Source organism: Phalacrocorax carbo, chromosome Z (genome assembly GCF_963921805.1).
Source record: "Phalacrocorax carbo chromosome Z, bPhaCar2.1, whole genome shotgun sequence".
In the NCBI taxonomy this organism is placed as follows: domain Eukaryota; kingdom Metazoa; phylum Chordata; class Aves; order Suliformes; family Phalacrocoracidae; genus Phalacrocorax; species Phalacrocorax carbo.
In genome coordinates, this window is record NC_087548.1 from 17,708,239 (window position 1) to 17,830,976 (window position 122,738).

The window sequence follows — 122,738 nt, forward strand, 5'->3', positions numbered from 1 at the left end:
CCTGGGCATTCCTTCCATTTCCTCCTTTTTTGTTTTTTTTTTTTTTTTTTTCACTTTGGCAAGTACTATTCACTGAATTTAGTCATCAGTGAGACTGACAAAATGGTTATCAAATAAACTATGCCTAAAAACCAGTTAAAAATACAAAACAGTTTTTCTAGCCATGCTTGTCTGGCAGCATGAGACAGATTTCTCTAAACAAACTGTAGTATTCACAGTGGGTCTCTCAAACAGTTGAGAAGTCTGGACGTGCATGAGATAAGGTATTTCGTGTGCATCACCAGCATATGTGGCACAAACAGCAGTTTTAAGATCTTTGAAGCAGTGGTATTCAGTAATTGAGAAAGCAGGGAAATACCAACAGAAAGGGCTAAATGGGACCAAAAAACAAGAGTTTGGGACTTAGAATTTAGGACATCTTTTGCATATACTGGAGAGGCTTGCAAAGAGGAGAACAATTTCTTTAGTTAAGTGGTTTTGTGGTTATGACACGTGCTGAAAATGAGAGAGCACATTGTTGACCCTCAACAGCCTGCAAAGACTTTACCCCGCTGCTCCAGCTTTACAGCAACAAAGTAGCCTGAGGTAGGGCAACTATCTGCAAGGCTAAGTCAGTGCAAAAAGAAAGGAAAACTCATGGCACCAGAGAGAGAATAATCCAGAGAAAGTCTGATTTTGCCACTTTGTGGGAAGGCTGTCTTGAGTTGTGTTTCTTGCTCCCAGAGCTCATTTATTCATTGGCTTTTAAGTGGAAAACACACACAAGGTTGTCCCAGAGATCAGAAACCTTGTTCTTTCCTTATTCACCTTACCAGGCAAAAAGGGTAAATCGCTCACAGGGTTCTTGCATTTCTGGCTGTGTATTGGTGCTTCCCTGTCCTCAGTCTGATGAGGAAACACGGTCTTAGCTACTGTCATGCCAAGCTGAAGGAACCTTGATCTTTAATCTCCTGTTTCCTTTGCAAGTCTTCTACCACTAAGCTACTTCAGAAAGGTCCTGTCAACTTCCTCTTTGATTTTTAAGTGTTTTCTATTTGAGCAGGGTATGGTCTGATGCCATGTAAGGGGGGATGTAGGTAAAGTATTTCTGAACTGGAATAGAACTTAGACACAATGGATTTCAGGCAACTTTGACAGTTAGATTGTTTCGCACCTTTTAGAAAAGCCAGTCACACCCAACTGTGACACCTAAGCATGGTCTAAGTTTGCTCATGGTAGCACAAAAAGTCTGTAGAACAGTGAGATGAGCAATGAACTGAATGCACACTGAAAAGTTCAATGGCAGTGTTAAATTTTCAGTTGAAATTTGGGTAACTCATTGAACAGCTGGAGACAGTATGTCAAGTAAAAATATGAAGGACAAATTGGATTCCCTCCCTGTAGAGAATTGTATTACAAGTGTTCATGTTATTCATAATCCTGACACCAGCTGGTGTTCAAATTACTGAAAAAACATCCTTGTCAGTTCAGAGATACGGAGATTAGTGTTATGTGAATAGTACATTATGAGTACAATTCTCTGCTGTCAGCAAGAGTTTTTTCCCTCAGCAACAGCATCCTTAATTGCCTTTCTATCCAATTTTCTAACCACACTAATTAAACTTCAGAATCTGATTCCATGTCCTCGACTGTGCTGCTACCTTAGCCAAAAGGGGAAATATATGTAAATGACAGAAGAAAGCACATTTCATTGGAAGAAGACCTCAAACCTTCTTCTGCATCAGAGGCCCCATGAGGGACAGCCTGGAGCAGGAGCTGGAGCTGGCCATGGAGAGGAGAGGGACATGGGCCAGCAGCTCAGTGATTCCTGTTTACCGGTTCAAAGGGAATAGTGTGGTGTTGGGACAATCTTACCACCTGAACCAAAAGTTAAATGAACCCTAAAACAACAATTAAAAAACCCCAACAAAACCTGTAACTGCCTCACTTGCAAAAGGAAAAAAAACACAGCACGCTTTCTGTACTTTGCTATGCCTATGGCTTCTCTGCCAGAGGGACTGGGAGATAAAAATATCATCCTAATTTGACTTGCATGTTAGGCTACGAGCTTAATGAGTGAGAAAAATGCAAATACGGGGTGGGGAGGAAAGGTAATAAATTCCTTTTTACCTGTCTATAGTGACAGATGCACAGACATTTAGTCTGAAGACTGATGACCCTATTCCCATTTACACCACAGGTCTTTGACCGTGCCTCTGGAACAGTAATAGCATTACAGTGGGTAGAAATTACATTATATGACTTTATACCTGCTTACTACAGGCCCTTTTAATTCGGCTTACAGAAGACAGCTGCCTCCTGGGTGCTCCTGCACGGGACCCTGTGGCCCCACCTGCCATATTTGTTTTGCCTCAGTGACCCATGGGCTGGCTTTGGTGTCTTGCTGCAGCCTCCCCTGAAGCTGCAGACCGTTCCGCTGAGGGAAAATGCCACACTTAGAAGACAAAAAGTGTTCTGTCTTGTGGAGGACTAAACGAGTTTTTAGTCGAGTGTTTTCACACAAAACCTGAGAGTGGGTACCAGATCTGGCTATCCCATGAGACAGCTCTCGGCATTGACAATGGCCAACATGGTGCTACCTAGGTGAGGCAGCACCACCTCTGCCGAGCCCTCCTGGGCTTGCACAGAGCACAGGCACCTTCAGAAAGGCAAAGTATTAGCTGGTTTTGTTGAGTATCAAAGCAATGCAGCTGGAGAGCAGAGTCTGTTTTTCATCTGTTTTGTCGCCTCCTGACCTGCCTCTCTGCTTGCCCTCACATGGACCCTGAGGAGAGAGATGGGAATGGAAAGGGAGACAGGTGGATCTCAGCTCTTTGTACTAACAAGTAATAAGAAAATTGAAAGATTCCGCTGCACCATTTGATCTCCTCAGCAGTGAGGTTTGTGCCAGACTCACCTCTGGTGTTATTGCTCTTTTCTCTATGGCAGTAGAAGCCGTGGAGCTGTTTATTGAACAAAAAACTAAAGCAAGTTGATATAATTTGGAAAAAAGACTGTATGAGCTCTTTGTCAGCAGTGTGCCCCTGCAGTGAAGAAGCCTACCTGTATACTAGGATCCAGTCCAAGATAGAAGCCCACAGGATGAGGGAAGTGATATGTCCCTCCTATGCCACATATGGGAGGCCACTTCTGGAGCACCACATCTGGTCTGGGGACTCTGGTCCCAGAGGTGGTGACGAAATGGGGAGCAGCAACATCCATTCATTGGATTAAGGGACAGTCAGAGTCTGAATTTACAGAGCCCTTGTAATTTTTTGTGGTAACACAGAAGGGCACGGACACCTCCATGGATGTGGTTTAAAATGAGCACATCATAGATCTTTTACTAACTGCAATACTTAAAGCCATAATTCTGCTTGCAAGACAGTTCTCAAGGCTGCTCTGGATTTACCTGGAGGAGAAGACCAATCAAAAATTCTCAGTATAAAGTTGTGAAATACATCTCAACGGCCTCTCAAATCATCCAGACCCAATGTTCCCTTCTCCTTCCTTCTTCCACCAGTAAGAGCTTTGTGTCAGGATACACATCCCCCAACCTAGCTGAGTGTTTCTGCCACACCACTTATATCAGCTTAAACTAATCATGAAGGTCTACAGGACAGAGAACTTAAAGGGGAAGAGCAGTGCCACTTCTGCTCTTTCTCTGCCAGAGTACCTGTCAGACCATATAGGTATCAGAAAGCCAGAGGGCTCCCATGGAGCTCTAATTTACATCTAACACAAGCATGTGAGATTAGGCAAAAGAAATCAGCTGGCAATCAGTGTGGGAGCAGTTTGGCCCCAGGTGTGCTGCTTTCTGACTAAAGTAAATATATTCAGGGTTTGGAGGAGGCTGGGTGGGTAGTGTTATCTAGTGTTGGAGTAGGAGGGATGAAGTTTTGTTGGGTGTACTGTCAAATAGTTTATTAGTTCACTAGATCCTTCATAACATTTAGCTTTAGCATAGCACTGTGTCTGAAATATGTGATGGGGATCAAATACTGGGCTATCTTTGTTGTATGTACTCATCAGGATGCCTTGTGGGATTACATAGGCTTAAAAGTATCTCTGTACTTGTCAATAAATTAATAGGAAAGTGCTTCCTCAACCAAAGCAGGCTGTAGTGTCTTAGGGTGCAATCTAGTACAATCATTGTTATAACAGAAAAATTAGTGGTAGCGCGTCTTTCACAGAAACTGGCTGGCCCATTTCATTTGGTATTTGTGTCACTGCAGATGGAGTTATTCTTCTAATTCTTTCTATTCTCCACAGAGAAATGTGGTTTTCATTTTCTGAAGTGAAATAGGAGGTGATATAAACCATTCATTTAAATAAACTGTATGCATATACTAATATATTCAGTAAGGCACTTACTGTTAATGCTTAACATTTCTATTTGGACAGATGTACATATGTCAGTGTGACTGCTTATTATTTCAGTTACTTGCATAATTTTCATAGGTTTTTTTTTCAGTTGCCTAATATTTTTTTAGGGAAGACAAGATCTTTAATGCTGCAATACCTGCATTTACTCATAATGTAACAGAATGTTGAAGGCATAATTTGTGGGTTGCCTCAGAAACCTACATCTCTAACTGGCATTACTAGGAAACTTTGACCTTTAAGATTCAATATTATCTTCTGGGTGGGAGTGCAGGGGGGAAAGCTTATGAAGTTGTGAAGGGATCAAAGTAATAGCACCTTCATGGGCAGACTTTTCATCTGTATTCTTGGCTCCAGAAGATTAATTACTTCAGAACTTCATCTGTGACAACATTTAATTAGTACTGAAGGACTTGTGACATTTTCAATGAGGTAGGAAAGCTGGGTTTGGTTTTTGTTCCTCCCCCTCTAGTCCAAGGAATCTATTCCCTCTGGATATATTTATTTTATATTCTGGCACCAGATGGATGTTCGGCCTGTATTATAACCCCACATTCTTTGTACCCTCTCCTTCAGCACTGAAATCTAAAAGTTATCCACCCTACACTGTATCTCTCATTATTGGTGAGAGCACAAGGTAGCTGGCTAACACCTTTGGAAAATTTCAGGCTCATTTTAGCAAATTCATACAAAATGGGCTATCTCTATGAAATAGCTTTTTTCTAGTGCTTTTAAAATTACAAATTGCTGAAAAATATTGGGACTGCATTGCATTGATATAAGTAAATTACTTCAAAGCCTGCTAGAGATTGCTATAATTAGTGGTGGTGAGGGGGTTGTGCTTATTACTTTTCAGTATTTTTTGAAAAAAATATTTACAATACAGGTAGTAAATTCTTGGATGTCTTCATACATTTGTTGTCTTTCACAGCCAGAAGAAGAGAGAGCTTTTGCTCACAGATCTGCTATTGGACCTAACTTCTGGTCCAATGGAAATCTTGCAAATGAAAGACAGTTTCATCTCCAGGGTCTATCCAGTAACCTAAATATTCATATCAGAACGATTTAAATTCTTTAAATATTATTAAGTGAGCATGCGACTGTAGGCATATCTAGGACACAAACTAAATTGCTGATGTTAGGATTAAGTATACATAGCGCACCCTCAGAAATAACTCAAAGTTACAACTCAAAAAAAAAAAAAGAAAAGCAGAGAAGATCTGGACGGAAATATTTGAATACAATAAAAAATATTCAGTGAAATTTATTGAGCAAATATGTCAGGTGGTTTTTTTTTTTTGAAAGATTGGATAAACAGTAAAAGGATTAGTAAAAAAAAAAATTCAAAACTGGCAGAAGTACATGTAAAATAGGAAGAGAAAGTATTACTAGAATGGATATTCTATGATAAATGTATTTAGAAGACAAAAGCAAGATAGTTTTTAATTATGTATCTACAGATTATAAGAACACATCAATAAAAGACAACGCAATAAGATCTTTAGTTTAATTGCTGCTGGGCAAGAAGGAGATTCCAGTTTTATAAAGCTTGATAATATCACAATGTTACATAAAAGTTTATTCTGTACTTTCTGTTTGCATGTGTAAAGAGAAAATTTCTGTTTGATTGTTTTCATAGGATGAAGTTAATAGAAATGTAAGCAGAAGCAAAGAGTTGGAAACAAAATAGAAATTTATCTCACTAACCTATGCAGTCCTTGGCCTCAGTTTTGGGAATGGGCATACACATATTTAATCAACCAAGATTTCATCACTTCAGTATTTCAGAACCCTCTCTATATTTCACATTTAGAAGCCCTTTTACAAAGCTGTAAGAAATTTTATACTCAGATGCTCATTTTACCTCTTTCATGAGAGGTTTACTACTAACCACATTTAAGCCAGTACATTTATTCTTATGTTAGAAGTCTAGCTCACAATATACAGCAACCTCTGTGTGGACGTACCATGCTTTACATAATGCAACATCTAATGAAAATGAGATCCTGTATATTCTATGTAATAAGTATTTTGCCTAAGTATTCTCAGAGATTTTGAATCTCTGCAAAACTTCTGCTAGCCATGTTAAATCCATATAAACCATGGAGCTTGTTCCCACAAGAAATTAATATAATAGTTAATATAATGCTGCCACAATAATTTAATATGATATATTAATACATTAACCAGTATATTCTTGCTTCAAATAATTCAATATATATAGAAGGAATAATTTACCTAGGGTAATCATAACTGGAGACAAATATCAGATATATGAAGCTCCACATTTCTGTGCTTAAACCAGTCTGAGAGATTATAATGAGATTCATGGAGGTTGTATTGCTTTCTTAGTTTGAGATTCTTGCAGTCTTTTGGCATGTTAGCTGTTTTCTGCTGATATAGGCAGGGAAACAAACTAGATGTTTGTCTCGGTTCCTGAAAGGCAAGTTCAAAGTACAAAATCATCTTTCTTCCTTTAAGATAATGTGAAATTATCTTGAAGTTTAGTGTAGACTTGTCTGAGGCAGACAATTTTGTCTAGATCTAAATCCTTCTATGTATTTATCATGAGGCCAGTATTCAAGATATCTAACTTAGAGTTAGATCAGGAATTCCTCCATTCTTCCATGGCCACTGCTTTAATTGCAGTCTAGACATACTCAGGTTTCTGGACCCAGATTCATAACCAGAGAATAAGTGAATAATTTTAAGGGAAGTTTCCTTCAAACTGTCTCTAATAAAACAGTTGAAGCAGCAAATTCTCCAATAAAGCAGACACTTGAAGGTGAGAATGAACTTAGATGGCCTATGCTTTGAATTAATGTCATTAAAGGAAAGAATAATCCTGTGATTATTATCATTAACTTTTTCTTACCCTTTCTTCTTACTATTTTTACTTTTCTCCTGGTTGGAGTCTGGAACTGTACCATCTTTCTGTTCCTCTGGGAGATGAAGGATTCTTTTGTTCATTTTCAGAAATTAAATGTTTCCAAACAGTGTAGAGAATACTTTAAACAGCTCCTTTTTTGTTTCAGCTTACAGGCACCCCTATATCTTTATTGGCATTTCTCTGAGCCAGATCAGGTAATTCTCTAGAAAAATAAACAAACAAGGAAGTTTTACTATGCAGCATCTGCCTTCAAACTCCCTTCTTCTCAGTGAACATTAAAAAATACTGGTTTGAGGATCAATCAGCATGCCTTTTGCTCTTCTTTGACTCATTCTCAGACTCTTCAGAATGCTTTGAATAACAAAGTATAAATTGATGAAGAAGCCTGTGCAGTCTTGGACTGCAATTAAATGCACTTACTGGAACAGAAAGAGTGCCCTGCTGTCATGTTAAAAGGCTAGGTACTTATTTTTGCTTTAAATCTCTTTGATTAATTAAAAGCATTTCAGCTGCAGGTAGATGCTATAATTCAAATGAGATTACATGTTGTCTATTTTTTTAATTTTAATGGCATTTCAATTTGCTCTTTGGAGATTATGAATACAGCATATTCTGAGTTCCATTTCGATATCTGGTATGCTTTTGCTCCCTCACCTGGTTCTGTTAAAACAATCTAGGTTGGCTAATGCATTTGCTTCCTAACCTACACCAAGGAACACTACACAATGTTCTACGCAGCCAGCAAAAGTGGGAGATTGAATTCAGTGGTAACTTCTGGCAAGACGGCTGCAGTCAGTACTGGATAGGAGCAACAATCTGTTCACCCAGCATGACAACAGACAGAACAGCATGTCTGACTTGAGTCTGAGATTCTTGGGTGACCTATTTTGGAAAATCCTATTCAATGCTCTCTTCTTGTTATCTTCTCCTAATCTCTCACTTACTATGGCTTCAGGGCTTCACCTCTTCAAAACACTTCAGTTCTGCAAGACGCTGAGGAATCCAGTACTCTTACCAAATCTTGCAAAATGCTTGAGGCTGAGTGCCTTGTCTTCAACCGGACTCTCTGCTGAAGACAGCCACTCTGAAGGCCAAAACTTTAGTCATGTTTTCAAACAGTAGGTTAGCTTGCGGTGCTCTGAATATAGCGGTAAGGAGCTGAAGCCTTCATTCATGCCTAGCATTGTGATGCTATCCAGATCACTGCCCAATTAGGCAGTAGAATTTTTATTTGTTGTTTTCAGATCAGTACAGTGAGCTGCAATGATTTTCAGATCTTCTTCAGCTACAGAAAGCTCTTACCTAACCCAGCCACACTAAGCAGCAGCCCCCTGTAGAGAGATGCCATTTAGCTTGCACTTCAGCTCAGAGGAATCTTTTCATTCCTGTTACCTGAATGCAGCCTTGAAGGCCTTCACAGAAAATAAGCTGTTCTGATATGGCATATGTATTCCATGACATAGAAGTCACAGGGTTTTTATATACATTTGTCTGCACTTGGTCTTATAGAAGAGCATGCCAGAAGTTTCATTTAGTTACACTTTCTTTTTAATGCTTGTTATTCACTAAGAAACTAACAATGTGAAGTACTAACAGGTGAGACTGTTAAAATCGGCTTGCTCTCCGGGTACTCATATTTTCCAGCTAACAAAGAGATGTCATAGTTAAAAAACTTTGAGTAGAGCCCTAGGACTTGCCCTGCAGTTCCTTTTTCTATCCTTTTATGAAGTGGTATGACTCTTCAGGCCAAGATGCTCACATTAATTCCACCTGCCATGGTGACTTCACAAAATGTTCCTATGAATTTCCTTCAATGTCTTTCCCTTAAAACTTCAAAGTTAAAGGAAGAGTTTTGCCTAGGCAGATGCATCCAGGTTATTTACATAATTCAAGAATAAAAATCTACATTTTCAGGAACCATAGAATTGTAGAATTGTTTAGGTTGGAAAAGACCTTAAGATCACTGGGTCCAATCATTAACCTACACTGCCGAGTCAAGCACCACATCTATGTGTCTTTTAAATACCTCCAGGGATGGTGACTCAACTACTTCTTTGGGCAGCCTGTTCCAGTGCCTGACCACTCTTTCAGTAAAGAAATTGATCCTAATATCCAATCTAAAACTCTACTGTTGCAACTTGAGGCCATTTTCTCTCATCCTATCACTTCTTACTTGGAAGAAGAGACCAACACCCACCTCGCTACAACCTCCTTTCAGGTCGCTATAGAGAGTGATAAGGTCTCCCCTCAGCCTCCTTTTCTTTGGGCTAAACAAACCTCAGCTCCCTCAGCCGCTCCTTCTCATAGTACCTGTGCTCTAGACCCTCCACCAGCTTCATTGCTCTTCTTTGGGTGCGCTCCAGCACCTCGATGTCCTTCTTGTACTGCAGGGCCCAAAACTGAACACAGCATTCGTGGTGTGGCCTCACCAGTGCCCAGTACAGGGGCACAATCCCTGCCCTGCTCCTGCTGGACACACTATTCCTGATACAAGCCAGGATGCTGTTGGCCTCCTTGGCCACCTGGGCACACTGCTGGCTCATGTTCAGCGGGCTGAATATGAAGCAAGGCTACTGCTTATTTATTTGGCATTTTGCTCAATTTACCTTCCACTTCAAGAATAATTCAACTCTGGTTATAACCTGAAATGCCTTTCAGGATAGCTCAGGCTTGTTTCTTAAAGCCTTGAATCCTCACATCCTAGGTCCCAGAGATCCTCATGTAGAAGGCTTTTTAATAAAATAACATAACTTATAGCAAGTAAGAAGAATTCACACAACATGTGTTCTTTCTTTTCTGCCCTGCAGAAGAGTCCATGTCTCCCAGTGCAAGTTTGCAGAGCAGCTCATATGTTTATGAGCCCAGGCATTTATGGTCTTTTCCTAATTTTATGGAAACTACTGCAGACTGTCTTTCCCCTTCCTCAAGGCTAGATTCTCAGAGTTCCTATCTGAGGTTAACCTTACCATACAATTTTCAGAGTTTATATTCCTATTCAGTTCCTAAGTTAATTCATGCTAATTTGAGTGCTACTATTTTTTCATTTTGCTAAAACTGTATAAAATCTTCTAGACATGTCACCATACACACAGCTTAAAAATATGAATGGTTTCCACCTCATTTTCAGTTTTCCCTGGAGACTACTCATTGAAATTATCTGGTTATCTCTAAGTCCTGTGAGTTAGAATACTTTCATACCCCTTTCCCTCCTCCCACCAGTTGCAGAATCCCTTTAGCTGCAGGTCTTCTAGGACAGCTTGCAGTGTGCATACTCAGCTCCTGTCCACCCAAGGGCATGAAAGACAGGGCAGCTGTAACCCCAAATTGCCTCTCCAACAGTGCAGTGTCAGTAGTTTTCCCCTTTTTGTTCTCAATGATTTCTTCTGTATTGCCAAGGTGGTAAAGCTGGAGGAACATCTCTCATTCATTTTCATGTGTGCTTTCAGACCATTTCTCAGTCTTACACTCTTCCTCCAGAGATCAATCCGTCCTTAGAAGGAGAGTGTTTCAAAGGCTCCAAATATCCTAAACTTCTCCTGATAGGAGGCTATTGAAGCTAGTTAGATTCCCCAGCTGAGCATTAGAGAAACAGACCAAAACTGACACTGGTGTCACTTTCAGCAACATCCATGCCATCTACATCTAATCTAGCCAAAATAATGGAACTCACTGGGGATAGCTTGTAAATACTGTAAATATGGCTTATTCCTTACTGGAACAAAAATTATCTTGGTGCTTACAAGTCACTGCATAGTCTACTTTTGGTCAGAATACAGGTACATGATAATTATTCCGATGATCCCTCTCCCATGACTCCTACTTCAAGGTGGAAAATTTGAGAACACCCATGGCAAAAGTCCCTAGAGTGGGTGCGGAAGGGAGCAGCAAACAGCCATGGTCTAGGTGTGAAAGGGAAGAGTTTGGATCCATGACTTCCACTAAATATGTGTTGTTGTTACACAAAAGTTGCCTGTTGGGCTTTTCAGAGATTTTTGGCTCTGGTTTTTAAGTGTAGAAAACTCTCTGTGTATAAATAGATTATATTTATTCTGATTTGATAAAATTATATGCATCTGTGCATCTCCAGATATACTTCATAATTAATGGTATTATTGTATATTATTAATGGTATTATTGTATATCATACAATGTATATGTATGCATATGTATACTACAATATATATAGTATTATAATACCATAATAATTGTATTATTATATATTACCCCAACTGTTCTTGGTAGTTAAATGTCACAGGGGTTTGTGATACAACAATAACTCATTTCTACTGAAAAACATTGAGGTTAGATTGCTGTTAATATTAGGCTATTCAAAACAAAATAAAAGTAAAGACTTGCAGAAAACGTTTGTAATAATGACTAGGTAATAAAACAGCAAATGAAACACATTAATTGTAGAGGTGAAGTGATAAACATGGTGAAAAACCATCATCACTTCACAGGTGCAGTATAGACTGTGATAGCTCTTTTCCTTTCCACAGTCATATTCACTGAGTGAGCATCCTTACCTACGTAATATACTTTACTAGAGGTTAAGAGCACTGTCGTGGTTTAGCCCCAGACATGAACTGCGCACTCACTGCCCCCAACGCAGTGGGATGGGGGAGAGAACTGGAAGCGTAAAAGTAAGAAAATCAGAAGAGCAAAAGTAAGAAAAGTCATAGGTTGAGATAAAGCAGTTTAATAATTAAAATAAAACCATAATAGTAATAATAATAATAAGAAAATAATATAATGAAAAGGAAAATAATGAGAGAGAAGCAAAACCCAGGGGTGGAGGGGTAGGAAATAAAAACCCAAGCAAACAACAAGTGATGCAAGTACTCATCAACGACCGACAGACACCACTCCCCAAGCCAACTTCCCCACTTAATATACCAGGCATGATGTCATATGGTATGGAATATCCCCCCAGCCTGGAGCAGCACCACCTAGCAACAGTTAGCACCTACCTTGCAACAGCTAAAACATCAGTGTGCCATTGACACCGTTCCCACACTAAATCTAAACCAAAGCACACCACACCGGCTAAAATGAAGAAAACTATCATCACTCACTTTCTCTTTAACCCAGGAACTTTTCCGACTAGCACTCCGTAGTTCAAAGGCTTTGCAGCGCTGTAACAAACCTACTAAAATACTTAAATTTATTTTTGTGGCTAAAATAGGAATTTCATTCAGAAACCTGCAGATGCTTACTTGTTTTATAAATATTCACAGCAGGTTTCTCCAAATGCTTTTGCTGGGTTTGATTATTGATGAATGCTACTAGCCATCTCTTCAGTGTGGGTGAAAGTCTGACCTTAGTCATGTTAGAGGTTTTCACCATTGCATTTCTTAGGGACAAAATTTCATATTTTGCTTTCAGATGAGTTAATGAAGTCTTGTTTCTACATCCAGACAGTCCCAGTCACTATTATGAAAACTCTTCACTTTGTTTTTTCAGGACCAGGTTGTTTTCCTTATAATTTTTTGATCAATGCAGAAACTTCAGAAAAATTTGCAGAAACTTAAATTTTCAGAAGGTAATTAAAAGTTAGGATGCTCATGTCTGTCATGGTTTAACCCCAGCCAGCAATTAAGCACCACACAACTGCTCGCTCAATCCTCCCACCCCAGTGGATGGGGATGAGAATCAGAAGGGCAAAAGGAAGAAAACTTGTGGATTGAGATAAAAACAGTTTAATAATTTTAATAAAAGAGGAGGCATAGTAGTAAGAAGAAGAAAAAGAAGAAGAACAGGAAGGAGAAGAAGAAATAAGGAGAGAGAAGCAAAAGAAAGGAAAAAACAGGTGATGCAACTGCTGACCACCCTGAGCAACTGCCCTCCCAGTCCCTGAGCCGTGATTGCTGTCCCCCTGGCTCTTCTCCCCCGAGTTTATATGTTGAACATGGTGTTATATGGTATGGAATATCCCTTTGGCCAGTTTGGATCAGCTGTCTTGCCTGATCTTGTTCCCTCCCCTCCCGGCTTCTTGTGCACCCACCAGAGCATGAAAGGCTGAAAGGTCCTTGACTAGTGTAGGCACTGCTGAGCAACAACTAAAACATCAGTGTGTTGTCAACATTATTCTCATGCTAAACCCAAAACACAGCACTGTACCAGCTACTAAGAGGAAAATTAACTCTATCCCAGCCAAAGACAGGACAATGTCACAACTGTTATTCTTACATACTAAGAAATTATAGGTTATCTTATTAAAAAAACTATTATTGTAATGTAAAGTGCAACTTTTATTTCATATTGAGAATAATTTCAGTTATATTTAGTTAGATATTCCAAGCTGTTTGTTTCCATATGTTACATTAGAAATTATAGCTACACAACTATGAGTATGAAAAAAGGCAGTAAAGTGAATGTCTGGGAGAGTTTTGTTTTTACTTTTACTTGTACCAACTTTACATGTGTAACCCAAAGGCCCCAGATGAAGTCAGAGTTCAGCCGAAGTGGCTCTTGTGGATTTCCTATCTCAAATAATTTACCATCAGAAAAACTTTCAAAGAGTAGGAAAATTAAAGGATTAACCTCAGTAATTTCCAAGTGCTCCTTACTCATAAAAATCTGTCAAGCTTTTTACAGTGTATTTTGCTGATTGGTAATTCATTAAATGGTGTTGCACGTGAACAAAAACAAAACTTTGAAAAAGTTAAATAAGAAGTTAAAATTATTTGCTCAAATTCATTAGTACCTTAACAAGAATATTGTATGTCTGCATTGTATGTGCATCAGTTTAATTTTTTTCCTGACACATGAAACACTAACTCTATATCCTATCTATTCTTCAAGTCTGGTTTTTTTTTTAGCGAATAGTGCATATTCATGGCCCTTCTAACACGCTTGTAATTTAAAGCTTGTGTTACTGTTTATTCAGAAAAAATGGGACACTCAGAGAAAGTAAGACTATGCCAAAAAAAAAACCCTCCACCCAACGTCTTCCTTTCTGTATTGACTGTGTTAGAAGTAGTAGGAAAGTTTACGACAGAATCCTCTCTAGAGGAACTCACCAGAGAACCTGTCTGAAACCGAAGGACTGGGAAAAAGGCAATAGGCACAGGGACAAAACAAGCAATAAGTAGAAACCCACAAATAATTCCTCCCACTTTTAAAAGCATTCAGGATTTAAAATGGCTGAATTACTAACAGTACTGTATGACCTTATGATTGGTCTGGGACCCAGAGCTGCAATTTGAAATATGTCACAGAGACTAGAAAAGGCTCAGATTGTAAATCAGCACTGCTCTAATTCCAGTTTTATCAGAGAATAAATACAGAAATTGTACCTTCACTAAAATTATTTAATGAAAAACATTTTGCTACTAAGGGTAAAAAAGAAAGCACACATAAGACTGAAAATCTGGTATGGTGCCAGCAGAATCAACTTTTATAGCAAAATGACCTTAATTGGGGAAATAATGTACTGATTTACTTTGTTACTCCTGTTTTGAATGCTGTGCCAATATTGCATTGTCATGAAGAACAAAATGTTCCTGAATTTATATGTTTGGCTTTAACTTACATCTAGCCCTGTGCAAGCAAGTATTTAATTTAACCAGAAAAACAATATATGAAGTGGTTTGTTTATTCAAGGAAAAGAAAAAATATGACTTTGATGAGGAGAAAGTGCATGTCCAATCTGAAAAGGGTATTTGAAAGCTTTAGTTCTTTGCTGGTAAACACCTAGAGAAATGTTAGCTTTTAGGCAAATGCACTTTTTACCAGTGTTGGAGTCCTAGAACCACTTAATACACCTGCAGAGCACAGGGCTTGAGTAAACCACTGGAGCACCTTCCTGGCCCCTAACTGCAGAAGCCCACGATAATCTTTCTGCAAAGGAGGAAGGGAAAAAGCAGTGCGGGCAGTCTTCAGTCTAACATGCAGTGAGATAAGACTGCCTGAAGCAGAGTAGCGGGACTTCCAGGGAGAGTCTGTTTAGTGGGTTAGAGCGGCCTCTACCATTTGTTTGCTAACAGGAGACAATCTGGTGGAAAAAGGGGGTTTTCTGATCTCTTAGAAGGACAGGCCTAACCAGATGAGGGCCAGATAACAGAGGTTACACTTCCTCAGTGCTGGTGACACCTGGGTATTTTAAATGTAATCCTAAGTGTGGTTTAGTAAGGGAGCAACTGATGCCTTTTCTTGCATGAAAAAGATCAGTGCATCATTTTGAGCTGAGCTAGGGCTGGATTAGAACAAGGTTAGTTGCATGGATATGTGCAAGCACTTATCTCAAAATGTGATGTCTGAGAAAGTACAAGCATTGTCTGGAAATAAGTAGGAAGCAATGCTGGCTGCCTCTTCAGACTGTTTGGAGGATACTCAAACTTCCCATAATCAATAAAGTGCATTAATGCTGGGACAAAGACTGAAAGGTCTTGAAAATGAAGATAGAAGATAAGCAGCTTGTCTTTCTTATTGTGCTAAATCCGTACAAAAAGTTTATAGCAATTTCTGCAGGCTCTAAAGCTATTTTCCTAACCTCTTGATTTTTTGCTTTAGTAGAAGCATTGTGGATAGATACTAGCAGGACAAGAATTGTCTATCATGGTGAGAAAAGAGTTTATAGCAGTAATCAGGGTGGTAGGTGACCATTCACAGCCTTCATGCTCATCTAAGCAACAGAAAGATTTGTCCTTTTTCTAAAGTGTAATCCTAAAGTAACATGGGGAAAGTGTGTGTAAATATTTAATTAACCTGAGGTAAACCTCTGTGTTTTGACTTTCAGTCATGCTGGAGAAAGTAGTATTTTTGTGGCATTAGTGATAATATTATGAAAAATCAGAGGTATGTCTTATAGTAATTCTTATGTTCCATGGTTTGGTGGAACCAGTTCTTGAGAAAACCCATATTCCAGCAGCCAGGAATCAGAAATGAATTTCTGTTTCTTTACAGCTTGTCTGTAGCCCTAAACCCGTCTTTTAGGTGATTTTCCCAAATCAGTAGAAATCTGGCACCTAAGTCAAGAATAAAACAGTACATTGCAGGGATAAAGAGCCAAAGTAAGCAACCCTTTCAGATAACTTAGTTTACATCGAAATAACTTAAAGTTATCACCAGGGTACAATATGAACCCAAAAACTTTCTAGTCAATGTAACCTCCCTGTCTTCAATATTTAAATAGATCTGGCATTACAAAGTTGGGTCCCTTTTCCCCTGGAAATGTCAGCCCTTTGTTTGCTGTCTGATAATGCTGAGAAGTCTGTTATAATAAGGCATCACAGAAAGAAATATGCAGGGAAGATCCTATTTTCTATTAATTCTCACAGAACTGCACAATGGTGAGATTGGAAGGCACCTTTGGGGGTTATTTTAGTCACATACAATCCAAACAATATATACAGAAGCAGTTGCATCTTTTATGGGGTTAAAATATATCACAGAATATTATAGGTCATTTGGACTTGCTTTGTCTGATGCTGTTTGATAATTCTATATGTCTCATAAAGTGGTGAGATGGGAAATATTACTGTGTTTAGCATACATAGTAACTCGCTTCACTTCCAGTAGCAAATACACAATGAAGCAGACTAACTGTGTTCAAACATGCTGTTAACTCACACAGGCAAGCACCGGGCTTGTTTAGAAGAGATTTTTCCCCTTGTGATGTTTGCTTTCTTCTGCAGAACTTTGCTTTCTTTTAGTCATCCATGCAGTAGGCAATTGACTGCTGCTTGTTTCCTTCACAGCTTTATCACAAGCAACAGCTGAATGTCTCATTTCATTTTCCAGCCTGAATCTCGGAATAAAGACTGGTCTGTGCCAGAACCAGAAACAACACTGTGGTTCTGTTACTGCCTACAGACTAGAACCAAAGTAGATGTTACCTATTTGAGAGTTTGTTAAACCTTTATGTTTCTGAAGTCCATGGCCTTTCATGAGGCCACAGCATTTGAGGACTAAAGAGAACATGCTGTTTTGAAAGGAAGACCCTGAAAACAGGGAATCAGCAGTCTATCATAATTTCTTTCTTGTTCCCAGTTCATGCATTTATTACTGGAATTAGCTTACAAGAAAACCTTGTTAAGCCTCTTCTCCTTACTAAGGAGAAAGTCTGTAGGGACAGGAAGCGTGGTTTTCAATAGAAAACACTTAGTTTCAATAATGAATGTTAGCAACATCAGAACACACAATGACCTGAGTGACATTTTAAAGGAATCAACAAAACCAGCTTGGGACAGAGGTTGAATAGAGGACATCCTCAGTCTAGTCAACATATTTTTAAAGACATAATTTTTCTGAATTTTAAGAGTGGGTTTTTTTTGAGGAAAATCTAAACAGCATGATAGGTTTTTCTTTTTTATCATTTGATATTTTCACTGATATTACCAAGTAGCTGAATTGTATAACACCTAAGTATCTCCTTGGTCATTCTTTGCAGATGTCACAGAGAACATGGTTCTTCCAGGAGAATTTAAATGCCCCTATGGCCAACAACAGACACTGTGTTAGAGGAAATAACAAAAAAACAGTTGTAGAAGTAGAACAAATGGTTCCATTCACAGTTGTAAAATTGACATGAAACCTATCTAAGAAAAGACCTTAAGCATCAGTTTGAATATGATGATTTCAGCATGGAAACTACATATCACACTCAATTTGAGTCAAAGTTGTTCTCTGTGTATCTTTTAACCAAAAACCATAGGAAACCTGAGCATGGCTGAACAAAGACCTCAGACTGCTTTCTTCTATAAAGAAAAAAAGAAATATTACACAATTTTTTTGGCTAAAACATTCTGCTCTTGCTTTCTCTTCAATTTTTGTTCTGTTATTTGGGTACAGGAGAAATGTAGAAGAAAAATTAGTGGGTTTTTTTTCCCATAGGATCATTTTTGTAATGACTGATATATTTAGTTGCCTGCTTACCCTAAGGGTTCCACCTTTGCAATCAACTTCCTTTCCCCACCTCTTTGCTACTGTTGTTTGAACATAGTGTTATGATGAAAATATGAAAAAAAGAGGACAATAATACTTAAAAATGGGGAAACATTGGAATTCAGAATTCCTTTTTTTTTTTTAATCTGGATTTCTCAGAGGTGGTTCAGGAAGAAATTCAGCAGAAAAGTGTATGAGAAAAGGCTTTCTTAGACTGCAGACATAACTGTGTTATACCTAAAGTAATGCCTCCATTGTTTCATTTTGTGGCTGTGCTGGAAACCCAGCAACTGAAGCAAATAACTTTCTCAAAGTGGCAGGTGAAAACTGGGATATTTAGATCCCAAATTTCTCACACAAGAACAGCATGTTCAAATAGATTTAGAAGGGAACTAAAACATCCTAATCATTGTTCTGCCACTGAATGACTGCAAAGTTTTCAGGCAAGCCACTAAGCCTTAGTGTTCCGCTTTCGCATCTTGACCAAATTGGGTACTATTCTCTCTCATTTTTAGAACTGAGCCTTAAAATAATCTAAAGATTACTTATGTTTTGGCTTCAAATCAATAGCAGTGTTTTCTGTTATTGATGGAAGCAGAGTTTCCTCCTAGGAAAATAGAAAATCTGTGGGAATAGAAAACTAGCCAGGTCAAGTGTTATTTATCCCTTAGCAGGCTCTTTGAGATGAAAGATTTAAAATATAAATTTTTATATAGCTACTGCCAGTTCACGAGCACTGAGACTTAATTTGTAATGCTGGACCTTGAGATAAAGACCACAAGAAACCAGCCCCCTTTTAAACTGTTTCTTGCATCTTATTTCTTACCAGCTGACTGATGCTATTTGCTGCTTTTCACTAAATTCCTGTAAAATGGCAGGAGGCCCCTGCATCTACACCCAAGGGTTTAGGCATGGCACAGATATGACAACCAACCTGATTTTTAACCTTAGTATTTCAAACAAGTTGCAACAAAAGCTAAGCTACTCTTTACTCCTGGAACCACATTAGGAGTTCAGCCTAGAAATAAGTCCCTTAAGCTGTTCTCTGGAGTCTGAAAGCCTGATTCTTCCACTTCTTTGTCAGCAGGAAGGAACCTGAGGAATAATCACTGGGAGATCCCCCAGGAGAGATTCAAACAGTGGAGAACTTTTATTATTGTGCAAGTGCCAGGACATCTAAACATCTTATCTCAGGACAAGTTGTCATTTTGGCAGCTAAAATCTTCAGGGGGTGTAACATCCCTGCTGCTAGAATCTAGAAATGCTTCTGTTTTGGTAGTAGTTAGTCCATTAAATATGTTGCAGTTAATCTGTTCTGAAGAACTGAGGTTTGTAGGGATGTGGTATTACAGCAAGTACTGTGAAGAGATGCACAATTCAATGGCAATATCATGACAGACTAGACTCTGTGACATGTTTCTCTTCCTCAAAAAATTTAGGAAGGGAATGGTAGTTTCATTTAGATGGGTAGAATGCTTTTATGAAAAAAAAATCAGCTTATGATCATTTGTAATACCTTCTAGCTATACTTCATTTTCTTCTCAGAAAGCCATACAAAATATTAATTTCATTTTGGATTGCTAAGAAAAAATGAATTAATCCTAAGATACTTGCTACAGCATGCTTCTGTCCTCCCATATCTATATCAGCTTGCACCTCAAATTTTTGATGTATTAATGTGTAAGTACTACTCAGTGGGACGTTTTCAATCTCAGTTGGGGAAGCAGAGGAATAAAGTACATGTATGCTTTCAGAATTGAAATTGTATGGGGTTTTCTGATGCAAGACTGAAGATCCAGAGTGATACAAGCTCGATGCAAATCAAAGGAATTGCAGAGTTATTTCAGACATAGAAAAAACTTTAAAATATCGCACGAACTTCCCAAGCTTAATTTTATTGCAGGTTTACTCAGGAGCCTGAGTCTTCAGAAGGGTTCCTATAGTACCCAGATCTATGCCTTTGACTCCATAGTCTTTGGCAATCTTAAAAAATTTTTGAGAAGGTAAGTAATGAAATGAACTAGGTTTTGTTGCGGTCAGATGAAAACTAGATTGCCATTGCATGTTGTTTTCTTTAGATTTTCAAATTTCGCAAGGCAAAAAACCCAAACCCCTCCAGAATAAAAGAATAAAATCAAAGTACTTCTCTAGGTTTTAAATTATTGGAGCTATCATTTTACTCTCATTAGTAAGGATATCAAAAAGGGAAAAGATGTTAATATATTTTGTTGTGGTTGAAGCTGCAATAATGCTTCAAGGATTTGGTATGGAAATGTGATAGCATGTACTAATCTTTTCTTTTACTATGAGTTATTAATAGCAGGTTATGCACTGTCTGAGCAGAATCACAGAGGTGTATGTTATTTGATTATTACAACACTAAAAACTATTTAAATTGTGACATATAAATTTATGCATAAGTCATTTTATAATAATGTATTTTGACAAGTTTTGGTTTATTGTGAAATATTAATGTTGGGTTTCAGATTTCCTCTGAAAATTTTTGGTTTGTGGTTTCTTAGGTAAAAGATGTCACGTGTCTCTTACAACTTGCAGTCTGAGATCTTATTCAAATCTGCCTCATATTATCTTGGAGGAAACAGCACAACTTTATTATCTAATGTTATTTTGTACAATTAATTTAAAAAAAAAATATATATAACTTTACTGCCATTATTAAGAAAGAAAGACAAAAAAGACAGAATCATTGTAGATGTGCTAGAAATCAGTATCCATACAATAATTTAATTTTAAGGAGAGCAAACTGGTTGCATGTGCAGAAAGTTTTGAGACTAAAGAACTACCCTCATTCAAATGTAATGGCTGTATTTCTACCTCTCCATTCTGTACCCTTCCCTAGCTCACACATCTGTCTTTTTTTTGTCATTTTATGCATGTGGCTGTTATGTATGGCACATATTCTAGATTTCTGTCAGGGCATTTAGTACATAACAGAAGTTACATACATAGATATAGAATGTAGGGTGGGTCAGGGACTGAGGACTGTGCCTGATTACAGGTCTTCAGTACTTGTCCTATGCTACCTTCCTACCTTTTATGGAATGCCCCATTTTTAAGGCACCACAGCAGTGCAGGGTAGGTTCTCTAAGACATGGACATTAAGCAGCAGTCACTGATTTTCCACGTCTCAGGGATTGTAACTGCAGTAGTACTAGCAAGAGGGCATGATAAATACTGTTTGTGTTTGCCAAGGCCCTTGGGACTCTGTAGAAAGAATAGACCCGAGATTTGCAAAGAGGTCAGTTCTGATTTCTTTTTCATTACACCAAAGCAGCTGGCCTTGATTGAGTTTGATGCAAATGAGATCAGATTCTGGCTGGTATTATTTATAAACCATGACCATATAATTTCATGGCAAGAATGAGAAGTTTTGCAAAAATGATGGTGATCTCACTGAAACCTAACAATTTCACTGACTCTTTTTGTTCAGTTTTACCTTCTGACAATAGAAATAGGAAAAGTGCTGTAGTTTTTCTCCATTTCTCTCTAGCATTTTTTAAAAAAAACTGTCTAGCTGTCAGTGTAACTCAGGATGAGAGAAGGCAAAGATAGGGACAGAATATAATAGAGACAGCACTTTCGTGTAAAAAAAAAATTGTGAGATTACCAGTCTTCAATAGGTAAACAACATTTGCGAGTCTGAATACCAGATATTTCTCTACAGAAGAGCAAAGACACAAATTACAGCCCAGTCCCTTGTTTCTTTCCTTAATAGTTAGGTACCCAAATCAAGAAAGTTCAGTTTTCATACTATGTTATGTGAAGTCTTATCATCTTACATACGTCTTCATAACAGAAGAATCAAATCTCTTGCTTTTGCTTTACATGCAACTGGGACACGAAGGATGGGTGGAGGCTGTTCCTTACATTTGACCTTTTTTCTTTGCTAATGTAAGATTGGAGAGCACAGTCCTTCTTTTGCATTATTCTGCAATCCTTAGGCACCTACAATGGTGACTAAGGTGCAGATATGCAAGCTTGTTTACAGATTTGAGACCTGGGCAATGAAAGGGGAGAAGTACCTTCAAGGTACAAAACTTTTGACATTATATCTTAGAGAAAGTTTTGGAGTATTTAGGAGGGAATTAAAATGACATTTGAAATCTTTCTGTCTTCACTAAGCTAAGCAAATGAGCAGAGTGACAGAATGCAGAACCAGGTTTGTACCTCTTGGATGGCTGGCTGTGTAGTTTTGGATGTTTCTGGCTGATATTTAAGGACACCATAGCAGAGGTACACAGCAAAAGCCAAACCACTTACCCAATAAAGGAGTATAAACCCCTGAGAAAAGGCAAAAAGATGCTGGTGTGACTAAGTGTCAACATAAGATGAAAAGTATTATTAAAAGCAAAAACATATCCTTCAGAAAGCTCAAACAGCATTAGAACTATTTGCTAGTTAAATATAAACCATAATAGAATAGGCAAGAAATCTGGAGGAACAATTAGCAAAAGGCAGAAGCCAAAACCCAAGTCCAAAGTAAAAATCTTTTTTTTAAATGCACCAGGAGGAGGTAGCCTTCTAGATGGTATGCTGGGTCAATAGATACCACCATGTGAAAGGAGCACTCAGAGATGGTAAATATAAGAAAAATTGAATGAAGCTTTTGTTCAATGCACATGAGCTTCAAGAAGTTTGTATGCTGGAATTCTTCTGTATGGTGAATTCATCAGTATTTCACTCAAAGTGAAATGTTAGTGGAAGAAATTGTGGAACAAACAGAAACTGAACTACAGCAGATTGCCAGGAGCAGACAGTACTTAACGAGGACTTACAAAAGTTCAGCTCAAGGATGAAATATCTGAACTAGTTAACTGGAGCGGATAGCCACATGTTTAAAAATTCCTTGCACTTCAGGACTCAAAGGTCTCAGATGTGGTGATAATTTTAGAAAGGGCTGTATGGGAGATCTAGGGGAACTAAAATCTACTGATCCTGGTATCTGTAACAGGCAAACTGGTAGAAAACTGTCATAATGATTCCTGGATACTAGGATAAATGTGTGGAAAGGAGTAATTGTGTGTAGGCATTAGGAATCTTGAGCCACAGAGAGCACAATCTGGTCAGTCTAGTCTACCCGCACCTTGAAGAGGTGTTCTTGGTGCTCCCTTACCACAGGGTCCTAAAGAAACTGCCATTGAATAAAAACAAAGTCCTTTTCAGAGATAAAGAGACAAGAAAAATTCTAGATGAGAATAATGAGTAACAGTTTTATAGGTGACCGTATCCCTCTCCCCATCTAAAAAAAGAAATTATCCAGTAGAACTAGAAAAAGTACAATGAAGAATGTGACAAGGTTGAAGAGAAATATGAGATGGCTTCCATTCCAGGAATTACTTTTTAAACTAAAAAACCTCCAGCCTGCAACAGAAAGTGCTGACAGGAGATACAATAAAGGTGTGTTAGAGGAAAGTAGCGTTGAGATAATGCAAAATAATTGATTGCTAGGATCTTTTTATATAGAAGAGTGTAAGTCCTCAAATTAAGTTAATAGAAGCCAGGTTCAAGAGATATGATCATGATGAGGCTCCTCATATGCCGTATTAGTGACCTGAGGAACCCTTTATTTCAGGAGGTTGTTGTGAGTGCCAGAAGGCTTAGGGCAGACAAGACATGATTATCAGAGAGAAATTCTCTGAGAATTATTAAATATATTTGGTTCAAGGGTCCCTGAGCTGCAAGTTGTTGGAGTCTGGGTGAACACTTTTTGAAAGCATCACTACCTGCTTACACTACTTGTGTATTCACATTTAGGCATCTGCTTGGGCTCCTGTTCAAAACTGAGTTTTGGACTTGACAACCTGACCCAACATAGCTATGTTCAGTCGTTCTTCCTACAGTTTACAGCTGGCTGCTTCCAGTTGCACCTCTTCCAGAAACCACTTTATCCTACCTTGCCCATTGATAATACTTGACTTCAGATGAATCATTCAGACTTTTTTATGATCTAATGTGGCATGGAACAAGCAGAAGTCTGGTGGTGCACCCTATGCAAGCCTCTCTGTAGCAGCCTTAGTTCAGTGACCATGGAGAAGGAATTTTAACTCCAAGTTTATTGTTTCCTAGTCACTAAGGTTTCTTTATGAGCCTCATCTCTTGCATCTGTATAATACATCACCTAATTACTCTGTTCACATGCTAAGCGCGCATGGCCATTAGTGTCACTCATCCAGTGTGTGGTAAATGTTGCATTAAGATCTTTTCTGGTCTCTGTCCTTGTTGAGCAATTCCATTTCCATAGCTGATATAAGTCAGATCAAAGGTGTCCTGATTAACCAAGGCTGTACAGCCTAATTCACTTATTCAAAAACACTTTATCAATCAGCTTTAAGCAGCTGTCCCTATAGGCACTTACCCTCTCTTCAGGTAACATATATGCTTTCCAAGCTATCTATCAGTTATCACCTAATTGTATCATGTCTGAGCTAGTAAAATTTGTTTTTTCACACATGCATAAGTAGTTTGCTGCTTTAAATGCCAGTTTTCACCTTTTTAGTGACACTTGGGCTTGGTCTTTATAGCATTCTTTCCATTTGAACAGTGGTAAATGGACAGATAACACTGAGCAAGCCTGAAGTGATAAATATGAACTACCCATCAGATGACAATGTGCCACTGAACAGAAAAACATGAAGTAAATTCTCACACATTAGAGATACTATTAGAGGAAGGGATGAAAAAGTCTGTGCCGTATAATTCCGTTCTGTGTCATATTGGTTTTATTTTGGGGCTTTGATATTTCACCACTCATTATCTTCATCTATATTTCTGGCACCTCCTTAGTCATGCATTTATAAGCTGAGGTTCATAAGTGCTATGGTTCTTACAGTACTGTGAAAACCAAATTCAGCTGCAGGTTTTTTTTCAGTTTTCATTGTGTGCTATTGAATTTCAAATCACTTACAGAAACCCTTCATCCAAAAAGCAAATTATGTTTTAGCATTTGAATTGTCATGGCACCGCACAGATCAGCAGCTCCACAGGGGTGTGAAGACTCCCTGAAACAGCAGGGGACAGTCTGGCAGCCAGGCCCCATCCCAGCAGCCAGCCAGGAGCTGGGCAGCCCCAGCCCTGGGCACTGGGCACTTCCCTGAGTAAAGGGAAGGACTGAGGCTGGGACGCGATGTTGGCCCGTGGGTATGGGTCACATTCAGTGAGGTTCACAGCCAGGCAGAAGCATAGACTAGTGGATCTGGCTGACTGAAAAAGGCTCCTGGGCTATGGTCACAGATGGGGGAGACCCTGGCTGGAAGTGGTGCTGTCAGGACCCTGTCACACAGACGGTATGAGTCAGAAAAACAAATTCCCACAACACTGACACGTAATTGTAAAATGTAGTAGTTCTTGCCCCCAAAAGGTGGTTGATCAATAGCCCAACTGAAGTGCATCTAAACCAATGCACACAGCACAGCCAACGAACAAGAGGAGCTGGAAGCTATTGTGCACCTGGAAAACTATGATATAGTTGCAATCACGGGAACATGGTGGGATGACTCACACAACGGGAAGGCTGCAATGGATGGCAATAAACTCTTCAGAAGGGATAGGCAAGGAAGGAGAGGTGGTGGGAGAGCCCTGTTTATTAGGGAGTGTTTTCATCGTCTAGAGCTTAATGATGGTGATGATGGGGTTGAGCGTTTTGGGCAAGAATCAGGGGAAAGGACAGCAAGGCAGATATCATGGAGGGAGTCCGCTACAGAAGAGGCAGACAAAATATTCTATAAGCAGCTGGGATAAGTCTCACAATCTCTAGATGTGTTCTTGTGGGGGACTTCAACTTACCAGATGTCTGCTGGAAATACAATGGAGTGGAAACAGTCCGGGAGGTTCCTGGAGTGTGTGGAAGACAACTCCCTGACACTATTTCCCACAGCATTCTCCTGGAGAAACTGGCTGCTCATGGCTTGGACAGGTGTACGCTGCGTCAAAAACTGGCTGGATAGACAGACCCAAAGAATGGAGGTGAATGGAGTCAACTCGAGATGGTGGCCAGTCACGAGCGGTGTTCCCCAGGGCTCAGTATGGGGCCCAAACTTATTTAATATCTTTATCAATGATCTGCATGAGGGGATTGAGTGCACCCTCAGTAACTTTGCAGGCAACACCAAGGTGAGTGGGAGTATCAATCTGCTTGAGGATAGGAAGGCTCTGCAGAGGGATCTGGACAGGCTGGGTCGATGGGCTGAGGACAATTGTATGAAGTTTAACAAGGCCAAGTGCAGAGTCCTTCACTTGGGTCACAACACCCGCATGCAACGTTACAGGCCTGGGGAAGAGTTGCTGGAAAACTGCCCGGCAGAAAGAGACCTGGGTGTGTTGGTTGACAGCCGCCTGAACATCAGCTATCAGTGTGCCCAGGTGGCCAAGGAGGCCAACAGCATCCTGGCTTGTATCAGGTATAGCGTGGCCAGCAGGAGCAGGGCAGGGATTGTGCCCCTGTACTGGGCACTGGTGAGGCCACCCCTCGAATACTGTGCTCAGATTTGGGTCTCTCAGTACAAGAAGGACATCGAGGTGCTGGGGCGCACCCAAAGAAGAGCAATGAAGCTGGTGGAGGGTCTAGAGCACAGGTACTATGAGGAGGAGCTGATGCAACTGGGTTTGTTTCTCCTTTTGAGAAAAGGAGGCTGAGGGGAGACCTTATCACTCTCTACAACGACCTGAAAGGAGGTTGTAGCAAGGCGGGTGTTGGTCTCTTTTTCCAAGTAGGAAGTGATAGGATGAGAGAAAATGGCCTCAAGTTGCATCAGTAGAGTTTTAGATTGGATATTAGGATCAATTTCTTTACTGAAAGAGTGGTCAGGCACTGGAACAGGCTGCCCAAAGAAGTGGTTGAGTCACCATCCCTGGAGGTATTTAAAAGACTCGTAGGTGTGGTGCGTGGGGACATGATTTAGTGGTGGACTTGGTAGTGTATGTCAATGGTTGGACTCAATGATCTATAAGGTCTTTTCTAACCTAAATGATTCAATGAATATATGATTTTATTACTTTGGTAGAATATTCATAATGATGTATTCGTCCCTTTTGTGGCTCTAATGTATCATAGATTTGGAATTAATATTCTGTTAGTATTATTTGTCAGAAGCTTCTTGAAATTCTTCATGGGTTTTTTTACCAAACTGTTTCAATTTGGAACATCTTTTTCTTGCATTAATGATAAATTTAATGGTATTATACCCCCTAAGCAATTGCATAAATATAGTATAAAGTCATCCATGTAATCAGAGCTCCTGGTTATTTTACTTTTTTTCTGGATATGTGTTTCAACCATCAGGTTATTAAATGCGGGTGTCTGTATGCCCTGGTGAAGCTGATATAGTTTTAGTAAAATTCTTAAATATTTGTTGCTCAAAAATGTGGAAGAGAATCAAGCTGCTGGTTAGAAAAATCATCAAGGACATGGTATATCTGAGTTATATATCATGTGCCAATAAGAGTTTATATTTTACACCACAGTATCAAGAGGAGAGATTATCTAATGAATCTGTCTTGGCAAAGCAATAAAGTGCAAATGTTGATTGTCAACAGCATTTGACATCAAATCTAACTAGAGGGCACTGCTCTACAGGGTACACTGTCATTTGGATTTATCCATAGCCTCATTACACACACCCCATCTGGAGAGACTGGCCATTGTCATCATGCAGCCAATTCTGTGACATCCCTAAACAGGCTGTAATGGTGCAACATAAAAAATAAAATTAATATAAAAATTTTAAAAAAATTTAGTAAAGCAGGTGATAAGGTCAATGATGAGGATTTAGTTTGCCATCACTGATAAAAATTCATTTAAGAACATGACTGTAGTTCTTGTGGATCAGGGAGGCTATATCAATCATAATTAACTGTTAATGTGTGCAGACATCCATGTTGAATAGAAGATCACAGTTAACAGGGGTATTCTCTAACATTTTGAGACTAATCTCTTTAGGATGGATTGGAGGCCACAATGGTCATGTTAACAATCCTTGTAAGACGTAGCATTGCTCATACACTGTCACAGTTGTATGCTACTGCACATCCACAACCCATGGAAAGCATTGAAGGATGTATATTTCACACGATATTTTAAGAATAAGAACTTACCAAAATGTCATTGGTATGTGGTAGTTCACTGTGGAGGCTATTACAAATTTTCATTTTGGCAGCTTTTTGACCTCTTGTGAACAGGTGAAGACAGATTGAATCTAGTGTCACAAAGAGAAGCAACTCTCATTTTACTCCCCACTGGTCAGCAGGGCAGGTAGTTTGTAGGCAGTAAAAGCACCACAGAAGTATGCTATGTATGAGGCTGGTTTAGTTGCATTCGGCTAATGACGTTGCCTACTGCAGTATTGAGTTAGTGTGGCTGTGCCAGCATTTACGGTAACATGCAGATCACAGAGTGAGTGAACTGGGATACTAAGGAACGTTTCGTCTGTGGCTTTGGTAAGGAGAAGGCCAGTTCTTCATCAACTATCTGTTTTCTAGATGTTTTTACCAGTTTGTCTGTGTACATTATAGATGGCTCTTAGTTCTTGGAAAGTACTGCCCCGGTTAGGTTTTAGTTTTGTTGTTGTTGCTGCTCATGACAGCTGTTTCTATATAAAAAGTTGGTGTGAAAAATTCATCATGTATAATGCATCCTCCAAGGATGTCACTGTGCTCGTCTATATTTCTCTGGTGGTACAATCTGGGAGATGAGACACTGCTATATTATGCAACACATGCAGCAGTGATGTCTTTGTCAGTTTGCTGCATTTCACAGCTCTTCCCAGGCTTTGGAAAGGCACTCCACAGGTTTTTGGTATGAGAATCCAAGTGAAGGTCTGGACTGGGAAAATGCAAGAATATTTTGACTTAGGTCAAGATCTTCTGGAGAGCCAATGATACATACAGTGTAGGGCTGGATTTTACATCATTTAATGTTTTATGCACTTGTGATACTGAAGAGTTCTAAGCAGTTAAAAAAATGGCTGAGGATACCCTTTCCTCAAATATTTTGTCAGCTGCTTCATAGGGCATTTGGTAGGGCACTGCTAGATGACACTGTATTTTCCCTGAAAGAGGTATCACCTCTTTGTATGTTTTGGATTGAACAAACTCAGCCTGTTGTTTCCACATTTTATTTGGTTTTGTGGTTTGGGTTTTTTTTTTCTTTGAACCTACCCTACCCTAGGACTTGTTATACCCAAACTGAAAATGTGGGAGGAGAGGGCAAGAGAAAGGACCTCCAAACCAGCTGAGGGCTAGAAACTGGCAGAGCTGGAGCTCCCATTTTCCTTCATCAAATAAGCATACTGCAGTGCTCTCAGCCCTAGTTACATGTATCCCTCATGATCTTAAATTGGTTTTGCTGTATTATTCATAAATATTTCTCTCAGGATGTTGTCCTGGGAAGTGATCATTAGACAGCAACCGTCCTGTGTCCAGCTTCTTTGCTACAATGAAAAAAAGTACCCACCAGAAAGCATAATTATTTGCCTCTGAAAAATTCACTATAGGGGTTGTTATAAAGGACAAAGATGAGACAGTACTATTAAGCAGAACATGTAAGGGATATTCTGAAAAATTATCTGGGAAGAGTGTGATTCTGTTTCTAATTCTGCAGCACTCTTGCTTGTTCTGCTGTGGTTCATCTCCCACTTGGGGAACTTTGCACAGAGCATAAATTATTGCAGTGTTGGGGCTTCCCTTAAATTGGATCAGTGAAATACTTTGGAGAGCTAAGCATAGAGAAATCAGATTTAAATTCACTTTACAATTTCCCTCATTCACAGCATGAAGCTCAGCTTGGTTAGAAGGGAATAGCAGGCTCAGGCAGCCAGGAGGAGTACTTGGGAACTGGTAGTCTTTGGCAGCTAGTGCCATTTGGAAAATTTCCATGACTGCCACTTAGGGATCTTTCTTCCAGAACGACAAATATGTGAGAGTTAATCCACAGATGATAGTAAAATGTTGAGCAACCAGTACTTTTTCTGAGTGCTGAAGTCTTGAGAAGGATCTGTAAACCAGTTGTTGTATATTTCAGAATACTGTCAAGTTACTGGGTTTTTCCCTGAGTAAAGTGTTACGTGCATTAGTAGCCCAAGGCATGGCACTTTGAACGGATTTACTGGCTGATCATCATAGATCAGTTTAGTCTGATCAAGTAGAGGATTTGAGGTAGCCTTGTACTTCATGAGCACCTCTGTTACACCAAGTCATCCATAATCTGCCAGGTTATAAATAGTTTTTGGGAGAGCCCTTTCAAATGTGATTTACCAGAATACAGATGTGTTTTTCTGCCCATACCTAATCTGATTTTCCTGTGACTAGTAGCTGGCATACTGTTGGTGTTGTGCGCAACAAATGTCCTCTTCTTAATTAAAAAATTAGCTCACTGATTCCTTTTCCATCTCCTTTATTTAATGCCCTCATCTTTCCCCTCTTCCCTCATCGCTTATCAGGTTAACATATCTTACAGTCCTTATTTCTAAAAAGAATTCCTTCTCTCAGCAAACTGAGAAACTCAGCCTCTGGACCCAGTTTCTGGCACCTCATCTAGATTTATTTTGTATTTTTTCTGGGAAATGTAGTCTTCTGGATGACTGGGCAGAATTTTAAAGAATAGTCTGGATTCAGAAGCTGATACTGGGAAGGCTTGTATTACATCCCTCACTATACCCTGCACTCAGGAATGTGATTTCTTAATTTACTTTAATCTGGCTGTATTAAAATGTCTTTGTTAAGATTCCAGAGAATTTTCTTGACAATTTCATTTTTGTGTCCTTTTTTGCCAAAAGATTAATGCTGCCTCAACAGCTTTTAAAGAGAGAGATGGGAGACTCTCATTAGCTGATATTTTGCACAACAGTTAATGTCAGATCAGTTGTCACTGATCTCAAAGCTGATCTTCATTTTATCATTAACTAAATGTTATTTTTATTAGTGATTCACCACAAACAAAGATTGTCCATATTTGAAGTTGTAGTTAATTCTAGACCCACTGTCAGCATTTTGCCAGACTGTTTGTTTTGTCTGTGTTAGTTTATTTAATGTATCACTTAGATGGAGCAAATAAACCTTTGCTCTGTTTTTCCAACTCATCAGTGTTCAATTCATTGTAATATATATTAATAAATTATGAATATACTTGCATTTTATCTTGTAATATAAGGAATTCTGATTATAAAACCATAACCTTTCACTTTCATTCTATTGTCTACATATAAACAGAAATAATATCTACTTCTTGTCATGCTGTTAGCAGGTGGGTTTACATCTGGTTGAATGCTCTAGTTGCCACTGTTCCATACAATGCATAGGGAACTTAATATTCAGACACAGCCATGCTGGGCATCAGTTAGTGATTTAATTGACAATGGTGGCTAGAACTGAGGGAATGCTATTCCTGACAAAAAACATGAGGAGAGTACGGATGAAGTAAATTTTATGAAGCAAGGAACGATAGCATGAAAATAAAATATTATGAGACAGAGGAGAAAGCAGTGAACAATAAAGGCTAGTCTTTAACCCTTAGTGTTTATAAATAACATTGTAGTCTGGAACCAACCTTCGGTTCATCCAGGCTGCGTTGACACATAGCTGTCGTACCTTCCACCCACACTATACAGATGTACTCTGAACAATCTCAGACCCCCTTTTTCTAGGCTGCTGGAGAATGTTTGGCAGCACCTTGAGATGGCAATGGTTCCTTATGTATCAAACTTCAGTGACAGCTTTCTATTCCCATGGAAATGCCAGTGTGATGGGCATGCTTTGCTATGATTTACATGTCTTTTCCATCAAAAGACATTGTATCCTATTGATCACATCAATGATGTACTAACAACTGGTAGTACAAATCAGTTCCTTCCAGATAAAGGAAGTGTGATAGCTGCTGATAAAATATATTTGTAGTTAACAGACCTTGTTCCAGGATTATTTTACAGGCATTCATGGGAAAATTTTTATGAGTCATCCCTTGGTTCAATATTTAACTAGAATCCAAGGGTCTTCCACCATGCTTACTGGATGTAACACTGTAGCATGTGGCTGTAGCTTTGTGCTAAAAGCCTTCATACAGCAAGAAATCAAGAAGTGGAATTTCTCGGTACAATAAAGGCTGACAAATGAGCAGGTACAACTAAGAAAGGCACAGCATGTATCAACGAGCAGAGCTGTTACTTGCCTACCTTGTATGCCAAGGAACTTCCCCAGGGCTTATATTTATAGAAACATTCGAACCTTTTAAATATGCTCATTTGTACTAGCAGTGGCTGTGGAGCAATGCACTGGTGTGGGACTGTTGGGGACCACTCACAAGTGGAGCTTATTTTTACACCTCAGTGGCTGCAGAGGCAGGGCTGTTTTAGTGTAGGTTGATATTTGCACGGGACACCATTGGGTCTTTTTTCCATGGAGCCAAAGATGGTCACTGACAGACTGAAGGGTTTGTGGTAACTTTGGGCTACATCATGAGTCTTGGGTCTGTCTCTGCTGTGGCTTACTGAAGAGTCCAGCACAGTCAAGGCTTCAGTTTCTGCTAGAAGCTACCTCTATCCTCATCTTCTGACGTATCTCATAAAAGAGATGTGATTGGAGTTCTGATTGGTCTGCCTCACTGACTTTTATGAGCCTGTAAATGGGTTGTCCACAAATACACAACCTCAATTCTCTAGAATTTCAGTTTTCTGCCCATGGGTGAATGAACCTTATACTGGTGACTTTTATTCCCTGATATTCTACATGATTTCACAACCAGCATTTCTGTTCTTTCATTGCTTGTTAGCACTTTCCATTGAAAAACAGTATTTATAAATCTTCCACTCACTCAATATTTGTGAAATCTACTTCTTACAACAATATTCCTTTGACTGAATGATCGGCTACGTTGTAAAAAAAAAAAAAATTGAGTACCTAGTCATTATGTGTTAACTGTTCATACTCTTAAAACTGTGTTTTATTATTTAAGTCTGCATCCTCTATCAAGCTTTCAGCTAGGAACAAACTGTCTGAGTTGTCTTTAGCATTTCTGGCCTTGGTCAGAGTGTGCAGGGCTACTAGCAGGATGAGGAGGCAAGGGCTTGCTTAATTTTTTGTAAAAGAAAAATCACCTATTTCTGTACAAAAAAAGCCTTATCCAGAAGCCTTTAAAATATTACCATTTTCTAATTATTTTTCCTTATAGGGGCCCTTGGCTTGTTTTGTCCTCCCAAATTGCTGCAAATTTCCAATCCCCCTTGCATTTCACAGCAGAATGAAGTTGCTGTTATTAGATATGCCTCACTTCAACTTCTAAAATAATGATCTATAACATGAAATAACTTATTTAAAAGGGCTAAATAAATTGAAATATTATTCTAACAGTCACAGTAATATATTTTTTTAAGAATGGTAAGAGCAGAATACCAAGTGCTGAAAATATTTGAGAGAGCCAAAAATTCAAGGTATTCAGTCCCTGTTATCTTATCCCCATTAGCAGCAGCGCATATCCTGTGGGCTTTCTGATAAAGATATAGTTAAATTTAAGCTTTACACTTGACAATGAAAAAGGTAATTAAAGCTTTGGTTTTGTCATCTTCTTCCCAAATATTAGCAAGCTAACACTGGAGGAGCAAGAATTATGACTAGAATATGTTCATTTCCAAAGGTGGATTTTTGAAAAATGTTTGTGGTTTTGGGTACATGTTTCTTGGGTAGTCCTGCCTGATGTTCCTCCTCCACACTGCTCCCCTCCACTCCCCCAGCACCCCCTGGAGAAAAATTACAAACATAAGAAGAAATCTTCACAGCTATCAAGTTTGGTGATTTTAGTACCGCTGCCAATTTTGTAAGTGAAACATGAATTCCATGACTTGGAGCCATCTATTAGCAGGTATATAAACACTCCACAGTTTCTAGAGATGCTTTGTTAGAACTTTCAGGAAACCTTGACTAAGTGTTCAGTTATAATTAAACCAGATACATTTCTTCTGTCATGTATATTGAAAAAATACTGAAATATTTCTGCAGATTGGTAGGAAGGAAATACGTATGTCTTATACTGTGAGTAACCTATTCAGATCCTTTAAACTGTTGGCTTGTTCAGAAAATGCTAATCTTTTCTTTTGATGAGTCGTTTTGCATGTGCACTTCCTATTATGCATGATTTAATGCCTTGATGAATCAGCATTTTCATGCATTATGCCATCTTTTACAGTCCTTCACCTAGAAAACAAAAATACATTTTAAAAATGTTTTTGAGTAACATAAGTTGAAAATTAACACAGAAATAACATATTTTTAAAAGTTAAATCAATCATAGAATGAAAATTAACTAGGATTGTCCATACAAAAAAGAGAATTCAAAAGGTACCTGTTTTTTTTTTAGGTGAGCCATTTAGCATGAGCCAGTTCACATAATATGAGCATATAATTAAAGAAACACATTCCAAAAGAGTAAGAGCTGATAGGTATGCAGCTGATCCAACCAAGGTAACCTGAGGTGAGTAACTGAATTTCAATCCATCAGTCTCATAAATGATAAAACTGTCCTACAGATAAATCTGTTTAGGGTGCATGTGTGCAGTCTGGCATATTACTAACACTGCATAGCTCTCTGTTCTGTCTTTGATGTTTAGAGATTAAAAGCTGTGATATTTGTCTTCTGATAAGTAGTGAGGGGTGTAACTTTGTGCAATTGCCAATGTGTGAGTCAAAGGTTTAAAGAAGCTGAGATACTGAACTTTGCACATGGTTGCTGCTGTTTCCCAGCCTTGGAGTTGCAGTTTGGCAAGAGAAGAACTGGGACATTGGCCTTTTTACAGAAGCAGCATGCATCCATGGCAGTAAATAATAACTACAGAAACAACCATTTCCCTGACGGATAAAGGGAGTTTTCTGCTAAAATTGGTGCTTCAGGCATGGATACTTTCCGTATTTATATTGCTAAATAAAACTCTTAGGGTGCAAAACTGAACATTGGACAGCCAATAGTCCCCATTGCTTAGTTGTTAGCAACCAACCCAGTACAGTTATGGCTGTGCAACCAATCTTTGACTGTCTTGTCTGCCCACTAACTTATGCCAACTAGTCTAGGCACAGTGAAAGGGAGAGCATGCACCAAGACCATGCTCAGCAGGCAGTACAGAAATAGATACACTACATTGCTCTCCAACACTGTCCCTGCATCTTCAGATATTCATGTGCTTTAGTGCCATACCCTTAGGCATTCAGCACATACCCTTGGCTTCCAGCTTCCTGTTAGGAAAACACCACTCTGATGAGTTGCAAAACAACCCTCATTCCTTCAAGCACTTTGAACTGAAAATAATAGCAATAATATCCCAGGATACCATATATGGCTTCAAAGAACTACATGGACTGGAATGTGCCTCCTGTAGCAGGGTCAGGATATGGTCCTGGTCCTTTTGGCCATATCCTGATCATATACAGTCAGATCTTTGTAAGTTTGGCAGTTGCTGACTTCTGTAACGCATGCATTTGTGCAGAGAAGTGTTGAGAGGTGACTTCTGCCATAGGGCATTGTACTGCTTTGCTGGAGTCACTACTATTGACTGCCCCTGCCCAGGCCTCTGGTAAGCATTTCAGTAGTCAAGAGTGTTCAATGCACAGAAGTAAATAAAAATACTGGACTATTAAAAGTATTCATACTGGCTGCTTTAAGTATCTAACTTCAGCACAATTTGTGTCACCTGACCTTAGTAACTTTTGTTTCCTACATATTACCAATGGAGAGATGAACTTCTATAAAGCAATCTGGATAACATGTGTAAAAAGTTAAATTTAAGAGCATTTAGCTTCCAGCTATTGTTTACATGTTGCAAGCAGTGAAGAACATATTTGCAAGCATGTTTGCTAAAACTGAAATTAAATTCTTTACCTAGAAGTCCCATTGGTGGCCGGTCATGAGTGGTGTTCCCCAGGGCTCAGTATTGGGCCCAAACTTATTTAATATCTTTATCAATGATCTGCATGAGGGGATTGAGTGCACCCTCAGTAGCCTCAAGTTGCATCAGTAGAGTTTTAGATTGGATATTGGGATCAATTTCTTTACTGACAGCGTGGTCAGGCCTGGAAAAGGCTGCGCAAAGAAGTGGTTGAGTCACCATCCCTGAAGGTGTTAAAAAAAATATCTAGAAGTGGCGCTTCAGGGCATGGTTAAGGAGGCATAGTGGTGTTGGGTTGATGGTTGGACTCAATGATCCTAGAGGTCTCTTCCAACCTTAATGAATCTATGATTTTAAGTCAAAAATGGTGACAGATATTTATTGTAAAGAGCTTATGTACTTCTCATTTTCTCAGTAGTTATTATCATAGATTCATAAGTAGAATTCAGTTAGGGATGTGTCTGATCTTGTCAGCTGTATTCTGTTGGTTATCATATGGAATTTAATTCTCCTGGCAACCTAAGTGTATCCCACTTTCTAAGGCCTGCCCTGCACTTCTTATGGCACATTTTTTCTCATTGCTATATGGGTCTCTAAATCTAAAGGCACATATGATGATGATGATGGTTCCAAGAATCCAGATGGTATAGAATGGAATACCTATGAGGAAAGATTCTTATTTTATCCTGTGGACAACTCAAAGTTATACAGACATCTTTCCCAGGAGTTCACTTAGTCCTCTTTTCTTCTACACTTGGCTGTCTGGCTCCTCGTTCTCCATGCATTATCATGTGTTGTGTGGGCATGGGACTATAGTTTTACAACTACTTCTCTACAAGTAGAATTGCCAAAATTATTTGTATTCCTATGGAAAACTCTTTCCAAAGGAGATGAATTTGAGAAGGGGGAAAATATATCAGCAAGTCTGCACTGTGAGAAATTTCAAGGCTAGCACAAGACCCAATACAAACTGGTAAAAAATATTTGTTATATTCTGTTTAGGCATTTTTAGTGCTTTTTGTAATTTCAGTCTCTAAGTTTTTAATTAAAGAATCTTTAAATATATGCATAGTCTAGCAACCGGAAAACAATTGTGAAGGATGAAATAAGCTACCTGGAAAGAAACAAAAATTCTGCAACCATTTTGTTACAATAGCATTTATAAAGGGCACAAAATCAGACTGCTTTAGCAAGAAGGATGAGCAATGTGGGCTCATAAAGCAGAACACTACCCAAGTGCCCTGTTGTAATATATTTACAAAATTAATAAATGTAGGATGAATTACCTTTTTAAGTGATTCAATATGTTTGTTAAATTTTTCAGAAGTGCCAAAGGGCCAGACTTTCATGGATATTTAATTTCTAAAGCTATAAAAATTTTAGAAGTATTTATTTTTGTCCTCAGGAAGCTATAGGGAGAAGCCTTACACTGATAAGACTTACATATTTAACATGCTGCCGAAAGCAACACTCAGGTGATACAAGTCCGTTGCACATATGTAGGTTACAGTATAACTATTCCCGTGAAATATGGCTGAAGATAGTAAACAAAAGGTGGAGCTGAAAGGCAAGCTAGAAAATGAGTGAACTGCAGTGATGACACAAAGATCAGAAGGAAGGGACTCTCTGAATATCCATTTTAATTTCTTGTTTGAGTGTGGGAGTGCACTGAGTCACTGAACTAGAAGGGAAGTGGTAATACATCACACAGGCGTATAATTCCTTTATTGGATCTAGTTTTATGTTCAGGCAATTAACACACCACTGTTGAAACCTGAGGCACTTCCTAAGGTAAGTACCTTCTTATTGATCAAGGACATTATTGCAATTCACCTGATAGTGTTTTAAAAGATTCCTGCTAGGTTATGTACCCACTGACATTTTTGCTAGTGAAGTACTGAAGAATACACTGTTTTTCTTTTGCTCTGCAAAGGTTCCCAGCAGACTGTAAACTGCAGATGATCTTATATGGCAACAAGAATATTGTTTCCAAGAGAATATCATTGCAGGATTGCTATGAGTCAAATTCTATTGCATTTTAATAGTAATTTTACCAGTTATTTGATCTATTAAAACTCTTTGGAATTTAGTTCTGCAAACAGCAACGTTGTAAACTGCTTTGTTTCTTCAAAGATTGCCATACCAGATACAGTAATCTCTTCATGTTGAAGAGCATTAATCTCTTACTCTTACACATATTTGAGATGAGCAACAATTTTGAAATCTTCAGAAGACAGAGCAACTCCTGTGAGCATCCTGTAGCCAAAGAAAATTTTCAACTCCAGCTGTATAATCTAAATTAACACAGTTCTTACTTGCAGGAGTTGCTGAAGTCAGATCAGGGCTGTTATGAAAACATGGCTAATGAGCAGCTGGTCTGTGCAAAAGAGCTTAGAAGAATACGTCCCTATCAGATATAACCATGGAATTAAGGGAAAATTTAGGTTGGAAGGAACCATCTAATTTAGCCCCCTGCTCATGCTGATATTGTATCAAGCTGGTCAGGGCCTCACCCTGGAGTGTTCTGGAAACCTGGAATGATGGAGATTGCAGTCTCCTATTCAGTGCTTAACCACCCTTATAGTGAAAGGTTAGGGGCTTTTTTTCCTGATATCTAGTCCGAATTTCCTTTGCAGCAATTTCTACACATTGCCTCTTGCCTACTGCTGTGTACCTCAGAGAAAAGTCTGGCTTGGTCTTCACTAAGACCTATGACTGAAGCTGAAAACAGCAGTTAGATCATCTCAAAACTTCTTTCTCCAGCATGAACAAGCTTGGGTCCTGCAGCCGGTCCTCATACATCACATGCTTCATTATATTAACCATTTTGTGGTCTTTTCTGCACTGAATCTAATTTGTCAATGCCTATCTTGTATTGGCAGACAAAAACATGGCTCCAAGCCCGGTGCCACCAGCAGAATTTTGTGGTTTTTGATCATGGATCGGTCTACATGACACCAGGCCTACTGGTGATGGAAGGGGAACACCTGTCTCGAAGCAGGAAAAAGATCTTTATGCAGGAGTTAGCAGAGATAATTGATAGAGCTTTACACTAGATTTGAAGGGGGAAAATTATAAAACCAGGCTCTCTAGAGATAAGCCTGGGTGTAGCAGGGCCAATATTTGAGGGACAGTGTGCCAGCGAGGTCCTTCATTCTGCCATCTCAGTGGAGGTAGGCGATGGAGACCCATGAGGCAGCAAAGATGCAAGGGTTGATGATGTGTTAGAAACCATTGAAGCATCTGAGAATGCTTCACGTAGGAATTACGGCTTTACCCCAAAAAAGGTGGTTGATCAATAGCCCAACTGAAGTGCATCTAAACCAATGCACACAGCACAGCCAACGAACAAGAGGAGCTGGAAGCTATTGTGCACCTGGAAAACTATGATATAGTTGCAATCACAGGAACATGGTGGGATGACTCACACAACGGGAAGGCTGCAATGGATGGCAATAAACTCTTCAGAAGGGATAGGCAAGGAAGGAGAGGTGGTGGGAGAGCCCTGTTTATTAGGGAGTGTTTTCATCGTCTAGAGCTTAATGATGGTGATGATGGGGTTGAGTGTTTTGGGCAAGAATCAGGGGAAAGGACAGCAAGGCAGATATCATGGAGGGAGTCCGCTACAGAAGAGGCAGACAAAATATTCTATAAGCAGCTGGGATAAGTCTCACAATCTCTAGATGTGTTCTTGTGGGGGACTTCAACTTACCAGATGTCTGCTGGAAATACAATGGAGTGGAAACAGTCCGGGAGGTTCCTGGAGTGTGTGGAAGACAACTCCCTGACACTATTTCCCACAGCATTCTCCTGGAGAAACTGGCTGCTCATGGCTTGGACAGGTGTACGCTGCGTCAAAAACTGGCTGGATAGACAGACCCAAAGAATGGAGGTGAATGGAGTCAACTCGAGATGGTGGCCAGTCACGAGCGGTGTTCCCCAGGGCTCAGTATGGGGCCCAAACTTATTTAATATCTTTATCAATGATCTGCATGAGGGGATTGAGTGCACCCTCAGTAACTTTGCAGGCAACACCAAGGTGAGTGGGAGTATCAATCTGCTTGAGGATAGGAAGGCTCTGCAGAGGGATCTGGACAGGCTGGGTCGATGGGCTGAGGACAATTGTATGAAGTTTAACAAGGCCAAGTGCAGAGTCCTTCACTTGGGTCACAACACCCGCATGCAACGTTACAGGCCTGGGGAAGAGTTGCTGGAAAACTGCCCGGCAGAAAGAGACCTGGGTGTGTTGGTTGACAGCCGCCTGAACATCAGCTATCAGTGTGCCCAGGTGGCCAAGGAGGCCAACAGCATCCTGGCTTGTATCAGGTATAGCGTGGCCAGCAGGAGCAGGGCAGGGATTGTGCCCCTGTACTGGGCACTGGTGAGGCCACCCCTCGAATACTGTGCTCAGATTTGGGTCTCTCAGTACAAGAAGGACATCGAGGTGCTGGGGCGCACCCAAAGAAGAGCAATGAAGCTGGTGGAGGGTCTAGAGCACAGGTACTATGAGGAGGAGCTGATGCAACTGGGTTTGTTTCTCCTTTTGAGAAAAGGAGGCTGAGGGGAGACCTTATCACTCTCTACAACGACCTGAAAGGAGGTTGTAGCAAGGCGGGTGTTGGTCTCTTTTTCCAAGTAGGAAGTGATAGGATGAGAGAAAATGGCCTCAAGTTGCATCAGTAGAGTTTTAGATTGGATATTAGGATCAATTTCTTTACTGAAAGAGTGGTCAGGCACTGGAACAGGCTGCCCAAAGAAGTGGTTGAGTCACCATCCCTGGAGGTATTTAAAAGACTCGTAGGTGTGGTGCGTGGGGACATGATTTAGTGGTGGACTTGGTAGTGTATGTTAATGGTTGGACTCAATGAACTTAATGTCTTTTCCAACCTAAATGATTCTATGATTCTATGAAAACTGGGTGCAACTCCAGTGAGTCTCCAGTGAGTCCAGAGAGGAGGTTAATTTTTTTCCTCGGTGTCCTTGATACACTTGGTAATGCAGCCCACTCCTTGACTAGCTATCTTTGTCTCAAGGGTGCCTTGATGAGCCGTGTTCAGCTTGTGCACTGAGACTGCTGGGTCTTTTCCTGCAGAGCAGCTCCACACTTGGTTATTTTGCTCCAGATCCAGAATATTTCATTTCTCTTTATTGAACTTTACGAGGCTTCTGCTAGCCCCACTCTTCCAGCCTGCCAAGCTCCATCTGAGTGGCAGCCCTGCTGTTCAGTGTTGCCTTGCTAAAGGTAGGAATATATATGATTTGGCTATGGTAAATCTATACTAGCTGTTACTAATCACCTTCTCGTCCTCTATGTACCTGTAAATGACTTCCATGAAGATTTACTCCATAATTTTCTAAGGGCCTATGGTGAAGCTGTCAACTTTAGTGTCCTTTCTGGCCTTTTTTTGAAGACGAATATAATTTTTGCCTTTTTCCAGTCAGTCATTGTGATCTCTCCACTCCAGTCTTCAGGGCTTTTCAAAGATGATGGAAAGTGGCTTCATAATGACATTGGAGTTCTTTAGCTGAAACAAAATTCTTGTTGTGCCATCACCTCTAACAGAGTTTAAAGCTCTAAATTATGTATTTAAAAATTGCACATTTATATCATAGCACCTAAGGAAGCAAGGTGTGGAGATGTAAAGCAACACAGTGCAAATTGAAAAAGCTCTGGATGGTTAAAGGATAGATTTTCAGTTTGTGTCTCAAGAGCACTCTTGACTTTACTTCCTTCATCATCTGCCTAGCAGCAGCCTAAGACAAGCTTTCCTCCACACACAATAGCTACTGCACTTTCTTCCTTGTGCAAATAACTGCCTCAGAGAGTCCTAGGGAGAAGCTGGCATCAAGAGTGTTGTTACTAGATCTAGAGGTGAGCTGTTGCTTTTCACACCAAGGGGTAGGGACAGGCAGAGATGGCCAGAGGAGGAGGATGCAACAGCAGCAGGAGCTGCTGGGACAGGACTTTCTCATCAGTGCCTTGCCTCTCAGCCCTTGGTTCAAGAGCAGCATCAACCCACCTTTCTGGGAGGCACTGTCACTGCCAGGGGGTGGAGACAGATTAAGTGTTCAGGTGCTTGGGCAGTGTTTTCCTATCAGGCAGTTGTTTTCTCATCTCTTACAAGGAAAAGAGAAAGCAAGATTGAAATGGACTGGGCCAGAACTTCAGACGTAGAAATTCAGTCGTAGGCTATCGTCATCAAACTGAAAGAGCTAAAGAAGGATTTTCAAGGTTTTTTGAAAAGGTTAAAACTGCTGTAGAAACTACACAGACATTGCTAGGATCATGCAAATTCAAAAAACTCTAGAGGTATACAGCACGCATTGGAGCTAGAGTTGGGTTACCTTTATAATCATGGAGAGGAATAACTACTTCTCAAGTACAATTCTTCAAAGGTACCTTCCTAAAGTAGTCACACGTATCACTTTGTGTATGTGCTTGTTTCCAGTAATCTGTATTATGTGAATCAGGAATCATTTTCATATTATGCTTTCAAAAGTAAAATTATGTCATTTTTTTATTCATGGAAAAAGCCAAAATCTTGAATATGATCTTGATTAAATGCTTTTAAGGGTACAGTTTCAGAATTAGGTTAAGCTGAAGATTTTTTAGCAGCTGACTGTGGGGTCACCTGAGCATTGCTGCCAACCCAAGGGAATGTAGAGACTTCCCTTTTCGGTGGGAGCACACTCAGACCCAATTAAACAAGGTTTGCCCCACATCATAAATACTAATTTCTGCTGTATTTATTGTAGCTTTTGTAATTGTGTTTACTGATGTACTGAGCAAACATAATTCATATTTTGTTAATCAAATTTCTGAATTTGGCTTTTGGAATTCAGTGCAGAACAGAGTAAAGTTCATAACTATATTAGAATTACACATGTATTTCTGTGGGCTTCCTCACCTAGCCTCAGATGTTCTGCATCACCTTCTCAGACACTTTTAGTCATATTTTTTTCAGACATTCCAGTTATGATTCTCCATATGAAGTATGGGAAGTGTGTAGCCCAAATATTTAAGCTTTCCCAAAGCTTTCTGCTTGTGATATTAAACAAACCTTGAATTAAGTTATTAATTTTTTTGAAAAGCATACCCCATATTGAAATGAGCAGTCTTAAACTGAGTAAACATGAGTAAGGCATGAAGAGGAAATAAAAAAAACCGGATTTGCAATGTGAAAGCTATGTTCATTTTTAAGGGTCTCTTTGCAGTTTAGAATTTAAATGTCCGATTTTTCTCATCAGACTAGGGTGTCTTAAACAAGCTGAAAAGGCAAGAGCATCATGGTAACTGCCCTTTTCTTTCATATTACCTACAGTTCAGATTATCTGGTTGCTCTGTTTTTGTCTTTTGAACAAACAAAAAGCTGAGGACAAGAAAAATGATGCTATGTTTGCATTGTAACGTGTAGCTTGAAAATGAGCATGGTATTCAATACGATGAACAGAGATATAGCTTACTTGGAGCGTAGCAAAAAATTTTACTAATTGCTTGACATCTCTGTACTCTACTCTTTGCCGAGCTGTTAGTCTACTCTGTTTTTGAAAGCATATAAAGTATTGTATTTTTCCAGCTTTTACCTTTGGGAGAAAACTTCCCAAATGTTTCTATAGTGAAACTACATACAATAAATACATCTCGATTCAAGACTATTTGGGTAATCTTTTATTCCAAAAATAATCAAAGAATACCTTTTGACACTGAATTTAATAGACAACTTATTTAGAACAGCTTGTAATTTTCAAAGCAAATTCTTGATACTTTTCCTCCAGATTATCAATAGCCACTCTGTTTCTGTGTCTCAGGTATTGTTTTGGATTTCCCAGGCCAACTGACTGTTTCAAGTCCACTGTGTCCTGTACTCCTGTGTTCTGCCACTCCTAGCCCTGGTGGTCCTACTGTCTTCAAGAGTCTACACAAATCCCATTCTCTTTGTATGGCTACAGAGCAGACCATTCACCAGTTTCTCTAGTTCTTCCTTCCTTTAGCTTTTCTCAGTTGGGTGGCTCTCATCTGATGTGTTCACTTCATTGATTTTCTTGCACTCCATGCTGTAAAATTCTCCATTTCACAAATATGTTGAAAAAGTTCTTTGAGAACATGAAGTTCTTTTTCCTTTGTTGTCTTATATTCTCTTTTGTGGTATCGTGGTATTGGAAAAACTTGCTTAAAAAACAAACTGGTTTGTGGCTAATGATGACCTCTCTATTTTTATTTATTTTTATGTGGGTGAATTTGTTTTCTTTTTTGGCTTTTTGGCATGTGTTTGGAGACTGGGTTTGCATGTTGCATAGGCAAGGAAAGGAAGTAGGCCCATACTCCAGAATATTTCTGAAAGTTGAGTGCGTGGTTCCTATTAACTTGCATGCATTCAGAAATATGGGATGAATAAAGAAAATGCTAAGCATAATAAAATGTTGCCGTTAAAGATGTGAATATAGGCCAACTTGTACCATGCAGGAGAGGAAAAAAGGTAAAATATAAGGCACTGATAAAGTAATAGTGATATAAAGAATGTTCAAAACTTATCTATAGAATTTATGCACTCAGTAATGTGGTACCTTCTCTTGTTTTTGTTAATAGCAAACAAACTTTGAGCATTCACACATCCAGAGCTTTTTCTGTGAAGGCAGTGAGTAGGCTGTAGCTATGAAATGTACCACTTCGGCAGGCACAACTACTATAAACTCCAGAATCAAATAGAAAATGGTTGCATCACATCTCAAAGATAATGTAGCAGATAATAACCAGCAAATTTTGTTGTGCCTTGTGTTAAATTCCATCTCTTTCTATATAGTTGCCTGAGCCGCTTCAGCAGCCTCTTTCCAGGGTAGTGCCTACAACATATTGAGAAATTAACAGGTAGCCCCATTATCTTGTTAAACAGTGTCTGTATTTTACATAAAATAAGAGTACTTTCTGCAGAACTGGGGAACGTGCACATGCTGAGCACCACTGAGCCTGTAATGAGGCTCTTCCAGGTCTCAGTTGTGACAGCCCTGGGGTTTGGATTGCAGTCTGAGACATGGGATAAATTCTTTGTCTAGGTTCCAATGGCTTTTAATAATAGTGAGTGGGGGCATTTGTGTCCCATCCTCAGCCTGTGTTAGGCTGCTGTTGTCTATCTGGTTTCTAATGTATATGCTGTGCCAGTGCGGCAGCTCCTATTAAGGGAGAAGGTGGATTCTGCCTGCAGAGGATAGTTTTGGGTTCTTTCCACCTTGGGAATAAGGTTCCATGTTGCTGGAAATAGAAAATACTGCAAACAGCAGGCTCTGCTTGTAGCTATGTCACAGTTATGCAATATTTTAATGTTGTGTGTGTTTAGATGCAAAGTCTTTGTGCTTAATAAGGACAATGACAAATAAGTGCTTTAGCTGCTGGCCACTTCTGTCCCAAGAGCACTAGCCACCACATCTAAAATGTGTTGCAGAACTTTCTGTGGGGCAGTTCATTTTGCAAACAGAGTAAAACAGATTAGCAATGACTATATGTATAAATCTGGGCTAGATCCAAAAAAGAAGCTTAAGTGTTGCAATACTTGGCTTTTCTACAGTTAACTTGGATGCAGAAGTCCAGTATAATGAACAACCATGCAAACTTTCTGCATACATCTCTGCTCAGCCTTTCTCATTTGCTATAGTTAGACAGATATCACTTCACCATCTCCATGTAGGATTTATAATTCAGATTCTTCTCTTGAAAGCAGAAGTCCTGTCTTCTCCTAGTGGGACAGGGATCACTTTTTTCAAATGTTGAGAGTGTTCTTTTCCCTTCTACTGAAGGATTAAAGACCCTCCAAAGCCTTCTGGAGAAGTGCCCAGATTCAAATCCCTTTTCCCAAAGACCAAAACAAGCTACAGGAACTGCAAGGCTTTTCTGTCGTATCTCTACAGATGTCCAGGATCTGTTGCATAAATCAAACTTTGCTACTTATCTTTTAGGGGGCTGCTAACCCTTTATCTGAATGATCTGGCTTTATCATCTGGTTTTGAGAGGAGCACAGACTGGGCTACTTTAAGGCTACACAACTACTGAAGTGGTAGACCAACCTCTTCCAGCCCAGACATTCACGTGTTTTTCTTGTGAAGAAATAAACTTAAAAGGTTGATGGCAGTCTAATGTTCTGCACCTAGGTCCTGGTGTTGCTGTTCACTGCCCGAGTTGTGTGGGAAAGCCCATCTTCTACTGATGGTGCTGCATGTGCTGTGTGGATAAACAGGACTATTAATCTATTTTGACAGGAAGAGGTATGAGTCATATGAGATTTAGCTTTTTCAAACACTTATATGAATGTGCCACAAATATGCCATTTTAAAAAAATTTCTATTGGGAATAGAATCGGGTGCATGAATTGAATTTCCAGCTAGCACAGGCAGGCAGCAGATGTTATTGCTAATATCTGTTCTGCAGAAAACCCCATCTGAAGAATGACCTGTTGTTGCCAAAGTCAAGATTGCTGAAGAAATCTGCATTTACATCAGGCAGGAAGATGCTTCTTTCAGTCTGTTTTTTTTCAGAACTGTGGAAAAGGCAACACAGAAAAACAACTGGAATAGATTTTCTTCTTTCTTCTTTCTTCTGATTTGAAGTTTAAGTCTTCCCCCTGTTGTTACGATGTTTATGTCCTTTTTGTCATTACCTAGAACAGTACAGTAACAAAGGGTGTTTACAGATGGAAGATATTTTTTTACCCCACTGTGGAAGAATTGCTGAGCAGCTGCTGTCAGCATCTGAGCTAAATAAAAAAAATAATTTTTAAAAAACTATTTATGATATTTCCTGCCCAGTAGCGTTCATAATTCGCTTTCCAAAACTCCTTAAATTATTGTTCAGTTTCATTAACTGAGGCGGTTCTTGTCTTGCCAGCTTTTGAGCAAATGTTGATATACCATGTTGCTGTACTTCATTTTTGTTTGCAAGGTTGTCAGAAGAGTGAATGAGCACTAGAGTATTGATTACACTATAATTAGGACACAAGTCCTGTTCTGATACTTTCTTAACCATGCTCTGAAATGAGTCTGAGGTGGTTTAGTGCCTTTTTGTTTCCTTTTTCTAAGTTCTTATGTTACTTTTGTCTTTAAATGTTTATCTGCATGCTTTACCTATCTATAGTTCTATGTTGGGCCAGATATTTTTCTCATTTATATATGCATAAATCATAAGAAACCTTTTTATTTATCGGAAATCCCTTTGTATTTGTCAGTGTAATTGAAATTCAAATCTGAACGAATTATGTCATTGGTGTATAAATAGCAATATACATGAACTTGTATGTCAGTTTATTTGATCACAATCCTGCACATTCATGGCAACAGTTTTTGTTTCTTACGAGTGACTTGAGCTAATGACAGGAAGGCAAGAACCTCTTGCCTTTCTAGTGTAGTGCATTTGAGAAGGTGGGGGAGGTGAGTCCCTAAAGAAATGAACTGAATTAACCAAAAGTCATTGAGAATTTTCCTTTTGAACTTCACAGTCTGTAAAATTCTTTATTATGTGTTAAACTACCATCTTCAGTGCTTTACTTTTGTCTGTTTACTTCCAAATTACTTGCTGCACATAACTACTATTTGTTTGTCATGTGTGACTAGCACAAATAAACCTGTTTCAATACAGAAAGATGAGCATAATATGTCTGGGCAGACAGAAAGCACAAAAATCCTGGAAGTTGAGTTACTTAATTTTGAACAGCAAATTCCCCTGCATTTTTCCCTTCAACCTGTAAGCTGAAATGTTCTCATGCTGTTAACTGAAATAATATATGAAAAAGGGAGATTGGTCTTGGTTTAGGTTTTGTGTCTAATTTTGCTTTCACAGGTAAGAGTTAATGTAATTGTTCCATTAAAAAGAGTAAAATTTTCTCATGTTTTGTATTTGGCTTATACAGGTATTAAAGAAATTATGATATGCTACCATGGGCCTTATCCTGCACCTCTGTTCACAGGAGTGTGATCTTGTATTCAGTTTGCATTGCAGTTCTGGGTAGATGACAGCATCTTTCTGAATTGGAATCAGACATGCTTATTTTTAGTGAGTTACTTTTTAGCCTTAATTGAAAAAAACACTTGGAAAACAATTTGAAAAGTAGGTTATTTGATGAATGCTGGCCATATTTTTCAGAAAATTTATTAACTTTTTTGTTCTTTGCATCCAAGTAGGTATTAATGTACCTCCACTGACAAGCTTTGACTAAATGAAAAGTCAAGAATATTATTCCTGTTCTTCTTAGTGGAAAGATGCTAAATAATAACTGAAAATACAACATGAGGGGATGCAATTAAGAGAGAAAATAATTTTTAAAATATTCAGTAAATTTTAATATATTCTTTCAAAGTTAATTAGTAGTGCCTGATTAATACTGGGTAAAGAATGACTTACACCTTCACACCTAGTAAACTCTTGTGTGCATTTAAGGTCTTTGGACTGTGTGCCAGTTATTAGGCATGCAGAGCACCTTCTCTGAAAAAGCTGCAATACACTCATTGGAAATTCAGCATCAGTAAATCATATCTAACATCCTTGAAGAATGTAAACCTCCTTTACATAACCAACAAATCAAAACAGGAAGTGTCCATCACATGGGATCACATCACTGTTGAAAACAGTGATTTTACTATTTGCTGGAAGTTTATTTTTCTTTAGAGGAATGAGCAGACAGGCAAGAAAAAGCTTAAGGAGACACCAGACATACAAGCATTGCTGGCTTTACTCTGAAGAAAGAGAAAAAGAGAAGGAGCTGTGCTTGAAATGTTAGTTAAGTGAAGAATATCTGAGAGCCTTTACCCATGCTGATGATAGCTGATTATCTCTTTTTAGGAAACAGGACTTTGACAGAGGTGATTGTCACCAGTTTTGCCTACTAGTAGTAGTAACACTGAATATTGTAACTGAGCTAAGTTCAAAAGTAGTAACCATGTTGCATGGTATTTTTGTACCATAGCAGGTAAAAGATTTAGACAAAATGGCTGAAGACCTTGTCCTAGCACTGATGAAGGATAAATGGAAAGTTTCCTATTGGCATTAGGGTCAACCTGCAGTATGTATTTCTGCAACATGCTGCACACTAACAAACGCAGAAGCAAAGGGTGAAAATGTTCCACAGTCCAAGGGAATGGTTGTAATCCTTTCTGGATAAAGACTCAAGAGCTTTTTCCTTTGGATTTGATGTATGTTCAGTTCCCTTTTGGTTTTTTTTTTCTGGTTCTTCTCTGGAAGGGAAGAGGGAGTGGAAGTAAGTGTCTCAGCATACACTTCCATTGCTAAGTTCTGGAGTTAAACTGTGGAGATGTAATTACTTACCTTAAGATGTCATGAAGAAAATACTTCTCATATCACAGTTCAACACTTAAGTTTAATAATCTAAACCTCATGCAAACAGTTTGCTCAGCGTCAGGTCTGGTCTTCTCAGTGGAGAGTGTTTTCAGTGAACCATGTACAAATCTACACAAATGTGCTTTATACTTAAGTTGAAGTCTAAAAACCTCAGGTAAAAACTATAAAAGGTGAGCAACTACTGAAGAATTAGGTTAAAGTACTTAAAGGAAGTGCTAATAGCAGGAAGCAAAAGTAATTTTGTCCACATAGCTGAAATGCGGTATCATACTAACTACCACATCATTTCACAGGAAGAGTTCAGAGAACTCTTGACCATCTAGTTCATGCTTCTGGGAGACAAAGGTGGGTGCTGAGGTCGTATCAGGCACTATTCCATTTAAATGAATTTCACTACACACAGCTCCTAGACAAATGAGAATGACATTTTCCAATGTACAAATATGGTCCTCAGCAGGGGGGGAAAACAAAGTACCTGCTCAGTACTTTCAAAGGATGAGGAAGGCATTAAGCTGTATAGTATTGTCAAAACTGCCAAGAAATTGTATCACGGTAATATCCTCTATATCCTAATTAACATTAATCTTGGAAATTTTAGCACCAAGGATTGCTAGACATCCTCATGTGTTGATTGCAGTAGCACAGAACTTTTATTTTTTTTTAAATTTAGGTACCTACAGTGATGGCAAAGCCTTTTAATATTTTTGTTAATCCAGCCATTAGTTATTTGGCTAGTTTCTTTGTTCCTAATTTATGCCAGTTTAAATGTAGTATTTGCTATTTCCAGTCACTGCAGCCATCCATTCCAATGATGACAAAGACACTGGGTGCTGTTTCCTTTCTATTGTGTACCTAGTCATTTGGCTTAATTCAGCAAATATATTGCTTATTACACTTATTTCAGTAGTGAAGTCATGGTTCAAGAATGGAATAAAGCATTGCAGGTCACAACTTCTGTTTTTAGAATAGAAACATCCCCAGTATTTAGTGCACATCCTCAACAGCAATACTCAGCCTTGCATTGCTGGATGCATAGGGTTTGCCAGTGATTGCTCTTGTAGGATCTGCACGTGGCAGATGTGCTTCTGCTCCAGCTGTGCTGCTTAGACTTGTATTTCTACTGCCTCTTTGGACTGGATATGGAACTGGGATACTAAAACCCACATCACTAACCCTTTGCCTTGTCTTTCTTGTCACTTAGTGGGCTGTGATATGGTAATCCTATTCCCCATTTGAAATGGCTCACTAAACTGTGGATAATGGCTGAGCTTTGTCTGTCTTCCTTGTGTTATATTGCTGCCTGGGTATCATTTATTCATTCTAGCCTTAAAGTAGACATGTTTTGATCATAAAAATTTGGAACTTTTGGAACTTTGGATCATAAAAATTTGGACCGAATTTTGCAGTTCAGCTGTGCTAAATTTTATTGTGATGAAGTTTTCGAGCAAAACTGGTAGTCTCCTTCTTGTTTGTCTAGTATGAATAGTATGGAGACAAATTCTGATGTTAAGGGTGCTACCTCCCTTTAATACCTGTTTTTACTTCCCTGTATAATATTTATTTTTCCAGTCTGTGTTAGTCCTGTGCTTATCCATTTACAGCTGAGCGTTCATGAAGTTCACAATTATGCTTTTGAGTAAACAATCTATCAATTCCTCTGTCAGATCAGGATCTTTGCCAATGGTTCAAACATACCTGTAATATTTCTAAAGGAGGCACTGTGGTCCTCTGCCCAGAGCTGGGGACTGGAAAGACAACCCAACCTCCTTTTAAGTTTTTCCTACACAACTTTTGACAAGTTATTTAAATGTTTGCTTCCAAATCTCTCTAGCCTTCAAATGATGATGATAACTATGTCATAAATCTTTGCAAAGTACTTCAAGGCAAAAGCACTATACTAATGGTGCTTAGGTTCTTCAAGGTACTGTCTCATTCATTTTTTCTTCTCATTCATCTTGTTTACTCACTTTCTGACATCAATGTCACTGGGAATCTGCTTATAGTGCCAAATTTGTTTAGTAAGAATGACCAGGGGGAAAAGGTATATTCAAAGTCATCTGGAATGCCAGATGGTGGCATTTGTAGTAAATTATGATCTTCCATAAAAAGAGCATAGTCATAAAGAGCAGAAGGCGAATCTTATAATACATCAGCCCCACCTGCCGCAAAACAAATGTTTATAAGCCAACAGGTTCTGTGCCATGATGATAAATATCAAAAAAATTATTTGATTGAACTAAATTGTTCAACTAACAGAATCCACTGTGTACACACAGTGATTGTTACATCACTTGAAAATAGTAATGTCTTTTAGTGTCAGCTTCTAAGTGTTCAATTCTATTATGTCTTTTGTGCTTGGTGAAGGAACTGTCTGGTATTAGAAATCTCCTCAAGTATTAGTTATAGACTATTTCATCTTGTCCACATGTGATTAAGGAATGGAACTCAGGATCGTGCTTAGACATCTTTTCTGTATAATTTCTAGTTCAGCATCTCTTTTTCAGTTGTGGAACAAAAACTGCATAGAGTCTTCCAGGAAAAGACCTATCATTGAAGCTATAGGTAATAGGTAAATAAATTTGGCAGAAAATAAACCCCCTTGCAATCCAGCTGGTTCTCAGATGTCAGAGGGTCTGGGGGTGGCTGAACTTAGATTCTGAGTGATACCAATTCAGCACTGTTAGTCCGTGAGGGATTCACTAACAGTACAATCACTATTAGTCTAGTTGTGCCCAATAACTCTTCACGGCCCGATTCACTAACAGTTAAACACAGGTTCTTGTTAGTCCACAAGGGATTCACTAACAGGACAATCACTGTTAGTCTAGTCATGCCCAATAGCGCTTCACAGCCAGATTCACTAATAATGGTTTATTGAAGCAACAGAAACACAGGTTATTATTGGATTGCCAGTGATAAATACACTGTCTGCAAAGCACGTGCGAGTATAAAGTACTAAAATACTGTTGTGGTTTAGCCCCAGTCAGCAACCAAGCACCATGCACTCCCCCCTGGTGGGACGGGGGAGAGAATCGGAAGAGTAAAAGTGAGGTAACTCATGGGTTGAGATAAAGACAGTTTAATAAGTAAAGCAAAAGCTGCGCACAGAAGCAAAGCAAAACAAGGAATTCATTCACTCCTTCCCACGGGCAGGCAGGCGTTCAGCCGTCTCCAGGAAAGCAGGGCTCCATCACGTGTAATGGTTACTTGGGAAGGCAAACACCATCACTCCCAATGTCCCCCCTTCCTTCTTCTTCCCCCAGCTTTATATACTGAGCATGATGCCATATGCTATGGAATATCCCATTGGTCAGTTGGGGTCAGCTGTCCTGGCCGTGTCCCCTCCCAGCTTCTTGTGCACCCGGCAGAGCACGGGGAGCTGAAAAAGTCCTTGACCAGTGTAAGCACTACTTAGCAACAACTAAAACATCTCCACATTATCACCACCGTTCGCAGCAAAAATCCAAAACATAGTCTCATACCAACTACTACAAAGAACTTTAACTCTATCCCAACTGAAACCAGGACAAATACAAAATGCAAAATAACAAGCTTGTTCTCTAAATTTCCCAGGGGGATCACTTGGTATAATCAAGTATTCGAGCCTTACCCAATAGGCATCCCTATGGAGGAGAAGAGAGGTTCAGCCTGTCAACTGATCCCAGTAGTCCGTGATGGTATCTTCCCTAACGTCCCTCTCTCTTGGGGTCATTTTTATACTACTTTATGTTTTAGGTGGAGCTTGAGTGTCTCTAGTCATACATACTTCTGTTACTGATTGGTGTAGAAATTCCTTGCTTTGATTTAAAGGTGTAGACTAAGAGAAATTCAGAGTGCATGCTCAGTGAGGGGTGGTCGTACCTTGGAGGTGGGTAACTTTGGGATGGATGTGTGTATTTTAGTATTATAATGAGTTTATAACAAGCAAAGTTCACCCACAGGGCGTGATGTCCGGGCATGGTTCCATGGTTCCATCCAGCCCCCATATCTGCAGTGATTCATGGACGAGTTTAGCCATGAAGCCTTCGCTTCACTCCCTCCTCCAGTTATCCCCCTTAGATTAGGACACTGAGCTCCTTCAGTGTTCCCAACATCTAAGAGTGCAGGTGGTGTTGCTTAGGGGACAATGACTGAACCAATTTCCAGCATGCCAACTGCATTCCTCCCTGGAAGTTAACTTTTATGAAATGTGTGTATAACTTTAGCCTCAGTAATTTCAACCTCAATAATCTTACCCCCAGTAATCATTCCACAGCTATTCATACCTAGCTAACAGACTTGCACAGGTATGACTACTGCATTATGGTTTCATGACTTCTACAAGCAGTGGGGTAACTGGCAAATGTGTCTATTGGCAAGTATAAGCAGTGTCACCAAGCAGTGTGCATGGTCCACAGGAACCTCCGTGCTAAGGAGAGAGATACAAGGAAGGGTGAGTCCTGAGAGCTCACTGCGCAAAATATACCCCTATTTCTCCCAACCAGTTCCATGCCAACCATGCTGCACTGCTCAGTGAGATAAATATGTTGAATATATTTCAAATCATTAGTATGCAGAAAGATTATAAGAATAATCAAATTTGTTTCCTAACCAAATTATACTCTATGAAGAAAAACAATCATTTCTGTCTCAAGCACAAATGTATTAGTGTTAATGAAAACTCCAGGGCCGCTTTTAGCAATTTCATTACACACTACCTTGGAACATGGTAGTTCAATTAATCTCTGCAGTGCCACATTGCATTCTTAACTTCTTTTCAAACAAGTTTCATTGGAAGAATTGTATTTGATCTGCAGGCTTTGGGTAGTTTAAACAGGAATAGAACATGATAGGAGTTCAAATGGCTAAAAGCAAATAGGCTTTATTTAAAATACCAGCTTTCAAGTCCTCTTACAATACATTTCTGTCAAAGATTCCTGTTTTAAGTATGAATATACCTAAAGGATCATGGAAGTCTCCAAGTGTGGTAATTTTATACTTTTATACTGAGTGCTACGCTCAATATGAAGAAATACTTAGTCTCAGCCAGTCTTGCATAAGAAACAAAACTTGTATAGGCAACACACGTGCAGCATTTAAGATGGCACAAAAGAAGAAAACACCTTCAAAGTGACAATAGAATTTTTGTCATGTTTCTGACAAAGAAACATAGGGTTCATCATGTCATGTATGCCCATGGCCCCTCAAATGCCATTCTTCAACAACAATTCCCAGTCTGATAGCCCCTTTCTCTTGTTCTTTAGCATTTTGCTTTTGTTTTCTCTGCTAGCTAGATTCTAATATATGTTGCTATTTCCTTTGACTGTGCAACCGTTATGTTCTGTTTTGGAAGCCAAATAACATATTAACTGTTATAATAATCCACCATTTTGTGGGCATGCTTAAAAAATACCATTGACCAGAGAGGGATGATTGTTCTCTTAGGGATCTTTCCTGTGTGCTTTCTTATTATATTATGAAGATATATGCAGATATTTTATGAGTGTCATGACCACTAGCAGTTTTGGAAGAGCCTTTGGGGAAACAAACTTATGCCTGTCATCTGGGGTATCTCTACTGGGAAAATTTTTTCCTCTGGTATAACTGTGGGTTTTCTCAATCATCTTTTGCAGTTTAGTAGGACTTACTTGTACTTACCAGCAGCTTCCCCATTCTGTCATTACAGCTGGAGAAAATAGTGGTTTTAGCTGTTCAAGCTATAGTCTTAAATTTTGAAGGGTTTTCTAGATACCACTAGTTTGTCTTAGCCATTTATTTTTCTCACATCACAGTTTCTGTAGCATCTTACCTATTTGTGTTTGCGAGCTCCTTCTCTACAGCTATCTTTCTGGCATCTGTTATGATCAGGAATGCTGCAAACAAATTATTCTTAGGCTACTTACGTAAGTCGCTACACAGCATGGCTTATTAGCTCAAGAGTTCCTCTAAATACTGGACTGTTTTCTTGTAAGCACTAGACCACCTGTAGTGCTCCTGGACTGTGTAATATTTCCGATCTCCAAGAAGGTTCCTGTGGCACTCTCACTGCCAAAAAGAGAGGCAACAAATAAGGCACAGAAGTTCCTCCCTCTCCCTTCCTCCCTCCTTCCCCCTTGCATATCCTATTAACATCTGGTTGTCAGTCTGCAAACGTGTGTATGTAACTCATGAAAAGAATTTGAAAGGGTCTATTTCTTTATCATAATTAGGATTGGGTTGAATTTCTGGGTATTTTTTCTTTTGCAAATTGCCACAGGTTTGGAGGACAGGTCCTCTTGAGAACAGAAAACTGATTAAGATATAGGAAGTAAAGGGTAGGGCTCATTTAATGATCACTTTTCAGGGTGGAAACAAATCAGCAGTGGAGGTTGACAGGACTGGTGAGGGAGAGGGTTTTTTCAACATTTTTGTCAATGTCCTGGAGAAAGAAGCACATAGCGAAGGCCCCATTGTCCTTAAATAGTCTGAATTATATGCTTTCTGAATCCTTTTTTTGGGTTTTATTTTTTTAATTTAGCAATAGCAGGTGTGCTGGCTTCTATTGCTCTTGCAGGAATATCGGTTCAGACCAAGTTGAATTTCCTTGGCTCCTGTGGTTCTCCAGCTCACTGCTCTGTGAGGCAGTGCTGGCACTGAGCCTTTGTCTTTCAGAATAGCCCAGGCAAAATTCATCACAGGATCATTCACGTCATTGACTGAAAATTAAAGAATGAAAGTGGATGCCTTCACAACACCTTCCTTAAGGAAAGTGGCTGCTAGTGGAAGTTTGCTTAGGTTTGGTTGTGCTCTTCAGATGAGATTTGGGTATCACTGTGCAGAGGGGAGGAAGGTTTATCCCTGACTGTCTTGTAGGGAAACTGTCAACCTTCATGCTGTGTATTTTGACAGTTACCCATTAGCAGCGATTTCTGTTTGCTATTTTTGATTGTGACCTAATGAGTGAGGTCTGTCAATACTGAATGTGAAGAACAATCTTTCCTGTGGTGGAAACCTCAACATTTGAAGTTTGTTTCTCATTTGGGTTATATTATTTAGTGTCAGTCAAAACAGTTACTTACAGGAAAGGGTGACACTGAACTATCAAATACAGAATTATTCCAGCTAGATGAATTACAAATAAAGTAGGGTGGAATTATTTTTAAGTGTAAGGCAATTTCAACCATTTAAAGATAACTCTGTCTGTGCTCCCTAAATAAATGAAATGAAGCTATGTAATTATTCTCAAAAAGCTGCAGAGGCTGCTCTAATTTGCAAGATGTCAGACACTGTGCTGTAAAACTGCTGCAAGCTTCAGCTAAACCTCACCATGCAAATGAATGGTGAAAACTATTTGCCTGTAGGAGTTATTTTAAAAGATTAACTTGAATCCCAAAACAGGCAGCTGACAACAGTGTATATCAACTAATCCTGAAAGGGAGATAAAATTTCTTCACCATTTTACTGTGACATATTACACTGAATATTTGAGACTAAACGGTTGTCCAAGCTACAAAAATAGTAATTACCTTCTTTTTGTTTTCCCTTTACCCGTTTACCCTTTTACCCTCCCATTGAATGCTGTAAGGTGTCGTTAATTTCTCTAGGAAAGTAGCCATTCACATCACATAGTAGAATGTCTCATAGTGTACACTGGCACAAAATGGATTATGGAATAGAGGGGTATTTAATAGTTTTCAGTATTTTCAAATCTAAGTGCAATAGGTTAGATAGGGCTAGATTCCACAGTCTTTGCACATGATAGGTATTATCACTTCGTGAATAACATTTTTTGATGTTATGGATGACTTGTGAGAATTATCTGTGCTGTTATCAGGCCTTATCCTGACAAACATTTTAGCACATGAATAATGTTCTCACAGACCATGTGATTTTTAAGTACTTGATATCTTAAGTTCTGCAGATTTAGGGTGATATATAAAAACATTGTTTCTTGGGTTTTCTGTAGCTGTTATTTACCACACGTGCAAATCAGAGTGCAAATAATAATCCACTCCAGATAGACATGTTCCTTTACCTAAGGCAGATTTCCAATTGCATCTTATAAACATATATATATATTAAAAATAAAGAAAAAAATGAAGGAAAAAAAACACCCTCAAAAAAACCAAACAGTAAAAGAAAATATGGAGCTCAAAGCAAAATTAGTGAACATGTCAGAAAAGTCATGTTTGCAACCTGTAAATTCAAGGACCAATAGTAATTTGAAATAAGTATGGCAGCCCTGATTTTCTGGTAGTATTGTTTTAGGTTTTCTGTTTAAAAATTATACTGGATCTGTTGTTAGTTTATGATATCATGGTTTCATTTATAATTACATGGACTTCTTTAAAGGCAGCACAGCTTGTTTAGCAAAAAGCAGACTGGAGTTTATGAACTCTAGAAGCAGGTAGAAAATAAATGTTCAGTTTTTTCTTCAGTTATAAAGTTATTATGGTGGTCTTTTTGTGTTTTGGCACTTGCTATTTCTGTTTCAGACAATATAGATAATGATTCTGAAAGATTGTGTAGATTTAAGAAACAGAGTACTCTAAAACCTTGAGTGTATTAAATTGATGATGTGGGCTGTACTTTCATTTGTATCAGTTTGGGAAACATTAAAGTCACTAACAGCAGCACAAATGGTTAAGCTGAATATCTTAAAATGCTTACTTATTATGGGAAGATAAAATATTAATTTAACGTCTAACCAGAATTCATAAGATGATGTTAATTCTTACAAATGGATTTTCAATCTAATCCACAGTAAAGAAGGGACAACTACATCTGGTGCTTTTAAGAAGATTGCCATTATTTGCAGAAAAATATTTTACTGTTTGATTCCAGTCTAACTACATACCAATGGTCATTTAAGAGGGGAAATCAGGGGTGAGGAAGGAAAGTAATGATGAAGGTGTAAGTCCCTTCAAAAAAACAATCACACCAATTCAGTTTTGACTGCATAGGAGGTGCAACAGATAAATCTGACTTGTCAGCCTTGAAATGCTTTTAAAAGAAGACTCAGGTCTGGATCCAGATTTAGTTCGGTCAAATCTTTGTTAAAGCATTGCTGAGGCTACTACTCATTTTCCCACAATGGACTGGACTTTGCACATAACTAGGGTCTTCTTTGTTGCATCCTTCTTCAGACAGCTATGCCTTAGCTGGACTACAAACCAGATAAGATAACAGTTTCTTCAAGGACCAATTCTTTCTCATGAATACGAAAATACAAATGAAAAGAGAGAAAAAGGCATGTAGGGAGAGGCATAAGGAGGAGGATTATGCCTGGAAGAAAGGGTGAAATGAAACTGCAGTGGCCTGAAACAAAAAAGAATCATGATTCAGAGTCACAATTCTTCCCGTTCCTATGATTGGCACTGCCACCTCTTTTGCAGAAGATCTGGCTCTCCTGTATGCTCAGCAGATTGTCTTTCACAGTCCTCCCATCTCCTCTTAGCTGTGAAGCAGCACCTACACAAAGACAGGTTATAACCCAGAAGCATATAAAAGTCTTGTCTTGAATCTGAAGTTCTCTGCATTTTTTTGGCAGGCCACCAATTCTGGAACCAGTTCTCCTTAGGTAGGAAGCACAAGTTTCACAAAGATACTGTTATTGCCAATGCCTGTGAGAGCAAAAAGCACTGGAGGAGAGGAGAGCAGCGGATCCCTACAGTAGAACTGCTGATGAGGGGGACACAGTGTCTGCCACGCACATGTTTCAGGAGTTTTACTTCATACAACCTGTAGTCTTCCCAGTTGGCCAGAAAACATATTAGTGGCTGGAATAGCTCTTCCAGATTGGCATTGTCTGAAAGAAACAAAGCTGGATGCTCTTAGTTCTCCCCACTTTTTGAGCCAAGGCACAGTAAGTGGTGACCACTAAATGTGCACTCCTGAACCAAAGAAAAATACTTCTGATGGCCATGTGATGTTTGTGGTCAACATCTTGCATGATAGAGAAACTACTGGAGAGACTTGAATTTCTGTCACTCCAAATTGCATTACCAGGGCTCCCAGCAGATAGACCTCCTCAGAGGACAGATCTTTAAAAAAAAATCCTTTCAATGTTTAGAATCACAGTTGACTGCTCTGCAGTGCTGCTGTTTCATACAATTTGCCATGTAGGTTTAAAAAAAAGTAGCAATGGGCTGTCATTGCTAGCAGAGAATCAGTATAAAATAAATCTAGGAGGCTAAAGCATTTGAAGATCCTGACAACACATCGATCATATATTTAAATTTATTTTGTATATTCCTCATACTGCTAAAGTTTAACCAAACTTGCTGAGTACTAAGCTGGGCCATCTACTGAACCTGTCATCCAGGCCCACCAATTACTGCAACTTCTAAATTTAATTTTTTGTCCTTTAGGTCTCTCCTTTATCTGTACAACCTTAATTGTTAAATCAAAGAATTTCTAAGGGGCCATGATTCATAAGACTCACTGAATACAGACTGATGACTGAAATGTACCACTGTGCAAGAAACTAAGTTTTGATATGTAAATGTTGACTGTGTAGCTAATGTGTGTGCTGGAACTTTTTTTTTTCTTAACACTTGCAGTAAGAGGAATTATATACATAAATTATCTTACCTCCTTTTCTGTTATCAACACAAGAACAGATTAAATGGAGTGCTAAATCTGTGGTTTATATTTACATATCTGTAACTTTTTAATGGTTTTACTTTGTATTATTAGGTATTTAAGAAACAACATTTATGAAACATTAACAAAGCAATCGAGAGCAGTGTTAAATGTTAAGCATGCTTTATACAAGTTATGGTGCTTTAATAACAGTCCTGTAAGCAGACCCTAACTTCATGAATTATTTTCCTCTCTCTTAAAAAATAGAGATCAGAAACAAACTGCACAAAAATCTTAGCATAAACAGAGTAAAAAAGTCCTACAGTTTTTATGGAAGGTAATCTCATGTTTCATGGCTCATCACAAAACAGAATAAAAGCTATATATATATATTATTACAACAAATTACAAGAGACTTTCTAATTATTGGCTAGAAAATTTACAGAACTTGTAGAACTGCAGTCTACAGGAAGGGTGCGAGACTTATGGTAATATTTGGTTTTCTTGGGTAAAAGCCAGATAAAATGTTACAAAACATAATCTGGTAATGCAGCATCTAAACAGATCTTTTGATCTTTGAATATGAGGATAGTAATATGAAACAGATCTCTAAATTGTTTTGATTCTGAACACTAAAAAGATTTTTTTCTTCTAGGACATGACAGAGTGCTTTGGGCTCTAAGCAAATTGCCAAATGCTTTCCAGCTCTTTGGTCTTAATGATGTGATATCCCAGGCTGGTGAAGGTTGGCAGAGGTAGCTTGGACAGATGAGGTATGAGGATTGTTCAAAGCCATTCCCTATAGCAACATCTTGGCAAGAATAAGAGTTTAACAAGCCAGCACTAGTAGGTGGTGCTTTTCCAATTATAAATCTTTCCACTACATATTCACCTACGACAACTTTTAAATCAACCTTTCCAAAGGTTTATTATCTCTTTATCTGGGATACTTTTGTGTATGTAATACAAATGCAGTGAATATCTAATATTCTTTATAAAAATAGAATTAATGAATATCAGTGTTCAGACACAGGTTTGACTAGATAGTTTTGGAAGTATTCCTATTCTTTCCTGAATTAATCAATATAGTTTCTAAACACTAATTGTGCCTGTCAAAAGGAATCCAAGCATTCTTTAATTTAGCTGAAGTCTGATTCATCAGCTAAACATTGTGGGGAGACACAGAAACAAAGGAAGGGATATAGGTACTTGTTCAGTGCTGCCTTTAAGTCTAGCTGTTACGAATGACACAACAGAACCAACCTTTCTCATTAGCAACAGTTTCTCAACACTCCTTCCAGACTGACAGCACCAGCCGGAGAGGGGGATGGAAACATCCAAGGAAATTCAGGTGATGGGATCATGTGTACCACGAAAGTTAGAATCTTTATGGGTACATAGTGTTTGCATTCACATATTTTAGTATTTATTAATATATATTTATGTTTTTAAAAGAAAATATTTCAAAACAGCTTGATTTTTTAAGTGCTTTGCTGAAGAGCAAGTTTAAATCTATAGCCGTATTTTAGCAAAGCAAGGAAATCCAAATATATTAGGCAAAACATTGAATCTAGCTTCCTGTTTGAAAATTAGTAAAGAACAGTCTTCCAAAACAATTGGGTTTCTAACGTTGCAGTTCCTTATCAAATATTTATTAGAAGTGAAAAAGGAATTTGCTTGGCTGCCTGACAAGTAAACGCAAGTCTACTTTAAAAGAAACAGAAGAGCTTGCAAAAATGGCAGAGTTGAAGACTTGCTATCAGGGACCAAATTCAAGAATCTGCATCTTATCATGTGCTTGTACTATCAGTAGGAGAGGCACAAAAAGAAGCAGAGCTCCTACTGAAGAAGTGGAAGAATCACCTGTTTGAGAAGTTGATGTCTTCTTCTTCATTACATCTGAAAGATAACCTTGCTGTTCCTAGTTTCTAGTTTTGCCATTCCTTTATTTGCCTCCAGGTGATCTCTGCACTTACCAATATAGCAAAGGTAAGAAGAGGTTCTCTCTCTCCAGCATGGCACAGTTAACAGTCTTTGCCAGCAGATGGGTGAGCAGATTTCTGGCCCAATTAGCAACTCTCAATGGAAATTTAGTTCATCTGTAACAAAGTATTACCAAACATGACCCCAGTGCACCCCTGCAGAGATCAATTGTCATCTTGTTTGCAGCATACTTGCTTGAAAACTCCTAGGATCTAACAAAAGTTTGACTACAAAACTACTAAATAAGCCTTCACAGAAAAGAATGCTTTTGCTAAAGGGTATTCGCTTTCACATTTACACATAGTGTAATGAATCTCTTTCCCATAAATAGAAATAATATAAATTGCTCTTTGAAGTCAGTAGAGATTGCTTTGATTTCAAATTCCTTCATAGCTTCTGCTTCAAAACTATTCTAGTGTGAATGGACAGATAAATTTTCTGTTATTTCTAAGGATATTGAATTATAGTTGGGATAGAGGACTGGTAGAAACTCAGTGTCATTAAATAAAAAACCTGTAGACGAATGTCTCTGTAGTACTGGAATTTCATTTTTCAGTGTTAGGAATATATTTTTCTCTATTATTTCATCCCTTTTCTCACCTAATTTAAATTAAGGCACACTTTTATTCTTTTAAAAAGTAGTTATCAGTGATTTGGGGCTGAATTTTATATTAAGTATTATGGTTTTATATGTGAAGCTCTTTCTATAAATTTTATATTGTCACTTTTTTCTACCTTTAATCTTAAATTAATTATTTATGTTTATTGTCAGTGTATTCTTTCTCATATTTGAATGACGACACCCGATGCAAAACTCTCATGGTAAAAACTTCCACTGACTTCATCAGGCCTGGGATATATCAATTCAAAGACAGGTTGTGACCTGGGTACCTGACTTCTAAAAATGCATCTGATCCACATTCCACTGCTCACAAACCAAGGAATATCTGGGTTTTGGACTACTTTCTGCCATGACTGCCACAATCTCTTTTTGCTTCTTTTAGGGACTCCAAATGGTAACCACATTGCTGTTTCTGCAAAAGTTCTTCCACTAAAAAATTTACTCCAAAATGTTTTTCTAGACACACATCTTATTGTCATTCTACTCTCTGAGATTTGCCTTAGTGTTTTTCAGGTGTATCTGAAGTCTGAGCCCAAAATTTGTTTCCTTCTATTTTGAATCTTTGATGTTACTCAGTTCAGGGCTAGCTGGAAGTGGGTGAAAAAAGAAGATCAAATTGATCTCAGCATTTATGTCCACACTGCCCATTTGACTTTCAAGGACAAGGCATTTCTAAACAGTCAGTTAGTAAGAGCTGTGACATTTTTGCAAGCTTTAATTTAGCATTTGTGAAGATGGCTAGTTCTCAGTTCACCCAGCTGTCAAGATCTACTGTTGTGGTGTAGCAGAATTATTGTTTTTTATATGAGCTGTATTAATTGAACAAGTGGCCAAACCTGTGCTTGATCAGCTTACTGAGATAAAAGGACATTTTGCCTTTGTACAGAAAGGCAGAGGAAAATAACTAAAATTGATTACCCTGTTTATCGCTGACTCAATTTGTTGGTTCCCTTGGTAACTGACATTGAAGTAGATGAAGTTACTGGTAGCCTGAAGGAGACCAACACGTAAGATTTCTATTTCTATCAGCCACATTTAGCAACTTCTGATTGTCAGAAATATGGAGAGAAAAGTGTAACCCTAGTAGAGGGATTGGATTGCTATCACTTTAAATGTAGTTAGCCTGATCTAATTATTTTTTGAAGTATTTGAATCATTTGCTGTCAAGAAAATGGGAGAATACTGTGTTGTACTACTGCACCATTTTCATTTATAGTTTTGTTGGTCTGATCCAGAAAGTAAGCAAAGTGAAGCTTAGTCAGTGTCCTGTGTGAAAAACCTCTAAGAAAAAACCTTCTCAGAGTTTCAGTGAGATGTGATAGTCTTTATTTTTGTGTATTATTTCTACACTCTGTTAGGTATTTGATATAAAGCTGCTACATTTGAGTTTTGGTGTGGTTTAATCTTTGTTGTGGAAAGTGCTTGGAAGTCCTATGAAACTCAAAAATGGTGATATACAAGAATAGGAAACTTTTCACTGACTGTGTAGGTCATAAATCCATTGGACAGGAGGAAACACTGTGCCTATAGGTTTCCAGCAAAGATGTGGATATTCCACAGTCTTGGTGGCTTGTTTGGATGCAGCTCTCTCTCTTCAATGTTTTTTTTATTTTTGAATGCTCTCTCCTAAGCCTACAGAAGGAATGATTGGCCGATTTTATTGTTTGTTCTGTTGTTGAAGAGCTGTGCTACACCATTCCCTCTGAAACATGTGCTCTCATGTGCTATGTTTTACTGCTGGAGATTTTCCTTTCTGTCTCAGTCCAGCTCCTTATTCGGGTCCTTATTTTTGGTTTCTGATCAAACTGATCCATGAGGATCTGAGAGCTGGGATCTCAAGTTTTTCATGTCAGTATTCACATTTCTTCTTTCTTCTTTGAAGACAGCTTTTATGAAAAAGTAAACAACAGTGAAGACTTTTAGACCTGTTTTCAGACCCTTTTGGACAATCAAAGCATGAAAACCAGAGAAGTGGGGAGCCAGACCCTGGCTCTCTGTGGCTATGTCTGTACTTTGGGATCTGGGAAACCTTCCCAGTTTCCAGACCTGGACACTTGCCCTGAGCACATTGACTCACTCCTCGTAGAACAAAATCTGTCTGTGCAGTTTTCCATCCACACATGCACGCATATGTACACTCTCTTTCTAAGGAGAAAATATAGGCCAGCGAGCAAACCTAGTGTTGTCCCACAGTATGCCTAAACTGGATTGTCTGGGCTTGCCAGAAAGCCCACTTAAGATGCAATCTAAACATATTTTGAATTAATTTTTTGTTGTTGTTTTGTCTGAATTTTAAGTGAAGGCATCTATCTCCTCACTGGGACACTAAGAGCAATAGCCCGTATATACATGTGTAAAAAAAATTATTCAGACATTTGACAGAGCAGGGAATAATTATATCTGGGAGGTTGCTGTATGGCTCCATTTCAGACAATTTTAGAGCATTTCCAGTTAATATAGGTCAAGAGAACAGGATTCTTACGCACTGAATGGAAAGCATTCAGTTGCCCATAAGAAACATATGCACTGCTGGCAGTAATATAGCAGCAACTCTAGTCATCTTTGGCAGACTCAGATTTTTCTTGCTGTGTAGAAATATTTTCTGTCCTATTCTGCTTCCCTCTGCTGTTGAATATGGGTCTAAGAGTTTGTAGACTTCACAGTGGGCTTTCCTGCCTACAGATTTTAAATCTGCTGCCTAAGGAGCTGCCTTCAACTAATAAAACTAGAATTTTAAAAAAAAAATCAAAATACTAAGTCCAGTTTTCTCTTTTGATGCTTATTTTTTGATGTTTAAATGAACAAAATTGCCTTGGAGCTTTTCTCTATGTTCAGTACTGAATGCTTACATATTAACAGCTGCACACAGAGTAACCTTTTAAAATAGGCTTTTATTTAATTAAGCCATATGCTAGCACAATTCCTAACCGACTCAACTGTAAATTGTCACAGTTACGCAGTGTGCTTTCTTCTACTGAAATTTTATTTGCCTGGTTTTCTGCCATAGGGTATATATCTGGAACAAAACAAATTCTTAGGCTTAATGAGGAAGAAACTAAAAGACCTGGAAAGTCTATCTTGTTTGCTAGTTTCAGCTCATCAGAGAGATCAGCAGCATCATGGGTTCTGTTCACGGGTGGAGCTCATACAGTCACAGAGACACTTTAGCGTTTGCTGAGACACAAAAGTTGAAACCTTCCCATCTGGGAGTAATGTCCTAGAAGACTGCGCAAAAAATCAAAATGGAGGAGGCCTTCTTGGTACTGGGATATTAGGTCTCCCTACATATTTTTCTTGTAAGTTTTCTTTTGGGCGGGGGGGGGGGGGGGGGGGGCAGTGGGTACAGAAATAAAGAAAACACAGCATAGAATGGAAGTAATATAGTTCTTTGTAAGGTCACTTTTCTCTGTTTTAAGAATCCTTTTTCCTTCCTTCTGTTGCTGATTAAAACGGACCAATTTGTAGTATGGATGAAATTTATACAGCCACAGCATGGATAATTGAGATTTCTAACAGTGCCATCAACAAAACAACAGAAGAAGTGGTTCATGCCATAGAGACAATAATAGATCTGTGACAAGAAATTGAAATAACGTGAGGACATAATGCTGCTACCTTCTTGAATATCATGGGAAAAAACTCTGCCCACTTTCCTGGGGACAAGATTTCACCTTCATTTCTGGAATGCCGATTTTAAAGTTATTTTTCCCTTGCCCACATCTGACAGTGAAGTCTTATCACCAGCACTTTCCCCCAGTGTCCCTTGCTGATACAGGATGTCAAGCTTCCTAGCTACTGCTATTTGCAGACCAGGAAAATAAAACAGATTTGCCTTCAGGGTTTTGTTGTTTTTATTTAGCCTGATCCAAAGCACGATGAAGTCAATGAACCATTCTTTCCCTTTTAGAATAAGATCTTTCCTTCTATCTAAGAATAAGTTATATATGAAAAGGCTCTGCTGAGCAAGAAAGGGTCATTTTGGTTAGTCGAGCAAGATTCAGGGAACTGAAAAGAATTCAGTTATTTACCTCTAGGCATATTTGTGTGATCCTCTAGTTTTAAGCTTGAGAACACACTTAGTTAGTACTTCAACAGACAATTTAGAAATTTAGCTTGATATGTTTATTAATATTCCAATATATGTTGACCAGCATTTGAGGAGCTGCCCAGGGTTTGTTACATCACAAACACTCCAAATCCAGAATGATGACATTGTGCAGCCTCTGAGTTTCAGTTCATCAATGCTTTAATAATGCATTTCCTCCTCTACCTTTTTTTTTCATTAGTTCAGTTCTAGGAATTGTTGCCTTACTTACAGATGATTAAATAGTTCTACTGATTATTTTCCTTTCCATGGTCTCTATCTGGATTGCTTAAATCATATCTGTTTTATGAGAAGGTAATTTGAAATTTTTTTTCCAAATTTGTATAATTCGGCATTAGTTGAAAAGAAGATCCTAATATCTTCCTAGATAGTTTCCTAGGACAAAGAAATTTAGTCAGATTTCTGTGAAGCATGTTTCTATTATTTTTAGGATTTCACTGCGGAAGACTTTAAAAGACAGGGAAATAATAACGTGATTGTCAATACCATGGTCTTAACTGTGACTAAGCAGAGATTTGTTTTTACTGCTCAGGAATAATATAGTTTCCCCAGATGGAAAAGTTAGGTTATTGAACTATCAAGGTTTCAAAATAGAATAATCCTCCTTCTTTTCTTTTTTATTCTCTTAACTTTTCACAGTGTGACCACTGCTTCTGAAGATATTTCCAAATGGAAAAAAGTACACTGAGAAAACTATGTTTTTGCTTCACAGCCAAGCTGCAAAAACTGGCAGTGACTGCTTTGCAGTGCACACAGATTTAGGACATGCTTTTGTCTACTCAGTGATGAGATAAAAATCAGAGTTGTTTTTCTCTGTCACAAAATAGCTAGTTAACAGGTGTCATTAGCACAGATAAACCACTTGATTGGAAAAAACCTCAGCTATAATTCAATGTGTGGATATCAGCAACCCTCACCTCACCTATACTTTAACAGCAAAGTATTAAAAAGGGCACTTTTTCTAGTCTGGAGTTATGTTCCGTAAGAAAAATACAATTTTATGCATTTTGATAGTAGTTTTTCAGAAGACAAGCATACAAGCATTCCCAAGCATTTGGGAAGACAAGCTGATGAAATTGAGTATTCTGTACTTTCCTGTCATGGCTTGGGCAATACCATATCCATGCAGTCCAGTGCAGACTGATGGATGCCCACTCTATTCACAGTCTGAACTAACAGCTAAGGCTTAACAGTTAAATAGAATGACCGCATTATGATCTGTTATGCCAAATACTGAAAAAGGAAAGCTGACTTTTCATCTGATAAGGCCATAGCAATATGTTAAGATCAAGGTATGTCTACTCAGGAGACTGCTGGTGCAACAGTAGATCAAGGAGTTTGCATTAAATCTACTCTGCTAAAATGTATTCCAAACCTTAGCCAAAATCAGTTCTGGAAGGATTATATTTAGTGCTAACAGGATGCTTAGTCAAAGGCATCACTGGAGAAATGAGACATATAAACTAAGATTAGAGATATCACTGAAAAAATTCATTTGTGTTTTAGAAGGACTTTTCAGAATTTTATGTTATTTTACGCCATTTAACCATGTCACGCTGTGGAAAACTAAGGCATCTTGAACTTTATAAAGATTTATGGATTTGCTGTATAGCAGCATAGGTGCTGCAAAAATCTTGGCAAGATGCTTGTTTTCATAGGATTTCTTACTCACTTTTCAAATAAATATTTGCTCTCAAAGGGCAACAGGTTCCCCAGACTTCATTGTCAGGACCCTTGGTAAAGTAGTGCTTTGTATAAAGGGGTCATTTCATGATAAAGCTGAGTTTTGGTGACTGATAGTTCAGTTTTGCTTGTAGTAGATACATGTGAAAAGCTTGATCTTCACAATCCCAGTTTTAGAGCATGTGTTTTTCAAAATAAAAAGCTGTAGACTAGTAGTGCAGGTTTAAAGGAGCGTAAGACGCAGCCACTAAGAAGTATCTACTAACAGTATCCAACCTTGTATTTCATGCAGGCTAGCAGGAGGAATGAGAAGGTGGTAAGAATATTTCTTTACAAAACAGGTAGGAAAATATCAGGTTGTTTTTGCTGGGGAAACTGAGAAAATAGCGTTCCTGTTTAATCCCCTCCATGCAAGCCAGTAGCAGTTTGTTTTGTTCCCTGACTGAATTATATAATCATGGAATGGGGCCTTTAAAGGTCATCTCATCCAACTCCCCAGCAATGAGCAGGGACATCTTCAACTAGATCAGGCTGCTCAGGGCCCCATCCAGCCTGACCTTGAATGTTTCCAGGGATGGGGCATTGACCACCTCTCTGGGCAACACTTCCAGTGTTTCACCACTTTCACTGTAAAAAAATTCTTCCTGATATCTAGTCTAAATCTATCCTTTTTTACTTTAAAACTGTTACCCCTTGTCCTATTGCAAAAGGTCCTGCTAAAACTTTTATTCCTGTCTTTCATATAAGCCTTCTCTAAGTACTGAAAGGCCACTGTAAGGTCCTCCTGCAGCCTTCTCTTCTCCAGAGTGAACAACCCCAACTCTCTCAGCCTGTCCTCACAGGAGAGGTGCTCCAGCCCTCTGGAGTGTATATCAAATGAATTAATGTGATGAGTCTTGCTTTATGTAAACTCAATGCACTATTACTGTTTCACCAATTACTGTCGCTCAGGAGAAATCTAAGAAGAATCTCCATGCTACAGTCCGTCTTTCCAAAAGTCATTGAGAAATACACTTTTAAAAGGGAGACAGAATTAATATATTAATATAATATCTGAGGTTCTTGAGCAAGGGACTGACAAAGGTCCTGTCATATATTTTCATCACAGTAACTAATGAACAGTGGTTTACGCATCATATAGATATTTTTTTTCATTTTCACGTCAATTCGAGATTTCTTTCTATTGCAGGCCCAGCACTCAGAGTAACACTCTTACTGTGAAAATTCAACAGGACATCATACAGTTCTTTTTTCAGAGGGATTCAAGATTTCCTTTTTGCTTCTTTAGCTCTATGCTCTTGAAATACCCTATTGTTTATTACTTCAGCTGCACAGAACTCAGTGCCGTGGGGTTGATGGCACAAGATGCACAGAATTGATTTTTGAGGCCATCATCCTTTAAATGCCAAACCTGGACCTTCTTAAGCATTTCTAAATGTATGCTTTAGTGCTCTTTGAAGATTAGTCATCTTCAGGGCGTGCCCAGATCAACTCTCAGAAGCTGAGAGGCACATTAGACTTGGAATCATAGAATGAGTTTGGGTAGGAAGGGACCTTTAAACATCATCTAGTTCCAACACCCCTGCCATGAGCAGGGACACTTTCCACTAGATCACATTGCTCAAAGTCCCATCCAGCCTGGCCTTGAACAACACCAGGGAGGGGCTATCCACAACTTCTCTGGGCAAACAGTTCCCATGTTTCACCACCCTCACAGTAAAGAATTTCATCCTACTATCTAACCTAAATCTATCTTCTTTCAGTTTAAAACAGTTACACCTTGTCCTATCACTATGCTTCCTGATAAAGAGTCCCTCCCTGTCTTTCCTGTAGGCCCCCTTTAGGTTCTGGAAGGTGCCATGATCCACTGTTGAAGAATTTGGCGGAGGTTAAACCCCCTTGCTTTCCAACTGACCTCAGGTGATCCTGGGAGATTGGGGGCAGCTGGGCTTCACTTCTGATCAACTCTGATGTTTTATTGTGACTAGTTTCCTTTTACATTCTGGGAAACACAATTAAGATTCAAAATGGAGTCAAGTGCCAAGTCACTTAATTTGGCCAATAACAAATGCTGAGATAAAAGCAGAGAAAGAGAGAAAAGGTGAAAAAGAGAATGGGAGAGAGAGAGAGAGTGTCACGATAGCTACCACCCTGGATCTGTAGTGATTGTCCAGTCTATCTGATGTATCTTTGAAGCTGGTGGAGGAGGGATGTTCCAGAACACTCCTCGTGGTCTCCGCTGGTTTCCCCTTTTTATAAGGTTGCTCTCTTGCATAGTCAATAACTGTTTTGCATACCAACGCCTCCCACTCGGTGGTGGGGCACACGCCCTGTACCATCACTAGAGGGTGCTTGAAAGTTCTAAAGGGTCCAAGCTCCCCCAATATGTTGTCAGTCGACCCTGGGCCCAGGCACATGTGCAGAGGACGTGTACTCCGAGATAACAGGACACACATTCCTGTTGGGTTTGCCTTGGTGACTAAACTGTCCTGATCAGTTGCCATAGCAATCAGGCTTTGCTAGTTAAACTTGCCTGCCAACAATGTTGAGATAAGTTTCTAGTCCGTTACAGAAGGCAACTATAAGGCCTTCTCTTTTTCAGCCTAAACAACCCCAACTCTCTCAGCCTGAGAGAAGTACACAGGAGAGGTGTTCCAGCCCTTGGATCATTTTTGTGGCCTCCTCTGGACCTGCTCCAAGAAGTCCATGTCTTTCCTGCACTGAGGACTCCAGAGCTGGATGCAGCACAGCAGGTGGGGTCTCACAGGGGTGGAATAGAGGGGCAGAATCACCTCCCTCAACCTGCTGGCCACACTTTTTTTATGCAGCCCAGGGTGCAATTGGCTTTCTGGGCTGCAAGCGTTCATTACTAGCTCATATTCAGTTTTTTATCTACCAATATCCCAAGTCCTTCTCCAGCAGGCTGCTCTCAATCCACCTACCCAGCCTGTATCCCCATGTTTGGGACTGCCCTGACCCAGGTGCAGGACCTTACACTTGGCCTTGTTGAACTGCATGATTTTCACACAGGACCACCTCTCTAGCCTTTCATGGTCCCTCTGGATGGCATTCCTTCCCTTTAGAGTATAAACCGCACCACTCAACTTGGTGTCATCTGCAAACTTGCTGAGGGTGCAGTTGATTCCACTGTCCATGTCCACGACAAAAATGTTACATAGTACTGGTCCCAGTACTGACCCCTGGGGGACCATGCTTATCCCTGGTCTCCACCCAGATACTGAGCCATTGACCACAACTCTTTGAGAGCAACCATCCATCTAATTCCTTATCCACCAAGTAGTCCACCTGTCAAATACATGTCTCTCCAATTTAAAGCCAAGGATGTCATGCAGGACAGTATCAAATGCTTTGCAGAAATCCAGGTATGTGACGTCAGTTGCTCTTCTATCCACCAACTCTGCAACCCTGTCATAGAAGGCTATCACATTCATCAGGCACAATTTGCCCTTGCTGAAGGCATGTTGGCTGTCACCAGTCACTTCTCTGTTCTCCATGTGACTTAGCTTATTTTCCAGGAAGATCTGCCCCACGATCTTTCAGGGCACAGAAGTGAGACTGACCAACCTGTAGTTCCCCAGGTCTTTCTTTTTTTCCCTTTTTAAAAATGGGGGTTATGCTTCCCCTCTTCCGGTCACTGGGAACTTCACCAGTCTGCCACAACTTTTCAAATATGGTGGGTAGTGGCTTAGCAACTTCATATGCCAGTACCCTCAGGACCCTCAGATGCATCTCATCAGATCCCATGGACCTGTGCACATTTACGTTCCTTAGATGGCCTTGAACCTGACCTTCTCCTGTGGTGGGCAGTACTTCATTCTACCAGCCTTTGGATTCTGTGAGTTGGGTGGCATGGCTAGAGCACTTGCTGGTGAAGACAGAGGTAAAAAAATCGAGTATCTCAGCCTTCTCCATGTCAGTTGTAGCCAGGTCTGCTCTTTCACTCATTGGGGGAATACAGTTTCTTTCATCTTCCTTTGTTGTCCAATGTACCTGAAGAAACCCTTCTTGTTATTTTCACATCCTGAGCCAAGTTCAGCTCCAGCTGTGCCTTGGCTTTCCTGATCCCTTCCCTGCACTTTTGGGCTATATCACTGTAATCTCCCCTGGATGTATATCCCTGCCTCCACTGCCTGTGTGTTTTAGTTTTGTGTTTTATTTTGTCTAAGAGGTCTTGATTTAGACAAGCTGACCTCCTGTCTCCTCTGCCCAACTTCTTGCACATCGGGATTGAGAGCTTAGTCTTTTAAAATGCAGGTTTATACCTATGTAACCCCTGGGGGAAGGATTGTTTCTGTTTTTCCACTGTCTTTATGAACTTTGCTGACTCAAAGTTATGAAAAGATTTTTATTTTCAAATATGGTTTTTTCCTACAGAAAAGGCCTCAGTCTTGGCCTCATAAACATCTGAAATATTGCACAGATGATAGCCATGCGTTCAAACAGGAAGGAAAAAATCTGTTAAATTCTGTAGCTGGCAATTTTAACTTTTTTTTTGGAGCCTGCATGGAATACAGCCTGTGTTAACAATGTCCTTCAGTAATGCTAACTAAACAGGCTACTTTATTTGAGAGATTCTGTCAAGCTGTTTTAAAAGGGGGTTGCTCATATTTTATATTGTCTTCTTTTCCAAGTTTTCCTGCTGTTTCTTTAATTTCCCTGATCATTTTGCATTTTGTTCTCCAGCCTTGTGTCTCACTATACATTACATGCAAAATTAGGTAAGTTTTTTGAGGAACCCTTAATAAATTGTGGACCTTCCTAGCTTTCTATTAGCTGTTCATCTACTGTATACAGGGACTTGTCAGAGATCAGGTGTTCTACAGACCAGGTTAATGACTTCTGGTCAGTTCAGCTCCTCACCGCATGAATGCTGGAATTTATTCATCCTGCAACAAATCTTAATTGACTTTTCATAGGCAAGAATTACTTCTGCCTGTCACCTCTCCTTTATGTACAAAAGTTTCTGTAGCTTTGTTTACTTTAGTATTTCATACTTCCATGGGTAAATCTTTGGCAGAATATTAGGATTTCCTCATACAGTTAACTAACATGCCTGAATCTAAAACTAACTCAAACATTCAGGTATATCTTCATCTCACAGTGCGGTGCTATGTGGATCAGGCAATATGCTTAGGCAGAAAGTGCTATTTATGTTCTCATGCTGTTTTCAGCTCATTCAACACTAGCTCAAGTATCTCCATGTTGTGCAACGATCTTGTTTTAAGCTCTATTTTCTAATAAACAGTGTAGTTAATGAAACAATGGATGAATTGTTTATAAAAAACTCTACCATTTGTCAGACAAAATGGAAGTAGCTCTGGGAAACCAACAACACTTCGTTTATTGGGAGAGAAGGGTGATGGAGAAAAGAAGAAAAAGTATAAAACCCCAACAGCTGTTTATGAATAGAGCTTATTATTTCTGTGTTATGTTCCCAAAATATAAGCAAAAGAGTTTGGAAACTGATTTGTACTTTTATTTGTGTTTACTTTTTATCCCAGCTCTCATATCCCAAAATGCTATTGTGTCTGGCGGTAACAGCAGGCATGGTATCACTTACATGAATTGAGATGAACTGATGAAGAATGAAATAAGCATGTGTAGGCCACGTCTTTGACAGGATCAGATGATGGTTGTACAAAGAGGTGGAATGTAGAAATACTTGCTGAGAAACTTCAGAAATAGTTTGGATTGTCAGATGAACACATGCAGCATTATGTGAACTTCTGAAATACTGTAAACTCTTCAGTTATTAGATAATATCATTAAGAAAGTTGGATTAAATATTTTAGATTAATTTTCAAAATTTAATTAAACATAGAATTTAGATCTTAAAAATGTATGTCTATACATTAGTCTACATTCAGTTCAATATTAACCACCAGTTTGGTTGTTGGGTAATCTACATATTTCCATAAACGTCAATATGTTTCAACATGAGCCCACTCCTCAGTAGGCTAAACAACCCCCTGATATTTCTTTCTGCCAATCCATTTAAAATTTTATTTTAGATGATAGTATAAATGGCTGACAGTCAAGATTTTGGCTGGTATCTAGAAATCAGTAAGTCCAGATATTTCTTCAGAGAATGAAGCATTTCATCCCCCTACTCCTAATTAATTCTATCAGAAACTCAAAATGCTAGGGACATCATCTGGAATTTCTCTGTTGAACCTCACATTTTCTGTTTTCCTTAGTTTTCTATTATATAAATATCTGCAACTCTGAACCATCAGGGATTATGGAAACAGCAATTTTGAAGGAAAAATTCACTAATATTTCAGTATATCAATAGCGAGTATCTCTTGTGATAGAGAATTTAATAAAATTAGAGTGGCATCCTTCCCAAATCCTATGCTGTTCTGGCTACAGTATATAACAGCTTTTATTTCCAGTTTGACTTACACATATTTTTTTTTTAAATCAGAAAACAGTATTTCCATGCAGTTCTGATCATTCAGCCTTTCTCCTGACCTCAGGGTTAAATCCATCCATGGAAATGCAGGTTCTTCATAGCACATGCTTTACATGCTACATGAGGGTACGCGGGTCTCCTTCCCCACTGGTGTCCTTGGGGAAGTGGAGAGGAACAAACTGAACCTCTGTGTGTAAGATTATGATGTGATTTGTAACCAGTCATCTGATTACTGGAAGCCTCTGCCTACGTTTGCCCAGGGTGTGAGCCCTGTACTTACCTGCAACCTATTATTGCAACAATTGCATAATATTGCTGCAGCTGCAGGTTGGCCCAGGAGACTGACCAATGGTTTGTTGCAAATACAAGGCGTGTGATGGGATTGTACAGCTTACTTTTTCCTGCTCAGCACGTCTTTGGTTGTAGGCAAGCCTCATGTTTCTGAGCACCTGATTTCTGCTCCTCTGTCTCTGTTGCTCCTTTGATCACCCTGCTTCAGTCCTGACCCTGTTGCTGCCTTAGTTCCCTAATTTCTAGTGTCTGACCCTGTCTCCTTGCTGCTGTGGTACTTGGTTGTTTGCTCTGTTCATGTAATCTGCTTGCAAAAATCTATTTGCTTCATAATCCTGTTGGATACCCTAGTAGCCCTCATATCTGTCCAGATATTTATCTTCCAATATGTCTTCCTCTTGATCTTGGTCTGGCTAGCCATGTGTTTGTCTAAAGCATCCCACAGAGCTTTTCTGATCTCTCTATTGCCTGATGAAAATACCTGTTTCCTGACTCCACTGGTGAGAGGAACCCTCCCAAGGATATTTTTATCACTGCTTTTTTGCTTATGTTCAGATTAATTAGTATTTCTCTCAGTATTTCACAGGAGAAAGATATTTTAGTTTAGGTTTCTTATGTGACTCCACATGGAGCACACAGCCTTGATTAAGTTGATATTTTACCAAGCAAATTGCTTTTGTCAGGCCTGTAGTCAAGTGGTATTGATTACCTGAGAGAGGAGACCCAAAGTCCTCTCATCATGTTTCAGGGTCAAGCTATCTTAGACCAGTAGTAATTCTGTACTAAATGCAGGATTTGGCACTGATTAGGGTTAATTTGGATCACATCTGCAGATCATAAAGGTCAGCTGTTATTAAAAGGATGGCTTTGCAGCTGCAGATCTCCATGAGTTTATTTTCATATTGATTTTAACAGGGACAAGTTACTGTAGTAACTTTCATGTAAAGAAATAGTGGCCATGATAAAAGTGATTCTTTTAGTCTACGCTTACTTCGTACTCCTTTGAATGCCAAGGGATAAGTTGGTGAAGAAGCTTAAGATTAAACAGCATTCTTTTGTAACATTACAGATTTTTAATAATTTCAATTATATGAACTTACTAGTGAGATCCATCCTGTCAATACACAGCTGGATCTGGAGCCTCATCACAGGAAGTTCTCACTTTGCATGAAAAAGGTAACCTTAAATGAACTGGTATTTGCAAATTATTATAAAGGTCAGAGTGTACTCTAACTGGCAATCTTTTTAGCAACTATCTGATTATTTTTTACTCTTTTGTTTGCTAAGACACCAAGTCAATGCCATATACCTCTGCCATGGTCGCTGAAGCAGAGGAACGTACTGTACTAATAAATAGTAATATCTGAGTTGCAGACAGAGCCATAATGTTTGAGGAGAAAACAAAATGTACAGACACAAAAAATCTTCTTTGTAGTTTCAGGTAGGACTTAATAGATACTATTTTTCACTTGCAAAGCTTACCATACATGGCTGTATGTCAAGCTTTTGGCTATAGGAAACAGAGTCAAGCTTAAGCTTGTTTCTGTAGTAACGAAAGGAGCTGAATTTCAGGGGAAATAAACATGAGAGAGTTTCCTAGACACAAATAAAAGTTATTTCAATAATGCACCAAACAATGACTTCTATACCTGAGGCAACTTTCACAGAAATTATTGCTGTTAGTTGCTGGTGATAATGGGAAGTTATGCTGTTAGATAGCAGTCCTCAGCTTCATAAAGTCACCTCTGTTCTCTGAAGTAGTTTAGGTCTGTGCATTTCCTTTTCATTTTCTTTGCCTTATAGCATTAAGAGAGGCTGCTGTATCAACAGCAGTGAATTATTTATAGGGAGCCATCATGGTTTAACCCAGCAGGCAGCTGACCACCACACAGCCAGTTGGTCACTCCCCCACAGTGGGATGGGGGAATAATAACAAAAAAAAAAAAAGTAAAACTCATGGTTTGAGATAAAGATAATTTAACAGAACAAAAAAAGGAAAGAAAAAAAAAATAATGATAAAAGAATATATGAAACAAGTGATGCACAATGCAATTGCTCACCACCCACTAACTGATGCCCAGGCAGCTCCCATGCAGCAGCTGTGTCTCCTCAGCCAACTCCCCTCAGTTTTTTTGTTCAGCATGATGTCCTATGGTATGGAATATCCCTTTGGCCAGTTTGGGTCAGCTGTCATGGCTGTGTCGTCTCCCAGCTCCTTGTGCACCTCCAGTATGCTTGCCAGCAGGGCAGTATGAGAAGCTGAAAAGTCCTTGACTTCGTGTAAGCACTGCTTAGTAACAACTAAAACATCGGTGTGTTGTCAACATAATTCTCATCCTGAATCCAAAACACAGCACTGTACCAGCTACTAGGAAGAAAATTGACTCTATCCCAGCTGAAACCAGGACAGAAGCCTTGTTTCATTTGAACAGCATTCAGATGAAGGGGTGGTGGTGTGACAACAGCTGTAGAAAGGTGTTGGAACACTCTATTATGACATCTCACCCAGCCCTGTTTCTTCTGACACAGTCCAAAGGATACAAACCCCCATCATCCACTCCTCAGGTGTCACAGTTTGGACTAATGAACATGTAGCTGCCTGATAAATTATCATGTGACATCTGTTGCAAAGCACAGGCAGGTGTGTTTGCCAGTTTCTTGTCTACTTATTTCAAGGAGGGGTAAGCAGGTTCAAGGTACTCAATTTTTTTCATGAAATAAAAGTATCACCTGCAATAAAGCAATTTATCACATAATTTGCCTTGTATGTTGAAACCTTATGTGTAACATCTTAGCAACATTCCTTTCTATATCACACTGAGAGACAAGGAGTGATCCTTTACGAAAAAGTGTCTCCTGTGAATAAATTCAAATTTATTCAGGGAATGGAGAGACAGATCTTAAGTACCTAGCAAATTCAAAATTACTTTACATGCAGTATACGGAAGACTCAGAAGAAAGATGGGCTCCCCCTTTTTAATTTATTCTTAACTTTTGTTTCATAAAATTAAGATGTTATTTCCCTAAAGCTATTTCTTAACACCTTTTTCAAAGTGGTAATGCAACCATGGCATATCATGACATATAGTTTCTACTTTATTGCCTCCCAGATAAGATGCAGAGCACTTCTTATGCACACCTCAAGACTCATGAAAAGTTGACACTGAAACTCCATTAGGTATAGATTGTAAATGTGAGTGTACAGTTGGAATTGTAGATTGTCATTTGATTTCTGAATTAAATTAGATATCAGTTGCAGAAAAAACCCAAAACCTTAAAACTAGATGCAAGAGATTCAGGGAAGCTGGTAAAAATAGTACTACAAAGTCATATCATAGAATTCAAAAATAATCTTTAAACTACAAGAAAATTACTAGGAACCTTAGCATAAGTATATAAATTTTACCTCTTAACATGCTGAATTAATGTAAGGATTTTCCCATCTCCTAAAACATAATGTGTAAATAAGTCACATGCAGTTTGTACACTGACGTGGTTTAACCCCAGCCAGCAACTAAGCACCACACAGATGCTCTCTCACTCCCCTGTAGTGGGATGGGAGGAAAGAAAAGGAAGGGTAAAAGCGAGAAACCTCATGGGTTGAGATAAAAACAGTCTAATAATTTAAATAATAATAATAATAACAACAACAACAGATGTATAGAAAAGGAAAATAACAAAGAGCAAAATAAAACCCAAAAAAGACAAGCAATGCAAATGAAAACAATTGCTCACCAAGAAACGACCGATGCCCAGCCAGTTCCTGAGCAGTGGTCCCCCAGCCAACCTCCCCCCTCTAGTCTTATTGCTGAGCATGACACCATATGGTATGGAATATCCCTTGGGTCAGTTGGGGTCAGCTGTCCCAGCTGTGTCCCCTCCTAGCTTCTTGTGCACCCCCAGCTACTCACTGGTGGTGTAGGGTGAGGAGCAAAAAAGGCCTTGACTCTTCATAAACACTGCTCAGCAGTAACTAAGACATCCCTGTATTATCAATGCTATTTCCAGCACAAATTCAAAACATTGCCCCTTACCAGCTACTAGGAAGAAAACTAACTCTATCCCTGCCAAAATCAGTGCACACACATAACAAATGTGGTAAACAAAACATTCATCTCATTTGTCCAGACACTTAACATAGATACCAGAACTTAAAGTTCCATTTGCTCTTCTCCAAAGCCGTCAAACTGTACAACAAACCTGTCATATTGTGTCTCTGTTCATGTTTTAATTAACCCCTTGAAAATGAGAATATATCAAATAAAGGAGAACACACATGGAGTAAAGTATATGCATTATACAAATAGAAATGTGACACTTAAGATGCTGGAAGATTTTGCTACTAATATCTAGGTAATCACTCCTTCAGTCCCACCTACTGTGAAGATGTGTTTTGTATTTATTATGCTCTCACTGTACAACAGTTAAGCATCAGCTGATTTTGTTGTTTAGAGGTGTGTGTTGTAGTCTTTATTCCAGAAGCTCTGGCCTTTTAAAGAGATTATCTTTACCATAATTTTGGGCTACCAATCTTTCCTTACAGATATCAGCCTCAGCTTAACATGTAAACAACCTTCATATTGATCTAGACCTATCAATTTTTCTTTATCTCCTTTAACAACTAGTTTAGTGAAATATTCTCTTTCCTTACAAGCACCGTCTTACATGTTCTGAAAGTCCTCCCTGGCTGTAACAACTGTTTTCAGACTAAGAACAGTTTATTACATATTTTTTGGCTTTGTTATACGAAAGATGTTTTTCTGATTACTTCTCTTCAGCTGTTCTGATAAGAAATACAAAAAGTTTTGAAGACAAAACTAGAAAAGGGAGCACCATTATTATGCTTTCTGTGGAGCTGAAGGAAATCTAAGTTGCCACCCCTGATTTCATTTGAGCGTCTTTGAAATTTTACTGATAAGTAGCTTTGATGTAGCAATCTGCTTTTGAGATGAAAGACCCTGATAGTAACGCAAGGTAACAAGATGTTCTAGTATATTAAAGCTAGCCTTTGAAATATAGTATATAAGCCCAAGGCAAAACCATTAACATAGAAAAAAGTAGAAAAAGATGTAAGGTCACATTATTGCAAAAAAAAAAAAAAATTATGTCTGACACGTATAGTTGGGAAACACCTAGTACAAGAAAAAGTATAAATATCTTATTTGTCTCTGAATACCTTCACAGGATTATGACTGAAGACAGCAGAGGAACACAGGAAAATCTGGACAGAGACTGTTGTGCTGTGTGAAGATTAATGTTTGGATAGGAGGGAGCAGAAGGGTATCAGTTAGTATCACCTGTGAGACTTTAAGCTCAGAGCATAAAAGCAAGACTGTGTTATGAAAGCACTAGTTTAGTGCTTCCTACCCCTCACATACTAACCCTTGCCATCTGGGATGTGGCCTTAAGAAATAATTTCAAGAAGCTAGTCAGAGGCTAATGTTGGCCATGAATCTTTAGAAGCAGCCAAAGCGGAGACAAGAAAATTGTGGTATTTTTCCCTCAGTTTTCATATGACCTTTTAGTATATTGTTTTTATTTGTTTATGTTTTGCGTGAGCATATTTGAACTACCTTTAAAATTCCCAGCTGAGGCACTGTCAGCACTGCAGCTGAGGCAGCACAGTTGGAAAGGTGCAGTAACTGAACATTTGCCAAATAATGCAAGCAAATGCTTGTATTTGGAGTGTGCTAAACTTCACCCTGCCATGGCTCACTGCTGGAGTAGCAGACTCCTCATCCACAATTAGACTGGCTATGTTCGGTCACAGCTGTGAAGTCTTCTTTTCTCCTGCCCAAATCTCTTACTTGATATTTCCATAAAACTTATGAATGCTGAGGTGAGCTGGCAGTGGAATATCACATCTCACTCTGTACCTGTTCATTTAAGATAGTGCTTTTTCATTGCCCTTCTTCAGCCCTAAAGATCTTTAGGGCTCCACTTCCACTGTGCTTATACTTTTACCGCAAAAACTATCTCTGAAAAATGTGACTTCTAACAACTAGGTAACACCCCAATCTGGATGGCAGAGAAAGCCATCTTAGGTAGTTTTCATTACTCCAATATGATCCTGTGTAAATGCTACCAGGAATGGGGGCTGGGGTTAAAACTGCAGTGGTTTGAAGAGTGCCCTGTGAAAAACCACCGTGGCTGCTCATGGTTTAAATGTCATCTTTCTTCCTTTCACTAGGATTTCTTTTTTATCCAGGTGCTGCTGTGTATGTCTGCATGTAGAAAGAAAAACTTGCTAAATTTGTACTGCCTCTCAGATTTTTTCATGGTCTTTTTTTTGTCATTGGCTGGGTTGCCAGTTCCATCATTCTACCTAACAAGAAGGAAAGTTCAGAAGTGGAAATTTGGTTCCACTGCTGTTGCTAACATTCAAGGGCCAGCCTTTTGGAAAAGGTTGGTTGCCCTTCATTTCCACACATTCTTAGCTCTCACTCACTGCTACACTTACGAGAATGGCACAGTTAACAGATTCCTGTTGTGGAAAACACCAGATGTTTAAATAAGCAATATCTGCCAACATAAATCTCAGTTAATTTATGTTTTTTATTTTGATTCCATATGCTTCTATAAATAGACAAGGGCATTTTAAAGAATGATGTTCTATATTCTGACACTTCACTAGAAAATACAGATTTCTCTTCTTGATGTCACTTGGAGGTTTAGCATAACCTGAGTAAGAGTAACATCAGGACTTATACCTAATGATGTTTTCAAAAGGTCAAAGAAACAGCAGTCAAGAGGCAAGAACCAGAAATGACAGCAGAGAACTAGAATCGTAGAATCATGGAATCATGGAATGGTTTGGGTTGGAAGAAACCTTTAAAGGTCATCTAGTCCAACCCCCCTGCAGTGAGCAAGGACATCTTCAACTAGATCAGGCTGCTCAGAGGCCCATCCTGCCTGACCTTGAATGTTTCCAGGGATGGAGCATCTACCACCTCTCTGGGCAACGCTTCCAGTGTTTCACCACTTTCACTGTAAAAAATTTCTTCCTGATATCTAGTCTAAATCTACTCTTTCTTACTTTAAAGCTGTTTCCCCTTGTCCTATTGCAACAGCCCTGATAAAAAGTTTGTCCCATCTTTCCTGTGTGTAATGTAACTGATTATGCCTTCTTTCAAAAAAGTTATTTCTAGAGTTTTAAATACGCAGTTATACAACATAACCTCCATCTTATCTCCCCCACCCCACAAAACAAGGCTTTCATACCCTTTGTAGTTTACAGATAAGCATATCCAACCTTTCTCATAGAATCATTAAGGTTGGAAAAGACCTCTAGGATCGTTGAGTCCAACCATCAAACCAACACCACCATGCCTCCTTAACCATGCCCTGAAGCAGCCAATCTACATGTCTTTTAAATACCTCCAGGGATAGTGACTCCAACACCTCTGTGAGCAGCCCGTTCCAATGCCTGACCGCTCTTTCAGTAAAGAAATTTTTCCTAATATCCAATCTAAACCTCCCCCGGTGCAGCTTGAAGCCATTTCCTCTCATTCTATCACTAGTGACCTGGGAGAAGAGTCCGACCCCCGCCTCACTACAACCTCCTTTCAGGTAGTTGTAGAGGGCAATAAGGTTCTTTTTGCTTTAGCTCTTCACACCTTCAAATGAGAACAAAGAAACCTATGTTTAGAACATGAGGAGAATTTTAAACAGATAAAATTTCTCAAGTTGAAAGCAATCTACTAAAAAGGAGACTCCAAATCACCTATACTGTTCTGATTTTCTTCTAGATTTTCTATTTTCTCAATCCAAACTGCAGATCTAGTTCATTACTGTACTCAAAACAGGACATTTCCAGTCCCTGTGTTTGCAGAATTTCATAAAAAATAATATCATAAGCTGCTAAATATTTGACTCAATAAGAAACTCAATGACTGAAAAGATGTGCTCCAAACTTCAGTAACAGGAGGGCATGAAACTTTCTTCATCCACCTCACCAGGCTGCACCTGTTTTACTTTTACCTTTTACTTTCACCTTTTACCTTTTACTTTTACCTCTTTGTACTTCTTTAAGCATGTTTTATGTTAAGGGGGCGGGGAGTGGGAAGGAAAAATCATAGGTTTGACTTGGCTATTAGAAAATATTGGAAATCCTTTTCTTCTGATTGTAGTGTTAGAAGTTCAGGGACTTGCTTGTTTTCTCCACATATCAGCATTATATGCACATTATAAAGCCACGGGTAAACTGATGGCTTTTTCTTTTTTTCTTCCCCACCCCCCTGCCCAGCTCTCCAAAGTGATGCGGTACTTCATAAAGAAGACCTGGAAGGTTGTCTTGTCTAATGAAGTGCCATTGGAAAAAATATTTCTGGTAAGCTACAGCTGGGTCAATTAATCAGTTATGGTTTCCCCCATATGAAATGAATGCTTGTCAGTGTGACTGTGCATCAACTTACTCTGTGTACTAGTTTCAATTTCTAGCAGAGTGTGTTGGTTTAGAACATGAAATGGTTGAGTTTGAAAGTGTTAACAGAAAATGTTTAAAAATGTTCAAGGAGCTTTTTGAAGATGACCTTTACCCACAAAATACTTTGGTTTAGATGAATCAACATTTCCAATGAAAACATGTTTCACTAAAAAAAAAAAAATTTCCAACCAGCCATATGTATCCAGCACTGCCAATACTAAGCACTTAAAAAGTCATCTGTCAAAACTCAGAAAATCTTTAGAAGTTTAGTACATCTGGGATTCGTTTCATTTTCTTACTGGTGCATGTGGGCAGATTGTTAAGCTTCCCTCCGTTAGGGAATCCATAAGGATTATGAACTTAAAAACACCAAAGCAAATCCTGAGATTCTCACCTTATGAAGTATAATATTACAGGTCTTGTGATAACATCTGGATAATGTCCTGGTAATGCTCATACACAGCTTAGCAACCAAGCAAACTGCTCTCCACCATTCTCTGGTGGTGTTCTGTGCTTATCCTGGGGACAGGACAGTGAGAAGCAGGGCTCCAGGGCTGCAGGTAAACCAGAAGAGTCCTGGAGGTCAGACCTAGTCCAGGAGTAAAATCAATGGAAGGTTCATGGGGTAAACAGATGCAGAAGACCACCATGTGTATAGGAATTGAACTGGTGAGAAGACCCCAGGATACGGCTGATTTGGAGCTTGGTGGGGACAATTCATTATAAGCAGGACTGAAGAGGAAAGGCTTGAAGGAAGAAAGGGAGCATCCTCCAAATGGCTAGAATCACCTCTATTAATTTTGCTAATATTCATATGAGTAATATCTAAGAATAATATTGCAAATTTTGGTGGAGTTACTAATTTGTTTGAGACAGAGAAAAATGGAGAGAAAAAAAATATACCCCAGGGAAGTTTAAATTTGAAAAACAAACACAAATACTAAATGTAATCTCCAAACCTTATGTTTTCCAGATGTCTTACGCTTCTGAAAAGGATTGTGTGATTTGTTTTGTTATATTTTATTTGACCTGTGATTTTTAAATTAGGAAGTCGGCAGTACAGCATCTTGTGCTTATGTTATACATCAGATAACATGGTAATAAATTCTTTATCTCCCAAGTGTGACTAATGTTCTACAATTGCTTTTAAAATACCTGTCCTGTGAGCAAGTGATGATTGTATAAGGATATCCAAATATGTTTGCCAAGGTAAAGTCCTGACTATACTAATCATTTTAAAGGAAAAATAAAATGGAGCAGATTCAGTATGCCACCTGAGAGTTTCTGTCTTCTACCTGTGATATAGAGATCATCTTGTTCTATTGACTGACTATATTTGTCATGGAAGAATATTGCCATTACTGTGGAGATTGTTTAGAGAATGATAGAAGTAGAGAAATAAACATATCTCTCTACATTTTAAACAGATTTTTAGGTAGTTGGAGATGTTTAGAGTTTTGCTTCTGAAGAATACGTCTTTAGTGTGAGGCTGTAAACACCATAGAGTGGCAAAGGATAATAGGATTCTCTCCCTGAATCGTGAGTTAATGGCAAGCAGATTATACCAGAAAGCAACAGTTACATAAATTAGTAAAATATTCTGCCATCTAAGGGAGTGATTTAATTGGGAACACTTGAGTATATTTGCAGACACAGTCCAACCCTAAACTTTAAGTTTGCACAGCTAGGATTTTCTATGCTACCTGCATTCTGCACAACCTCCATAAGGTTACAGCTGCTTGCTCTTGCTGACTCCTACTCACTCGTGTGGGTGACACTGAGCTTATGGATCATGAAACTTAGTAATGGTTTACCTAAAAAAAAAATTCTGTTTTAAGACATGACCAAATAATAGAACTCTGCCCCACAGAACACTTTGCTGAACAAGAGAATAGGATAATATTTGGTTTAGTACAAGAAAATTAATGCTTCTTCTCTAATTGTATTAGTTCTAGATATATCCAAGTATCTCGGTTGAGCTGTGGGCTTCATTTTGGTGGCTGCTCTTCAAACATACATTGAGAGGGTTCCTGGTCCCAAGATCCTCAGTCAAATTAGAGAAGGAATACACAATCAAAGAATTGTTGAAATCAGTGTTTGAATCAAGAACAAAGCCCAGCACTCTTTTGTGTACAGAAGGAGGCATGGGTTGCCAGACCCCACCATTTCTCTTACAGACTCTACTGTAAGTTTTCAGCCTTATAACATCAACAACAGTTAGTAGTTTGTCTATGCTTAAAAAAAAAAGAAGCACAAAAACCCAAAACAAAACAAAACAAACAAACAAACCTGATGTTTTTGTACATAAGGCTTTTGAAAAACTGGATTTTGCTTTTCAGTAAGGTATAGAATCGTAATTTGTCAAAGGAAAATATGAACAGGCTGTTATGGTAAGGATAATTAGACGTTCTGTTCTGTATACCTGCAATATGGGCAACAGTGTAAATCTTTAATTCCTTCCTTTCTTGAAATACATTTTAAAGTCTGATAGACATAAACCAGGCATTTGGCATTTAGACTTTCATTAAAACAATGATGTGAGAGTTAATGCAAGTCTCTCAAACTAGGAACATCATCTTTCAGTGGAATACTTTAAGTAAGATCCTGAATATACCTGTATAGGTTTTTCTTTTTAAAACATGCAATAATGAGATCATCTAGCTTTGTAATGAGAAAGATCAAAATGGAAAGGGAACTGACGAGTGGACAGTAGTTCATTGGAAAGTAGTTAATGAGACCTGAAAGTCTCAAAGGAGACAAATTGGGCCATAAACAAATACATTTAACTAATCTTTTCTTACCTTTGAAAGAAGTAGCCTGAGGTAACCTAAGCTGTATGGCACACAAACTCTTTCCACAGGCAAAACTGAAGCATAATACACTGAGCACAGGCAAACACTGCTCACTGAAAATATATCTATTCTCCATGATCACTTCAACCTGTGGAAACCCAAACTCAGAGCTCTAGAAATTACTCTAGCCCCTGAACACGAGAGATTTGCACATTCTTCCCGATAAAGCTGTTCTCTCTGCATGAAAAGATCTAAAACAATTGATAGATGAAAGAAAAAGGTAGATAGGATATCAACATGCCTTGCCCTCTCCATGGTACATATTTCAGCTGGCAGGGACATGGATGGGTCTCCATTTCCCACGGAAAACATGCATAGTTTATATGAAGAGCAGTTGAATAAAATGCATAACCAGAGCTTGAAGTACGGGGTTTGAATCTGGGCTGAATCCCTGCACAGAGACTGGCCTAGGACCAGCTCCCAGCAGGGCTCAATAGGTAATAGTTATTTGTGCATCTCCAATTAAGAAAGCATTGGGGGATGCCTGCAAGTATACTTTAGACAAGTGACATTTCAATGTCAAAGCTGTGCAGCTAAAGATTTTAGGCACTTTTATGATTCAGTATCAGGAAAGTAAGTAAAGACATTTTATGTGTCTCAGATGTTTGGATCTTAAATATTCAAGATAAATTTTCACCTCTAAAAAAGGGAAATGGCTCTCAGATTGTAGAATTTCATTCTGCAGTGGCATTACTCTATTCCACCTGATGGAAACATAATGGGAAGTCAAAATCAACAATCTTCCTACTTCAGTTTTCATTATTTGCAATTCTGTATGACTGCTGCGATGTGTACCTTTCTCAGACAGGCACTGAGCACTGCTATGTTTTCATGTGGTGTCTTAACATTCCAAAACATTTAAAAACATTTTAACCTGTTGTAAAATGTTGGAAACATCATATTAATCATGATACATTTTGCTGACTGCTCCAAATGTCTCAGGCTGGAATAAGAAGTGAACTCATTCTTCTATGTCTTTCTAACCAGAATAATGAGTGTTTTCAGTATACGCAGCCAAAAAGGCTGTGATGTTTTGAAAGATTACGATCAGACTACTTCAATGTTACTATTGTTTTACACTTCAAAAAATGCTGATTTTGGCTTTATGGCACAAATTTGCACAAGAGTTCAACACCCACAAACACAGGAAAATTTTATTTCCCCCATGACATTCATGGTGCTGAATTCTCTTGCTCCTTCCACTTCATGGAGTTGTCTGAATATACATTGAGCTTCTTTAGTATTCAGGCCTTGTTTTAAATAACAAATTCTTGAAAATGTGCGGTTCAGGACATTGTAATGCCTGGCTCCCATACCTTGTTCATTCTCTGAGCCATTCTTTAATTTGGTATCAGCTAAGGCACTGAAAGGTAGCAGGCTACTTGAGAGGAAAGCAACAAATGTCCCAGCCAGATATTGCCTATCTGGAATTGCCTTTCTGGAATTCATTTTCCTATACTGGGATGAAAAAACAGGAATATACAGACTTCCAGGAGATGCCAACAGGTGCCTTTGGGACTAAACCAGCTTAAAGGGTGAGTGGGTTTCTTTTTTTTTTTTCTTTTTTTTTTCTTTTTTTTTTTTTTTTTTGGTCCTAATGAGAACTTCTTGCAGTTTACTTGCACTGGATTTTTGCTGACAGCCACATGTGTGTTTAAGACTCCATTTAGAGCTAAATGCTCTAGAGGTATGTTCCCCTTTTAATAACTGTTGTGAAGTGTGACCGGGGCTCACAGGGAAACTCATCTGTCGGATTTGGGATTTGCCAGTGGGTAGTCAAGGAGCTGGAGATTCCTGATATCCAACTTAACACCACCAACAAAAACCCTCCTAGTTTTATTGCTGTTGGTATGCCATTTTGACCACAATTGTCTCTACACGTTTTACTGACTTATAAGCAATATAAACAATGACTTTTACCAGTGCCATGTTCTCTTTATCTGTTCCTGTGAAGAGAATTGAATATAGTGTTGATACAATGTTTTACAAGGGCTTCTCATAAATTGTTGTGTGCTTATGCTGGAGAAGGCAGATTGAAGAGATTGCTTTGTGCTTGAGTACATGGCACAGGAGCCATAGGAGCTTGGAGTTCATGGGGAAATTCCACCACATGCCCTCACTGCAGGCAGCTAGTAAAAAGTGTGTTTATGCCTGAGATGCAGCACAGTCAGTCACTGCTTTTTTCTGATATCTGTAGAAAAATAAAGTGTGTATCCTTGTTCTTTTCTTTACCATCTATTGTCACAGGATACAGAAGAAAAGTGTTTGGAACCACAACACTTCCTGGGGCCTAGTGCACAACACTGTTGAGAAATGGAAGGGACACCCAGAAATTTGGTCAAAGATTTGTTGGATGGCATGATGCAATCTAGAGAGGGTCAAAAATGTAAAATCTGTTCCCAGTGATCCACGAGAGAAAAACAAAGGTCTGGTGTTCCACTTGCCCTGTAACTGTTAAACTACACCTGTGAAGATGGGATCATCACTACTAGAAGTTTGCACGTCAGCTTCTGATTTGGAAATAATAATTTGCTGCCTTTGCTGAAAGACTGGAAAAAAACCCTTTAGATTAGGTGACTAGGATAAAGAAATTAAAATAATAAGAAGGCACTGAAACCATTCATACAAATAAATGGATGAGCTCAAGGTATTAACTGGGGATGATTAATTCATGTTGTTTCAAATTAGGCATACACAGAATGAATGATAAGGTTAACGTTTCTACAAAATCAACAAAATGTTCCACCTTATCCTAGCAACCCTAAGTAACTTTCTGGGTGTATTGTAGTATCTCAGCAGGTCTGGCACCTGCTATGCCGGATGTTGTTTTCATATGCAAATCATATGCATATGCAGTATTTCAGCCTTTTTCTTTTGCAAAAACATCCACACACCATTTTGTGCAGGGTTCCTATCATGCTTTTATTTCTATAACCAAATATATCCTAGGCAAAATTTTGATTGTTTTTTTATACTTTACTTAGCCTCTTTTGTTTGCTTGCTTCTTTCTGTAAATATTTGGGGTCTTTGATTTAAATTTCCACCTTGTGTGACAGACCACCTTTGATACTCTATAGGCAGAACTTAGGATGAAGGATACTTTCTAAGGTATTCTTCATGACTTAGCATAGCCTTCCTTAGCATAGAAGATGGCTTAGAAAAGGTGAAATAAATAAAGAGAAAAGTAACACTTACATGGCTGATACCTGGGATTTTATCAGGCCGGGGATGCTACTTCAACATGATACTAAATTAACACTAAAAGTAATAAAAGAATTTTAGCTTTTTTTTTTTAACTTCTCCTTCCTAATTCCAAATTTTAGAGAAACAGCATTTCCCCAAAGATGCCTTCCTTTCTCATTCTGTCTCCAAGATCTCTGGTTTTCATTTCCTCCTCAAAACCTTTTCATTCTCCTAAAATTATTTTTTCCCTTCCCAACTGTAACCCACTATTGATGAGTAAAACAAAATTTTTGAGATACTATGTTCAGGCTTTTTTACCTTACTGCTCACTTTTCAATTACCTGTGATTTACTTAAGGTCTATTCAAAAGGGATTCAGTCATCACAGCGCAGAACACAGCAGATACTGGTATTAGACATGCACTCCATGCCTCTCTGTTTGGCTTTTAGTCTCTATAAATAACAAGTAAAAAGATTAAGATGCTTACAAAAGGCATCCAAAAGAACCAGCACACTGGGTGAGTAGTCACTGGATGAAGTAAAAAAAACCAAACCAACAAAAAAAACCCACCACCAGTGTTCATTAATTTTATACCTCCTGGGTCATAAGCACTTTACTCTGGTCTTCGTGGAAGAGCTTCTGTCCACCAAGAACTTGTGCCCTGAGCCTTCCTCCACTGTTCCTGTGTCCAGCCTTTTGTTAAGAGTGGAAGAAACAGTCCTTTCTTCCAGAAATGGGTATGATGATGCTTTCTTGATCCAGATTGCAAGCAAACCACATTGACATTTCTGCTTCTGGACTTTCAGCTATACTAGAGTTGAATGGATTATGAGTGAGGGAGTTTTGGCTTCTTTCTTGAAGCTGGAGTATGTCTTTCCTGTCCCTGTGCCACAGAGCATTTAATAGAGATAATGAAATATTAATTAGAACAAGAATAGAACTGCAGCTCTGCCTTCTTTCAGGAAAGTGCTCTAGCCACTAGATCACGAAGGCATGAAAAGCCTTATCATTCCCAATGAATATTTAATAATGCCAGACAATGTGAAATAGCTCTGGGAGGAGAGAATTGACTTCCATTTCAGCACCTACAACCTGGGTTTTTCTTTCTGAAGGTAGGACATGTTCCATCCTGGAAGGCAATCCGAATATACTGCCTTTCGGATGTTGGTCCAATCTTTAAGCCAAGTGAAAAGGGCTAACAAGGGTTTCTTTGGCCCCTTTTTGCCTTGAAACCTAGTCTGACAGGCACACATTATTGCACCTTGGGAAAACCAAGGTGCAGAAACCTCTTTCTCTAGAGTCATAGCTAGGATTAATTCTGGGACAGTTTTAAGCCAAAGAACAGAAAATGACGCACTTCCAGGCATGTTCTGAATAAAACTCTAGGAAGCTTAATATTCTGCTGGGACGTTGACTAAGACAAGCAGTTTCTTCTGATTGTGCTGCCTCCTGAGTTGTGCTGTGCAGAGATTGTGAGGACTGTAACTTCAGTTGCCTCCAAACAGAAAAACTGAATAGTGGGAGGTAAATGGGATAGTTCCTGACCCCCTTGGATTTATTACTGAGGCGTCCTTACAAACTTGCAAGATGATACTAATTCACACCAATATTAAATATCTAATATCAGGACCAAGATAATAAAAATAAAATTGCTTTTAGAATAAAAATTTTTTGGAGCTCGTTCAGTGGTCTCATGACATCTGTTCCATGCTGAGAATACCAAGCACCTTGCTGGTATTTTTATCTACACTTTGTTTTTACTTGTTTAAGATATAGATAATTTACTTCCAACTGATCTTTTTCTTCATCTTTTAATGTTCATATTTTTATTAGGTTGAGAAATACTTAGTGTTCAAGGCCAAGGATTCCTAATTTCTTCATGTTTATATTCTGCTGTTTAGTAATTTGTGGAGATTCAAGAAATCTGAGACTAGTAAAATACAAATACTGGTTTGTGGGTAAGGGTTTCAGGGATGCGTGTTTCTTTTTTTCCTTGGCTTTTGTTGTGTTTGCTTGTTTTTTACACTAAGCTTGTTTTTTTACACTGAGCACTAAGTGCTACACTAAGCACTAAGAATGTAATTCCATATATAAACATTCAGTAGTCTCAAAACATAGAATCCCAAAACAATATTGAAGCCTATCTGTAAGTAGCCCAACATTCTAAAATACTGGCTATCCATAGATTCTTCAAGGCAAATCCAGAATACGCAGCAGAATCTGGCCAGTCTGAGCCTTTTTTTTCTCTCTTCTTATAATCAGGAAAATCTGGCACCATAACAGCTGCCTATACATGTTTCAAAGCATTGAAGAACAAGGCTAAAATTTATTGAAGTTAATCACAATTTTTCCATTTACTTAAAGGGTTTCTGGATTTCATCCCAAGGAAGATTAACAGTTAAAGCCATATACATGTTTTAACAAGAATAAATTAGTGAAGTAAAAAACCAATGTAGACCATCAAGAAAAACATTCAGAACCTCTAAGGTCTGTTGTGATAATGATTATTAAAACAAATCATAATACTCCCATTGCTGAGAGAGAAATGACCAGTAAATGTTCTTTGCAGGCAAAGGGGAAACCAAAGAATATTGTTTGAGAAATGCATTCAATGAGCTAATTCTTGCTGACGAAATGCTGTACTATCTTGCAGAGATTTCAAGGGCTGTAATTTCAGTTGTCTCAAAACAGAAAAACTAAATAGTAGAATATAAATTAGATAGTTCCTGCCCCCCTTTGATTGATTATTGTAGTATCCTTGGAACTGTAGTAGAGCATTTCATTACAGTTACATAAGTAATAACAAGTCTTTCCATATACAAAGTATCTTTGGTGGATTATTCAGTGGTAATCTACACATATACCCTATTTCTATTTCAACAGAAAACACAAGGATTATAGGAGGAATTGCAATTAAGTAGTACACGATGATACAAATGGCTAAGATTATATTTTTGACCAAAACCACAACTCCTATATTTCTTAGAAGGAAGCTTTCAAAATAAATATTGTTTAGTGATTATTAAAAGCAAATCTGCTGAAAAGTTTAACAATTAAATTGGATCAAGGGTATCTCCAATTCAGGACTTCTCAGGATAGGTGTGAATGGAATGGGAATCTTCCTGTCCTTGCTCTCGAGCAATTGCAGATCTGTTTTATGGTTGCTAATATGTGATTCCTTACTTACTTGGAAGAGTGTTAAAGTCCTTCTGTAGCTCTATTACCCACTTAGGTGCCTGTGAAGAAGGGTCTGAAAAGGCCTTTTTAAAAAAAAAAAAAAAAGAAGGAACAACCAACCAACTTATCTACAAAAAAAAAAAAAAGACAGCTTGCTTGCTAGTAAAAACACTGTACTATCTAGTAGAATGCAAAGCACACACTGACATAACTGCAAACAAGCTGAAAATAAGTGCAAAAACCAAACACTTTGAAAGGATAGAGCAGGTGACTGGCTTTTTCATAAAACTCAGCTGGACTTTAAAAATGGTATCTCTGGTTTTGTTATGTGTGTTTTCATAGGGCTTTGTTACAATGTGATTGGACAGATAGCAACGGCCTAGGTGAGATTTACAACATCACAGGTTTAATGAAGAACAAAGAAATATAAGATAGGTTCTTTAAAAAAACCCACACACATTAATAAGAATAAGCATGGAAATAACATGAGACTTCAAGTTACAGTTGCAGAGATGCCTTTACAGATAGGTTATGGGGTTTTCTTCTGTAAACATCTGAAACGTCGCTACATTTTTACATGGAAACATCTTTAAAATAGAAAATCCAGGTGATTATAAACGATGCTTAAATACTACTCCAATTTCAACAGTAAACACTACAGGAAGAAACAGTGTTCATTAATCACTGCAAAATTAGTTATTCAGTAAAGTTTTAGCAACACCAAATTTATGCACGAAGGAATGCAGCCTCCCCAGTGCCTCTCACAGACCTGTTCAGGAAAGCTGTTCAATACATTTTCTTTTTAACATACGTATTTCAAAACTTAGACTTAGCCTACTACTAGAACTTGTTTTCACATCAAATGAAACCCCAAGCTCCAGTATAATGAGTCTTAACAAATATATTAAAATGAAGATTTATCGGAGGTTCAAAACATGTAGTGTTTATGTCTAAGGAAGAAGAAAAACAATACATACCTGTAAGATTGACTTTATATTACATTTCAGAAAAAAAAATTTTAAGAAGGAATAATCAAAGTCAGGGGAGTAATTACAAAACAAGACAAAAAAGCAACTAGAGTATATCATTCCAGATTGTCTTAATATCTTTCTTCTGTAACTTTCTATGCAAAACAAACACAGTAAACCTCAGAAGGCTCTTACATACCCACTGGGTAGCTGCCAATCACAATACAAGCAATTACCTGCCAAAAGGCACACATGGATTTACTGATGATGTTGCAAACCAGAAGGTGTGTATATTCTCATTAGCAAGTCAGGCAGCTGAGGCAAATAGAGGGTATATTTTAGCCTGGGACAAAGGCTAAATAGTTTGTGTTGCCTTTCAGCACTCAGGCTAAAGATATGGGAGGTAGACAGGGAACATGGTGGTATGAAGGGTTGTTTACATTGTAAACAGAAAAAAGAAGAGAAAAAGATTTCAAGAAGGATGAGACAAGGGATGTTGTGGCTGATTTGGGAGTAGAAATATGCTGTTGTCTAAAAAGTGGGTGGATGTACCACATGGTGTGGTATGTGATCTGATAATGCTGGTAGTTGGGATTTATAGTGGCCCACCCTCTTGTTTAATTAGAGCATTTTGGTTTTGTTTGTACTATGATTGCAAACACGATGAGTTTACCTGCTCCTACTGTCAACTTCTTGGGGATTTTCCAGAAGTCATGGTGGAAGAGTTAAATTCCTTTAGCTTTATTCTGAACTTTGCTGGGTGTTCCCTAGTCCCCAGAAGATATCCTGGAACTCTTCTGCTTGGTATTGCTCCTCTTCATGGGGCTGAACAAATGTATTTTTTTAGCCTTTGCTATTACTCATCTTTTCCTACTTGTTTAGCTATGTTTTTAAGGAAGGTCGTCACTGTAAAGCAAGTTTTACTTGTTTCTGTCCCAGTTTCCATGACGTTTCTTCATGTATGCTTATAGCAAGCTACTGTGTTGTATTACTCTACTGTTTTCATCCTGATCATCCATTTGCCTTTCACTGCAAGATGGTCCATTTTCCTCCCACAGATTCACTGAGTGGGTGGAGCTGCATCCTCCTCTTAGTCTTTGTAGTCCATGCTAAGTGTTGACAAGATTCTTGCACTGTGAGATAGTCCTCTGCATTTCTTGCATCTTTTCTCAGATGCCAGCCATCTTCTGGTTTGTTTTTTGGGTTTGTTTGGTTCGGGTTTTTTTTTCCACTTAACATGTAGTTCCATTTGCTGCATTAATTTCTTATTTTGATCTTTATGTGTGTATATGTACATGTATCTCAGGGGTTTTTTTCTCTCCTGCGAAGTAATTTTATTTTTTTCATTACAGTGATGTGATAACTGTTCACTCTTCATCTATTTCAGTACGTAATGTATGATGTAGACTGCTTTGCAAATTCTAAAAGCCTTATAGATACTGAATCTTGATATCTCAATAGGTTCTCTCTGAGGGTTTGGGGGGAGGTTTTGGGAACATGGGTGTGGTGGCATTTTTTAGTTATTCTGATTGACATTGTATGACATTTTACCAGAATTTCTATCCAAAAGTTTTATCTCCATTTCTGCAAATGGGCAGGTACAGAAATTATGGGCAAGTTGCTTAAAGGTCATACCTGCAAAGATGTTTTAGATCATAAGTCCTTTTGCAATAAATATAGATGTGTAAATGAATGGCAATTTCTCTAGCAGAAGTTGTGTGTATTTGACATATATCAACTATTGGCTGAATTATTATTTTAGAAGAAAAATATTCTTAAGCCATAGAAAACACCAGGGGACCTAAAAATACATATTAAAGAACATAATTTCATTTTCAACTTTCCACCGGTCAACTGCACAGACCAAACCATATGAAATATGAAGAGCCTTGAAAACATTACCTATGGGCTTGAGTGCTTCTTATTTTATTACCTGCAGGTCAAAATGGGCTGTCACATTAAGATGGAAAATAGAGAAACCCTAAGATGGATCTTCCTGCAATTTGGCATATGTTGGGTTAAAATCAAAGAGAACATTTATTTTACTGCTGAGACGGCTGTGTAGGAGGTGCAAGTGCAGATCATCAATAATCTCAGTTCTGTATGTTTTAACTGAAATACTACAGAACTGTTACAAGCATGTAGTAAAAAGATATGGAATTCAGTCTGTGACTAAAATCCAAAAGGCACTGAATAGACACTGCTGGCTTTCCTTCCTTTCATAGTGTAATTACAGCTGTTTTCAAGCAAGCTATAACATGATGAGTAAAAATTCAATGTCAGTAATATAATCGTGTATCATATATCAGTGTTTCTTAGCAACAACCCACTAATGTTCAGTGAAGGCCGTGCTCAAATTAAGTAATAAATATCAGTGGAGAATATTTTCAATGAATGGTTACGCTTCAGGTCTTTCCCATTTTGAAAAGATGTAGATATTAAAAAATCTTGCTGTTCTACATTGAAAATATGGAACACTGGGGGTTTTTGTTTTATTTTTAACAATCTGCATATAATTCAGCTGTGACAGTGTTCATTAAACCAAAACTCGCTTCAAAATAATTCTGTTATCTTTGTTATAAAAGTAGATTGTCTGTCCTGTCAGAAAGGCTGTTTTTCAGCCCCTGAGGTTTCTCCAAAATAATAGGTTTGTTATGGAGTCAGTGTTGAATGTGTAGATGTATAAACCACCACTTGAAGGAAGAAAAATGGTTTTTTACCATGTTCAAGATACATTGCCTGAGATACACTCAAAATCCTTCTCTCTTAAAGTGCAACCCCTTTCTGAAACCAGGTAAACTTTTAACACTTCAGCATCCAGAGGGCAATTAAGTTAAATAACAAAAACTGTAAAAGCCAAGGAACAGGGAATATCAGAGATTATTACTACTACCCTGATAGTAAATATTAGCATTTTTACAAACTTATGATTCTTTATTCATTACCCAAACGACAAAAACTGTGTGTGAATTAACACTATTCTAACAGCAGCTTGGATTGGGATCAAATTCTCCTCTGCCATTCACAGATGTGGCTTCGTGGAGGTTTGCATTTCCTGAACCTCTCAACCCTGTATGGTCAGAACTTTTGAGAAAACCCATCTTCCAGAAATTTTTCTGCCTGATGTACTTTGCTTTTGAAGGAGATCTCTTCAGGTTTCCCTTTTCCTTCCTGATCCTAGCACTAGGGTGTTACATACTCTTACTACTTACAAACTATTAACCTTTCCTGATAGGGAACATGCATAAGTATAAAATGATTGGTGTTTGATCAAAGAATGAACCTTCCCTTGTAAGAATAAATGCTTGATGTATGTGTATATCATTTACTTCAAAAGGATTTTTCCAGTGCATTAACAAGCATTTAAAGTCCAGCAGAAGAGCTTAACCTCTGAAAGAGGCACATTTTGTCTTAAAGTGACAAAGCAGTTGACAGGTGAAAATAAAAGACAGCTTAGAGGACAGCTGACATGCATTAGCTATAAGGCCCTCTCCTTGGAACTGGTGATCTGTGTCTGTGTCAGTTCAAACAAGTCATTTACCTCACTACCCAACTCAGCGTCTTGAATTTCTCAAGGGTGTGGAACTGTTAAACTTGGCAGAGCAATATTTTTCTCTCAACAGACCACTGAAGGCTTTATCTGGAAAGGAAAACTTACCAAAACAAACAGTTTCCCTCTATTGAGAGCCCTTCCCAAATACCATATTTTCCAACTAGGCTTCTGGGTCTGTCTCTTTCCATTGACAACACCTCTGCTCACAAGAGATAAAATCCTGATGTCATTCAGAGACCATTCAAACACTGATTGCAAAGCTGATGGGATTCATAAATCCTGGGAGAGGAATCACTTATTCTTCTGACTGCTCAAAACAAAATAGAAGCAACCAAAGAAAGTGCCCCTTTAGATGAAATAATCGCCTCACGTCACGCCGTGTAACTGATCCCCCCTCCAAGACCATGTGGAGGTCATGTTGATATAGGTGACTGCAGATAGGGCACATCTTTCTCACCCCCATTCCAGCCAGATGGACACAGACAAGCTTTGGTCAGGAACCCTTGAACTCCTGCAAACATGACACCGAACCCAAGGTGATACACTTTACCCCTTTCAAGACTCTTAGTCTAGGTCCAACAATGCTCTTAGCATTGTCATTTAGCTTCTGAATGAAAGCAAGCTACCATCTGTCCAGCCCTGAGTGAGCCCAGGATGGACACACAGCTCTGCAGCCGCTGCTGGAGATACACCATCAGTCTTGCCCAGTGCAGCACAGTTAAGGTAGGAGGATGGAAATTTCTATATAAGCTCAGGCTACAAATCCTGAACCTAATAGTGGTCAGCACTGGAAGCTGCAGAAGAAAGCATGAGAAATCTGAACCTGTCATTTCTAGCGCAATGGACCATTCAGAAAACTTTCCTCCCCATTTTACAGGTTTGGCCAGTGAGATAGGAGGGACTGCATTCCCTGCAGTTTAGCCAACTAAACTACCACATCCAATCTGACTCGCTGTTTGGGCTGAGGTTGACACACATGTGGAGACAGACTTTATCTTTCTTTCCCTTCTCCCATTCTTACGTGCTCTTTTTCCTTCTCTTCTGCACTGCAGATGGATACTGAGATGAGAGAGAGGGGTCAGGGGGAGGGAGCATTAACAAATCTACAAAGCACCTCCACAGATCAAAATATACTGCTTTCAAAAGCCATCCAAAAGGGTAAAGGAAGCTGAAAATGAGGATTCTGAGTTCTTTTCCATGGCAATTCTGTGACATGCCTAGAAATCTAACATTTAATTTTTAGAATCTTATTTTTTCCCTTTCTTCACTGAAAGTTTCTTTTTGGTGAAATAATTTTAGATTTATGTTTGTGCATAACAGTTTACCCTAGGACCAGCAGCAAAAAAAATGCAAATGTAAATGTGATGTGGTATGTGTAGTATTACTTGGAAAAGAAAACTAAACAATGTATAACATTTAAAATAGCATTAGCTTGCTAGGTAAATAGCACAGGCAACCTCTTAGTTATCTCATAATTGCATTCCGCTTTACACAGAGCCAGCTGTGGTTTAATAGATGGTGTGATGATGTTGAATTTTAGGGAATAAATTTAGCATTCTACCTGCGAATCACATAATGTTAAAATGATTTTTCTCTAAATCAGTTTCTGGAGATCCTATCAGTGCTAGTTCCAAGACTCAACTAATCTTGAGCTATCCCAGTAGTTGACTGTCAAACCTACTACTCTCTGTAAAAACTCTGGCTGCACTACTGTATATCCAGATGTTTTTAAACTATCACTCATAGTGCATTTACAGTTCATCTGAAGCATACAGAAGCTGTAGTCTCTCTACATAATGAAAGCAGGATTGCCTGGATTTCGTGATGTATGGTATGGTGCATTTGTTCAATCTTATATTTCAAGTATATATTTCAGGTCTTTTCAGACTTCAATTTCCCATTTTGAATACTGGTTTCTTTGACATTAAGGATGTGACTTATTTAATCTGCTGGGGTTTCTTTACATGTCAGAAAGAAAATGCGCAGAGGTAGAAAGTGAGAAGGGAGATTTTATTTAGGTGAATCTGAAAAAAAAATTTCCTGATCTCTTACAAAATAAAATAAATTTCTCATTTTGAATCAACATCAAATGCTTCAAAATCCATATCTACAAGCTTAGTGATTCATTTACTCTCCTGTCTGCTTAGCTCTTTTTATAAAACATTCCATGTTTTTTTCCATTTAAAAACAATGATGTGGATCAGTTTATAAGCATATACTAATAATTATGCAGGATCCTTTTCACACCTTTGTAGTCATCAAAGCCTTTAAAAATGTTATAAACTCGACCCTAATTAATTCTGACTTCAGCAATATATATAGTCCTTATTTATACTCTTGTCTACAATGAGGCTAAACTGGTGAAAAAAGTCTGTATAGATTGTGTAGTCCCAACAGTACAGTTTGTATGACTCTTAAAGCAATTCCTGAAAACTTCTAGTCTGCATTTTACTGGTCTTTAGGAATTTGGCCTTAAAATTTTGTTACAAATCTTAGCGATTGGAATATGCTTTCAGTACACCAGAATCTGAGAGGCACTCAGCTATGAATTCTCACATTACCACATAGTTTTCTTTAGCTGAGGTTTGGAAAGGATATTGAGAATCCACTCAGAACTTACTAACTTCTTGAGCAACAAGATGGCTATATCAGATTATGATATTCAATTTATTTTGTGAAGCAATAATCAGGTTATTGAGTGACTAGAGTGAGAGTTCAAACACCTATGTTTGATTTGTTCATTGCCTCACGAAACAGAAATAATAAATAGGTTAATTTTTCCATAGCAAAATGATTTGCAATAAAATGAGAATCTGAACTACAAGCCTAAATAATGCTATGCTGTTAGAAGACCGCTTGTGGTGTTCAGCAAGTTGATATCACATTTGTCATTAAGTGGTGACATTATTGCATTTCTAATTAAAATTGCTAAATCATCAGATGTCCCTGTTGGTACTTCTTCAGTTGTTGTTAACAAGTTAGAAAAAGTGGTCTCCAGTAAATCATCAGGTCTGACTGTTCTGTAGTGCTTGGTTTCAGAAAGCTCTGACATCCCAAACTGTAAGGTCCATCCTTAGTGCTCACTGGCATCCAATATGACAAAGCAGCACTCCAATTACAAGAACCCAGAGTAAAAGGTGGTCCCTGCCCTAAAGAGTGCATATTATAAGCAGAGGAAGGGAAGCACAGTGAGTCAGTGATTAATCCAATGTCGTGTAGGCAACTACTGGAAAAGTCAGGGGTAGATTTCTAGTTTCCTATTTGCCCTATTAAATATTTTTAAACTGAATAATCTTTATTATGGCTATTCAAAATAGTTACTTCTGATACAGGACTACCAGACAAATGGAAAGGGCATAGTTCTTAGCCTTCTTTTAAGTGCATTGTTAAGATTTTTAGCCATATTTGACCGGCTTAATAGTAAAATTGAGTTATCATCAAAATATGAATATATGCAATGGAATACAGACATACTGGCATCAGCAACATCAGCAATGTATGGACTCTTGATTCTAAAATAAAATTGAACATTTGCTTGCATTTCTGGGTAGGAAGATAGTATAGAAACATGATATATCACCTTTCAACAAGGAAGAAACAGTATTTTCATGTCACTGATTACTAAACCTTTTTTCTCCCTAAACCTGGGACTTGGTATTTCAGCATCTGATGCCATTCTCTTCTCTCTGTCAAAATATGCAATGCCAGAACAAATGCATGCTCTCTCTTTTCTCTGCACCATGTAGCTGTTGGTGTCTGTGTAGTTATCTTTTCTGCTAGTAAAAACTAGTCATTTATTCTATTGCTAAGAACAAAATATTGGGAATAAAAGCTGATAATGTGGACCCCAAGGAACTGCAAGTCTGTGACTCCAGTTGCAATGAATCAAGAGATAAGAATGAATCCAGGAACAATAAATGGGATAATTAGAGAAAAGAGTGTTATAGATTGAATAGAGAAATAGATGTTTATGTAATTTCTGGACAAGAACATTTCTAACTGCTTGCAGTGTTCAGGAAAATACTGTGACAGGGTGTTTCAAAGGTATAGTACTAGTCATACATAAACGAAAGGTTTTTATCACAAGTTTCATGTTTTATGTTGCACTAATCTGCAGCTGATGCATGTCAGACAAAAGGACCCAAAGTATTCTTGGCTAGCTTTTCATAGAAATAACAGTTCTATTATGTTTCATATGTATTACTCAACCTAATCTAAATGTATCACCATTTCCTAATTTTAGAAGAAAAAAATCACCTTTTAAATTTGCCTTAATATTCAGGAAATAGTATTATAGTGTTCATGCTTAATCTTTGAAATAAAATAAATGGTAGGAATATATTTATTTATCTACATAATTAATTGATTTGCAGTGCTTATGACTCTCAAAAAAGGTATGCTAGTCTGGACAGCATGCATGCTCCACCAGCAAATTAGTCACTCTGGCCTGAAGATACATTTTCAGCTACCTACTAATGGAGGGGTTCAGCGGAAATAGTGAGCAGAATCTTCATGACACTTTCCTATGTGATTCATTCAAATGTAGGTGTATATAAATTTGACAGTGTCTCTAAGTTTGCAGGTATCTGAGTCTTCTGAGGGACAGACTCTGATTTCCTTCCTTATGAAAAAAATAGTTTTATTGAACTAATGTGAAAAGTGGCTAAATTTGTCCTCTTAATTCATACTAATGGAGCAAGTCTGATAAGACCTGAAACTTTGCTTAATTTTATCATGTACAGTCTTGGTGTAGTGAAAATTATCACTTTAAAATACTTGAGATTGTTTATTCTCTTTTGCAGAAATCTGCATGGAAATGTATCTTTTTTTCCTGAAATTTTGAACTTGTGATTGTGGCTTAGCATGCATTCATCGACCAATGGGTTATTAATGAATCGCTACAGCCAGAATGGCAGAGTGTGCAATGCTGAGTATCCCCCAAAACTTGTTTCCTGAAGGTGCTGCAGAGAGTATAGTTCAGAAGAAGATGTGTGAGGGCTGTATGACCCCCAGAGTGACAGCTGAGCCACCAGAACATGTGGGGGCCACCTTGGGACCATGCTTCCTCTCAGCACACCCTCCAAGGCTGGTCTTGTGGGGATTGGCCATGCTATGGCCACGGCAAGCATCACTTTCCAGGTCCTTTACAATGCCAGTTTCTCATCAGGTTTCCAGCCCATGAGACAAGATAGTGCCAACTCAATACCCTGGCCCATAGGGTTGACAAGCCAAACAGTGGCTGCATAGAGAGCAGTACCTGTCCCCTGCCCTCCACCTGGTGACTTGACCTGTTCCTATGCAGTAACACCAACTTGGGTTCAAAACTTCAAGGAACCTGGCATCTTACGAGCTTCATGGAGTTTCTTTGTGGGAGCCTTCCTAAATCTTCCAGAAAAAAACAGCAGAACAGCTGTGTTAGGTCAAAAAGAGAATCTGTCTATTTAACCCAGTTTGGTGTCCTACGCGCATGTAAGCCAAGCATAGTGCCTCCCCCCTTGTACCCCTGCCTGGACATGGCTATCAACAGCTGAGGAGCTTGCTGTCATTATTTGCAAAACCGCAATGTGAGACACATTCTTACGGGTCAAAAAGCTCTCCAGAAGTGACTCACACATGACTTGAAACCTGCAGTCTCATATTCTTTATGACTAATTCCCCTTTGCTTATGATTATCTATATAATGTCCCACATGTGGATGTAGCTGATTGACAGGCTACAAGAAGTACACTTAAAAATCACTGCATTACTGGCACCAAAGCATTTCTTATTTGACTGTCGTGCACCCCTCCTGAACACACAAAACTGAAATAAGCAAACATCTGTTATCCCTCTGTGTGCCTCAACAGGGAACATTCCCATTTCCACTTTACACTGACTTGTATGAGTAGCAAGGCAAACACATCCATGGTCCTGGGCTCTACTGAATAATTTTTATGCTAGCCTAGCATTTTTTCTTCTCCTAAGGTATTTTTCTACTGCTCTGCTAGTCGTCAAGCCAGGCCACTTTCTGGCTTTGAGATTCTACACTAATAAATTGATACATACAGTTTATATGGCCATCTCTGTTGCTTGGAGGCAAATGCCTGTAAAACAGATCTGGAGGTGTTTTCTTCAGTTATGCCTCCCTCACCTGGCTCCTTTCTTATTCTTGTTCAAGGATAGCCGATTTGTATGGCCAAAGAGTTTAAGGTGCTGTTTGGTCATGGCTTCTCCTCTCCAGCACTCTTGGGGCTTGCTCCAGCTTTCCTCTCATCCCATGAGGATACACGAGGGGTTGCCTTAGGTTTCCCTGTGATACTTGCCTAAGCTTACATGGTCATGCAGGATCAACTGTAGTGGTCACAGTGTTTCAGCATGACCTTGCTAGTTAATTTCACTACCCTTGAAAAATGTTCCCCCGTCCCAAATGGGTTAGAGTGTTCAATATTTGGGGACTTCAACTTAAGTACGTGCTTGGGCACATGGTCAGAATGTGATGAAGCAGTAATGTGAATTGTTATGCTGAGAAAGGTTTAGGACTATCTCAGAGTTCAGAGAAGGAAAATCAGATTATCACATAGCTATGTTTCACAACAGAAGTTGCTGGCTTGCTCTGGTGGTCACATTGCTGGAACGAACATGTTGTGTTCCAGGGCAAATACTCTTTTGGATTTTTATATATGAAATGTAACGTGTTCCATGGTAATTCTTTAAATATATATTAAAAAAACACAAAAAACCCAAAGAACACAGTTTATCTCATATCTACATACCTTCTACAATTTTAAACATGAGAGAAGTATGTCAGCAATATAAATGAATGTTTTATCGCTTATTTTTTCTAATGCAAAAGTCTCTCCAGCTGCAGCTGAACCTTTCATTCAGAACAGTGGCTTAGTTCATTTGTATTTGTGCACAACATTGTCATCAGTTTAAATATTACCTGTTCTCTTAACAAGCAACACTTGCCACCCTTCTGACCTCCCCTTCTTCCCAAGACTATGAATATGTAAAACTTAAAGTTGTTATTTCAGATAGCTGGAGTAATTGGTTCCAGTGTTGCTGTGCAGCTGGTAGCTGAGAAAGGATATACAAGAAAAAAATTATACAAGGATAAAGCATGCCTATTCTTAAGTAAGATATAGCACAAAATAACATGAATGATCCAAGCAGTATCCACAGTAAAAGAAAATTATGCCCCTTGGAATAACTTTGAAAATTTCTTTGAACTTTATTCTTAACATATACAGATATGAACATACATATTATAAAAACACAAAGTGACATTAATATTTCAAACTTTTGGAAAGATAAATTCTACGACCTGAAGTTCCTTGTGTTCTGAGAGCATTCAAGACAGCTTCAAAATATGTCCAGATGATACATTATCTGAAGTATTTTTTAAAAACCCACCTTTTTCTGATGTGTGGTGTGGATTTTTAGCATCTGTGAAGGACCTTGAGAATAATTTTTAAAATAGCACAATAATAGAGAATTGTGTTTCGTCGGCATTTATTTTCCTAAAAGAGTTGTTAAGAATTTTATAGTGCTGACTACACGATTGATAAGGCACCTTTTTCAGAGTCTATGAAAGACTTTATGGTCCCCATACCTAAGAACTTGAATCAGTACTGTTCCACCTACGCAGCCACGAGATAGCTACTCTCTGCCTTCAAGAGGGAGGTCCATACACCAGAGCAAAGGGCATGTATCAAAATAGCACAAATGTACTTCATCAGTCCGTTAGCTATGTTAGTGTTTCACAGCAGTGAAGTTTCACACAGATTCTGATAAACTCTTTACGAAGCCTCCACCTCACTGGGAAGTTTAATTCTTTCACCCTTTGCTGACAGCCAAAACGCTTCCTGTAGGATGGGGGAGACCACAGGCATGAACTGATATGCAGGGCTAAGTCCTAGGTTTTATTCTGCCTTATTTCTTTAATCTCTTTCTACTGAGTACTATTACAATGCTAACCACAGCTTGACTTTTATATTTTCTCTACTGACATTTTAGAGGATATAAAATTTCCAGCCAGAAGGAAAACAAGATCTTGTGCTTAATCTCACTCACAGTGGTAATTGTCCTACGGGCAGCTCTCCTGTTGATCCTGCAATAAGACAGACCCTTGTAAGTGTTGGACACCAGTGACCATATCACACATGACAGTGAGTCAAACAGTGTATCTCCAAAATAATCACCAAGTTACCACACCACATATTACAAGAGATTCTGTCTTCCAATATTATATGCAATTCCCACTTACGTTAGCACAGAGAAGAAAGATTTTGTAGTAACCTGTGCTTATAAAATACTTCTCTGTGCAAAAAATTACTATGTTGATCTCCACCGTATTTCTTACTTCTGAAACACGTCAACTGTTACTGCACAAATCTGTGCTATGGACAGTGTATGTTATGCGGAGAAGATAGTCATAGAGACTATCATCCTTTTCTCCAGGGCTTGTTTTATTGTTTGTGGTCATTTAAACTGCTAGACAAGAAGACTATTCTGCAACGCTGTTGTCATCAATATGATAGGAGACATGCCAAGCTGTGCTTTGTAATATATTCATAAAATCCTACTGATGCCATTGCTTAGCAGTACACCAAGTCCTTTGCCTTACTGTCATTTTGAAAATTTCCTTCTTCCAAAAACATGTCAAAATATTAATTTGTCAAAATTAAAACATTTTGCCATGTAGCAGGAGTAAAGTCAAAGGACTGACAAGTGTCAGTTTAAATAGAAGACTGTGGCAGTCATTTCTATTGATTCCTGATCCCTCTTTTAATTAGCACTGCAGTTGTTCCACCACACTGAGAACCATTATGGCAATTTCTATGGCTGCAATAGAATAGAAAGCATCTGTAGTGGAGTAATACGCACATGCCACAGCTGATTTTGCACTACTTTTATTACATTAATGTAAGTACCACTCAAGCATCTGCAAACTCTTATGAGAAAAATGTGCTCCTGTGTCAAAAATCCCAGTCATCTGGAGGGTGCAATTTGGTGCCACTGATATGACAGCATATCGTCTTTGAAGCTGTCTCAAAATGTTTTTTGGAAAAAAGACACAAGTCCTTTCTGTTAGGCATGCTAAAAAAAGGAAAACGAAATCAAAATATAATCAATGAAAAATTTTCGTCGTATACCATAATCAATACTGTTACTTTGATAACAGTAACAACAGTATAACTGGTATACATAGGTGGAATTTCCTTCTAAATTCTGGATAGCTGGGAAAAAAGCTTTAAATTTAGTCTTTGAAGTTGAAGTACATTTTTTAAATTCACCTCTTTCTTGAAATTCCCTCTCCTGGTTTCACATTCTCATCGTATTTTCTTCAGAAATATTCAACACTCAGGATTAGATCTGGGACTAATACTTTCCACAGCTACAGGCACATAGTTGCTGTATATTCAGATATGAACTTGTTTGGACACCACAAGGACAGAATTCAGCTTTGTAATAAAGATTGCAAAGTTTGGACAAGATTTGAGTGTTCGGTGTAAATGGGCAGTAATTGCCCAGCTTAACAGAATTACTGAGTGTGAAACCACTATGTATCTGATAAGAGCTACTCCTGTGAACAGACCACCTTCTGACAGTCTTGACAGCTGAATCCTGTATGAGTTGTAATGGTAAATAATGTGGATTGAGTTCAAAGAGGAGGTTAGAGAGCAAGAAAGGACCTGGACAGGCAGCCTCTGGGTCCTAACAAGTCTAAGAAGATTCTAGATCAAATGGCAGTAAATTAGCATGCCCATGCTGTGAATGTTTATAGGCAACATTTTCCAAAGAGGCTTCAGCGATAAATCACTTTTTTAGCATTTTCATCTAGTTGTGTGTAGCACAAAAAGTTGTTTTGTCCCCCACCCCAGTAAAATGTACTCTCACTGAAGGACTACAGACATGTAGACAAGGTTTATAGCGTATCCATTTTATATCTGAACGGCCTAGAAATAGACTGATAGCCTTGGTGTCTGTACTCTTCGGTCTCTGTAACTTTATTACTTTTCCCTGGCTAGTTGTATCCAATTCTGTGCATCTTTCAGCTCTCACAGGATGAGCTTTTCTCTTTGTCAAAATTTCTTTTTTATCACTAATAACCGTATGGATTTTTTTGTGTGTGTTTAAACAAAGGTCTATTTAATGCCCACAAGTAAATGGTATAAGCAGAACAGTAATGTGAATCAAACATAAATGTCTCCAGTGCTGTAAAGTGTGTATTCTAGGAGGAAAATGTTATTAAGGAAATAGGAACATATGAAGTAATATTTTATATTCAATTATAAATATAATTAATAATAATGCATTCTATAAAAATCCAAATATTAAATGTTTAATTTATGATATAGTGCGTATTAGATATATTACATTATATTAGATATAATACATCTATATAAATGACAGAAATATAATTAAAATTAATTGAAATAGTTATATTAGTGAGCTCTTAATATGTGATTAGGCAATTAGTGTTATCTCTACAGCATTTTTGGATAAGAGATTCAATGTAAGGGTCCAGCTCTCTTACATCTTGTTAATATTAATTATTTTCTCTGATTTTACTACTCTGGATTTTAAAAGTTAGAAACCAGCCCAAATACCAAAATGAAGCCTGTCTGTATGCCCAGTGCTTGCAGTATAATGATACAGAATGGGATTTGGCAAAACAGAAGCACCATTGTTATTCAGCTGAACAAGTCACTTCAATGCTCAGAGGAAGCCACCTGAACCTTCTCCTTCCGGGATAGAAAGCAAGCTACCCATTCCCTCAGAAAAGGTACTTCTGCGCTGTGAATGGAAAGTTTTGTTCCACTCACTCATCGTTTGAACTTGCCTTGCTTACTGCATGCAATCTGAACCTTATATCCGCAATGAAATTAGTTCTTTTACCTTAGATTTCTCTCTGATGCTTGTTACCATAGGATCTGAATAGCCTACAAACGCAGATGAGTTGGCCTTCTTAGCTCCCTGGCATGGTATCTTGCAAACTTCATAAATATTTATCCCAGCATTTACAGAAGCAACCTCTAAACTCAGTGCTTTATTATCTGTATACTTCACCTGAGGTTGTATAGCTACGAGTCACTCACGGCTTCTGCTGGCCTCAGCTGTACTGACTCATCAGCATCTATGAAATCAGACTCTGGCTGTCTTGGGCCACAGACCCAGAAAACAGGGAACATATCATTAGCATTCTGGTGTGGTTATTTTCTTAGTATAAAATGAAAATCCACAAAGCTGCAGTCTGGAATCAACTTCCACCACAGTCTGAACTAATCCTCACTTTACTAAGTTTAGAGCTATCTGTTTAAATTCTTATTGTTAACCTCATCCTTTGAAATAATACACGTGGTTCCTTCCTTTATATATACATGAGCTTCACAGTGAAAATAGTAGTGCAATCCTTTCCAAGGGACAGGGTGTGCCGGTCAAGTTGAATTCTTTACATATGTGCCTCAGTAAATGTCAGTATGCAGTCTCCTCACGTGTAATACCAAGAAGATGCCCAGAAAAAGAGGGTGGTTGTGATTAACACCTCTTATTATGTGAACAAAAGTCAACAAACATTTTAATAAGGTTTTTTTCTGCACTAAACCAACGTAAACATTCAGAAACTTTGTGTTTTCTATTACAGGAATAATTAGATTGCATCTAGGCTGTGGAAGATATCACTTCCACAAAGAATGCACTTGATTATAAAAAGATTATAAATGTTTGATTATAAATGAAACTCTTTTCTCATGGGACAGGTCTGACAGGTAGAGAACTTTACTTTTCACATCCTTTTCCATTTGAAGATTCATTAAATTATTCTTTTCATTTTTTGCTTTTGACAATGATAGTATTTGGGGGTTTTATCTACTTGAGTGATTTTTTATTAGTTCTCTATTCTCGTGGTTTTGGGGTTTTTTTCTGTTAGCTGGAACACTCTTCTATAATCTGTGTTTCTGACAACAGTCATAGAATCATAGAATCATTAAGGTTGGAAAAGACCCTCAAGATCATTGAGTCCAACCACTAACCTATCACTGACAAGTCCACCACTAAACCATATCCTCAAGCACCACATCTACCCTTCTTTTAAATACCTCCAGGGATGGAGACTCCACCACCTTCCTGAGCAGGCGGTTCCAATGCCTGACAACACTTTCAGTGAAGAAGTTTTTCCTAATGTCCAACCTAAACTTCCCCTGGCGCAGCTTGAGGCCATTTCCTCTCGTCCTATCGATTGTTACTAGGGAGAAGAGACCGACCCCGGCCTCGCTACAACCTCCTTTCAGGTAGTTGTAGAGAGCGATAAGGTCTCCCCTCAGCCTCCTCTTCTCCAGGCTAAACAACACCAGCTCCCTCAGCTGCTCCTCATAAGACTTGTTCTCTAGATCCTTCACCAACTTTGTTGCCCTTCTCTGGACACGCTCCAGCACCTCAATGTCCTTCTTATACTGAGGGGCCCAAAACTGAACACAGCATTCGTGGTGCGGCCTCACCAGTGCCGAGTACAGGGGCACCATCACTTCCCTGCTCCTGCTGGCCACACTATTCCTGATACAAGCCAGGATGCTGTTGGCCTTCTTGGCCGCCTGAGCACACTGCTGGCTCGTGTTCAGCCAGCTGCCAGCCAACACCCCCAGGTCCTTTTCCTCCAGGCAGCTCTCCAGCCACTCCTCCCCAAGCCTGTAGCATTGCATGGGGTTGTTGTGACCCAAGTGCAGTCACTTGTGACCCAAGTGCAAGTCAACTATTAGTTATATGGATTGCAGATTATTTAAGTGACATATGGAAAGACTGTTCAGATGTGGCATGAGCACAGTTCCACTCTCTCTCAGACCAATTCACTTCAAGGACCGGTGCCATCACTGTCATGCAGCAAAATAGTAGAACTAAAAAGTCCTGGGAGTTGCAATCTGGTTTCCAGCAAGCCCATTCAGGTGCCCCCCAATCTCATTTTGAAACCAGGACTGCTGGTGAGCATAGTGCGAAAATACACCCCCCCTCACCCCTCCCTGCCCAGCACTCCTGAGTCCCAGAAGCTTGTTAGGTTCAGTGCAACCCTGTATGAATACCTGTACCTGGCTGGGCTTAGTACTGCGTTGAGTCCAGCAAATCTAGGAAGCTAGGCAAGCAATGCAAGTGCATTTCATTGAATAGCAGCTCGGGTATGCCACAGCTGATGCTGAACCTGATCCCAAGGGACAGGACTGCATCCTGTAGAGAACATCAGATTCCATGACCTTTTTCCTCTGAAGACTTCAGGTTTCTAGGAAGAAATGCTTCCTTAAATGCCGTATCTGCACCCATGGTAGCTCTTACATTTGCACTGTGTCATGCTATGCTGGGGTAACAAGCCCACCCAGAGCACCAGGGACAATACAGAAGTGCATTGTAGTTGCTCTGTGTCCGGCAGCCAAGATCAAGGTGAATTCTCACTGAATTAGAGCTAATAAGGGCTGTGGTGCTTTGCACCACATTCTCTCTGAGTAGCTATACACCCTTTGCGCAGGGCACTCCTGCACCCCTTTCTCTTTGATCTGTAGATTATTCTATAGCGCGTGTAGTTACAGAATCTGAACCTAGGTGTCTAATTTAGGTGCTAAGAGTCACCATCCAAAGATGTCTACATTCCTCAGGAGTCTGTTATAGAGAATTTAGGTGAATGTAGGTGTTGTATATCAAGCAATTGAAGTAGCTGAAAGTAGAAGATATACATGTCTAGGAAAAGGGGGTTTAAATCACACTGTGACCTTGTATTGTATTACCCAGAAAATAACTTCAGACATAATTATCTGAAAGTTAATGTTAGAAAAACATAGAATGATGAAAGAAAACTTCAACTCACTGTTCTCCTTTCTAGAAGCTGTTCTTCAGTTCAAAGCAAACTGATGTAGAAATACTTCATAGCTACCAAAGCACTCAATGTGGGCAGGGACCTGTTGGACAGAAGTCTCCTCTCTCAGTATCTGTTAACAAAGAGGGAAGTGAATGGCTGCACTAGAGATCAGTTACATGCCAGATGTCCAATAATTTAGGATACTTTTATTAGAGAAAGAATAAATTATGATGTTGAAGTGACTGTTGGACTGCAACTCATGTCTGGAAATTTACAGAAACAAAGTAGTTGATAAATATTCCCATAGGCAAATGTTACCCTAACTGCAGCTGCATCCAGCAATGGTAGGGTGAGAGAGCTTGAAGCAAGACAAAATCATGGTCAATACTGTCCCTTTTTGAAGTAATGAGCAAGTTTGTATTCTTTATAAGAGTGAAGCGGTGAAGTGATCTCCTGGAGGGCTTAGAAAACTCGTGTATGGAAGATAAAGAAACAGCTGGGGAAGAGCTGTGGTAGTGATGACAGATATGGGTAGAAGGCATAGAGTGGTACTGGAGCTGAAGAGCAGTGGTACAAATAACAAAAGCTGCCTTTTACCCAGCAATATATTCTCTGGAATGTCATATACTTCAGGGGTTATTTTGGATACTTCTTAGCTAGGATAAGGAGGTTACCCTAAATGTGGACTGCTGCCCTGGACCTGTGTGAAGGTTAATAATCTTGCCTGCTGCTAACTTACTATATAGATCTATTTTTTTATTTAGTGCTGATTCATAGTTTTATTGTGTCGCTTTGTCCTCTTATTAAAGTTTTGTTCGTTTAAACCACTTTGACCTGGAGAGGTACCCCTCACTGCTTTGTGCCTTGTTTCCCAGGTTTCTGAGAGGGAGACTTAAAGCACAGTTCCTTAAGCTTCCAGAAGGCACTGATAGACTTCTACTGGCTTCTTGTAAGTGTTAATGAATATAATCAGGTTATAATTGCTACTGCTTAGGCAGCCATAAACCTCCAACTCATCCTTGTCTTTCATAACAAGATCTAAAGCTGAGTTCAACACCCTCCATGCTTAATTTTCTAAAAATGCATTACTTTGTATTTTTAGATATCCTTATTTTATACAACTTGCATTTCTTCTCAGAGAAGATCTGTGTGGTTGCATGATGTAGCATTAGTCTGAGCTGTATTTGACACTGTAGTACTTTCCCCTGCATTTGTAAGTGCTTTCCTGGCTGTATGGTTTTTGTGGCTGGATCCAACCCCATGAAATCAGTGTAAAGGTTTTATGGCTGGTGGGAGTTGGATCTTATCTTGCAGCCTGGAAACCAGTTAGTCAAATATACATGAAAAATTCTGAGGTGTTTTGAAGTAACTGCATGATGCCTACTAAATTAAACTGAATTAATCTGACAGGGAGACAGTTTCTTTTCTGATGAAAGAGTTAAGTAACCCTTTTGCAATACTACTTCATTGCTTTTTATGGGAATGTTTTGTATCTCCCCTACACAAGTTTTTCTGGTTCATTCATTCATTATTTATACAAACTGATCTTCAAAGCAGAGAACTAGGGATATGATTAATGGCAAATGTGCCACGCTTGGACACCCAACCAGACAGCTAGCAGTGGCAGGGGCAGTGGCACAAGGAGGGAATGAAATTCTGAAATAAAGAAACAGTATAGGGACAGTAGTAATGTTGGTCCAGATTGAAAGGGATTAAAATTAACAGCATGTTTAGTGAGCACTTTTTAGAATGTGTTTGTGCTAAAAGGCAGCATCAGAAAGAATTGTTCAACTTTTTTTTGTGATCAAATCCTTGCTATTAACATCCTTGTTACAAGGTGTAGCTTATCCCCCTCCTCCCAACAGTATTGACAGGGGCTCTGGAAATTCCCACAGGATAAAATCTGCTTTAGCTCAAGATCATGGAGAGGAATTCTTGCCTTACAGCATGTTAATCTGGTGGTAATGAATACTTTTGTCCGTACATGCTTTTGTAGCATCTGATTTCCACTCAAGTATCCCCAGAAGCATCCATATAAGGGGAGATAAGTCATTGAATGGGGACACCTGTAAAAGCATTTCAAATCTCCTGCATATACTTTTTCATTACATTTTTGCATTGCTTTTCCAGTTTCAGAAGCAGCTAGATCTAGATTTGTATGTAAGAGCAAAAGCAAAGGTACATTGCCTGTTGTCCCTAAGGCAGGAGACGTTTCTGTTCTTGTAATGCTTTGTCTTGGGAATCAGGAGGCATATTCTAAAATTGAATCTGGGAGAACCAGGAACCCAGAGCCTGAGAATATAGTTTGAGCTGTAGATGTAGGGATTTCATGGAATGACGAGGCTTCCTGAATAGGGGAGGGAGCTGGAGGTAGTGGGAACCAGACTGAAGGGAGATGGGAAGTCTGGAGGTAATGGTATTGAAGGGGGAAAACACATGGATGGATAAAAGCACCAAGAACTGAGATGAAGAGTCACATTGGTAATATAAGTTTTAGGCAAACTGGAGCATGTGTATTTTGAACACCAAAAAGTGGAAGGGTGCACAGACAGATTGAGGCTAGGATGAAATCATGAAACAATGACACAAGAATAAGGCTTTTCTTTGACCAGGAGAATTTTTTTTTCCTCTCATTAACAAGATAGCAAAGTTGATGTGCCTGCTGCCCTTCCTCTGCAAAAAAATTGGAACCTTGAAAATTTGTATTAAGGATCACCTTCAAATAGAATCTCTCTAGCAACTGATTGCAAGCGTACTACTTAACATACTTTTTTCTCACCCCCACCATTTGAAGGTCACTTATCAGAAAGTTATGAGATTATTGCTATATTAACCCAGTAGTCGATTACTGAAAATGAGTTTTACTGACTTGCAAGACTAAGCATTCAAAACTACAGAAGCTTCAAGTCACAGGATCCGTCTACGATTTTTTTCCCTGCAGTTTCAATATACGTGACATCTCAGTCTGACTTGGAATGAACTTTTAACTTCTCCAGAGTGTGGTGTGGTTTTTTGTTTTTTGTTTTAATTTTATTTTGTTGTTTGGTTGTTTGGTGGTTTTTTTCCTGTCAAAGGCCCTTGGGATTGATGTCTTAAAATTAGCTAAACAATCTCTGTAATATTTTTAAACACTATTAAAGACTTTCCATGTATGTGCCATTCAGTAAAAACCCAAATGCCAAACATTGCAACAGTCAGTCAAGTGCTTTCTCTTGCATAAAACTGTCTCTTCCAGATGAGATCTTACAGGCTTCCTCACTGAATTTATTGAATTAAAGGTAGTTGTATCTTGTGCTCTGAACTTTACTGTTCATCTGAGTAGCAGTGTCTAACATGGGCACCAGTAAAAGGGAAATGTTACTGTACTGCTGTACTTTTGACGGATGGTATTTGCAAAAGAAAATGCCTAGAATCTGACAACTGCCACAAAGTATCTGTTTGTCCCATCTTGATCTTATGATCAGAAATAAATAAGTTCTGCTACCTCTTTTTAGTCAGGAAAGATTACTATGGTCCAGTCATGAGACTGATGCTATTGCTGACTTGAAAATTACAACAGTGATAGTTTTCAATGATACGGCACCATGAGCTTGGTGTCCCTGTACCAAGTCCCCAGCCTGGAGCCCAGGAACATTTGCCTTACCTCTGTTCTCTTGAAATCCCCCTCAGGATGGGGGGAAAAAAATGGTTAAATCTTGAAAATTACTGCTGTACACAAACCCAGGTTATGGCCTAGTTTCAGTGTGGTACAATTTGAATGGCAAATATTGTCTTCTTGATGATAAATGTTAAGCAATTGGTTTTCAAGGTGTGCCGGAGGTTGCCTGTGACTTTAACCTCTAGTCCTCAGCTGGTGTTTTAGGGTCAGCTTGTCTTTGCAAATTTTGTCTTTATATTTATTTGTCCATTTCCAGTTAGTCATTGATTTATAATGACAGTGGGAGTAACTGTCCCTCATTGCGAAGTGCTTCTTGTTTGCCTGGAGCCCAATGAATTATAAAAAACCAAACAAACAAATGCAGCAAAATCACAATCGTCCTTTCTCAAATGATGCACTGATAGTCCTTCTAACCTCTTTTGGAATGAGCTCCACCTTTTTGGCTTTTTACCAATACATGCAAGGGAAAAGAAGTGTTTCTTCAGAGCACAAAATATGTCAGCTGCCTCTTGAAACCAAGTTTTTTTTTTCTCCTTTGCCTGAAAGAGAAGGTGTAAATACTAATAGGAAAAACTACCGAACACCTTCAGTACTACCTTGGGCTGTGAAATACTCATGTCCAATTCCCTGAATCACTAACTACTTCCTCTGTGGTTTTCAGTGAGAAATCTGGGGTGATCTAACTCATGTTTAGATGTTCTAGTTTCTGCAGTTATCAAGGGTCCCCCCACAGGCGGTGGGGATAGACAAACGTGTCCAGAGGGTGAACCTTTTTAACACTCACCCTCTGGAGGTCTCAGTTCCCATCTACAACCAGGAATAAAGCACATTGCTGCATCAGAAATGTATTCTGAGGATAAATGCATTGAAGAATGTGAGGCATTTGCACTTTGACATTACAGCTGTGTCAGCACTGGAGACAGACCATGTTACTGAGGCTTCGCAACAGAAATGCTCAGAAAACTTACTGTGCCAGGGTAACTGTGTGATAGGAAATGGAGTTTGGCTTGGCCTGTGCTTCTACATTTCCTTAGGCATTTGTGATGACTGAAGATACAGAGTATCTGTATGCTTACTGTACTTATGCTGTATAGTCAGTGTAAGTAATTCTCCTTCAGCCAGAGAAAACCTGAAAGCATATTTTTGCTCAGAGATGAGCAAAGTTCTCAAAGGCAAATGAATTCAGGCAGAACACTAAAAGGGAAAAAGAATGGTGGTGCCAACTGATCATAGTCACTAATGAGGGTTTACAGCAATAAGTAAGCTGAGTAGAAAACAAGCATTACTGTAGAGCAAACAACAGCTCTTCTCTACAAAGGCAAATACATCCAAGTGTTAACAGCCTGACTTTCAGACGAAACTGGAGGGAATGTGGTTTTTGAAGATTGACTAAGAAATCAGTGTTCAAAGCTCACAGGCTGATGTAATCAAAGCAACTCACCCATTAACACCTGCTGCATGTCCCAAGTGCTTTGTATCTCACAGCATCTATCCTCTCCGGACACAGAAGAAAATTATTTTTTCTATAATTTTGTTAGTGATGAGTGATCTTATACCAAAACTACCATCAGAAAGCCATTTATGCCTCACTTTTATGCTGGTGTATTCTTTTTTTAGTGGGTTGTGGGTTCTGCTTTGTTTCTTTCTTTTTCTTCAAGTTGAGGATAAGATCTGTGTTATGGACCCTTGTGTTCATTCCATTTCCTGTTCTGCTTCACTTTCTGAACCACGATCCAGGGCTTCTCCTCACCATGGCAGGATTCACAGACCTGTCTGTTCAGGGAGGGTGGACTGCTCTGCACTGGCAGAGCAATGGGGCTCTGAATAACAGCATCCTACAGTGAAACCCTGTATTTTTCCTAGAGCTTAGACACTGATGAAATATAGCTGGCCACTGTGAAATGATATTAGAGGAGATGTGGGACATGAGTGTGATAGGACACACCTCCTGGGTTACCTAACCCCTGGGAAAGGAGGAATGATCAACCAAATCACTCAGATTGGCAGAGACAAATGCAAACATGAAGTTTGTTAAGGTTAAAGAGCTCACCCCACCCTACTGAGGACTTCTGCTTTGCCAGGGGAAATAACTGTATTCACCATTCCCTCACAGTAAGTGTCAGAGATGCTGTAGAACCATCATGTAGAACAGCTTCTAGTAGGGAAAAATAGGGAGATAATAAACAAGTGGCTAGTTGGAGAAGTAAGGACCTTGTTTGAATGACCTTCAGCTGCTGTGAGTCTGGCAGAGCCACATTCATGCTACTCCCAGTCAATGCCCAGACCTCCAGGTCATGCCACAAACCCTGCTGACCTGGGAGCTCTGCTGGTATTTATCACTCAGGCAAACAGTACACTTTCCAGCCCAATGAATTAGGTAGCCCTGGGGTGAAATTGCAACACATGAGACTCATTACCTTATTGTGAAATAAGCAGAATGTTATGAGATAGCACAGATTATCAGAAAAGGATACACAGGACCAACATCCCCTTTGACCCTGCAGGCATTATCATCAGGTCATGACATAACTTTAGCAAGTCTTGTTACTTCCAACACTACAGGTACATAATTGCTCTAATCACCTTATTGTTTAACTAGTTTTGAGGTCCTGATTTGCTTGAGCCTAGTGGTAGAGCCAATTTTTTATGCTTACAGAATAAAGAAAAGAATGAGTACTGTGATGGTTACAGCACCACTTAATTTCTGTTTTTCCAAGCTGCATTTCACTTTCAATACAAACTTATTGGGTTCTGCCTTTAAAGTAGAAGATGGGAACCCCATCCTTCTCAAGGATGAAGGTCTGGTTTATAATGAAAGATCTACATTAACAGGTGGAAATCAGCTGTTCTGCACTCTTGTCTGCCTATAAATGACGAGGACACTGATAAATAAATAGCTGTCATTTCCAGAAATTAGGGAATTTTTTCTTTCAATAGCTCAAGACATTAAAAAATGTGTTGTCAGGCTAGGTTATGGGCAGAAGAATAGCTGGATACTTTAAAACGGAGTTGAAAAGCAGTAAGAGGTGCAATAGCATAGCAAAGGATGTCCAGGGGGACTTCCATAATGTCTGCAGACACCTAAGTATTTGGCGGAGAAGACGTAGTAACCATGAATGGAGTTGGCAGCATTCAGAGGCAGAAAGAACACAAGCATGCTCTAGAGAAGGTAAACAAGACCTTAATATTAAAAATGGGATGAAAGATACTGAGCATACTAAATCTGTACTTCGGAGTGTAGTGATTCAACACTTACAGGATAAATGATGAGTGGCATGTGTCTGAATGCTGCAAAGAGTCTAAGAAATACAGAGGAAAAGTGATCATCCTTACTGAGAGGCAGATTGACCATCTCATCTTTGAGCAACATTAAGATGATCCAGCTTATTTTTGCTGGAGAAAAGACTAAGTGATTCAGTGCATCTACTCTAGTGTTATCAGTAAGAATCAAGTCATTCTCATCTGTTGTAATCAAATGTAATTAGGTAAAAAATGAGCAAGTGAGTATACTTCAGGCTTAGCCTGCCAGCATTGGATTTTGATTTAGACTTGGTTCTGCTGTTTTATCAGCTTCACATGCCTTGAAAGAGGCCATTTCAGTTTGTGACCCAGGATGCTCTGCAGCTGTTTATCATTCCCATTTTAGCAAAAACACAAGGTCTACAAATAAAACAGCAAGAGAAAACAGGAAGCAAAACTGTGACTAACAGCAATCATTAGTTCATTCTGCTGTTAATGAAAGCACAGTTTAACAGTAATATTTGTTTTTTGTTTAGTTCAATGACAAGTATTCCCATTAGACTCAACTTTTACTTTTGTAACAATAATCGTGATCTTCATGTTGCTGGAAAATGGAGTGTGATTATTACCACCCAATGGGGACAGATAGGAATTAGACTCTGCTATATACAGTATTATGTATATTTGTAAACTTAGCTCTTCTCTTTGAATAATTCATGACCAAACTGACTTGGAGACTTCATAGACATTATGCAAATGGTACTGGCGCAAAAGTTTTTGTTTGTTTCTTTTCCCTCTTGTCCAATTGCCCTGTGATTTCAGAGCTCACCAGGGTTCCCAGCCCTGCTTTTGTTATCAGACACCAAGTCCATTCTTGGAGTTGGTGCTCTCAGACCAGACTCAATAGGTTGCAGACAAGGATCAAAACTGTTGGCAAGCAAGGAGCCCTGTAATTATTTACCTTATTAAGTAAATGTCTTGGTGCTTAGTGTTATATCTTCATCTAGAGGCCTTTATGCCTGAATTCAGGTACTGCGTTTCTTGCTGCAGCTTCTGTGGCCAGCAAAGCTCTCGTGAGTATGTGAACGGTCATGCCCTGTGGTGCAGCCATTATTTGAGACAGGCAGAAAAAAACAGTGAATATTTCAAACAACAGAGTTCAGAACAGTATCCACCTCCAAGCATTAAGAATTCACTGATTTTATTTTAATGATATAGATGAGTCAATTCAGAATAGCATTAAATCTTTGTTTCTGACAAATATCTTCACTATCTCCTTTCCTTTAACATACTTATTCAAATGGATCTTTCAATCATATATCTGTAAGAAACTTGCAAAAAAAAATCTTGAGAATGGGAAAAGGAAGATACTTTCCTCACCATGCAATAGGGAAGGGGTTAACTGACTTGTGATAACAGAAAGGTCCCTGAGTCCAAGGTATTGCAGTCATGGGTGCAGAGACAAATAATCAATTCAGTGACCAGGTAAGAGACTTTTCCTGCAGCAAATCTTTGAGATTTATAGTTTAATTACAGGAGTGAGCTGGGAATGATAATAAGGAGCCTCAGCCTCCCAGGAAATAGTATGCTGAACTGAAGCAGAGTTGTGCAGTTGACAATGGAGAAGAAGAGAGGTGGGACCTGAAAATGCTGGCAAAGGTTTTGAAAAAAATATTTATATAAATAAGCATTAATGTTTTTCTTTTACATGGAACCAACTCCAGAAAGTGAAGCTTCATGCAAGATGCAGCAGCTGAAAGGGGCAGTTGAGACAATGAGGACAGCTGCTCTCGTATTTTTAATTCCAGCTGTGTACTTCTGAACTGTAATCTCCAGAAGCTGTGTCTGGGTGGGGGGCAGGGGAGTTGTGGCTCGAGATCACCAGCTGGGAGGAAAACTCTCAGAAGTTTACACAAAGCACCATTTAAAAGCTGAGTGCATTGGCTCAAAGCAAGCTTTTGGGTGGGTTACATAGACAGAAACCTGGAAGTTGTTTGGAAAGAGTATAATAAAAAAACCCTTGTTTTTACCCTACTGAGTTTTAAATTATGGAAATTAATTAGAGACAGCCCAAGGAGGCAGATGACCATGGCTACATCTGTACTACTAAATGAAACAGAACCAGTCACACATGGCCAATGCCCACGCTACATAGCTTTTTCGCCATGGGTTTCCTCTGGGCCCCCATCCAGCACTTGTATAGCATAATGATTATTTCTGTGTGGTGGCTAAAATTGTGTGAAGGCTCAGGTTTCAGTCTGCCAGACCACTGTTTTCATAGCGTGAAACTGAGGGCATGCGTTGCATACGCCTGATGCGTACCATGCTGTGTACCTGGGGATTCAGATGGTGCTGGGATAGTGCTGAAGGACTGTGTGAGAGCAAGGAGCTGGCCCCGGTGGTTTAGGCATCTCCACACAGTCTACTGGAAGCAGTCCCCAGCAAGTGTTATCCCCCCTGGCATTACTTAGGACTTATTGACTCAGGTCAAAATTATGCCAAGGAGCGTGTTAAGTGATGTGTGTGATTTAGGGTTCAGAGGGTGAGCTCATTGCATCATCCTGTTTATTTAGTAATACAGTGGAAATATTTTCATTAAAATAGAGAAGACGCGATTTAGTACAAGATGAAAATGGGAATGCAGAACTGATGACTGGATGTGGCTTTGCCAGCTATGTTTAGGGAATCAGGGTGCATGCATGCTTATACTCCTGTTAGGACCTCCAAATGCACTGCCTGTCCTGCTCCTTATATGGTTTGGCTTCTCTTCTTCCGTAGTAGCAGTGGCCTCTTTCCCCAGCAACCACCAGCTCCATCCAGCACTGCAGTGACTGTAGCTTGCTTTAAAGGAGGGACTATGGGCAGGGAGATGTATCAGATGAGATTTTGTATGGAGATAGTATTAATAAGACAAAAAAGATAATCCACTGAATGCTGAAGTGTGTGATCTGAACTGTGCAGGCTCTGAGGAGCCTCAGCAGAACCCAAGGCAGAGTTGAATTTCTGGCAGCATCCTAGAAACCAGACACTTTGCTCACAGTAGGTTCAGCAGACAGATCACACCAGGACTGATGGTCTGTGACTGGGATTTCGGATTCTGTGACTCCAGGGCAGCCAGATCCAATACATGGGAGCAAAGCACCTGAGTTTCCCCCCTCCAGCCAAAGCCACAGCTTGGGACCTTGGGCAGTGAAACTAAGATGACAACAGATATTCACGTGGAAAGATTTTGAATGACATTATCAGAAATTCAGTTCACTGGAAATTTCAAAATGTCTGCGTTTTGGTCAAAATCAAAACAAAGCAAACCAAAAAACCAGTAAAAAATGAAAGTACTTCCATCAAACTGGAAATTCTCCTTTTGGTCAGCACAGCAGCAGGATTATTAGAAAAAATGAAATACAAAGCACAGTCAGGGGAATCTCCATTTCTACTAGAATCAACCATTGTGGCAGCCTCCTCCCTGAGAGCAGACTAAACCAGTTTGATAAAAGCAAAGTGAAAGCTGAGGTAAGAAAGTAACTACCAATAAACCGAGGGAAAGCATGGGGAATGAAGTGAGTAGTTTTAGGTAAAGAACAATTCTGACACACAAAGAAAACAATTTTTCAGTCCATAAATAAATTTTAAGCTGAAATGAGACAAATACTCATAACTTTAGAGAAGCTGAGTTCTGATGCCCCAAACTCAACCTCATGTTGCTTAATACAGAGTTTGAGAGAGTTCAAGACGTTTATATGACACAATGGCTGGAAATATAGTGGACTAGACCCCTGCAGTTCAGATGCATCATCCTTCCCTCTCTGCCATGAAAGCAAGCAGCTGGGCGTCAGTGGTGAGTACATGTATCTCATGTCACCCAGCTGTCACGATGTATGTAGGCTATATACCTGATCCTATAGGTTGGGAATGTCTGTGTTTCACTTTTCAGCAGTTATTAAAAACTTTCCTCCCATTTCTGGTTTTGTTGTCTCTGTAAACTTGATTAAAATTGGCAGATCTGGGGAAAAAATAAATATGGGTCAGTCCCAATGTGGGAGTAGATTTACAGCCACAACAATATTTTGTTGGAACCACTGAAATATGTACATACCAAAATATAGTAGTCTTACTCATTCCACCTGCCTCAGCCCATCCTACCCAGCTGTACTTTACTCTGAATTTCTCCACTGCAGATAAAGGGAGGGGGCTTGGACGTCAAAGTCCTTTAGGCAGCTATGAAATCTCAGCATTGAGGTTCCATTTCTGTAGGGTGTCAGAAACAGTGTCTCTCTTCCCTGAATAACAGAAGCTATACTTTCTCATGTGATACGTTTCCAGAATTACAAACTTCCCTTACATTTCCCTGCTCTTGGGAAAGTTAATATTTGTTTCATATTTTAAATTAAACTTGAATAACCTAACAGGAATATTCCAGTGGCTCTTCTGTGCAGAGGTTTTGGCCAGGCACAAATTGATCTGGGAGTGAAGGCAGAGGCAAACAGACCTTTAACCCTTGGCGTGTGACGGAGGCCCAGCCCTGGCTGCTGACCTCTTTGTCGTGTCAGGTCTACGTCTGCCCCAGGGGTAATAGCTGAAAACTACTTAAAAGATTTAATTTACAAAAATGGAAAGCAGCAATCTTGTGACAGTTTTTGACTAGATAAAGTACAAGTAAACATGTCATGAAGTGAGTATATAATATAGCACACATGAAGTCATGAGCAAAATTGCTGGGGTGAAGGTCGGTGGTGTTCTTGCTAAACAGCATGCATGCAAGCAACACAAGTCTCTTAATATTACAGGGGACTCTTCTTGGCTGTGCCAAATATTTTATGTGATTATTTCTGTACAGGCTATTTCTAGATGTG

The 122,738-nt window shown here is 38.9% G+C and overlaps 1 long non-coding RNA gene across 4 annotated transcripts; it reads left to right on the forward strand.

Annotated features, from left to right (window-relative positions):
- The first annotated feature begins 37,561 nt into the window (after positions 1–37,561).
- LOC135310505 (uncharacterized) lies at positions 37,562–97,117 on the forward strand. Of its 4 annotated transcripts, XR_010370585.1 has the most exons (8): positions 37,562–37,806; positions 60,549–60,666; positions 65,964–66,092; positions 68,579–68,627; positions 70,889–71,039; positions 83,259–83,342; positions 85,388–85,623; positions 88,538–97,117. It is a non-coding gene; the product is annotated as an uncharacterized LOC135310505 (long non-coding RNA). The 4 variants fall into 4 exon arrangements; XR_010370586.1 differs by lacking the exon at positions 60,549–60,666; XR_010370584.1 differs by lacking the exons at positions 60,549–60,666; positions 65,964–66,092; positions 68,579–68,627; positions 70,889–71,039 and adding an exon at positions 39,819–40,054.
- The last annotated feature ends 25,621 nt before the right edge of the window (positions 97,118–122,738 follow it).